We start from the raw sequence: 144,179 nt of genomic DNA on the forward strand, positions 1-144,179 counted from the left end.
GTTACTAAATAGTCGGAGGGTACTATGATCTGACTTGGAAAAGCTACAATGTAGGAAAACATCGTTTTGGACTCAATAATTCGTAATAGGTAAACACTTCGCATTACCATCAGGCCTTTCCTTTCCATGCACATTTGAAGTGCTTTTTGACCGACGGTGTTCAGGCAAGCTTGGAATAATGGAGTTGGTACTTGCTTTTGTGCCCATGCAGGGCCTCCAGAGATGGCTGCTTCACCAACAGGAAAGGGTCTGTTTCGTGTTTGGTCCTCTTTCTTCCTCCTGACTCTTTCCAGTCAATCCTCCATGCTGTGCCACTGGACACCGGGCACCTAAACTTACTAAATCTGACCCCAAGTTTTCAAATCATCAGATCACCTCGCTCTAGCTTGCAGGTGCTTCCATTCCTCTCTTATGTTGCAAAATGCATGGGTTTTATTGTTGCTCTTTTCTTCTGAGTCAGGATAATCTTTGCTTAGCTCCCGAGGGTTGATACTATATTCTGAATGATTGAAATTGCTTGCTATTTTAACTGTCAGGATGCGTAGGATGAACTTAATTTTTTTGAAGGAGGATGAAACAAGCAGGTATCAAATGTACTGTTAATGCAGATTTGCCTTAATCTGACTTGATTTTGTATCCCTGCCTACTTATTCAATTGACGTGTTTATTTTTACATCGATTTTAGAAGACATGGTGTATTGTTAAAAGCAAAATCACTGCTTGGAAAGTTTCTTCATTTCTGACACCCTTCAATTCTGTTTCGAGATCAGAGAGACCTTCCCGCTGTGCAGAAAATATTATTTATTGATGTGGGATAAATTTTTTTTAAGAACAAGTCAAGGCTACTTAATATGAGCATATGAGCTGAATGGCCGGCATAACAAAACATATCAAAATGTGAATCACCACTGTCAGATGCAAGCTTTTAACAACTTTAATTGATATAATTATAATTAGTATGCAATATGTCTTACAACAAATGTAGATACAATTACATCAAATATCAAAGAAGTTGCACATCCAGCTTTAAATGATGTTGGCTAACTCACCCCAAGAAAGCAATCTGGCATTGGTCTCTTGGTTAGCACTATTACCAGTACCAACCAGCACTTTAAAAATCAAAGTTGAAATGGTACATTCATTTGCCAAAAAGAGGTTAAAGGCAAAGAAGGTGAACCAACGTGCAAATCAACATGGCCCAGTTGCAAAATTCATTTCCCACACACGAGGGATCGAACCATGCATCCTTGCAAGCAAGATGAAGGGCAAACGGAGGACATCAAACCAAACCCAACTCCACCAAGAACTCAGAAGACTTCAGGATGGTGAAGGCCAGAGGCCAACTGCTCTCAGCACTCAGGTGTCCATCTTCTGTTCCCCTAACCTCCTGGATCCTAACTGAAGAGTCTGTGAGACCCAGTTCTGGGGCTGTCTTTCCATTTGGAGACAGGAACCATTCTCCTGGTCCTGGGCACAGTTTACCCTGCAGTCAGCCGCACTGGGGGGTCGCTCAGAGCTGGGCCAGCTGCCTGCTGTGGCCAAGATACAGCTGTCATTTGATAGATTTAAGTCGAAACAATACACCAGTGTAACAACAAATAAGAAACTGAAACTGAGATCACTTATATATCTAGGTAATACTTAAGATGCCTATAAATATTTTTCTCCAGAAACTGAAAACACTGTAGACATCATTTCGTGAATCCTCACAACACATCTGTGAGGTAGCATGGGGTGAGGTCAATAGGAAAGCATCACCCTCATTTAAGAAATGAAGACAGACATCCAGGGAGGGCAAGAGACTTCACGGGGGTCAAAAGCAAAGAAAACAAAGTTGAATCCCACTCTTCATCTTTTGCAGTCTACGGTCTAGAAGAATCTGCTTGCCTCCTTCCTGCTCTGACAATCTATCACTTTATGACTAGTCCTATTCCTGGATGAAATATGGTGGTTTTAGATCTCCTGGCGCAATTTCCCTTGGACAGATCTGGACAGAATCTCTCCCTGATGTAGAGGACATTAATTATCAGCGTGTATTTCTGGGGTGTGTGTGTGTTTCAAGCAACATGTGTTGAATACAGTTCAAATTCTTTGGCCAACTCAGAAAAAAAGTACTTGGCAAAAAAAGGTTCAACCTATAGGTATTTTATACTGACATAACAAGGAAAGTTAGAGTTTTTTACGGGAAGCTGACACCTTGCTGAATATATTTGCTTTAGGTCCAGATCCCTCTCTTTGCCATAAGGATTTGGAAGTTAAAACCCATCAAATGCTGTTGCACAATAGAAGACTCTGGTAAGGGAAGATGCTTACTGAGTCTGTGGTCTTAACCGGTCAGTGTACCCCGTGAAGATGCCGGTCCCTCTGACCCAGTACTTAGGACTGGAACAGCATCTAGGAGAGAACCACTCTGAAGGTGTTCCATGGACATTTTGTCAAAATGTTTGTGGCTGAGGGAGGAATAAAAGGGATGTCCTGTTTTTATTGAATTGTCCTTTGCTAAACTGAAGGCCTACAGGCTTTATAAAGGGAGTGAGGGTAGAGATGAGAGACAATTATTCAGGCCCAGCATGGCCAAGGGGGCACAATGGGTAATCCCTGGGCATTTTTCTGAGAATGTCCCTTTTTTTTTTAAAAAAAAAAACAAAACCATAATCAGAGCTATCAGAATTCCTGGCGGCCTGCTTCTTATTATGTAGTCCTATTGTAAAATACCTCTGGGGCTTGCTCATTCTCCACTGATATGTAAGGAATTTAGGGATAAATTCTGAGTGTGGGAAGGCAGGCTGTGGAGAGTGGCACAGCTCCGAGCATCTCGGAATAGTGTGGCCACAGCGATTTTCCTGTTGGCACTTTGCTGGACCACAGTAAGTGACAGGTTGGGCTGAGGGTCAAATTTCTGGAAACAGCAAGGCAGCAGGTTCAAGTTTAGAAATAAAAATTGATCAGTTTCAAGTTCTTTATGGCACTAGGACACTGTAGGACAATAGGACGCATTCTGAATCAGGACCTAATCCATGAAGTTTCCTCCTGCAATCAGGACACCAGATAGCCGGTCACTAACATCAGGTGCTTCAGGAGGACAGAGTCCTCACCATGAAATAAAGCTATCTAGAGAACACACAGAAATAAAAAGGCAACCACACATGCCAAAACAATCCATCCGCCCACAAACTGAATACTTTTTAGGGAACAATTTAACAAATCATTTCATTTAGTTAAAAGTAAAAAATGTTACTAATCTGGGAGTGTCTTGTTTTGTCCACCATGGGCATTTCAGTAAACCAGGGTTTCTCGAATTCAGCACTCCCAACATTTTGGGCCAGGTGACTGTTGGTTGCGGTGGGCTCTCTTGTGCCTTGCAGGATGTTAAGAGCATCTGTGACATCTACCTCCTAGTGGCACCCCCAAGTCGTGACACTCAAAAATGTCATGAGACATTTTTAAAAGGTTCACGTGGGGGAGCAAAATTGTCTGCTTTTTGGTAACCACATCGTATCTGGACATCTGCAAACCATACCAGTTCTTCAAAATTTGAGATTGAGGAGCGTAAGGCCATGTACCCAGGAGTGTTCATTAATTTGAGGGCAGAATTAGGAAGGTAATCGTATGGGAAGAATAAGCGGATTAATCGTGGTGTCTATTTCCTGTGGAAACGCCTCACTGAGCTACTGCAGATAGACTAATCCTTTACAGTTTTTTACAAAACGGTCTGCAGCCGTTTTCCAACAGACAGAAGGCAGTGAGCCAGCTGTTTTGTGCCTATAAAGCAAGGGTTCTTTCTAGAGGTTCCTTCCAGCAGTGGATGTCTCTGTTAGTTATTGGGGGCTGATTCGTTCCCCCCAGGCGGTCGTCTGTGAGGGTCACCCCTTCCCTCCCAACCCAGTCTCCTCCACTGCCCACCGCACGCTCCCCCCCCACACCTCCCCTTTTATCTCCTCTAACTGAGCTCCTCTCCCAGCCTTCTCCTGGGGACAGCCTGCTGCGGCCGACCACAGTGGGCATCTCGGGCAGAGCTGGGCGGCCTGGAGGGCGGAAAAGGTAGAGGGCACGCTGCGATCTGACAGCAACATGCCACGCTGTCCCTCGGCCTGCTGGCCTCCTCCAGGGCACCTTCTAGTTTCCTCCTCCACTAATTAGGCCGTTAAGAAGCCGGGACCCAGCTCACAGAGCCAAGCAGGCAACGTGTCAGATACACCAGGTAGAAACAGAGATTAAAAAGGAATCGGAGCAGCCCCTGCTTCCTCACCTGCAGGGTAAAATACTCCCAGGGCGCATTTCCTTTCCCTGCACCGAGATCTCATGCAATTTCCTAACTCGAAAGTTTGAGAAGTACCACCAGCAAAAAGTTCCCCTAAAAGTAACCGCCGATGCAAGGACTCACTCCCTGGCCCTCGGCCCCTCTTACAGTGGATCCCGCGGCGGGCACGGAGGCTTCCACCACGGCGGTCTGGCTCCGGGTCTGCCTCCTTCAGCTGCAGGGAAGCCTCCACTCACCTTTAAACAATGATTCTTTTTGTACCAGAAAGGGGAAGCGATAGCAGCCAGAGGAGAGGGAGGAAAAGAAAACAACCAAACCAACGAAACAGGGCTTAAGAGATTGTCGCTCGATGCGTGTCAGGAACTTGTATTAATTCTACTGGGAAAGCGCTTATAAATAAACAGTTCCTCCTCGTCCCAGCCTCGCTCCTTTGTTAGGAGTCGTCGTACAGAGGGTTGTTGTAGTTTCCCCAGGATCCGTAGTCATGATCGTCCAGAAGCCTCCCGTAGGAGGAATGCCTGTGGGGGGAGGAGAGAGCTGCAGTTATTTGGAGCCGTTGCCTGTCCTAGGGGAGCCGAATGCCCGGCAGCCTGCATGGGGGAGGTTTTCAGGGCCCACAGGAGGGGACACGTGATTCTTCCACCCACCAATCCTGGAGGCCTCAGTCTACAAACTCATGGAAGTTAGGACGGCTTGCTCACGGGGGAGCCCGGCGGGCACCTCCCATTGAGGTCACCCGGGTCCTGGTCTCTGTAGTGATCTTTAGAGCTGGAGAAGCAGGAGGGCCCATTCCTCTGGCTACTGAGTAAGAAGTAGTAGCGAAGGGAAGGTTGCGTTCCTGGCATTTGACTTCGGTCCTAGACCGAATTTTCCTAGGAGTCATGAGGACGCCACCACAACCACTACTGCTCTCACAGTATCGTGTTTTACAATCTACACCATGTTTCTGTGTTCCATTTTCACTTGATCCTCAAAATAAAGCCACGGGGCCGGTATTGCTTGTTTCTCTGACAGGGAAAGATTTCTCTCTCCGAGCTCTTGAAAGATGGGCACGAAGTTACCCAACTGAGCTCTGAGTCAGATTCTCACCTCCTGGGTCTAGATCCCGTGCTCTGAGCTTCCTAGAGTGTGATTCACATCGTTAGTTCAATGGCACCTTGGGTTTAATCAGCTTTGATTGGTCATTTTGGGAACCTGTCTCACAATATTATTTCTGTAAGAAACTGAAATCAGATAGTTCTCACTCCTCTGTTTAAAACCTTAGAGTGGCTCCTTATCTCACAGAGTGAAAGCCAAAGTCGTTCGCATGGTTTGCAACACCCTCTGGGATCCGGCCCCTGTTATTTTTCTGAGCACATCAGCTGCCATTCCAGTCCTTCTTGTTCCCTCTGCTCTAACCATGCCTCCTTGCTCCTCCCTATCACGTCTGGCACACTCTTGCCTCAGGGTCTTTGCATGCACCATTCCCTCAGCTTGGAGCAGCTGGCCTCCAGATCTCCTTCCTTCACCTCTGTCAAGTCTTTGCACAAATATCACCTTCTCAGTGAGGCCTTTCTTAAGAACCCTAACTTGGAACTCCCACCCCCCTCTCCCAGCTTTCCTGGCTTAATTTTCTCAAAGTACTCATCACCTCCTAACATACTATATAATTTACTCATTTATTTTGTTATTGCCACCTTCCCTGACTAAACTGTACATACGGATGATCTGCCCACTTTGTTTGTGCTTGGCACTATCTCCAATGCCCAGAAAAATATCCAGCACATATAAGTCCTTAATAAATGTTTACAGAAGAAACAGTGATTGGAAAAAGAAAAAAAATCTCTGAAAGCCAATCTGTTCACAAGAGGGGAGCTTCCCAGAGAGGATTACAGTCATTGTATGACTAAAAGTGCGGTCAGGATTAAGAGAACATCACAAATTGAGCATAGACTGGCTCTCAGGTTCATGTTCGTGCGTGGATGATTACACCCGGTCACTGGAAATCACAGAGGCTGTATAGCATACCAACACACAGGCTGCTCCCCCTAATTTTTTTCTCAGCTCGACAGGAAAACTGAACAAAATGAAAATACAATCTGAAAGGCACAAGCAGCATTTGTTATACTTCTATCTGTTGCTAAAATCACTATTGTCTCTCTTCTGAAGTTATTTACTTATGCCAGACATCTGAAAAGAGAGGATCTGTTGCAAAGCACCAGGCCCCTGCAGACTTGGTTTCAGATTCTTAGTCCTCTGAATTCTGCAGACTGGCTCAGCTGACCCCGCCCGGGCACCTGCAAATTTGAGGATGTTCCACAAGACCCTTTCTTCACCCTAAAGGCCCACTCATTTCTGTGGGTGTGAGGAGGACAGAGACCGCAGATAACACACCAGTGATCTTCTGATCCCCGGGAAGAGGGGAGGCCAGTTTTGGTAAACAAGGTCACTGGCCACACATCACCAACCCCTCCCCCACAGCTAACACCTCCTGCCTCGATCGAATCCTTCAACAGGATGGGATGGTTGAGCAATGGGAGCTCAATGAACAAGTAAAAACCTGGGGATTGCTCGACTGGAGCCACGCCTAAATTTTAGTATGACTTACTGTTGCAAGCCTGGCCAACATCTACCTAATAAACCTGCTCCTTTATTGATGGGATACTCCTGCCTCACCTTTGTATGGTAATATAACTTCTCGCAGCATTTTATATCTATCATATAATTTTATTCCCACGAAGTATCAGTTAGGTCAACAGATGTATGTCCTCGGCTATTTTTTTAATCCCGTGTTTCTTCACCTATAAATTGGAGAAACTTAAAATGTGTTATTACTGGTGGGAGGATGAAATGAGGTAATGCATATAAAGCCCTGGCACATAGTAAATGCACAGTAAGTGTTGGCCAGTATCCCTTTTTGATGTTTATTATAATGAAACTTACAAAAGCACATGGCAAACCTGCAAACAGTGGAAAAGGGCACAGAGGGAAAAGCAAGCCTCCCTCCTGCCAGGAACTCCTAAAAGCACACTCTGGGCACAGTTATAAAACCGGTTTCTTATTTGATTGTTTGCATTTTTTTAAAAAAGCATTATGCTGGAGGGTCAGAGGATTAACAATCTCTTGGTCATCAGGTTTTCCTGCTTATAGTTAGTCCAGGCAAGACTATTTGATCAGAGTTCTGCCTGAATCTGCTGTATTATAAGAAACATTCCCTACGCGAATACCAGAAAAATAAAAGCAAAGGATGGATCTTTACTTTCATTTTTCTTTGCCCTCTTGTTGGAATGAACAGGGAGTTAAGCAAAATACCGACAGCCAAGGACCGTGAAGCCAAGGACCGTGAAGAGATATAGATAAGCCGTATTTGGGAATGTACTGAAGCCGGAGACCTTGTTTTAATGTATTAGTGTGTCTGAGCAAGAAGCACTGGGTGTGCTGGGACGCAAGCCAGGTTTGGATCAGTCCTCTAAGACTGTAGAGAGAGGAAGACGAACACGTGTGTGCGTGTGTACATGTGTGTGAGGTAAGACAAGAATAACTAATGATCCTTTTAAACTCTCTCTCTAGGTCAGAACTTCTTCAGTCATGCACATCTTAGATGGCGAAGGGGAGGTTTCCATATGGGTCCTCGGGGAGTCCATGAGGGGGAACAACCTCGCCTTCGAGTTAGGGAAGGTGGGGCTCGAGGAATCCATGTGACTTAGTGGCAGAGCTGGTGCTGAAATCCGGGTCTTCTGGCTCTCTTGTGCAGCACTCCTTCAGCTCGTTTCACCCAGAAGAGCAGTGGGTACCAACGGCATCATCGCCAGGGCACAGCAGCTTGGTTTCCTCAATTTCTTCGTCAAGCCCGGTGCCGTCCCATACAGCCAGCGCAGCCTCGCCGTGCCTCGGCTCCCTCAGACGGTACACCTCTTGGGGGCAGACCGCCTCTTTTCTGCGCATCTCACACGCGGTTCTTCCACGAATGCCTGATGCCGAGGGCTCCCACCAGGTACACATGAACAGTATAGACGGAGTTTGCTCCGTCAGCACCAGCAGGGACTCGTACAGTCCAGGGCAATTCCTTGTGTAATATAACCGGAGCAGAGGGGAGATATTATTAACCAAGCCAACGGGTCAGAGCCACCATTTTGACCTTAATTATGAGAAGAGGAAAGAGAATTTTAGCTAAATTTCTCTGAGGCAAGGATGTAGCTTTAAAGCACTCAGCACAGAGCTCGCAGTCCCTGTGGATCAATGGCCCTGCTCTGTGAGCCGCATGTTGCTGCTACTGTGCAGCTTAGTGAGCTAAAAGCAGAACCCACGGGGTGGGTGGTGATTTATGTCAAGTGCGTGATTTATGTCAAGTCCTGGTCTCACGGCTTCCTTCTCAAATGGCTTGCTTTAATGAAGCAGCCCTTCCTCCTCCCCTCGTCCCTAATTGCTGATGCCCTGGGACAACTGGTACATGCAGCGATGACATCTGCGGTTGGAGGCCTTCTCCGCAACTGCACTGTGGTACCTATTTTTTTTTAAACTTTATTTATTTATTTATTTATTGGAGAGAGAGACAGAGAAAAAGAGAGAGAGAGACAGCATGAGCATGGGGGAGGGGCAGAGGGAGAAGCAAGCTCCCCGCCGAGCAGGGAGCCTGAGGCAGGGCTCTATCCCAGGACCCTGGGATCATGACCTGAGCTGAAGGCAGATGCTTCACCAACTGAGCCACCCAGGTGTCCCTGTGGTACCTCTTTTAAGATAACTGCAGCGGCAATACTTAATGGAACCTAATTGTCTTTGAAAATGAATGAAGTGTTTTCCTTCCCTTGTGTGGACACATAGTTGTTGGCGAAAACACCTTCTTCTTTCTAAGGGTCAAGCTCAGGGCTTCCTCCGGGTTCCAGCTTTGCTTACTATCACACCGCCCCAAGTTCTTTCCTCTCGAGTCAAGTGAGTTTTGTCATTCAAACGTAAGTGCTCATCATGTGCTAAGAAGGAAGGATATAAAGATGGAAAAAATATGGCTTAGTGCTGGGAAAGCACAGCCTAACTTACAGCTCGTTAGTTGTTGGTAATTAAGCCTCAGACTCTTACATCCAGTTGCAAAGCCAGTTTGGTTTAGCTGCCACTGTCTCCTTTGCTTCTGTTGGGGGCTTCTTGCTTTCTCTGATTGTCCTTTCCCTGCCTGGCTCCTTTCATGTAAAGATTCAATGAAACCTTATAACCCATTAGGCCCTATTTGGGGGCCGGGAGATGCCTCAGTGAGCTAAACAGACCAAAACCCCTGTTCTAAGGAAACTTCCATTCTGGTGGGGGGGGGCAGGCACAACAAATAAGACATGAAAAATAATATGGCGGATGGTAGTCTGGGCCGTGGAGGACAGCAGAGCAACCGAAGGGAATGAGGAGTTCCAGTGCGAGGTGGGGACGGTCATTAGGAATATGGCGATCAAAACAGTCTCACTAAAATGACGGGTGAACAGCCGGTGAATGAGGTGTGGGGTGAGGCACGTGGATGCCTGAGGTAAACCATGCGGAAAGGACAGAAAGTGCAGAGGCTCTGAGGAAGGGGCAAACAACATCTCTGTGTGGCAGCTACCAAACTATAATTGTTTCAAAATAAATTATTCAATTATCGGAATGATTTTAGATTTATAGAAACATCGCAAAGATGGTACAAAGAATTGGCGTATGCCCTTCCCCTGCTTCCCTCGTTAGTGACATGTTGTATAGCCATGTCACAACTGTCCAAAGTAGGAAAGGAACATGGCCAGTGACGGTGTTGAGGCTAAGAAAGCTGTGACCATTAGGGTGAATTTACAGCTACTGTAGCAAGATAGTGGCAGGATGAGTATCATAATTTTAGGAAACATATCAGTGCTGTCTTTCTGCCCAAATCCCAATGTTGGAAAGCTTCCAATCACTCATTTTCTAGGTGTTCTGCCCACAGTCTGCATTTCTTTTAAAGAGCAGTTACTTTTGAATTTATCTTTAAATAATCACCTTTCCTTTGATGGAGTAGATGAAATTTGTTTGTTTTCTCTCTTAAAACTATCTGCTGGTATCATCCTGGCAGACGCTCACCACAGAAAAGGCCCATATATTGAAACACTTATTTGTAAAGAAGTTCAGAGTCACGAGTAAGTAATGATGAGTATATGGTTTTAACAGATTCCCACAAGCTTCCCCTTCTCTAAACCCTGTTTCGCCATATTTGGAATAAACGAAGACTGCTGCTGTACCCCAAATTTTGCTACCCAGAATCATTCACTCCTCCAGGAAGTGTAAGTGTGAAACAATTACTGTTATGTCGGGTACAGCCAAGGGCTCGCTATCCTTCTGGTGGAGCAGACTGACAAAAGTGGCAGTGATTCCAGGATAAGGAACTGAGTCCTACGAAGGAGACACATGCAGTAAGGGGCGTCCCATAGAGATGGTGGGGAGGAGGCTCCTCAGAGAGCATCTCTTTCAAGCTAGACAATTTGGAATTAGCCAGATAGAAAAAGAGATGACTCAAACACCTCCCACTGGGGGATCAGCATGTGCAAAGTAACTAAGACACGAAACAGTGGGAGTACTGCATCTAGAACGTGTGTGTGGAGTGTCGGGAAGCGGGTAGATCAGGGTTACCTAAAGGGTGGTTCTCGCAGACAGCAGCACTGGCCTCATCTGTGAGCTGCCACACTGCTTCAGCACCTATGGGGACTGGACCCAGGAAACTGTGATGGTATTTTTTTGTTTTTGATTTTGGGGGGACTTTGGGGGGACATGTCTTGAAATGTATTTCTTCTAAAGACCCACGATGATAGATATGGGAACAGGACAACGGTCATGAGGAACGTACTAGACCCTTGAAGGAGACAGAGTGATGAAAGGGTTGTATAAGTGAGTTCAGATATAAATACAGATTTTTCAATCATAAACATTTTTATTGACCGGTATTTGCTAATCCCACGTTTTCACAGATTGGTATCGGCCTCTAAGTGGACAGAATTGTTTGCTAAGCATAGATATATTTAGTTGGAACATGACAATGAGCTGTCTAATACCCGTTGAAGCTGTTTTTCCAATGTTAAGCAGAGAGGAGCCCCTAACTTTGCTTGGAAAAGCCACGTGCACATCCTGCAGATACAACACAGGATACTAAATTAAATTTCATTTTCATTTAATTTCTTTGAAGACCTACTTCCTGAAGACTTTGAATAGTATCACCTCTAAGCATCTTCCTCTGTTTTTGGATTTTTGTCAAAATACGTTAAGACTTGACTCAACTGGGTTTAGGAGAACATTCAGGAAGAGCTGCTAACATTGCCCAGTCATCACCTGGAAGGAAACTGTGTTTTTAATGAGCTCCCCCATCAATTCTCATGCACATTAACGTTTCAGAACTACTGAGCTGGAGAATCAAGTCAGCCGGGCCCAGAGAATGCCGAAAGCAGATCTTAAAAAGCCAACCTGTCAGTAACAAATTCTAGACAATCTCAGACCTTATGGCTGGCTGGGCCAAATCTTTAAAGCCACCAACCACCAAAAGGCATCCAGCTGTATAACATACAATCGCTGGAAGACTGAAAGCAGAACAGGTGACTTCTGACAAAATGCCTTACAAGCCAGGCCCTGTTGTGTCTATAAATCATGATCACATTTATTTTTGTGAAGGGAACAGCCCGTGTTGTCCGCCTGGGTTACTCACCCCTAATTATAGCAGCGTCCTCATTGCTGGCGACAGCAGATACGGTCTCCTGAGCAGGGGATTATCTTATGGCAGAAGAGTTTTGAGCCAATTTCCACAAAAACAAAACCGACTTCCCTCGGTCTTCCATCAGCACTAACTAAAGGCACATTTCTGCAAGAGGCACACAGGGCTCTTGCTTTCTTTTTGGCAGACAAGCCTTGGAATCAAGACTGCTTACAAGTAGTTTCTGCTGATGAACCCATAACAGGCGTGCGGCCTCCCCGGTGCAAGGAAAACAACAGACCTGAAACCATCAAATGGAACCTGGACGTCTGCCCCTCAGTGCATAACTAGAAAACTGAGCTGCTGTGTCGTCTGCTCCCCCACCCTCCTCTCCCTTCTCTGAATCCCTGGTGCCTACTGACTGGGACTGAGCACCGAGGTGGTAAGCACCCTTGTAACAGCAATCACGATGACAGGACTTACCCCGTCCACTGGACTGAATGTTTCTCTATATTATAATTTAATCCTTGTAACAATCCCGAGTTAGGTATTAGGCCTTATATTAGTCATGTATAGTATTACCTGACCTGAGTTAGACACCAGTACCATAATACTAACACAACCACATATGGTCACAGAACTATAAAACTGATCATGGAGTGACTAATCAATTTGCCTAGAGTACGTATTCTTAGCCGCCAAGGGCTCCACATTTATTACTCCGTTTCATCTTCCGAACAACTTTGAGAGATGGGTGTTATCCACTCTATTTTTACAGATGAAGAAATGAAGGCTCAGGGAGATTATTGTTCACCCAAGGCCATGTCAACAGGAAGGGGAAGGGTCCGTGTTGAACCTGACCACAAAGCCCACGCTCCTCCCTCACCCCACCCCCAACTGCCAGCGAAGATGCCGCGTCGGTGATGGAGAACAGCCTCGGGGCTCAAGGGCAGTTTGTGTTTATAAGTCACTCCCACCAGCGGCTTAGTGACAGAAGGAGTCGGCCCTGTAGGCAGGGGACACTGTGACAGAACAAGGGGTCACGTGTCCCTGAAGAAGAGGAGCATGGAAAGAGATGGCGGAGGTGGCCGACGCCTTCCGAGGGAATCAGGGTTTGGGAAAAGGTGAGACTACTGAGCCGGCAGCAGAGCTTACAAGACATGCCCTTCTCCTGGCTGTGGGGCTGCCCTTGGAAGCAGATTCTTCTTTGGCATTTTCAGGGACCCAGGCTGGGCTGGGCTCATGGCCCACTGGCTGCAGGCCACAAGTGAATGGTTCCCCCGCTGGCTGGGCTTTCAGTCTCTTCCTGCTCCAGCCAAGTGAGCTGAAGGACCACAGGAGACAGACCTCTTGTCATGTGGTTCTCCTCAGAAACTGGGATCATAGGAAGGGAATAAACTTCCAGCCAAGGGGAAATGTCACCTCAGGTACACACGCCCGCATGCGTGTGTCTCTGCGTGCGCACGCGCACACACGCACTTGTCAACTGACCCACATGTACTTCTGATGAATGATACAAGTGGGGCTTTCCAAGAATCTGGCAAAATAACACTTGAAAGGGTTGTGGCACAGCCTTAAAATTCGTGAGGGCTCTCCATCTCCTTATGTTATCATTTTGCCAAAAGAATTAACAGAGCAGCAGAAGGGGCTTTCCTTAGGGGCTTTCTAAACAGGGGTCTAATCGCTTGATCCGTCCTTAAATTTATAATCCCAAAAATAAATAACCATCTTAAACTCATCCCACTGGGGCCTTCCTGCATTCAAAAAGGAGGACCTACATGGGAGAGAGAAACAGTGACTACTTCGTTTTAATCATCCACTGAATTAATATAGTGTTGAGAATGTCTGGAGAAAACACTCTTTAAATTTTTAAAATAAAATGTTATGCAATTTTAATCAGCACTCATTAGAACCGATTTTAATGACCTGCTAACAAAACATTCCAAGTGCAGTGCATTCTGTGATGGCAGGATCGTGTCTCATCACTGGTGGGCCCCCAGTGCTTAGAGGGGGGCCTGGCACACAGCTATTGCTCATGAACTGTCAATCAACTGTTTTACTGGGGGCCCTTCCTTCACATTTGACCACTCTGGTGATGAAGATGGCAGTGCTGCGTACTTGGGAAGCAGTGTCCATTAATTTGCCCAACAGTACTAGCAAGTAATATCATGGCCCTCATCTTACAGGGGAAGGAGAAGTGAGGGTTAGTAAGGCTCTGAGATAGGCTCAGGTCCCACTAGAACCCACTAAAAACTGGTAGAGCTTGGATTCCAACTGGAGTCTTCTTGCTTCTGGAGTCTGTGTTCTTACTCACTGTTGTAGACTGCCTGTCTATAGTCAGTGCTTTGAGATGGTGAACCTGAATTCTTGCCTGGAGTCAGGACGAAAATCGTTTTTGGCAAGCGTGTGGCAAGAGGAAAGCATTTCTATTCCACTCCACACTCCAGGGGAGGTCATATTTTTTGTGACCTAGCCCTTCAGAAACTCACCACTGTGACTGCAAAGTGATTTTGAAGTTTATCAGTAAGTTCCGTTTTTGCCTCCTTGCACCCTGACACAAAGAGACACCGCTGCAGGTGGGAATGAGGGTCTCAGACTAGCTCATAAAAGCCAATTTAACTCCTAATGAAAACAGCATATCTGCAGTGATAAACTAGTAACGAAATGGATAGAAAAGTGTATCATTTAGTAAGATAAAATTCATAAAATTAAGTTTACTGGTCAAGGAAATACAGACTTAGTGAAGAAAAGAGATTATTTTAAGCTATGAAGGAGCAAGGATGTTTCTAAAAAGGCTTTTAGACACAGGTAAGGCTGGCCCTTTAATTCCAACTTCTCTTAGAAATCTGGCTTTCCTGTTCTTTGTACCTTAGAAAGAGGTGATAATACGAGGCACTCTCATAATTGACACCATCATTAGATTGATCTGGGGCATGATTTAGAACAAAAGACAGAGGGAGAAAAAAGGAAAGAGGATTGGAGAGGTTCCTGGTGGGTCTTGGTTTGGGCTGGGGTGAGCAGAGGAAATGAGAGAGGGCAGCAAATGGAATGTGTGAAGGAGTTGATAAATTAAATATGTTGTTTACTTATCCAGTTTATTGAGTATCTTCTTTGCGCCCAGTGCTGTGCTCACCAAGTCTGGGTCCTCATGGAGCTTAACGTTTTTTTGTGTATGGGGGGGAAAGGGACAATAAACAAGTAAACAAATATATAAAACAATGAATAAAATAATAAACGGTGGTCATAGCCAGGACAAAAGTAATGAGACACCAAACTGGAAGAGAAGTCTTCTGGAGGACGTGATGTGAAAACCTTGCATGAGCAAGAGGTACAAAAAAAGCCTTCAGAGAGGGTCAGGCAAGAGACAAGAATGTGGAGAGAAAAAGAGCCTGGTGCGTTCTAAGAATCGGACGGAAAGCCAGTGTGACTGCGTCTTGTGGTTGAGGGAGAGGGAGAAGTGATGAGTGAGAAGAGGTAGGGCAGGCTCCTTGAGTGATCTTGAGGGCCAAGCTGCAGGGTTAGTATTTAATTCTAAGTACAGAGGGAAGCCACCAGGGCTTTTAAGGGACGGAGTGACAGGGTCTGCCCAAAGTCACCACAAAGATGCCCCCAGCAGTTGACAAGAGAACGGGTTGGCGGTCAGAGGGTGGCTGCGCTCATCATGGTGGCACATGGGCTTTTGTCCCTTGTTAGAGGCGCTCCACAGACTGGCAAATAGGACTGCCACTTGCCATTAGGCATGTTCAGGGTAAGTAATGTGGTTTTGGAGACTTTGGGATTTCACAAAGCGGTAGACGACCAAATTGGGGGCTCACAGACTATTGCAACTTTCTATTTGGCTAAAGCAAATAAAAACCCAGCTGCCATCCGTGATCACCTTCATTTCAAAAAGATGAGATATTTTGAAGCCAAAAATATAAGGACATAATCTCAGGGCAGAAAAAATCTAATTTAGAAAACACTACTCCTTCCTTCCTTTCTTTCTTCCTTCCTTTCAAGATTTTTTAATTTGAGAAACAGAGAAAGAGAGCACAAGCAGAGGGGAGAAGCAGAGGGAGAGGGAGAAGCAGGTTACTTGCTTCATGCCAGTACCTGAGCTGAAGGCAGTCGCTTAACCAACTGAGCCACCCAGGTGCCCTGAAGACACTACACTTTCCTTTTGTATTTTCAACATTTTGCTTTAGCATCAGTGAAAACCTCCTTATAGACTAGACACACATCCACAGTGGTATTTCAAACATCGGTATTTGTAACCCACTGAGCTCCCGCCTCTACCCCATTTCCCAGATGAAGAACCTGAGGTTCGGGAGGCATGTGGCTTTCTCAGGGTGAGGAGGGGCCTCACGGGCAGGGGGCCAAGGCCTCCATCTCCTGACTGTATGTTTCTTCACCATCGTGCTGTATACTTCTTCGGCGCAGCCAAGGTTCAAATACCGCACTGTGGGTTCCCGTCCAGTGCACACTACCATGGCCCTCGTTCCATCCCTACCAGCGTTTCCAAGAGCTAACATACTTATCAGGACACCGGCACTTGGCAAACCAGCTCTCGGCCTGGAGCCTGAAAAATGGAATCTTTTCCCCATAAGGAAGAGTAAGGTGCATCTCACCTGATCTTCAGATACGCTGCCACTCCGAACACCAACAACACCACGGCAATGACTGTCACCGTAATGGCGGCGATGCTGCCTGCAGAGGAGGAAAGGCACAGGGAGAAGATGAGGGAAGGGCATTCACTGCCGATCAGTCTACCCACAAGTCAGAGCTAGAACAAACCAGGCTCTTCATTCTGTTACCAATACTCTTCTCAGCCTCTAAGAGTTTGGGTAAATGGCCAAAATTATTAAGACCTTTGGTCTGCCTGGAGTTCAGGAAACAGCCTCCAGCAATATTTATTGTTCTAAGAGAGACAGCAATCTGTTGCTGCTGCCGCTGCTGGTGGCAGGAGTAGGGGATTTCAAATCTCCCGACATCTTATTTTCTTCTGTTATAGGCTCTGGCTCCTCTTTCTACCACTCGTGAGATCTTGAGAGGCTTAGGATGTTTTATTCAAGGGTCACTGCAAAGCACTACAGCTGGTTTTTAAATAAACCAGAACCGCACAGCTGTATCAGTATTGTCCACTTCAAAAGGATCATCCTGGTAGGAGATGCACTCATTTTAATGATGCCATCAAATCAAAACATTTTTTTTTAACTCCTTTTTGGGGAGTGTGTTGAGTTTCAACCCTTGAGAGGTGAGTTTGCTTTAGTAGAGAGTAAAGTCAAGCTTGCTGTACAACCAAGGGCTGCTCTAAGAGGTAACACTATTTTCTGTGTATGGAAATAACCAGGTGTAATTATAAAGTAACATGAATGTTTTATTGTGCAATCTGAAATCTGGCTCCAAAGGCAACTAACTATTAACGGGCAGTTGAAAACCCTTCGAGCACGTAGCCTTGTAAGAATAACCATACGGCTTCCAAAGATTACCACTTAGAAGCACAACACTCTTTTTTGTGTGAGTTTTGGGCTAATAATGTATATACTTCAGCTATATTTCACCTGAGAAACGCAAAGAATCAATTGGGCTCTTGTCCCCTAATGGTGGGAATGACCTTCTTGGCACTAAGGCTGGTGTCAGGGACTCCATGTGCTCTCCCAGGCTACTGGGAAACTGTGTTACTACTTCAGCGAGTGGATGGGACTCAGCCACACTGGAAAGAGCATCAGGGGTCTGGAGTCCGGATATGTGGACCCATGTGTAGCTCCCATCATTAGCTGTGTGTGTGGTGTGGGTTACTTACGTAACGCTGACTCTCACACCAATCACCTGCGGCAACCGAGGAGGAAGAGCTGCCCCCCCCGCCCCCATGACTTTAGGAAGGATTAACTGAGGTGCCATGCACACCAAGTGAAAGTCTTATCCAAAATATACCGTCCTGGACCAGTGCCCACCTGTCGTGTACTGGATCTCAAGGGTGATGGATCTCCCCCACATTTTTGGAGATTTATAGGTTATCTGGAGATTTGTAGGTTATTTGTCATTTCTCCTTTTCTTTCTTTCCCTCTCTTAGGAACCGCTTTTGTATATTGTTCCCATTAGTGCTTCCCCCAAGGGAATTAGAGCAGTGCTAAGAAGCAAATCAGTCTAGTTATTAACTCTGTGAAAGAAGGCTCTCTCTGCTGGTGAGAATGTCTAGAAGAGAGCCAAAGAGGTCACTGCTAACTAACACTGAGGCGAAGACCAGAGCCTGATGTGTCCGCATGGACTGACCACGTTCCACCATTTCAGAACTGCCACACATGTGGATGCTCACATGCCCACCTCCTTGTACGCGGAACCCTTCAGAGCCAGATTCAGATAATTATCAGGTTAATTTTCTTCCCCTTTATACCATGGTAAAGACAGAATTATGGTATGGAATGCTCAGATGTGCAGATCTGATCAAGTAGGGAAAGTTCAAGGTCAGATCCCCTCGTGGAAAACATCCACTCCTGCTTGGAAAGGCGGCACTTGGCTTCACGGCCTCCAGCTGTACTGAAATGAGAACAATTCAGTTCACTGAAGCCTCTTAAAAGCTCTTTTAAGAGCTTGTAACGTGAGGATTATGACTGCAAGATAAGGTGACGGGGGTCTGTCGAGAGTCAGAGATACAGTGGTTATAATTAGGAGCCATTTAAAAACTGACCTTTACATTTAATTTGCCCCTTCAAAAAAATACAAAAAACAAACAAAAAACCCCCACAAAAACCGGGAGAAGAGACAGACTACAGTTGATCTCTCTGTAACACTCTTCTTTCTTGCTCCGGCAGAGTTTAATACAGGAAACGGTAGGTTTGACCTTTTCAAAGTTTCTTTCCTAACCCTAGGCAGTTGGATCGCCTCCAATTATGCTATTTACTGGATATATTTATACGTCGCCTCTTCTTAAAGATAAATCCGGCAGTTCCCCAACTAAAGTGCTCCTCTTTTTCAAAACATGGTAAGTGATGGAGTGACCCGCTGCCCCTCTCAGTGGCTGGTGGCTGTCTGTCTAGCTCTGGATGTAACCCGAGCCCTCCAATGGGGCTCTCCAGGCCATCCTTCCTGGTTCACAGAGGGCAGCCTCCATCACCAGAGCTGGGATTAGCAGGTGATTTCCCCCTGATGGGCTCCTGAGGGCAGCTGAACAAAGGGGCACTTCTGAGGGTTGGTACTGCTTGATATGAGGCTAAAAGGTGTGGGGTAAAATAGGCTCTGCTTAAATATTCAGGACATCTTAATTATTCTGCCAGCCACTGGCTCTTCTCATCGGGTGCCAGCCAAGGGAGCCAGGGTCCCCTGGAGGTCGATCTCTATCAGGCCCTGAGCCTAGGAGGTCTTGTGGGCTGAGCCTGCTCTGACCCCCAGAGCAGCTGCTACCTACAGAGGCAGCCAGGAACCTCATCCTGGGAAGTTCCACACCTCAGGGCATTATGGTTCGAGCATATGAGGGGGTTGCTGAGCCAAATTAACACAATTTTTATGGTAATTGAAAAAGCTTGATTTCCTCCTTGTGAAAACAAATGTCATTTCCCCCCCTGAGTTCTGTTTAAACTAAACTGGAATTCCCCTTCTCCTCCTACTTACTCTTTTTTCAAAGAGGGTCAGGGAGACAGAAAATGAGGAAGGTGTGGCTGGGGCAGGGAAGGCTCTGCCCTGTGAGGAAGGTATGGACCCTTGGTGGGCAGGAGGCTGAGAGAGGGGAAGGGGAAGATGGCTGGCATTTCAGTTCCTCCTCAGTGGGATTTGCCCGTTACACACTGGGTATGACTCACACTGAAAAGCCCTGGAGCCAGAAGGAATTAGAGAGAATCGGAGGAAACCTATCTGTATATCTTATAAGCTGAGAGGCAAGAAAATTCTACTGTGCTAGCACATTCCACCGTGCCAACATGTTCTGCCTGACCAGAGGGCTGCCAAAGATCCATGCAAAGCCTCCTGGAACACTGGGCCTCTCCGGAAGCTGGGGTTTCTCAGGGGGCCACTTTTCCAGCTTCACAACAATGCAGGACAAAAAGAAGCAGACTAAAGAACAACCATAGTTACCTCTACCTGTGGGTGCTTTGGGCTAGTACCACGCCGAGAGCCTTACAGCGATCATGTCACTTGACTCTCTTGACAAGATGAGTGGATTGATTCCCATTTTATGGATGAGAAAGTTAAGGCTCAGAGAAAAGAACTTGATTCAGGCTTTACAGTCTGATAAATGGCTGAGCTGATGTTCAAACCCTAGACCACTTCATTCCAGGCTTGGCATTTGTAATCACACACCAGCAGGTTACTTCCACTGGCCCTTTTCTCAGCATGGCCAACTCCTACTCTTTCTTCTGGACCTAACTAAATACCAGCCCTTCTGATTAGCTTTCCTGACACCCCCATGCAAATGACCGTGTTACTGTGATTCTCAGCTCTTTGTGCTTGCTTCTTTCTGACGCTCCCTGTTGTGTTATGATCCTCCCCTGGCAGGCTGTAACCATGTTCGTCCGGCTTCTCTTCCCCTGCTTCCTGCGCTCTAAACCCCAGGCACAGTCTCTAGCTCATCGTGGGCACTTGACTCATTTATTTAATGTCAGAAGAGTAAATGCGATACTGGCAAAAAGAAAGAAAGAAAGAAAAGTAAAGAGAGAAAGAAAGAGAGCAAGAGAGAAAAGAAGAAAGGAAAGAAAGAACGAAAGATAAGTGAGCACTGGCAATTTTTGAGCCAGTCGCTTTGCTGAGAAGTTTCCCGAGCAGCAGCTTTCCCATCTTTCCATCTTGGAATCCCCTGCTCCAGTCTTACCTGAGCAGCTACTCCTATGACTCTATAGCGATGGTCCAACCCCTGCCCCACGTGCCTGCGAGTTCCCACAGATGATGGAACTGGAGGAGAGTTATTTTGGGAATAACTGTCCGAACAGAGTCAGCTGACAAGCCTTGAGGTGCCACAGCCAATGCCTACAAGCCTGCTTCCCGGTCAGACCTGGCACCCCCAGGAGGCAGGTGGCTGCCCTAGAAGTCATCCCTTACCCTGCTTTGAGTCTGTTCTCTGCCCTGGGCTGGCCTGGAATAAAGGATGGCATGCAGCTAAGGAGTCTCTTTCCCCACACCTGCCTCTCACACAACAGACCTGTCTTGTTCTTTTCTTTCCTCTTCCTGCTCCAGAAAGTAGGTAAGAAATGGAGAAGAGGAGCAGGGGACCACTTTAGAGTGTGTGGCTGCTCCTTCAGTCAAGGTTGCAGAGAGAAAAGGAACCTCTCTTTCAAAGGAATTCTTCCTAACAGTATGGTCTGTGCATGTGCTGGAGGAGAGGCGAGAGCAGTGGGGTGGGAGGAGGGGGTCTGGGAGGTTAGACCTCCACGGGGGCCTGAATCTCTGCCTATACACTAGGAAAAGCCCCTCCCATCCTTACAGTCATAGTCTCAGATGACATCTCTGTGTTCCAAACAAAAATGTTAATAATAGTATTAACAACGATGACAAAAATAATCGCAACCGACACTTTCTCGTTACTTACTCTGGACCTGGGTCTGTTTTGTGAGTTTCACTTCTTCGAATTCATGTCCTGCTCATGAGAACTTTGTAAGGTAGGGACTCTCATTATCTCCATTTTACAGATGAAGACACCAAGGCACAGAGAAACTAAGGGTTGGGAGGCACAGAGTTGATCGCCGGAACTGCTGGGACCCCAGCACAGGTTCCTGGTCCATGTGGGGCCTCGATAGGCTCTCCCGCCACCCTGGGCTGTAGGGGTCCATGCGAGTCTGCCAGGGATGAACCCCATGACCCAGTCCCTCCCCTATCTGCTTTCTCTTTGTTGTCTGGGAGGCACTGCCTAACTTGGGGCTGTGTGGTGGTTTGGGTCTTCTTGTAGGTCCTGGTGAAAGTTGGTGAAGACTCTATTAATTCAGAGTAACTGTAGGCAGGACTTGTTAGAGGTGGACAACAGTCACAGAACAGTGCGCGAATCGGGCCCATGTCATTGGTTTCCATCATGAGTTGTGGTCCAAAAGGACCACTGAGAACTCTGCCCAGTGTTATTCATTGCAGTGTATGAAGTGAGCTGGAGTAGACGCTAGCTGCAACTCGCTTTGGGGCATGTGTGTGTCCCTCCATGTACATAGGACGTGGTATGGGGGAGACAAAGTGAAAAAGGACATCTCAGCTTTTGTATGCTCTCACCTAGGTTGATCCTAATTTTACCATTATTTCAGTTTACTTGGACTTCTTGCCTTGAATTCTGTTTGGATTTCACTCCTGGTTCTCCTCCCACTCTCCCCCACAACAAGGGAAGAAGCTGAGCTTATCTCCCTCTGATCCTAAATTAATCCCATGAGCTTCTCCTGAATAAACTGCATGGGTTCCTCGAGCTAGGACAGTGCAGGGCATGGAGAAGCAACTAGCGGGGCTCCCAGGTTTCACCACCCAGTTGCAGAGACAGTTGTCAGGTTCCGGAACCATCCAGCAATGCAGGACTAGGCGGACAGATAAGTAGATAGTTAATGTGGGAGGTAGATGGTATCAAACTCTGTAGTTTTGCCTCTAACTTGGGGGGTGTCCATAAAAGTTAGAATCTCGGGGATGCAGCTGTTCTTCGAAGGATAGGCAGGCCTTGGACAGCAATGAAACTGTGAGGCTGGAGTGAGCGAGATGGAGAATAGACACCTCACATTTGCAGGACTGAATGGTCAGTACTGGGTCTAGAGATATAAGCATCCTCAACTGGTGTCTTTGTCCTTCTCTAAAAAATAGGATAATCCTTATCTTCTCCATTTCACAGGAATATTGGGAGGACCAAATAAGACCAAGTGCTTTGCAAATTAGCACAGATTGAGGGGACTGTTGAGATCCCTGCATAACCCACTTTAGGAGTCAAGAGACCTTAATACTGAGGGATTCGCTGAGTAACTTACGCAAGGTCACCCAATTCACAGAGCTGACAAAACCAAGGCCATAGTCTAAATAAAAGAATGTGATGGAAATGAGTAGGGACCATGGGAGTAGTCTCAAAGCCAGACATGTGTTTGGGGACACTATGACAGTGTGAGGAATGGGAACCATGGAAGGGTTTTGGGCAGAGGGCTGATTTGCAAGAACCTTCTCAAACCCAGTCTCCTCTTAGAACTCATCCACAATGATACCTATTCATCTTGAGCCTTCTTTTTCTAGAGGTTTGCCCTTTTCCTTAGCATGGCACAATTTAGTAAACTTATTCTAGTATATAGCTAATACTGACACATGTAGCTATAGGTAGTTATACACATACATACAAGATAAAGACAATATATGCTGTTACACTAATGGTTTTATGTGAGCCCTCTCATGATTTTATGTCAGCTCTCTCTCGATTGAAAGTCCCTTAAATCGAGGGACACAAACATACTTCTTCATCTGTCTAGGCCCAAAGTAAGAAATTCATAGGATATACGATTTCTTCTGAAAGTGTAGCTATTTTTAAAATTGGACTTTATTAGTAGTTATGATGCAAATATGGAGCTCCTTTATAAGGCATACAGCTTGCATGCAAATATGCCACAGAAATGTTTTTAATTAGCAAAACCTAAATTTGTCTCAGTAAGTTAGTCTTTTTCCTCACTGCCCCACATCCCCAAATCTTTAAATCATTAAATGATTGCTTACTCATTCCTTTCCAGAGTGGCAGAGGTCAACTTTATCAAATTTGGCCAAATATTATCACAACTGGGACCTTTTATTTCATGTTTATTTGCTTATTTAGATGCTCGTTCACAGCAAGAATTGGTTAGTGGGCAGATCGGGGATCCAATCTTTGGGGCGGGATAGCCAAAACCTACCCTTTTCCTCTTATAATCAGAAGACCTAGTTTGGGGACTGGCTTCACTTTTATCTAAGCATTTGACCTATTTAGGTAGCATATAGTTAAGAATGTATATTGAAAATATTAATCTCTTTAAAGATGTGTCCTGGAAACATGAATATTAACTAATTTTAATATTAATCCAGCAAATGCTCCTTTTCTCTTCCTCATGGCCCTCTCATGTGGGCAAAGGAGCTATATTTTAGGGAGCCAGGGTTTACCGTGAACATAACCCAGGCCACACAAATGGGCACTGTCCCTGTTAGTCATGGTTTTAAAGTTTCTTCATTTTACTCACAATTACAGTCTCTCCCAACACAAATGAAGCCTCCTTCCCATCTGGAATTGTTCGAGTTACGTGTTCAGGTCCCCCGATCCCAGCTCTCCTTTGACACTTGCAATGTGAACTACTGGGCTTCTAGGAACAGCAAACGGTGCTCCCCATCTTCCTTTCCCACAGCATTTCAAAGGTCACAGGGCAGGCTCCAGCCAATGTCTTGGAGCATTCCTCTCGCTCAGCACTCCCCAGACCAAAGGAGCCTGTGGGGAATGAGAATTTCTCCTGAAACGTGGCTGAGCCTCCATCTGAATGCTATTCACAGAGTCTCCTTAGAGACCGCCCTGAGTTCATTCTTGGCTCAACTGTTCTCAGGGGACATGTGTAGTATTGTGCCAAGCACAGTAAAGAAATCATAAAGGAAAGCAGCCCTGGTCATCCAGGTCAGAGCTGCCATTGTTTCCTCGAGCTTCCCTGGGCCGGGTCCTAGCCTGGCACGGATGTGTCAATCTCCGTTTGGGCATTTAGGAAATAGAGACTCCAAGAGGTTCCCAAAAACTCAAGCAGTTACTCAAGTAATGTAGTAACTCAAGAAGTTACCAGCTCAATTGGTTAGTGGGCAGAAACGGGATTCACCCTTTAAGGCTGGATCCCGCAAACACTTGCACAGAGACTGGCCTCATAAGACACAAGCTGAATAGTCTTTTTTTTTTTTTTTTTTTTAAGATTTTACTGAATTTTCCGAGATAGCAGGCAGAGGGGAAGGCAAAGGGGTAAGCAGACTCTGCCCTGAGCGAGGAGCCTGACGGGGTCTTGATCTCACCACCCTGACAGCAAAACCTGGGCTGAAACCAAGAGTTGGAGGCTCAAACTGACTGAACCACCCAGGTGCTCCCTTGAGTTGAATAGTCTTGGGCAAGTCACTTCACTCCTACCCCCTTCCTGGCCTCAGTTGTGTCTCTATCTCTCCCTGTAAAATGAAGATTCATTCAATCACTCCCACAGCTGATGTTAATTGTTTACGAGGTGTCAAACTTTGAGGAAACACACTCTTCCTCTCAGAGCATCTTTCCAAATTAGATAGTGTATTTAAAATGCTTTTTTCATCAGGAAGTGCAATACAAGGGTCTCACAGTCTCTGGGCACCTCTTATCCATAAAATCCCAAAACCAATAAGAAAGCTTGATGTGAGGAGATGTGAGCCAAGCTGGGTATCTCAGAAATGACTGCGGATCTCAAATTCAGGTGTTGTTTTACTTTGACATTATTTACTTTGACATTATTTTACCTTGACATTTGTTTTACTTTCACATATCCAATGGGATAATGTCATTTTACTGCTGAAAGGAAATTCTAAGAAGGCTCATTGAATCTAACGTCTTCATTTTACAGATGATAAAATGGAAGGTTATAGAAATTAAGGGATTTGGTTGAGATCAGACTCTATCAACTGCAGAGCTGGGACTAGTTAGCTTTTGATTTCTGGTTTGCATTCTTTTAAATTCTCTAGTGATTGGACTCATCCCCAGTGAAGCTGGTAGCTGAGACAATAACGAGGATAATAAGATCCTGGCCTCTACCTCACAGCCTATTTTTTCCAAAGTTCAAACATGTCCATACCACTTTCATGGCTTTTTGTCTGCCATCTCCACACCACCCACACTCTAATTTTCTTAATATATGTCTTTAAATCAAGTCATTTTTTTTCTTTAGATACTTACTACATATTGTTTAATGATAAGAGCTATGGAGTCATGAATTCAGTGTGCTATTTTATTCTTTTTTAAAAATTCACATGAAAACAAAGCAGGTTATATTAGGAAAAAAAAAATATTCAGCACCTTGCATGTTACCCTTGTAGGGACCATATTTTGGGAACACGGCTCCCATGACCACCCGTTTCTCACAGGGGCTCGGGGAGGAGATGTTGGGCTGGGGGGAAAGCAATTGCCCTCAGGCCCCTGGAAGAGGCCACAGAGAATGGACGGTTGAAAGTTGGGACCAGCAGCACCTGTGTCAACTCCTGCCACCGCTCTAGGGAATTCGGCAGCTTCATGAATACTGCTGCTCGGTGGAGGCCAAAGTTGGTGGAAATGTGACATAGGGGGGACAGCAGTCCTGCCTCAGCCTCTCCCAGGAGCAGTGCAGACACGGAGGAAGACTGGACTTCTGGGTCCATGATGCTAACTAAACCCCGGCATCTGTCCCCTCACATGCCCCATGTCCGTTCTGCTCTTCTCCGTCTCTCCTGTAGCACAGATCTACAGTGCCTGGCATCATAGCCCATCGTCACTACTTTTTAAATTACTTTATACAATGAACATAATTGAGCTTGGGCTGGGAGTTAGAACGTCTAAGGAGCTGAGAGCAGCACAACTTGCGATGGGTGGGAATCTCAGCTCAGATTCCTGGGGGCATAAAGAAGGGGGGGGTTGGAGTGATTTCTGGAGGGAAAAAAAAAAGAGAACAGAGAATCCCTTCTATTGTTTGCCCTGAATGAGAAGAATTCTCTTCTGAAAATTCTGATCTGTAAGTGTGAGTGGGTCGTCTATGTCACGTTAGCTCACCAAATTCCTCGACTGGGGACATAGGTATTTCTGTTTAGGAGTCAACCAGAAAGAGGAAAAGAAATCCCTAAACCACTCTGCCACCAGAGCATCCTTAATGCAATTAGCATTGAAATGATCCAAAAGAATTTCCTGGGGGTTCTTTTCTTCTGGGGACAACCAGCTGCATGGCAGGGGGCAGGAGGAGGAAAGTGTAGGCTGGCAAGTCCGCCTTTTGTAGCCTCTGACTTTAGACATGAAGGACCAGATTGGGAATTATCCCTTTGTGAATGACTCAGAGGGGAAAAATAATGGATGGCAGGAAGCAAGCCACCGTCTTGCTTAAGAGCTCTCATTTATCTCCATGGACACCGAAGGAGAGGTTTTTCGTTGTTGTTTCTTTAGTATTTCAATGATGACAGTGAGGCATGACCTGGGTAAAACAATCCTGAGGGTAAAATAAACCAGAGAAGTTGGCATATGCCTTTTTGAGACTAAGCCAGGCAGGTGAGGCTCAGGTTCCTTCAGGGTTCACCAGCCTTGGCAAGTAAGACCTTTCACAGGGCTGTTTCTTTGGTTCTGAGGCTGTGAGTGAGAAGGAAGGAACCTCAGAGCTGGAAACAGAGTCCTAACCTTTGTGTGCCATGCAGTGTGCAAATTTATTATTTTTATCACGGAATACGGGTGAATGGAGTTATTTTTCCCTTTCACACACCGTTTTCTGTTTTGGGTTATAGACAGGTACTTAAATGGATCCTTATTCCCTAAGATTTACAATAATAATCCTTTTGGGAGTCTGCAAATGTTTTACAAACATTCTGATTTTCCAGGTTAAGAAGATTAAAGTCTAGAAGAGTCAAGCCCATGTGGATATCTGTGCGAAGAGCTGGCTAGCACTGTAATAATAATAGCCAATATGTACTTTAGTGAGGATTCTGCAAGACACAGTTAATCCTAACGAGCAGCCTCTGAGGCAAGGACAGCAATTCTCTGGCCTTCGTTTTAGAGATGAGGAAGATGTGACGCCCAGTGAAGAACACACTTGCTCATGTCTCCCATCCAGGAAGTGGTGTGGGTGAGATGTGAACCCGGCAGTCCGAGGCCAGAGTTTGTATTATTAAGTAATATAAGAATATTACTTCTAGTCCTTCTAGAGCCTGGCTTTAAAATGACCCCACAATCTCTCCAAACAGAAATATGGCAAAGTGTTTTTGATGGCCTACTTCCATGGACTGACTGAGATTTTATGATCTTAACCTAAATTCACATTCATTTTTAAATTTATTTTTCTCAAAGATTTTATTTGCTTGAGAGCGCACAAGCGGGGGGAGAGAACCTCCAGAAGACCTCGCTGCGTGTGGAGCCGGACAGGGGGCTCGATCTCATCAGGCTAAGATCACAACCGGCGCCGAAATCAAAAGTCCCACACTTAACCAGCTGAGCCACCCAGGCACGCTGCACCTTCATTTTTGAGACTGTGGTTCCCACCTGCAGACCGTGAGTCTGATGATAAAAGCAAGGTACTGTTAAATGAAATGTTGTCTCTTATCGGCCAATATTTTTCTTTCATAAGACCTGAGGCACAAGGCATGCCGAGGGCAGTATTAATTAAGCATCCATTATGTGTTCTCCTAGTACAATGCTCCGCAGTCAGTACTCTGGGGTGGGATATTTAGGTTCTTATCTGATAAAGATGGCTGGTGCTGATCCATTTTCACTTCCCTGTTATCATTTGATAATGAAAAGACACGATCTTTAGAGTGAGAAGATTACGGTAAAGGGTCTGGATATAGAATTGAGTCTCCTCCAGTCAGTCTCCCCAGTGAGACAGCAAGCCATAGATTCATTAATGATATCAGCTGTGCTTATAAGCGAAATCCCACTCTCTCAGCGAAGCATTTCCAGAATCACTTTAGTCACATATGACTGGTGAAAGTATTTGAGACAGAAAATAAGAAAAGTGTTCCGCCGAGACAGAAACTGTTCAAATGTAATGAAAGGTGATACCGAGACAATTAAAATATGGGATGGAGTTGAACCGTTACCAGGTAACAACAGAAATGGTAACTAGCTTGCTTACTAGCTCCTAGGTAACAACATAAATGGTAACTACCTGGTTTTATTACCTTGACATATATTTTTCCAAGGATAATTTGGAAATATTTCATCGTTAGATTTCAGATTAAAATTTAGGTAGTAAAAGTAAACCAAAGGAGAGATAAAAGTAGTAGAGAGATAAGAATTCAGAATAATTTTGACCTAAAATAAAATCTGATCATTGGAGCTTCTTAATGGGAATTTACTTGGGATTCACAAGCTTTGAGGTTTAGGCTAAGTGTCAAAAAGTGGGCCCAAAATTTAAAAATTGTGAGTGAGGGTTTATAGCAATCCATAACTTCATCATCTCTGAAGTCCTTGGAAACCAAAAGCAGGAGGGGGTCCACAGGGTAGGAGGAGAGTTGTGGTGGGAAGGGGGATGCCCTGAAACTCACAGTGGTAGCAGAGAGAGCTTTATACAGTCTATAACAAAGGCTGTGTATTAGGGGGTATCTTTGTGCGCAGGTATTATGAACTGAATGTCTGCACCCAATCCCCAACTCATACGTTGGATCTTACTCCCAATATGGTAATATTAGGAGGCAGGAGGCGGGGCGGTTGGGAGATGATTAGGCTGTGAAGGTGGAGTCTTCATGAGTGGGATTAGTGCCCTTATAAAAGAGACCCCAGAGAGCTCCTGTGCGTCTTCTGCCATGGGAGAACACAGTAAGAAGACCGCTGTGTGTGAACCAAGAAGCAGGGGGCCTCGCCAGGCACTAAATCAGCAGGCGCCTTCATCTTATGCTTTCTAGCCTCCAGAACTCTCAGAACCACCCTGTAGTTTAGGCCACCCACCCCCAATGGGATTTTTGTCCTCATCGCCCAGTCTGATTAAGACAATAAGGGAAAGTGTTTTCTTCATTCTCGATCAAAAGTCATCGTTTTTGAGGCTAAGAAAATGTGTGGGTTTATTATCTAAAGTTTGATATTTAGTCATTAAACCAGACCTTCGGGTGCTAGGAATATATCTGTGAGCCCACACAGACAAGGCCCCACTCTCATGTACTTGGAAACACAGCATCTACAGTGAATAAAAAGCCACAGGAGTATATGTGAGGAAGAGATACAACCAAACTGTGACAGTTTGTACCCGAAGACCAGAGCGGGGCTGGGGGCCAGGACATGTGTCCTGAGCAGGTGATCTCTGAGCTGGAATGAGTTAGAATTAAAGGATGAAGGGATGTGTTTTGGGTTCCCAGGAGAAGCATTCTTTTTTTTTTTTTTTTTTTTCCGGAGAAGCATTCTAATGAGGAAAGGCCCTGTGTCAAGAAAGAGAGGTCAGCATATTCATGGGACAGAGGGAGTACAGTGTGGAAGGTACGAAGACCTCTAAGAGTAGAGGGTGGGATGAAGCAGGGATGGCAGGCACAGCCCGGCCCTGCAGGGCTCTTTGGGCTGTGGATTTCATCCTCAGGGCAGTGGGAGGCCCCAGAGGGGCTGGGATGCAGGTCGTAGTGAGGTGATGTGTGCCCTGAGCAGATCTGTGTATAATCGTCCCTCTGCTGCCCTGTGGAGAATGGGCAGGATGAGGCTGGGGCAGGTGAGCATGTGGCAGATGATCACAGTGGGATTATGGAGCCTGGACATGAGAGGGAGATTGAAGAGAAGTGGACGTGTTTGGCAGCTACTAAGACTTTGGTGATGGCGAGGACATAGGGAGTAAAGAAGGAGCGACGTGGAAAGATGAAGGCACCATTTAGGGTAAGAGGTCAGGCCTGGGCATGCAAGACGATGGGATGTCTGTACCACTGAGCCTAAAATGGATAGAACGCATTTTAGGATTACCGCTTCCTGACACATTCTGGGCATTCTGAAAGAATCTAATTGGTAAATGTTTAACATTTTTTTTTAAGATTTTCTTTATTTATTTGAGAGAAAGAGAGTGAGAGAGAGCATGAAAGGGGAGAGGGTGAGAAGGAGAAGCAGACTCCCCACTGAGCCTGGAGCCGGATGCAGGACTCGATCTCTGGACTGTGGGATCATGCCCTGAGCTGCTTAAGCAACGGATCCACCCAGGCGCCCATGTTTAACATTATTTTATTTTATTTTATTTATTTATTTATTTATTTATTTATTTTTAAAATATTTTATTTATTTATTTGACAGAGAGACAGATCACAAGCAGGCAGAGAGGCAGGCAGAGAGAGAGAGGGAAGCAGGCTCCCTACTGAGCAGAGAGTGCGATGTGGGACTCGATCCCAGGACCCTGGGATCATGGCCTGAGCCGAAGGCAGATGCTTTAACCCACTGAGCCACTCAGGTACCCTAACATTCTTTTAGATGATCTTCCCACCTCTGTGTTTTCAATAGGTCATATATATATATATATATATATATATATATATATATATTTTAAAGATTTTATTTATTTTATTTGACAGACAGAGATTACAAGTAGGCAGAGAGGCAGGCAGAGAGAAAGAGGAGGAAGCAGGCTCCCTGCTGAGCAGAGAGTCTGATGCGGGGCTCGATCCCAGGACCCTGGGATCATGACCTGAGCTGAAGGCAGAGGCTTTAACCCACTGAACCACCCAGGTGCCCCGGTCATATATATTTTTAACAATACATCATTTAAATATTGTGGTTATTAACAGTGTATTAACAATATACACATTTCTTTCCCTAAAAGTCTTCCATGTGTACTTTAAAAAGTAGTCTTCCAATTTTTTAGGACTTCATTCTTTTTCAGATCTATGGCTCCTCCCAAGAGTTCATCATGGAATAAGGAAATGTCGTGTGGAGCTAAAAGTCCCTTGCAGGTATGGTGGCAGGGCTGTCTAGATGTCTCTGTCTGCCAAATGCCCTTTATGGAAGGGGATTTATTAGCGTAGTTCCTACGAAATAAAGACTGGGGTTCAGACTAGTAATTTAAAGTTCAAAGACCTTCATCAATTTTCACAATTACATGGCCTTCCCCTTGTCCTGAGAAGTGTGAGTGGCACAGTAAGGCAGTGGACACTTGGATTTTATAGACAAAGGAGAATATTCACTCTGCAACAAGCAAAGTCACTATAATTTTAAAAGTTTGCATTTGCAAGAATTGAAGATATCTCCAATATAACTTGGTGTGCAACATCAGTCAATAAAACCTAACCGTAACCCTAACTCTTTGGCAGAACAGATACCATCAAGATCACTTAACTGGAATGTTCTGGGGATCACCCAGGGTCTTCCCTGTGTCCATTGCTAGCTGGACTCTCAGAACACGTATATTCTGAGACTCATATGAATATGAATCTCGTTTCTTCAGCATAGGATAATTGTATTACACAATTTCCTGGCATGAGAAGCCAGGAAGACTACCCTTCTTGTATTTGGTTTATAGTTAAGAGCCCTTAAAGCCAGAGTAATGAAGTGACATGGTCTATCAGTGACAATGGGAAACTGGAAACCGGGTAGAAACTGGTCTTTGTTTCTGGTACCGAACACCTTGCAACTTACCATACCTATTCCTGCCCAGGAATATCTTTAAAATACAGTTCTCAGCATTTTCTTCTCTCTGTGGAAACTTGTGATGACTCTCTATGGTCTGGCAAGTAAAGTAAACCACCTCCTCCTGTTACTCAGGTCCTCTAACACTTGTCCTAAAACCTTGTTTCTTGCCTCTACAAGTTCCCCTTCGGTGCAGTTCTGGGATTAGCTAACCTAGGCTACTTGCCATGCTGGGCACATGCTACCTTGTAGGCTCTGCGAGGACAGTGATGCCTTATTCATGGCCGAACCCCTCGTACCCAGCCTCACAGCCAAAGCTCAGTAGAAGTTTGTTGAAGACGGTGGGCATTCTTCGTTATGATAAATACAACAACAAAAATAACAGTAAAAATAGTAAAATGCAAATCATGATGATGATGAGGAGGATAAATCACAGTGCAATAACAATCGTAGATACTGACTGAGCCATTAGTCAATAGCTGTTAAGCTGTAAATTTCTTAATTAAAACTTACAGTAATCCCGTCATGGGGATACTGTCCTTATCTGACCTTACCAATGAGATGACCAATGCTCAGAGAGGTTACAACCTCTGCTACTGGTTGACTGACTCTTTGGTTCACATATTCAGCAAACGTTACTAAGGGTCTCCTATGTATCAGGCTCTGTTCTAGGGATCCGGGATGTAACCTGCATCCTCCTCTTTGTGAACAAATTCCTTGCTTTCATGGCGCTGACAGTCCAGTGGCAGAAAACAGACACCCACTTGCTAAATAAATGAGATAAAGTCAGAAGGGGTAAGTACTCATAAGGAAAATAAGTCAGGGTGACGGAAGCAGCAGTGACGGGAAGACGATTTCACAAAGACGTAAGGGGAAAGGCTCACTGTGGGGATGGACATCAACAAAGTCTCGGCGGGTGAAAAGGAGTGAGCCACTGAAGACCTTGAGGGAAAATATTTCAGGCAGAGGGAACAGCAAATACAAAAGACCCGACGCAAGATTGTCTTTAGTGTGTCCCAGAAACAGTAAGGTTTCCCCCGTGCTTGCAGGTGAAAGTGGAAAAGGAGAGGAGAGCAGACACTGCATGGGTTAGACCGTGGGAGCACTGCAGGTGTGACACAAACTTGGCTTTGGCCGTACTTCTGGAGGGGAAGCGATGGAGCAACAGGGTCTGTCCTCAGTGTTGAAAGGATCTCTCTGGCAAGGGAGAGCTAGTGGGGATCCGTGATAGGACTACTAAAGTCATACTGGTGAGAAGAGGGAGAGGGCTGAGAGGAGCCTGGGCTCTGATGATCTGCACGAGGAATCTGTGAGGAAAGAAGGAGCCCAGGACTAGCCCAGGGTTTCTGGAAGGCGAGGGAGGAGCAGTTCCAGATGTGGAAATCAGGAACTCACCATTCACATATTCAGTGCGAGATGACTACAGATGACTACGAACCACAGCAGATGACAACGAGCCATGTTGGTTGACAGCTGGATACACACATCTTTAGTTACATTGAAACAAACGGCAGCTGTGGAGGGCACTGGGCCCCTCTGCAAGACCAGTTCTGGTGCCTGCAGTGCTGGGTGGGTTCTCAGCTACTTTGCCATCAGTTCCCTGAATCTCCCTGGCCCTGTCTCTCTTTAGGTCCAAATTCCCTTCCCTTCCTTGGACTCAGCTCATGGGCTCCCTCCATCATGGAACCTTCCCTCGGCCCCTAGTCATGTCGCCCTGCCATGACATTCACCTGGTTTTAGCATTATTCACTGGTGACCATGTCTGGGTATCTGTTGAGTGGACGAGTCCTTGGATGAATAAGAATATGCCATGTGAACTCCATCAAGAATAAGACAAAAACGCTAAACGAAGTGTGGTATAATTATCGACACTACGGAAGGCAGCTCAAGGATCTCTAAATGAGAACACCCCCCAATGGTAATCTGTCAGCACCGGCTCTGGGTGCTGCTGGCCGGAGGGGCTGGGGAAGGAGCAGCTCAGCGATCCCCGCCGGGTGAAAGAAGGCTTGTTTGTGGTTTCCGGGATCTGGGCTCTATGCCCAGTTCTGCCACTGGGCGGTGTGACCTTGGGCGAGGTACTCCAAACTTGTGTGGCATAATTTCCTCACCTTTGAAATGAGCAGATTGTATCCCATCTGCTCAAAGATCCTTGTGCCCACTCCAGTTCCTTCTCAGATTAGAAACTAATGTGGTCATGCTAGTGGTATGAGGAGTTACTTGTGCCCTTTCTCTCTACTGAAGCGATGAAATCTCAAAGGCTGGTCTTCTCCTTCTTTGCCTCGAGCACAGGGTACCGGTAGATGCAGAGTAAATATCTTTTGATTTACTAGGTCAGTGGATGAATCCTTTTTGATCTATGAAATGTACCCTGGACCGATCTCTCTGCAGCCTACCCGCAGATCTCTTCTCGAGTCAGTCCCTCAATCCTTCCTTAATTCACCCTGAGGTTCCCTGGATGCGGTACCCCCTAGAACTATATCACGGCTCATGACCCAGGTCCGTCACTGATTTTGTGCTTCTTGACCCTGCTGGCTCATATTTAAGGAAATCAAGACACAGGTTCTACAACACAGGCCAGAATGCTGGGACTGGACTGCCTTCGCTAACCCGGCCCGTGGAAGGAGGGTGCTTGCAGGAAGTAGCAGGTAGTGTCAGATTATGGAGAATCTTGCTTCCAAGCTCAGAGTCTGTGCTCAGGAATGTGAATCTACCATGTATGGACTATCCCGGAGGGGAAGCAAGTGGAGAAAGGGAAATCAGCTGGAAAATTGAAGAAACTATGTCACGGTGGGGTGGCAGGGAGGGCTGCCCTGGGACACGGAAGAGATCTGGACAGAGATCTGGAAGAGATCTCTGGGACAGAGAGAAGAGATCGGAACCTCTTCGAGCCTGTATCTTGCTGGACCCTTTGCTAGGGACAGTCCTTAAGATGCCTTAAGATACCAGGTCCAGTCCATACCCACCCTGTTCCAGGAACCGTGTCCATGCTAAGATGGTCCCTGCACATTGGGACCATGGTGAGTAGCAGGCAGCAGCTGGGGGTGTGGGCTTGGTGTGGAAAGTGCACATCTAAATGCTGTGGGATGAGTGTTGGCTGGACGTGTAAACAGGGTGCTAGTGGGTTTGGGGTCTGCACAGAGGAAATCAACATTCGAACTGGCTGTGCCCCTCTCCAACCTTCTGATGAGGCCTCCGCGGGGCTGAGCTGGACGGACAACACTGTGGCTTTCCCTGTTCTTGGCTCCTGGCTGCATAGCAGAGGGAAGGGAGACAGGGAGAGTGGAAGATTTACTTCTTTCACTCCCAGGAGATGAACCTTGGGTTAGCGGTGTCTCAGCCAAAAGTCACTGCTTCTGTCAAGGTAGTCTGTTCCACAAGACTCTCCTTCTGGGTCCTGGTGATTGTTCCCTCCTCCTAGGCCTGACTCATAACGGTTCTATTATTATGCTCCCCTCTTGTTCCCCCAGACCCCAGCCAAGACCTTTGTGATTAATTCCTTTATCTCAGTGTGACTGGATCTCTCTCTCTCTCTCGTTGGGACTGTCAGTGATATACTGGGCCTTTGAAATAAGAATACCCACTTCTTTGGGACTTTATCTCCCAGTAAACTGTGAGCTCTTCCCCGAGGAATCAGGTCTTGCTCATCTCAGCCCTCTCTCTCCACTTCTACTGTCTACGGGAGCTTCTGTTCATGCAGGTTCCTTACTGATTGTTAAAAGATGTTCATTTCTCCTCAGTCACAGCCATGCCGTGCCTCCGACCCCAGCTAGTCGTGTGGCTGTGTTCTGAGCATTCCCCAGGGAAGGGGCCGTAGCTCCGTTTCCCCCTTTACCTTCTGGCTGTTCCCGCATCACTGTTTCTCACTGGAGAGGCCAAACACTCCCACTAAGGCCTTTTCCTGCTCAATACCCTGAAGTTGACCATCTTTACGTCAATGCCAGAGGCATGTGACCTCAGAAGAGACCCTAAATCTCTCTCCACCATGATGTCCAAGATTGCAAAACCAAGATAAGAATCATACTGACTTCAGAGGACCGCTGGGAGAATTAAAACAAATGCAATGGCCTGTAAAATTTATTGTCTTTCTCATGAAATTTATCAGTGACTGTAAAGAATAAGCCAGTTCTCTACCCCCAGCCCCCATCCTACTTGGCTTGACTGGTTTCCCTGAGGTAAGCACTCCGTTAATACACCAAGCAAAATTCTAGTAACTGACCTTTCCTGAGTGCTCCCTCCCCCCTGGGAACTGTTCTAAGTATTTCACAGGTCCTCTCACTCAAGCCCCGCAAGAATCACGTCCGACAGAACCTATTTCGTTCCCATTTTACAGACGAAGAACAGTAACGGCACAGAAAGATGAAGTCACTTGCCCAAGGGCAGGCGCCAGTTTTAAACCCAGGAAGCTGGGCCAAAAGCCACACAGATCGCCCCTCTGTTGATGCCGTCTCTCCTGCTGACGTTGTCGGTGACATATGTGAAGTGGAATCGTAAGGACCCGAGGCAATCAATGAGACAGCATGTGGGAATTAACCAAGGGACTGAAAGCCACGTTGGCCCCTCTCTGGAAGTTCTTGCGGATGGACCTCCGGCTTGGCCCCCCATGATTCAAACCGAGGTCAAGGGCGCGGGGTTAATGGGGCTGCTTTCTTCGCACCTCGGGGTTCCGGGACCGGACTCACCTGAACTGAGCGCGTGCTCCACTTCCTGCATGATCACGCCCGGGGAGGCGGTGGTCTCCATGTCCACCATCAGACAGGTCACTTTGGCCGGCGCCGTGGCTTGGGGCGTCGTGTCCGCGGGCCCTGGCCGGGCTGTGGCATGGGAAGTGGGTGTGTGCGCAGAGCTCTGCTCTTCCGTCGGGGACCCTGGTGGGGTTGGGGATCCCGGTGGGGTCGGGGATCCCGGTGGGGTCGGGGCTCCCGTGGGCTCGGGGCTGGTTTCCGCAGAGCTGTGATTGGCGCTGGTGGGGGAGGCGGACGAAACCTCCGTGGCTGGAGAGGTCGACAGGGGTGGGGGCGAGGAGGCCGGAGCCTGAGGGGAGGCGAGCGTGGGAGACCCAGCGGGGGCCTCGGAGGGGGCCCGGGACCCCGTCGGGGGAGCGCTTGGCTCCTCGGGAGTGCTCGGGCTGCGCTCCGAAGGAGTGGGTGTTAAGGGCGCCCCGCCGCTGGCGGGGGAGGCTGCAGAGCTCGGGCCTCCCCAGGGAGAGGCTGGGCTGCTCGGGCCCGCTTCTCCCGGCTCTGCGGAAACGTTCCTGGGGCGTGTGGGCGCCGGCGTCGAGGCCGGAGCCGAGAGGACCGCGTGGCCGGGGGCGCCGCTGGTCGGGGAGGCAGGAGGGCTGCGGGGCGCGCTGGTCCAGCCGGCCGTGGACGGGAGAGCGTTGGCCGGAAGAGACGCGGGGAAGGGGGCCGACGACGGCAGGCTCTGCACCCGCAGTCCTGTGGAAGAGCCAGCACAGACGCGGTTAGCGCGCGCACGCCTGGGGGCCGGCTGCGCCCGGGCACTTTCACAGGCCTCTCTCGCTTTGCGCTATGCCCTCCCAGCTGGGAAGGTGACCTGTGCCTCTTTTCTTCCCACTCCCTGCTCCCTCCTCCCGCTGTGTCTCTCAGTGGGAACCAGCCTGAAGGCCCAGGGAGACCTTGGGCCCTTCAACACACGTGTAGCCAATACATGGAAGGAGCTCATCTTGTCCCCTGCTTGCTTGAAACTGTGCCCTTAACTGGGGAACTGACCTTCACCGGGAATTTTCTGGATTGCTTGTGGGGGGGGTGTACCCCCGTACCTGCGCTGACGGTGGGGGATCTGGGGTTGGTGAGTGCAGAGCCAGAGGAGCTCCTGGGTTGGCTGTTCCCTGGCCCAGAGGTTGTGAGCTCTGCTCTGTGTGTGTGTGTGTGTGTGTGTGTGTGTGTGTGTGTACGGGCTTTTTGTGTGTTTATGCACAGGGATACTAGGGCTGTGGGCTTGCTGATGGGTTGAGTCAAGATGTGAACACATTCTCTGTGAAGGGGGAAAGGCAGGAAGTCCTGGAAGAAAACCTGACGGTAGGAAATATGTTTTGGAACTATTATCTGGGACTGGAACGTAGTTCTCTCAAATTCTAGCCTGGGGTCTTTACAATCATATCATTTTGCAAAATGTTTCCCCTTCACGTTTTGTAACATTTAGAATTAGTTTCTGTTCTTCCTTCCTTCCGTCCTCCCTCCTTCCATTTACATATTCTGTTTAATTAACTAATTCTTTCATTTACTCAAGTACTTAATAAATGGCTTCTATCACTGAATGCTGTCACTCACCCAGTCTTGAATTTTTATTTCACTTTTTATGTAAACCACCTTCTGATTGAGTCCCCATGCCCCTCACCATCCCCCAACGAGCTTTTCCTCTAGTCATTTCCATTGAGTGGTTGGCACCTTCTTTCAGTCAGTTGCTCAGTTAAAAATGGAGACATCACCCTTAATGCACCCCTTTACCTCCCACCCCATATCATATCCATTGGTGAATCAGGATGACTCTACACCTTGAAAATACATCCCAACCCAACCACTTTTCTCCACCTCCCCATCATCTCAAGATCACCTGAGCCACCAGACACTTGCCGAGACAACTGCCATAATCTCTTCATGGGTCTTCTGCCCTTTGGATTTTCTCCCTTTCAGTTTCTTTTCACAGAGCAGCTGGTATGATCTTTTAGTGGTATATCAGAGCATGTTCTTTAATTGGTCAAAACCCTCCAAAGCCATTCTGCTGCACTTAGAACAAAATTCCAAACTAATCCCCTATGTCACTCTGTGCTCTCCTCATCATTCAGGTTGGTCTCTGCTCAAATGTCACCTCCTTCTCAGAGGAGCCTTCCCAGATGATCCCAACTGAAATCGTTCCCACTCCAGCTCCTTGTTTCGTTTTTAAAAGATGATTTTTTTTAATTGTTAAAGTGCAAGTAACATTTATCATTTTAACCATTTTAAAACCGGTTTATTTCTTTGGAAGAGAGAGAGGAAGTGCGGGGTTGGGGAGAAGGTGTAGAGGGAGAGGGAGAGAGAGTCTCAAGCAGACTCCACGCTGAGCATGGAGCCTAATGCTGGGCTTGGTTAGGGCTCCATCTCACAACCCTGAAATCATGACCTGAGCCAAAACCAAGAGTTGGAGGCCTAACTGGCTGTGCCACCCAGATGCCCCATTTTAACCATTTTTAAGCTCAGTGGCATTCAGTGCCATCACCACTAACCCATCTCTAGAACCTTCTCATCTTCCCAAACTGAAACTCTATACCATTAAATAACAGTAACTCTCCTTTATTCGGTGGAAACCACTATTACACTTTTTGTCTCTGTGGATTTGACTACTTTAGGTAATGCATGTAAGTAGAGTCATATTATAATTGTCCTTTTGTGAATGGGTTATTTCACTTAACATAATGTCTTCAAGGTTCATCTATACTGTAACATGTGTCAGAATTTCCTTCCTTTTAAGGCTGAATAATAGACTTTTATACACATAAGCCACATTGTATTCATCCATTCATTCACTGATGGACTTCTACCATCAAGGTAGAAGGTAGCAAGGGTTGTTGCTACCTTTTGGCGACTATGAATAATGCTATGAGTCTGAGTGTACACGTATACATTTGAGACCCTGCCTTCAGTTCTTTTGGGTTTATATCCAGAAAAAGAAGTAGTGGATCATATGGTAATTCTATTTTTGATTTCTTGAGGAACCACCATATCCTTTGCTCATTTTTTTTTCATAAAAAAGAAGTTTCTTCCTGAAATCACATTACTATTTATTGACTTGTTATCTCTCTCTTCTATCAGAATGTAAGCTCCATGATGGCACAGGGACCTGGTCTTAATCATTAATGTTTCCCCCCAAGCCTAGGACAGTGCCTAGATCATGGTAAGTGCTCAGTAAATCCTTGTGGAGGGAAAGAATGAAGGAAATAAGGAAGGAAAGGAGGGAAGGAGGGAGGATGGATTAACTTAAGAAGTTTATCCAAAAATACTCCAGAATCTCTCTATTCTCTTCTACATCTCACTTAGTATGGCCATATCCACCAGAGCCACCTTGGGAATGGATGCCTGCCTGGTGTTACATGAGCACAGGAACCTTGCTTTCAAAGCCAACTTCACTCTCTGTCATTCTACCACAACACATACCTATGCCTGATGTCATGTTAGGTCTTCAACTCTTTAACTCTCCATATTCTGAGGATATTTCCTTGGAGATAGCATCCAAGAAATGGCCAACCATTACAAAATTCATAAGGAATGAAACATGGGTTAGATTCCAGCCCAGAGGATGGGGAAAGAGACGTATTTGGAGGCATTCAGGCATTCGGGGGAAAATTGCTTACTTCTTCATTCTGGCACACAGTAGACACCATAGCTGATGACAAGTTGTGGTACAGAATCTATCCTGAAGACAGTTTTCTCATATTTAACTGAATTTAACATTTGAATTGTTATAGAAGTCCTTAGTTTTATCTTATTGAAAAGGAATCGGTCAAAGCCATAAACTATGAGAGAGTTACTCTCCTAGTAAATAGGAAGGCACACCTTCTAAATTAGGTCACATAATAGTCCATGTTTCTGTAGTGGACTTCTGGCAGCTCTGAAGTGCCAATGATTTCAGAACAAATACAGAGCAAGAGATCTTTAAAATATGGACAGAACAATTGTTGGGACAATATTATTAAAATGCTGGATCTTCACATGCAACCTTTGGAGCTTTTTGGCTCTGCATCCTAGTAACTCCCATGTCTCATTATTCTGTGGCCAAAACCCCAAAATGGCAATGTTGAACTACTATTGATAGTATCGGAGACAGAGGGGGGCAGAGACTATCACAGTCTGATAGCCAAGTCAGACCCTCTAGGAACCTGGGATACCTGAGGAATGAGCTGTGCACAAAGGAGCATTCATTCATTCATTCATTCTTTTATTGAGTAGCTTCTACACCTGTGGCTTTGCCCTCAGAGAGTTCAATGTCCAGCAGGACAGAAAGGACCCCCAACTTCCTGTCATATGATGTGGTAAGTGCCTCACTGAAGTAAAAGTGGTTTATAGTGGGAGCCCTGAAATACGAGGGATACATTCTGTATGGGGGCCATGAAATGCAAAAGTATACAAATGTCATTTTCAAATGACATTTAGAAAAGCTACAGAAGAGATGACATTTGAGTTGGTTCTGAAAGAATGAGAATACATACGATGCCACTTATGGTGTATGATGTTCAGGGTGACAGCTGCATTGTCATTTCCAGTGGAGCTAAAAGCTGGACCATGAAAATCATTACAGTGCTGAAAGGAACATGCCTGGTAATTGGTTTTGTTGCTAGAAATATCTATTTCCTTGTTTAACTCTGACTGATATACTTTTATAGCTCTTATCCTTCCTGCTTCCAAAGAAGACCGGAGGTGGTCATTCATCCCCCATGGCTACCTTCTGTGTATTTATTTACAATACTTTAAAGTCTAGGGACACCTGGGTGGCTCAGTTGGTTAAGTGACTGCTTTTGGCTCAGGTTATGATCCTAGGATCCTGGGATCGAGCCCTGCATCAGGCTCCCTGCTCAGTGGGAAGCCTGCTTCTCTCTCTCTGGGTCTTCTCTCAGCATGAAGACTTCCAAGGCCCATTAAGACTCTTCTAGGGAATGCCTGCTGTCTTCATCTGCTCAGGCTGCCAGGTCAAAATACCATGCAGACTGGGTGGCTTTAACAACACACGTCTACTTCTCACAGTTTGGAGGCTAGGAAGTCCAAGCAAGGTGTGGGCCCATTCAGTTTTGGTGGCCACCTTCTCTCTCTGTGTCCTCACATGACCTTTCCTCACGTGTGCTCGTGGAGCAAGAGAGAGAGATGGCAAGCTCTCTGCTATCTCTTCTCAGAAAGGCACTAATCCCATCCTGAGGGCTCCACTCTCATGATCTCATCCAATACTAATCACTTCCCCAAAGCCCCATCTCTAAATACCATCACACTAGGACCTCAATGTTCAGAATCACAGAGATGGTCTGAGGAAATATATTTCTACTTTCTCATGATGGATTTGTGTTTCCAGAGGAATACCAAACTAAATAAATCAAACATATAAGGATGTATACTTTCTCAGGATTAAAAAAATTTGTTTTAGAGCTAGAAAGGGGGTATGCTGTGTGAGTACAGCTCCTCATTTGATACATGGAGGACAGACGTGGAAAGTGGAGTGTTATAAGTGAACTCATACTTCTAAGAGCAGGAGCTGGGCTATGTGGCCCAGAGAGAATCCTGCAGTGTCAGAATCAGACCTAGAGCTTCCACCTCTGAGCCTGCACGCCCCCCCCAATACACATACAGTGTGTCCTTGACTTGAAAAGAGTGGTAGAATGTACTGTAGCAACTGCCATTATGGGATAAGCGGGGGTGTGGGGGGGGCGTTCCACAGGAGGCCAGGCAGCTGAATAAGCTGAAATAATTGAAATAATGCCCCGTATATCTTCCCGTTCCAAATAGAGCCACTTTCCCCGGAAGAAAAGAATTAACTTTCATATTTCCTTGAGGAAATGGCAGAAAAACTAGAATGAAGAAATCAAACCCATTACTGAATGTGCTTTGTTCTAAAACAGTGACATTGCCAGGTGTGGCATGCCCGGCCTGGGCAGTGACAAGCCTCCGTGCCTGAAAGGGGCTGACTCAAGGAAGGAAATCTCTTAGACTTGGCCCAGAGGAGAGTTCTAGAGGAATGATGGCCAACTTCACCTAATTTGAAATTCCTCTGTGTAGGCTTACAGATGGCAGCCTTTCCTGAACTTTGGTCAGAAGTTTGGAGCTTTTCTGTTGCAAGAGGAGCTGACTGCTGCTCAGAAGAAGAGCGGATTCTTAGTTGGAAAGAAAGTCGTTCGTTTCCATGTACATTGTCCATTATTATGGGAAAGACCAGTATTGGAATTTCTATCTCTTTGGTGTATGAAAGAAAGGTGTCTGGCTTAAGCCCCAGTTTCTTGCCTTGCCTTCCGGGGGGTTGCCCCGTTTGGGTAGGTGAGTTCTCCCCAGGCGGAGGTACTCCCGGGTAGAAAGCCTGCATTCTGCCCTCGTGCTCCACCTCTCGGCCCTCGGGGCGTCAGCGGCATCCAGCCAGGCTGGCAGCCAGTGGGCAATGAACGCCCAGAACTGTCACCTTTTCCTGGGTTTCGTGAACAGCAACATGGGCCGGTGCCAGAGCCCCAGGTTGCCTGGGTGTTGCTTACCCATCCCCCACCCCCACCCCCCACCCCCCACATGTCCTTTCCTGCCCTTCGCTTGTCAAGTACCTGAGGAAACACGTGACAAAGCTTTGGCAAATTCAGTGAAACTCGATCAAAACGCAGTCGGGCCCTTTCCCGTTGCTGCCAAGTCAGGCTGAGTGTTGCCTTTGCCTGTGGTATCGCGGCTCACGCCAGGCCTGCTGACCGGGGCCCCTGGGGCTGCTGAGAGGCTGCACACTAAATGACCGCTGAGGTTAGCCAGAAGGCCACCACCGTGAGCTTCCTGAAAGGCCAGCGGGGCCACATCACACCCCCTGAGGCTTGAGAGGAGGATGGGCGGCCGCGCTGGTTTTCCCCTGACCGAAGGCAAAAACTGCCAATCCCCTGCAACAATGTTGTTTTGGAATATAGGTGAGGTCCGGAGCCAATGGCCAAGGAAGAATTCTTGAGACATCTTCGGTGCAAAAAGGTGGTTTATTAAAGCCCAGGGACGGGACCCTTGGACAGAAAGAGCTGCTGCCCTGGGGTCTTGAGGAACGGTGATTATATGCTCCTGACTTGGGAGAAGTAAGGAAAAGGGAAGTTTCATATGCTTTTTTTTTTTTTTTAAATAAAGATTTTTTTTTTTATTTATTTGACACAGAAAGCAAGAGAGAGCAAGCAGATGCGAGCACAAGCAGGGGGAGTGGCAGGCAGAGGAAGAAGCAGTCTCCCCACTGAGCAGGGAGCCCAATGACAGACCCGATCCCATGACCCTGGTATCCTGACCTGAGCCAAAGGCACACGGTTAACCGACTGAGCCACCCAGGCATCCGCCAGATACCTACAAGATACCAGAGGCCCTGCCACTGGGGAGTTAAGCTTGTTTTCCTCTCCAGCAAGGTATTAACACTAATGTAGCTGGGAGACTCCTGGAAGAATGTCACACATGTCCTACCCAGGAGTGTTGTGGGGTGTCAGCTTATTTACGCTTTGTCTTCAGCTAGCCTTTGGCTCCCTCATTAGCAGGGCCTGGAAGGCTCTCCACAATCCAGCCCCAGCCTGTCGTTCCAGCCTTGCTCCCCACCAGGTCCTCAAACACACCAGGCATTTCTGCCTAAACAGCGCTCTCTCTTTTCTCTGCCTGGGTTACCTATTCACCATACCAGTGTTAGCTGAAGGGCCTTTGCTGATTCTCTCCTTAAATCCGCCCCCCCCCCCCCACCAAGCCCTCCTGGGCTCAGAGTATCCTGTACCTTAACAGCATAGCACTGATGTCTGACATCCGAGTGTTACTATGTGATTGCTTCCAAGAAGCTTTGTTTAAGGCACGCCTCCCTCTCCATCCTCCAAAATGCACATGCAACATGGGCTGTATTGGATCTGCTCACCACGCGTCCTCCTTGCCTGGCTCATAATAGGAATTCAAGCAATTCCTAAAATAAACATATTTGAGCAAACTGAACTATGCCCGACTCTCTGCCTCCTTGCCTTTGCCTGTGCTGTCCTTCCCACCCCAAATCCCCCTCCCCGGCCCGATTCTGAGAGCCTTATCCCCTCTGTAAAGTATTCTCCAAACTGATGGGGGTCATAGCACTTTGCACAGATTTTAATTGTAGCACACATTATAACGAGCCATGCTTTCTTTCCGTGCTTGTCTCCCATCAGTCTGGGAGCCTTAATCATAGGGAGTGCAGTTTGGTTTTTGTGTCTTAGTGCCTGGCACAGATAAAGGACTCAATAAATATTCATTGAGTGAAAACATGGATTCTCTACCCTTTGAAAGACAGAAATGTTCTCTGGCTTATAGGCTGAGCCCTGAGAGCACAAACGCATCTTCCCTTTGATCTGTCTGTAAGTTCCATAAAAACCATCAGCTAATACAAAACTGGAGATGGGTCTCCAAGCAGACGTTTGCTATTTTTGCGTGCTCGTTTCCACTCTGGAGACTGCAGGAATTTCCTCTCTCTGGGTGTGATACAGACCAGAGTCACCAGCCCTGGAGAGGTTGGCCATCCATCAGTTGGTCCAAACACAGGCCGGCCTTACCTTTTCTTTACTCAATGGGCTACCCTTCTGTTCAAGGGACAGAAAAAGAGAGAGTAAAAATAATCTTACGGTGATAAATATTTTTTAATATCAAAGCTAGGCTTTTGCAATCTTTAGTTGAGTGAAGCCACTGATAGGGACTCACAAAAATGCCCAACGGAGGGCACCCACCGCTCCAGAAGATTCCTCTAACATCTGCAAAACCACCACTAATCAGAGGCTGGTCCGACCATATGGTATTCGACAGCTATCATATGCCTAGACAGAATGTGTATGTCCCAAAGCCATCAAACTGTGTTTAAGACACTTGTTTGAAGTAGAAAAGCCATATTCTCCAGAGTGTTTTGTTTATGGAAATGAGATGCAATCCTAGTCCAAAAAGAGGAAAAACGCTTCTGTTTTTGAGCCACAAATGCGAACCTACAGACGTGGTGTGTGACTCAATTTCTTTCTCCATAAAGTCAGGGCTCACGGTATCACCGGGCTCTCCTGAGACTGCTGGGAAGGCTAATGACAGAATAACATCTGGGATGAAGGTTGGGTTTCCTGGAGGAAAAAAAATATGAGTTTTCTTTCCTCCCTCCAGAAGCAACAACTGTTTTTGTGAGCAGGATGTCCTCCCACAACTCATTATCTTTGGTTGTGTGGGGACTGTGGTGCTTGGCTCAGGCAGTGGCTGTGCTGAGCAAGGATGCCCACTGGTACCTGAAATTCCAAAGGTACCATATAGGGGTTCTGCAGGGGGGAACACTGGAGAGAAAGAGACAGTGTAGGGAGGGCGAGACCCTTCTCGATGGCTGCTCTGTGGTCACGGGGACATGGGTGTGTGCCGTGAGTAGTAGGCTGGAAGAAGGAGGCAATACATCACCTCCGTGAGGTGTGTGTGGGGGAATTTCTGAACAAGCGTCAGGTTCTTCTGTTCTTCTCTTCTTCAGGTCCAGTCCCAACATTTGTGGGATCTGGGATGAGAGCACACGCAAAGGGCCACACAGAGAATGTCTCAGTACGTACCTGCTATACGTCACTTCGTGTCTATGGCCCAGTCTGCGTTCCATCCAGGGCCCTGAAGCCCATAACAAGGGGATCCCTCGGTGCCCTGGGAACACGTGTCCCACCCCCCGGGGATCTGCTGGGGCACTGCAGGCCAATGCCGGGCCTGGGCCCACCCGAAGCCAGGATGGAGACAGCCCCAGACATATTCCACGGGCAGCCTTGATGGGCAGGCTCCCCCTCCCTGGGCCTCACTCTCACGGCAGGATTTCCAGGCATTCTCAAGCACAGGGGACGGATGGAGCGCACGCAGCACTTTGGGTGACTTGTAGTGACCAAATTTAAGCAGAGGCTGCCACTCCTCCACTTACCCGGACCCAAGGCTTTGAATCTCTCTTCCCCTCACCCCTTGGAGGGGTTGCTGGCCATACTTTCCAGCCTGGGGGCACAATTCAGCAACCCTGTCCCTCTCCTGTTTGCTCTCTCAATTACTGAAATTCCAAAAGAAAAAGAAAATCTTTATGGGATTGAAGAGAAAAAAAGATCTTTGTGTTTGGGTGTTTGTAAGATGCAGCGTCTCTTGCCTGATTGGGGGGTGGCATATCCTTCCTTCCACGCTACCCCTGATAAGCCCAAATCACAAACGAGCTCTTTCTCATCCCCTGTAGCCCTTGCAAACCATAAATGTAAGAAAGCCCCTAATACTGTCCTGGTCTGACTCTGAACCTCCTCCTTCAGAGGATCTCCTTTCAGGCTTCAAACTGCTCAAATGGCCGAGGCAGCCCAGGGCCATGGGCACCACTGCCCGCTCAGCCTGCATGGCCTTGCCTTCTTCCCCCACATTGCCGCCAGGTCAGCTGAGGGCACCATCCATGACCCCTTGTTCCACACAAAGAGCTGGAGCTCTTCAGGGGGTCAGCTCCGTGGCAGCCTGCCTTTGGAAAGACAGCCCTCGGGGTCATCCTGGGCTGATGCGTCCGGGCATTTGTGTCAGTCAGTTAGTAGGTAATCCGACTCATCACAGGATAATGCCAAGAAATGCAATCAGATGCTGTACTTTTGTTTGCCTTGCCACTGGAAGGTCACCCCTGACCATCCAGGGGTCAGTCAAGAGGGCAAGGAGGGCTCCAGTGCAAACATAGCTCCATGACTGGGCAAATGACTCAGAGGAAGCTTCCGCTGAAGGGAGGGGGGTGGGCAGAAGAGGCTTTCTGAGAGAAGACCCATAACCCTCCTTTCTCTTCCTGCCGCCATTTTCTTTCTAAGACTGTCCTCCAGAAGTGCCAGTCAGCGTAAACAGCGATGCTTCGTCATCTCTGTTTTCTTCTTTTTAACATTTTTTAATGTACTCTTACAATAGAAATATAACATACACGTAGGATAAGGTACACATCTTAAGTGTACAAATCAATGAATTTTCACCTGTGTGTATACCGGCATAATCACTACCCAGATCAAGATACAGAATCTCTCCGGCAGCCCAGAAAGTTCCCTCATCCCCTCTCGCAGGCAGAACTCTCCAAAGGTAACTCTTCTTCTGACTTTCATCACAACAGATCAGTTTTGCCTGTTTTTAAACTTCATGTACGTTGGATCCTTTAGTGAGTACTCTTTCATGTCCACATTCTTTCACTCCCTGTAAGACTGTCTTGTGTTGTCATGTGTGTCAATAACCCACTCTTCTTCATTGCTGCATGGTATTCAACTGTGCGATTATACCACGACTTATTGGTCCCTTCTGCCAATGGTGGGCATTTGGTTCTTTCCAGTTTAGGGTTGTTATAAATGAGTCCGCCTCATAACTTCTTGTAAACATATTGCTAGTGCATTTTTCCAAGCCAGATTTTCTGGGTAACTTATAAGTATTAAGTCACTTAATCTTCACCATAAGTGGGAGGTTACCCCTATTGTGCTGACCTCTGTTTAATTGGAAAGTGGGCCCACATGACTTCACCTCCTTTAATCTGCTAATAATCTGCAAAAGACACTTTGTAGGCACAATCTGAGGGAGACAATCACTCTTCATGGCATCAGCTGTGAGCCTTGGGGATGGAGAGCTCCCCACATCCTTCCAGGAAGCAACAGGCAGCGGGACCTGTCAGTGTTCCTGGAGGCATTTGCTAGGCTGATGCGTGTGAGACTCAGCTGCCTCCCACACCTAAAGAATGCTGCAGAAAGGGAAAAATAACCAAACCAAAACCCAGCTAAAGGTGATTTGTGTTTTTCCACTTTATTGAAAAAAAAAATTCAGAAACTTCCAGGGCAGCTGCACTATGAATCTTGATCTGACATGAATGAGGCTGACGGGCTTCAGTTGCTGAGAAAGCAGCACCAAATGGCCACCAGGGACCTCCTCTCCTTATTCCCAGACCGGCTGGCCTGCCCTCCTCGGCGCCGGCAGGGATAAGCAAGAACACCCTCGCCAGAATGGCACTCTCCTGTTATTTTCAAATTGTAGACTTCGCTCAGCAGTTTACTTTTTTAAAATGAAATTAGACTTTTGTTTGTTTAGGTCCAACATGACAAGGCCCTGTCGAGTGCCTGCTCAGGAAGAAGACGTACTACAAGCGATGTAAGTGGGTTTTGTGTCTCATACAGGCTTTCCACTGACCGCGGCAGTGTGGCTCTATTTTCCCTCGGGTATGTTGATGCTTAACGCCTTCTGCACCTGACCCTTCTGAACAAAGACCTCTGATACTGGTGCAGTCGCGATGGCCCCTTGACCGCTTTTTCTCCCCACAGATCATCTGTTTTGCCGAGTAAGCCGAAAGCTTGACACTATGGTCTGAATGTCTGAATGTCTGTTTTCCCCCAGATTCATACGTGGAGTCCTAACCTTCAACCTGAAAGCTCTGGGAGGTGCGGCCTCTGGGAGGTGCTTGCGTCATGAGGGTGGGCCCTCGTGAATGGGATCGGTGCTTTTATAAAACAGATCCCCAAAGAGCTTCTAGTCCCTTCCACCATGTGAGGACGCAGAGAAGACACCAGCTGTGAACCAGGAAGAGGACTTTCAACAGAACGTGACAATGCCTGTGCCATAACCTTCGGCTTCCCAGCATCCAGAATTGGGAGAAAGAAATTTCTGCTGTTTCTAAGAACCCAGTCTGTGGGATTTTGTTGCAGCAGTCTGGACAGACTAAGACAGAAGCAGATAAACAACGAGGTGAAAGGGATTGGTAGACGATTAAATGACACACCAGATTAATTAATTGTAATTTCTATGCTTTAGCTTTCTCCTAAACAACAGGTTTAAAAAATTACAGTGTCACCATGAAAAGATGCTCAACATCACTCATCATTAGGGAAATGCCAATGAAGACCACGTTGAGATATATCCCCCCACACCTGTTGGAATGGCTAAATTCAACAACACGAGAAACAACAGATGTTCATGTGGATGCAGAGAGAGGGGAAGCTTTTGCACTGTTGGTGGGCACGCAAACTGGTGGAGCCGCTCTGGAAAACAATATGGAGATTCCTCCAAGACTGAGAAATAGAACTACTTCGTGACGCAGCAACTGCACTACCAGATATTTACCCAAAGAATATAAAACGACTCATTCAAAGGCATACATGCTCCCTGATGTTCATAGCAGCGTTATCTACAATAGACAAACTGTCAACAGTTGCTGGACTTACTGAATTTGAATGCAGAGCCCAAAAGGAATTAGAGCCCAAGTGTCTGTCGACAGATGAATGGATAAAGAAGATATATAGACATATATATGCATATATATGTATACACACACACACACACAAACATAAACACAATGGAATATTACTCAGCCATAGAAAAGAATGAAATCTTGCCATTTCAATGACGTGGATGAAGCTAGAGTGTGTTGTGCTAAGTGAAATAAATCAGAGAAAGACAAATACCATATGATTTCACTCCTGTGGAATTTAAGAAACGAAACAAATGAGCAACGGGGACAAAGAGAGGTACACCATCCCAGGGGAAGGGAGAACCAAGCGCCTGCTCTTTCCCGGAGGAAAGAGAAGGGTCCGCGGTCAGGAGGAGTTGCAGTCACATGTGCGAGCTCATGGCTCACGTGAAGGTACGAAGAACGGAAGCTAAGTGAGAACAGATCTTACTTCCAGTTCACGTGCTGTTCGGGTACCCTGTTCCATTTTGCGGGAGTGACTCTTCTCTGTGGAAACGTTCCTTGCAAGGAACTAAATGAGTTGAAATCAATATGAAGAACCATGCTCAATAGAAGAAGGTGATGAATGTTAATCAAATTCTTTAACTGATGCGGGGAAACTGGTGGTTTGAAGGAATTCCACGGTGAATCCTCATTTAATGTGATTAATTACCTCCTAATTTGTCGCTTGTGTAAAGAAAGCTTTCTGATTTTTAATTTGCCTAAAAATCCAGACTCTCTTAGGCTCCTGCTCCTAAACACATTCACTACTCCAGAAAGAATTAGCTGACTCCCCTTAATCACAGGGTTTACGTCTCGGCTTAAAATACCATAAATCACTAGTTGGGAACACACAGCCACATAAACATGGGCTTCAGGCTTTCATTTGTGAACCGACTTGCAACGGCTGCTCCTCAGTATCTCAGCAGCCAGGCCACCTCGGCTGGGAAGAGCATCAGCAACGCCAACGCGACAGGCGCCTTGGCCCTGTGAGCGGCGTCCGGCGTATTCCAAGGAAAGTCTTCGGGACCCGTTAAAATGCTGCCCTGCAGCCACTGGCTGGCAGGTGCTACTGAACGCATCGATCTGGAAGGACAGCAGCTGGCGACATGAGCTAACGTGGGTGAATTGTGGAAGACGATTCAAAATCGGTAGCTCAACCTGAAGGGTCGTTCTGCTTTTGGTATACTTACTTAGAATGCATCTGTAAGTGCGGCGGCTCAGAAAAAGAGTTATTCAAAAAGTGACTCTGCCATCTGATACCTTCTGAACCTTCTGACACCTTCTGAATATATTCCTTAATATATTCCTAAATCCCCTCCAGCAATGTTGGAACAGTGTGGTGATGCCCGGAACACGCACGTGCTTCCTCTACCTCGTGGCTTTACTTTAAAAGCAATTCCCAGGTCTGCCTATCCAGGCTGCTGTGCTCTCCTGGGTTCCAGGTCTCGCTCTATTCCTTTTGGGCTCTGCATTCAAATTCAGTAAGTCCAGCAACTGGTTTATCTTTCCCCATCAAACCAGTTCCTCCAGGCTTTCCTTATTCCTGTCATCACCCTTCCCTTTATGCAAGTTCCTTTTATTTTATTCTTAAAAAATATGGTATATATTTAAGGAGCATGTTCATTTTATATATATATGTATATATATATACATATATATATATATGGTGATATGATTACTATAGTCAAGCTAACTTGCATATTATCTCTTCATGTAAGTTACCATTTTTTGGGTGTAGGATGACAGCACCCGAAATCTACTCTTTTAGCAAATTTCCAATATTCAGTAAGTATTCTTTTCAAAGATTTATTTATTTGTCAGAGAGAGAGAGAGAGAGAGCACAAGAAGGGGGAAAGCAGGCACAGGGAGAAGCAGGCTCCCCACTGAGCAGGGAGCCCCATGCAGGACTCCATCCCAGGACCCTGGGATACTGACCTGAGCCAAAGGCAGATGTCTAACCAAATGGGCTAGTCACAGTGCCATCCATCAGATCTCTAGACTTATTTATCCTATGTATCTGCAACTTTGTATCATTTTACCCACATCTCCCCACCTCCAGCCCCTTGGTAACCACATTTCTACTATTCTCTGCTTCTATATATTTGACTTTTTTAGAATCCACATATAAGAGAGGTCACTAAGTTGTTTTTTTTTTTTTCTTTCTTTGTTGGCTTATTTCATTTAGTATAATGTCCTCCAGGTTCATCCATGTCATTGTGAATGGCAGGAGCTCTTTTAATGATTAAAAATATAAATATATATGCTATAATTTCTTTATCCATTCATGCAAAGCCACACAGCCCACAAGAGGCAAAGCAGGGGTTTGGGTCCTCATGTGTCTAATTCTTTCAAGTAATCCTTCAGGTCTTTTTGTAAGGAAAATTGTATTCCTGTGGATGTGGAGGCTACAAGGGAAGCATTTTGTTTGCACTCTGGTGAAATATTAAGCTACACCTGACTGCACACACATGCACACACACCTGCACACACACACACACGCACACACACAGAGTCCAGACAAACATAGAAATTCCTTGTCTATTTAACTAGAAGGAAATGCGTGGGTCATTCTTAGACTAGAGGACAGATGCGCACATACACATTGGCAGGGGTTGTCTGCCAGCCAGACTATCGACACGCCTTCTCTCCAGCTCAGAGGCTACTTTGAACATGACAGATTCACATCTCATCCTAAAAGCACTTATCAACTCTTAGCTGGCTTTCTGCAGGCAGAAGCAGAACCACTTCGGCTTGGTATGGCTACGGGCCTGGAATCGCAGTCGCAAGTCTTCATCCAGAAAATCTACCTTTTACTAAGTCCTTCTCGAGTGATGATCTATAGAAAAGCCAAATTATTCTTTGCCAGATCAGGAATAGCCTTTCTATTTGCTGTGTAATTGAATGAAGAGCATTTCGGCTTTGGCGTCTCTCTCCGAAATCCGCCCTTTATTTAAGACCTAAGCAAAGAACAGCAGAAAGCAAACTTTGTGAACCGTGCAGAGAAAATTAATTCTCCTTCCTGTGTATGGTTGTACACACAACCAAGAGAGGAATATGCTTGATATTGATACTTCAATGTCTGTTTCACTGTACTAAAGCCACAATCAGTCTAAGTGAACAGTACCACGCCAAGACAGGGAAGGCAAGATTCTCTTTCTTAAAAAGGCGGGGAAATGTTCAGACGGTAACAGTAGCAAGCTTGGCTCTCCAGACTCACAAATGAGTCCCGGTTCCATCCTTCCAGCTGCACACAGACCAGTTCTTCTGGGGATGACATTTTATTACCAGATTCAGCAGGCCCCAGTCTAACCTGAGCAATTCCCAAACGATTTTCCTAAATACCCCCTTGGTGCTGCCAGTGGCACTGGTTAGGTCCGGCGTATTAGAAGAAAGTTTGATTTCTCTCTCAGTTTTGTTTTCTATATCCTGTGAAACTCAATCCTTGTTAATCCTCCGATTTAAAACGTTATTTGGAGCCCACTATGTCCTAGGTCCCGTGCTAAGTGCTGGGGATATAATAACAACCAAGATCACTGCCCTCATAGAGCTTTTACTCAGGGGAGTGAGCCAATTATGAAGTGTGCGGTTAGACTGCTGTGTAATTAGTGAAGGCACAGGGGGCTGATCAGGCACATCAGAGGAAGGGCCTCAGGCACACGAGGCTCAGGGTGTCGGTATAAAATTTCCGAGGGAAATTCTGGCTCAGATTGGATGTAAGGGATGGGTGGAAATTCGTCCATGAAAAATGGTGAGGGTGGGAAGAAGGGGGAGCAGTATTTTGGATGGAAACAGCATCATGTACCAAATCCCAGGAATGAGAGAACTTGAAGTCTCATGTCATGTCTGGAACCCAGAACATCAAAGGATCTGGGACCAGATGGTGTAGGGCCTTAGAAGGCATGGATGAACTTTGGACTTCATCCCCGTGATTTGAACTGGGGGTGTGGGGTGGGGGTGGGATGTGATCAGCGTATGGCTTCTGGAAGATCGCTCTGAGGTGGGCAGAGAACTGAATGGAGGCTGACAAGTCTGAAGCTGGGGAAGACAGCTGGAGGCTATTTCAGGGAAAAAAAAAAAAACACTGTCCTGGGCAAAGGCAGGGGCCATGGGCATGGAGAGCAGTGAGTGCACTCAGGGTCTTGTGGACTGGGCTCCTTTCATGTCATTCTTGGTACCATCATGGGGCCCATACACCCTGAACATCTGAGGGTCTGCAGAGCCAACATGGCACGGCAGGGCCAGACCACCCTCTTCAAACCTCAGCTCTGCTCCTCATTAGCTCTCTGACCATGAGGGGAGTTACTTCTTCTCGCGGTGCCTTGGTTTTCTCAAATGTAAACTAGAGATAATAACAGTATACACCCTGTAGTAAGCACACAGTCAATGTAGAGCTCATATATATCAGCACTTAGAAGAGGGCCGGGCGCATAAGAAGTGATTGATATTAATTATTAGTATGACATGTCTTTGGTATTACGCTGCCACCTGCTTTATTCATGCTCATCTACCCTGTGGTGATATCTCAGTCCTCCTGTCTCACTCCTTCCTTGCCTAATTCTACTCTGTTCATGCCTTCTATGTGACCATCAGCACACCTGGCAGCTTGTCCCTCCTCTTTTCCAGACAGCAGAGGCCTCCCAAGTAAGTCCCAAATTCTTAGTCTAACAATAAAACCCTTCCTTAACCTGGTCTTATTTGCTCTCCCTTAAGCTTATTTCCCATTATAGTTATATCCCAGAGTATGCCCTTCTGGCTTACAAGAATTTAAATTTGCAGGGAGTTTCATGTAATATTGGCTTTTGGTTATGATGATGCTTTTATTCTTATTTGTGAGAACTGCTTTGGATGGTGGGTACTTCCCAAGTTGCCGAGCACCAGGAAACAAGATCCCCTATGAGGTCATCTTCTCAGTGGCAAGAGTCCCAGTGATTTTGGTTTGCAAGTCTACAGTAGGACAATCTGATCCACTATTTACATTGCTTTTATTGATTGATTTTGTCTTTTCTTGGCTAAAATAGAATAGTAAACCTTTAAATGTAGGGGACAACAATAGCCATAAATGACCTGAACTAAAGCATTCAGCCTTATCACAGAGGAACTGATGAGAAGAAATTGCCTTGGAAGGCCACACCATGATAACTAATGTCATTTACTTAAGTGACAGTGTCCGTTTCAAGGGGATTTGATATTGTTTTAGTATAAGCAGATTAATTTCTGGGTTCAGGAAGTATCAGCATTTCTTAAAATTAATAGGATCTATCTATATCTTAGACTTATAGGAATTTGCCCCATGGAGATATTCAGGAAGAAATTACCCTTGAAAGATTGAGGAAGGTGGTTTTCTGGCTAAATCTCCTGTCTGCACACTAATACCACTTCCTGCTTCTTGGTCTTGAGTACTCTACCCTCTGCCTTCCTGCTTCCTCTCTTTCCTTCTACCACTCTACCAAAGCCTGACTCTGTTGCTAGGCCTTCTGTCCTCTGTGACTTTTTTTTGGTAATAATTAGAACCTACATGGACTTTTTCCTTCTCCAAACTTCTATTATTTGTTTTTTATTCTTTTATTCACATCTTTTTTGAATATATAAATAACGCACAATGAACAGCACATACCTAAATTATACAAAATCAATGAGATTTAGCATATATGTACTCTTATGAAACCCTCACCACAATCGACAGAATGAATATATCCGTCGCCTCCAAGCTTCCCTGTGGCCCTTTGAAATCCCATCCCTCTTTGTATCTCGTCTTGTTTCTAAACAACCGCTGATCTATTTTCTGTCACAAAAATAAAAAAAAATTGCCAAACATTTCATTTCTTCATTTGTTATAAAATTATTTTGCCTTAAATACTCAATTATCTTATAAAGATATGTAAAAAAATAGGGCAAAATATTTTACATTTATCCCTGTATATATCCCATTTCCCTTCTCCTGGCATATCACCCCAAAACTTAGTATCTTAAAACAACATGTATTATTTTACAGTTTCTGTGGGTCGGGAATTAGCATGGGACTTGGTTGGGTCCCCTGTCTCCAGGTCTCTCACAAAGCTGTAAACAAAGTATCTAGAGCTTCAGTCAGCTCAAGATTCAACTGGGGAAGGAGCTGCTTCTAAATCCATTCATCTGGTGGTTGGCAGGATTCAGGTCCTGAAGAGTGTTTAGACTGAACACTTTAATTCTGTCATGGGCTTTGGTGAGAAGTCACCCTCAGTTCCCTGACACATGGGTTTCTCTATAGTGCAGCACAACATGGTGGGTTGCTTCATCCAAGTGGGCAAGCAAGAAGAAACAGAGAGTGTCAGCAAAATGGAAATGAGATCCCAGCACTCCTGCTCTATTCCATTCACCAGAAGCAAGTTTCCAGATCCATCTCACACACAGGGCAAGGGATTATACCAGGCACTGGGGATAACTGAGAGCCATTTTAGAATTGGACTACTAATTTTTGTTTTTGTTGTTGTTGTTTTTTTTTTCAGTACCTATGTTGTAGAGAGCACAACATGCTCTTACCATGTTTGTTTTAGGAAGAGTTCCTAGAGTGGCTCATTCCTTTGGTTAGATCCAGATTTCCACATGGCATCATTTTCCTTCTGGAGTTCCTTTGACATTTCTCACATTGCTTGTTTGCGCTGCACACACAATCTTTTAGCTTTTACATGTCTGAAGGAATCTTTATTTCACCTTTGTTTATTAAAGTTAGTTTATTTGTTTGTTTTTGCTAGGTACAGAATTCTAGATTGGCAGTATTTTTTTTCGAGTATTTTAATGTTGTTACTTCACTTTCTTCTGATTCACACTGCTTCTGATGAGGAACCTGCTATGATTTTTATCTTTGTTTTTCATTGTATTTTTTTTTTTCTGGCTGCTTTAAAAACTTTCTCTTTTTCACTGGTTTTAAACAATTCGATTAAGATGTCACCTGATGTAGTTTCCTTCATGTTTCTTTTGCTTGGAGTTTGTTGGAATTTCTTGGATTTCTAAGTTTATAGTTTTTAATCAAGTTTGGACAAATTTCAGCCATAAGATCCTCAAATATTTTTTCTTGAACTCCCCATTTCCCTCAAGGACATGTAGGGGAGGCCACACAGAGAGGCCTCACCACTTACTGTTGCCTTTTTCAATTATTATTTTTTAGCTCTTTTTTCTCACTATCTTATTTTGGAAAATTTCTATCATTTTGTCCTTAAATTTACTAATTAATCTTATGCCAGGTCTAAGTTCTGTTAGTTCCCTTCAGTGCTATTTTGCTTTGCTTTTATTTTTTTGGTTTGGTTTGGGTTTTCAGCATTGTAATTTTCTTCTCTATATATTTGATTTGGCTCTTTTAAAAATCTCCCACATGTCTCCTTAAAATGCTATTCATTAATTTTCTCTTCCTTATAAGTTGTATTTTATTGCCTCTTTATGTGCCTGGTGATTTCTGATAAGGCGGCAGGCAGTGTATCTTATCATGTTGGGTATTTATTTATACATCTATTTATTTTTGCATTATTGAAACCGTTTATGAACTTTGTTCTGTAACATGGTTATTTGGAATCATTTTGATCTTTTCACAGGTTACTTTTAAGCTTTGCTGGGTGGGACTACAGCTGGCTTTAGGCTAAGGTTAATTTGGCCCCTCTATTTAGGCAATATCCTTTTGAGTACTAAGTCTAATGCCCCATGTATTGTGGAGTTTCTCTCCTCTGGCTCCTGGGAACGTGAATTAGTTCCAGTCTTGAATGAATGTCAGAAATTTTTCTGTCAAATCATGTTCGTGTGTGGTGATTCTTACCTCAACTTTAAGCAGTTTCCATGCAAGCATGTGGTACTTAGTACTCAGCTCAGGACTTGAAAGGAAACTTCTTCAGGTTCTGGAGCTCTCTTTGTGCATATTTCTGGTACACTGCCTTGGGAATTTTAGCTGCTTTGTCCTCTTCTAAGATTCTCAATTCTATCTCTTCAACTCAGGTAGATTGCTTGGTTCTCCCTAAGTTCTTTTTCTCTGTACCCCAGCCTCACACTCTGCCTAGGTATCAAACTGAGGCAATTGTGGAGCTCATCCTGTCTGCTTCCCTTCTCTTAGAGATTCCTGCCTATTGTCCAATATTGGGAAACCATTGATTTATATAATTTGTCTGTTTGTTTTTGTTTTTTAGTTGTTTAAGGCAGAAAGTTAAGTCTGGTCTCTGTTACTCCATTATGTTCAGAAGTAGAAATCTGTTCCATACACTTTATTTAGTAACCTATAACCCAGTTTACCCTCCTTCCTTCATTTTTCATATATCCCTTATGCTCATGAAAAAGTGCTCCCAGAGGACAGAACATGTATCATTTTACTTCTTTTGCACCTAATACCGTGCTATGCAAATGTTGGAAAAGAGGTTTCTTTTTACGGTTTCCTAGAAGGGCTGACTGTGAAGTATCTTCTGTTTGCTCTGTAATAGTGCATCCTCGTGGTCCTTCTCTTATCTCTGTTTTCTCCACATTTAGTTTTTCTTACCCCTGCAAAGAGACAGGAGCTCCTCTGTATAACGCCACTGAATCTGATGGATTCAACTATTATCTCTGTTAAATCCTAAGTGGCAGCTTTACAACACCAGAGGTCCCCAAATTTGAATTTATGTGCCAAACATCTTAAAGAGGAACACAGCCAAAAAAACCTGTCACCTGGAAAAAATTAGTCTGATTATCTTAATTACTACACTTGGTTGACTCCCACTATTTTGGCCATCTCCCTGCCTTCTGATCCCGAGCTCCAGCTCTCTGCTGTGATTTTCAATGTCTTCCCAACTAAGATGGTTGCAAACTGTGACTTTCCAAGACTTTCCCTGGATGATCCTAAGTCTCTGTCCCTTGGAGCACAGACAGAGCCTAAGGTCCATTTGCTGTTTCTGGTACTGTTTTAAATTTCACCTTTGGCTAGATCTGTTTTGTGCTGAGTTCAACAATAATCTGAAGGAGCTCAATAATCCCTATTTATACTGCAGTTGCAAAATTCTTCCAGGCAGAAAAACTGGATTTGTAGATGAAGATATCAATGAAATTACTATCTCATAGGTGAAAGTCATTCCTTAAGGACCTACTGCAGTGACTCCCAGGCCTTGCTTACTTGATTTAGAAACTCTGTCAACCACGTGGAAACTCTGCCATCACCTTGAGCCCAGTCTGTCCACAATTCACTTTCTCATCTCTCTTGCCTTTCTGATCCCCACCCTGCGGTTCCCATTTTCATTAATGTTACCTTCAGTCTCCTAATTAGGTAAGCTTGAAGCTCAGGGCTCTGTTTTCATCTGATCTGTTTGCTAGTTCCAGCAGTTTCATATTTATGATGTCTTCTGTATGCCATAGATTCTCACCCTCCAGTGTTTCTCTTGTTCATTTTTTCTCTACACTCCCATCATCACTCCTTTCCTTCAAGGCCTCATCCCTGACACCTGGCCTCTCCATCACCAGTCCATTCCACATCCTCCAGCACCAGAGGCTCTTTCCTCAGTGACTCTGGCTTATACCACTGTTATGATCTTAGCTATTGTGACTCACTCCATAGCTGCCATGTCCAAACTGCACTTGTCTCTTCTTTTGGAATTCTCTTGGCCCAGGTACACCTCTTTAAACATATGAGTCTGAACTTCAAGGTCCAGCACATATGCCAACTCTTTCATGTCGTTTTCTCAAAGTTTCTAGCCAGAAGTAATAGCCATGAGCTTATGCTTAGAACAGTGCCTGGCACACAGAAGGCTCAAATGAAGTCTTTTTCTGATGAATGAATGACTCTTTCTCTTCTATGCTTTTGTAACATTTTGTACTTGTCCAATAGCACTTTTATCATCCTGCCTTGATGCACTAATTAGTTTATCCTTTCAACAAGAAATGACTGAGCACCCATGATGTGCAAGGTTCCATGTTAGAGAGTTCACTGAACAATGGTCCATTTTTCTCAAAGCAGTGTGAATGTGTCTACTGTGTACACAGCCATCTCTCTCAGAGCAGTGTGAATATATCCATTGTATACACAGTTATCTCTCCCACAGTGTGAATGTGTCTACTGTATACATGGCTATCTCTCCCATAGCAGTGTGAATGTGTCCACTGTATACATACATGGTTATCTCTCCCACAGCAGTGTGAATGTGTCCACTGTACACACATCCATTTCTCCCATAGCAGTGTGAATGTCTGCTGTATACGAGGTTGTCTCTTCCACAATAGTGTGAATGTGTCCAGTGCATACCTGGCCATCTTTCCCAACACAGTACCGTCCTGTCAAAGTATATATGTCTGTCTCTCTCATAGCAATGTGAACCGGCCACTGCCTAAGTGGTCATCTCTTTTCCATGGCTCTGTGAATGTGTCCATTGCATACACGGCCATTTTTCCCCCCAACAAGGTTCCCAAAGGAAAAGACCACATCTTCTTCCTCCTGGCTTCCTTCATGGAACCTTTGAATGACTTCTGAATTAATGAAATAAATGTAGCTCAAACAAGAGTCAGGATACTGACAATCTGTTTATGTCTTAAATAATTGAAAGGAAGACAAAGGTCATTTAATACCCTGGAAGGAGGTAGATGCTGACTTACACCTTCTTTTTAAGATTTATTTACTTCAGAGAGAAAGAGAGAGAGAGAGAGCACAAGCAGGAGGGGGGAGAGGGAGAGAGAATCTCAAGCAAACTCCCCACTGAGCACGGAGCCTGACCCAGGGATCCCAGGACCCCAAGGTTGTGACCTGAGCTGAAACCAAGAGCCAGCCACTCAACTGACTGAGCCACCCAGTAGCCCCTTAGTTACTTCTTTATATTTGACGTTAATCCCTTTCAGAACAGAAAGGATCCTGTCCTTAGTGATCAACCATAAAGGAATACCACAAGCAACACAAAATCTGTCAAGTTTAGTTTCTTCAAAAGGAAATTAAGCTAATTGAATGGCAGACATTAAAACTTCAATTTCATCTGTTGACCTTGACAATATCTGGCTTAAATAACCCTCAGATATTTTAATTTTTAATATACAGAATAGATATTCAGTGAAGCTATTATCTCAAATTTAAAAGAAGTCTTTACATAAAAGTAATCTTACTTCATGGTCCTCTTGCATACATTTTAAATAGGGTTTGCTTTACACACACCTTTTCTTAATCTAATTATGGTTTATAGATAGGGCTCCGAGAATATTCCCTACCTCTAACTTTTAACTGTGAATATTTATAAGGAATACAAAGGTGTTATGAAAATGTTATGTGTCTTCTCTTCTAAGAACAAACAAGGGAATGGGCCCTGTAGTCACACCAAAACACTGGTCCTGTCCTCCAGCACAGCTGACCAGACCAGGGGTAAACATGTGACTCAAGTTGGACCAATCAACCCCTTCCTCCTGAAAATTAATTGTATTTGGGACTGAAACATTAGGTAGTTTGTCAGAATTAGTGTTTACATTGGGATTACATCATCCCATATGCATAAAGAAGAAGGAAAGGGAGACAGATTTTCAGATGGAACAGAAGGAAGCAAACATCAAAAAGAAACACAAATAATACTGAGCATTTAGTAGGTGACCAAGTACTATCTCATTTAATTCTCAGAGAACTCAATTAAACTCAAGCATTTGTAGTCAAGGAAACTGAGGCAAAGAGAGGTTAATGGGAATGGCAGAGTTGTGATGTGAATCCAGCAGTCAGACTCCAGAACCGGGCTTGTTAGCGTGACCTTAGACTGCTCCCTGGCACCAGAGATGGGGCGGGGGCCCCAAGACCGCAGGGAGCAGAGCCGCTGGCTCCTTCATCAGATTTCCTCATCTTAACCTGAGACTTGTCTGAACTTTCTGCCTTTGGATATTATAAGGAAGACCAATTTCTTTTTTCTCCTCTTTCTTTCTTTTTTTTTTTTTTTTTTTTTGAGGATTTTATTTATTTACTTGACAGAGAGAAAGCACATGCGGGAGAGCGGCAAAGGGAAAGGGAATAGCGGAGAAGCAGTCTCTCCACTGAGCAGGGAGCCCATCATGGGGCTCCGTCTCAGGACCCTGGGCTCATGACCTGAGCTGAAGCCACCCAGGCCCCCAAGACCAAATTCTTTTATTAAATTCTCCCCCTTTTGATTAAACAATTGCAGAGGTTTCTGTTACCTGCTATGTGAAAGTCATATACAACAGCCCGGCCCCCTTCACTGACACCCCATGTCAGACCTAGTTCTGTCATTGAATTTCACGTGCACGCATTCCCATTCCCACTTCCAGCAGCCTCTTCTGCTGCTCTGTTATTTTCTGCGCATACTCGACACACGCGCGCCATCTTTGCACCTGCTTCTACGCTATACATACAAATCGGTTACTTGTTTGTGGAAATGTAATGAGAATAATGCAAAGGGTTTTGGAAGAAGATGCCTGGGACTTTGCTTAATTGATGGGCCTGGATAAATTAGGAGAAAACATTTTATTGTGAGTTGCTGTCTGTAATATATCTGCAATTAATGTTTTTAGTGTAATTAGGCAGTTCCAACATTAGCTAGAGAAGGGTAATTAAATCCTTGTTTTGCTTTTCATAGTGCAAAGGAAACCTTTCAAAACAACCGAGAAAAGTAAAACCTAGCCAAATTCATTTTTTTTTTTAACCAGGAAAGTTTGTGGCAAACTTTTGCTGGCATCTAAACACGTGTAAATCTTTAAGCGGTTATGCATGGCAGGCCCTGTGCATTTAAAATGCCATCTCTCAGCATTACTGTTGTTCAAGCAAGAAGGCAAAACAATGAATTACTTTATCGGGTATAGAAAGCACGCTTAGCCCTTGTGGTTTTAGCTTCCTGCTGAATTAAATGAGGCAAGTTTGCTCAGGGCTCTGCATTCAGACAGATCATAGTTAAATCACCTCTGAGCTATGTAATCTGCAGCAAGTTACTTTTGACCTTGGGCAGGTTACTTTGTTGCTTTCCTTCCTCTGAGCCTGTGTCTTCATCTGTAAAATGGGAGATCGGCAGTATTTGTTTACTTTACAGGATTGTGGTGAGGACGAAACAGACGATCCACCTATCCACCGATCCACCGCTGGAAAAGACAGTGTGTCCCAGACCCAAGCATCTGGAAACTTCCCTACTGAGTGTGCCCAACTGCAAGGCCCAACCGTCCTCTGACGCTAAGCCATTTCTGTAGCTAGTCATGCAGCCAATTAAGTAAGCAAAGGTGACACAGAGTTGACTGCCTTCAGACTATGAGTTCCCAGGGGGAATCTGGCTTGTTCGCTACTTGCTCTAAGATGTGCTGAGTCCTTGGCCCTGGATTCTTCGGCTGGAGCACACCTGCCTGCAGAGGCACAATCTGGTTCCATCTTGTCGTGTGGGTCTTTGTGGCACCTGTGCTGGCACCATCACGTGACGCCCCTACTGTTCATCACACTGTAAGGAAAAATTTGTCTTGCTGGAATCCGTTGAGACTCCTTGTCTACTTTTGGCAACTATGGAGTTTCGGCAAGCCAGTCTTCCTGTTTGCTTACTCATGTCCTTTGGAATTTTGGGGCAGGGGAGGCTTTTTACCCCTTGCCATCCTTTGTGACAGGAGTCGACAAACATTATCGGTAGGGGCAGTCAGTACTTTAGGCTCTGGGGCCACATATGATTTACACTGCATATTCTTCTTTGTGAATTTCTTTTAACGACCTTTCAAAATGTGAGAACCATTTTCAACTCACCCGTTGAACAAAAATAGTGAGAGCTGGATAGGACCCCTGCTTTTATGAAGCTGGCGTTCTTCCCTAATACCCACCTAAAGCACTTAAAACAATCTGTACTGGATTAGTGAAAATGCAGAAAACATTAATTCTTCCTACATTTCATGCTCTTCGCTTGTTCATCTCTAAACCCAAGGCAACCCTTTTAGTACTCAAAGTAATGTTCCCAAATAATGGAGAACTTTCTGGTATACATGTAATGCACAGGGACCAGTTTTTTTCCACTCCCGCAAGTGAGTTCTGCTTCTTTGGTTACAGGACAATTCTTTATTATCAGGCTTCCCGATGCAGAGCCAGGAATAGATTACAGGTTAAAAAAAAGGAGAGTAGATTACAAGTGTGGGTGTAGACATTGAACCCCTCAGCTTTCAGGGCAGCTGGGCAACCAGGCTTAGACACTCTCTTCTGTTTACCCCATGTGCTGGGCAAACGTTATCATTTTTAACATGATCAAGGTTGTTAAGTTCTGTATCAAGCCAGTAAGTTATTGTTTGATTAAATACAGCTCTGGTCTATGGGGGTGGGGGGCTTACATTTTCAAATCACTATTTGCGACTAGAGTAGGGAGCCTGGGACTCAGAGGGGCTCACAGTTCTCTTTACTGACCCCAGGTGACTAGGGGACGGTTTTTCCCACAGGACAGGAGCTGAGGTAAGTCTCACTACCTGGTTAACTCTTAATGCTGCAGACAGCCTCTGAGGAGAAGGATGACCTCAAACAGCCAGGAAGACATCAGGGACATAAAGACTGAAGACAAGGTAAATCTTGGAAGATGGCTAGACAGGAAGGTGAAGGCTCGGTGGAGTAAGGGTAGTCAGAAGGAAGCAATAACTCAGTTTCCATGAATTTCCAGGCACTGGTTCTAGTTCTAAAGGCAAACTCCCTGGAGCCTAAGGTATGAAAAGAAGAGAGGAAAAGTAGTGGGAGAGAAGAGTAAATGGGAAGGAGAGGGAAAAAGGGGGGAACAGAAGCAGATGCGTGACAAGGGACCCTAGCCCTCAGCTGTGGCATGGTCCCCGGCACACAGAAGGACACACTCCCACTGGGGTCTCGTGGCTGGCCACGCCCACATCCCACGGCATTGCTGCATCTCGGCACTCCTGTAACAATGACCTCGTGTCACCCGGAGATGTGAGAATGATGTGCATACAGTCTGCTTTGTTTGTGGAGTCAGGAAATCATCCATTTCAGAACGATTTCTCCCATAAAAGAGTTAGGGGTTAAGATTTCAAACACATCCCTCCAGAAAAGGGTAGAGATACTCATTTTCTGAACTACCTTATTCCAGACCATCACCAGTAACAAAAGCCACACTCTGCTATGACTCTCCCAGCATGTGAGGGGCCGTGCAGATACCGCTCCACGAACTGGTCCTGGTGCCCACCTGCCGTTGGCTTCTCTGGTTTTCCTCCCATTGAGTATAAGATTCTGAGCTGTCATCGTAGGAACATGACAGTATCTGGTCCCTGAACAATTTTTTTAATGAGGGTGAGGTAGGGCAAGGGAGACCTGAATTTTTTTTTTTCCTGTTAAAGTGTTAGTGGAAAAGTAGGAAAATATGCATGAGACTAGGAAGCACCCTTTATGGGGTCAGGGCCCAGACTCCTCTGAATAGTGAGCTGATTGACTCCAGAGGTAATAATGATTTTCTGTATAAAAAGAATTAGAACTAAACTCTACTCCTTGGAATAATGGCAACTTAATTCAGGCATATCATTGGGGAAATTGCTTTAGAATTTTTTTCTTTTAAAGCTCGACTGAAATTCTCCAAAAATATTCCTGAAAGAAGTATTTCTGAAAGTCCCTGGAAATGGAGGGCCATTGCCTCTGGACTAAAGTTCACATTCACCAGTGGTGGCCAGGTTTGGAACCTTAATTCCAGGTCACAGTGACTTTATTTGAAAAATATACTCATGCACTAAGATTGAACAGGGGTGATCTATGGGTGGTTGGAAGAGGAAGTTAACTTTTTTTTTAATGTTTGCTGGTTTGAATTTTCCAATTTTCTTTTTTTTTTAAATTTTATTTATTTGAGAAAGATTGAGGGAGAAAGAGAGCATGCATGAGCTGTGGGGAAGGGCAGAGGGAGAGGGAGAAGCAGGCTCCTCACTGAACAGGGTGCCCAATGTGAGGCTTGATTTCAGGACCCCAAGATCATGACTTGAGCTAAAGGCAGATGCTTAATTGACTGAGCCACCCAGGTGCCCCTGAATTTTCTAATTTTCTATAAAACATAGATACTGCAACTATAATAATGCAAAGCTCATTTAAAAAAAAAAAAAGAAAAGAAAAAAACTATGTCCAAGCCATTGCGGAAAGGTTGATTTTACAGGGTTTGGTAAACTACCAATTCATTTGCCTCTCCTAACTATACTAATCTAATCAATACAATGAATGGAGTCAAAAGTGACTTGATACCAGTGTTTCCCAAACTTTGGCACCTGGATGCCTATAAAATGTCTGGTAAGGGTCAAAACCTAGTAAGGCACATCCTTCCTTTGTATTCCCAGGCAGGCTTATGTCTTTCAACGTCCTCAAAACTCACAGACTAGGTCAAGGAAATTGAGATCAGTGAACTACTACTCTTGGAGCTTTGTATCCCATATTTTTGTTTTATTTTGTTTTGTTTTCCAGAAACAAAAACAAGATCATAATCTAGCTTGATTGGGACGTGCCAAGCTCTCATTAACTACATTGTCTGGTCATGTCTAATTAGAGAGCTCACTGAACTCTAACGCTAGGCTAAAGATGCTTTTAAGAAAAATGATCCATCCAAATTTAATGCTTCTGATAGAGGCTGTAATCTTTCAAAAACTGGATGCTATGGTTCACCTGTTCTGGCTTTTTAGAAGCTGTGCTGACAATCAAAGGTGGGGTGGGGACGGGAGAAATGTGCAAATTGTTTCCTGAGGAACATGAGCTGGGACAGCAGCTTTCAGGGTAGTGCTGGACAGAGCCTTACTGACAAGCGCAGTGGGGTGGGAGTCGTTGCTGTGTCCGGTGCTGTCCCAAAATGCATCCCCTTCAGGTGACCAAACCGGGAAACTCTGCTGTGGATGCAGGCACCTCCATGGTGTCTATTGATAAACCCAAACAGGGAGTGAAAAGCTTCTGACAGGCTGGTATGGCCAATGAACGTCTTCTATGTCTTCACGTCTCCTGCAATGGAACAAACAGAGCCCTGCTGGCATAGATGCGGAAGTCTAGAAAGCTGGACATGACCTCTCTTGAATGCTATTCCACACTTCCCAGGGGTCTTTCTCCCAGCACTTCTTTGCCAGGTCAGGAGGGAGCTGGGGGTCTCAGGGTCCTGAAACCTGAGGGAGGTGGCCTGGGCTCCCTTGCACCAGGAGAGAGGACAGAGCCAGAATCCACAGTGTGTGGACACTATGGGTTTTCTACACCTGAAAAATGTATGTTCAACTCCATGTCCCACCCACTTGGGGCTTATGCTACTGCAAGAAAGTCTGTGGGAGGATCTGAGGTGACCCAGACGCCACAGCAGGACTTTGTCTTCAACTCATCCTCCCTTCCAGGACTCAGATACAGATGAGGAGACCTGACTCCTCCAGTGTCCTCCAGAAGAGACAGTGTCTCCAGCTCTACCCCTGCACTGTGGTTTAATGCTGGGAAATAACTTGACTTTCAAGATGCTGAGAATTTTATGCGGGAAACAGAAGTATTTTATATGCTGAGATCATTTACTCTTTTATACTCTTTAAAAGTCTGTTCACATTTATTGGAAAAATTTGTTATTTTCTTCCACATATATTCCCCAGCATGGCCTAAATGGCAGGTTTTGCTACGTAGTCTCTTTCAAGGTTATGTTGCATACACGTGTACTGCTGTGAGAATACCCAGATTTTACACTCTGCCGACTGAAATATAAAGGCAAAACCAAAATTCAAACCAACAAAAATACTGAATAAAGCTTCTAAAAGCATGGTGAAAATGGGAAAGAAGGAGTAAATTTAAGTACCTACTGTGGGATGGGATTGTGGTAGGTACATTTGTATACTCTTTGCTTAACCTTAAGAATAACACTCTTGGGGCGCCTGGGTGGCTCAGTGGGTTAAAACCTCTGCCTTCAGCTCAGGTTATGATCTCAGGGTCCTGGGATCGAGCCCCACATCGGGCTCTCTGCACTGCAGGGAGCCTGCTTTCTCCTTTCTCTCTGCCTGCCTCTCTGCCTACTTGTGATCTCTTGTCTGTCAAACAAATAAATTAAAAAATCTTTAAAAAAGAAAAAAGAATAACACTCTGGGGGGCATGTGGGTGGCTCAGTCAGTTAAGCATCTGCCTTCAGTTCAGGTCATGATCCTGGAGTCCTGGAATGGAGACCTACAGGGGGCTCCCTGCTCAGCAGGGAGGTTGCTTCTCCCTCTGCCTCTCCCTGTTTGTGTTCTCTCTCTGTCAACTAACTAAATAAATAAATAAAATCTTAAAAAAAAAAAGGCTAACATTCTGAGAGGTTCACCTCGGTGTCTTAGTCGGTTAAGTCTCTGCCTTCAGCTCAGGTCATGATCTGGGGTGGGGGGGGTGCGGTTCTGCGGGGAGCCTGCTTCTCCCTCTCCCTCTGCCTGCCGCTCCCTAGGCTTATGCACTTTCTGTCAAATAAATAAATAAAATCTTAAAAAAAGAGAGAGAGAGAATAACACTCTGAAGCATTATTGTCTCATTTACAAATGAGGAAAATGAGGCTCAGAGCAACAAAGACCATTTAGCCGATAAGGGGCAGAGCCCGCGTTTTCAACCATCACCTGCCTGAAAGCAAAGCCCATGTCTTCTCTGTGACTCTGGACCAGCTCCCAGACGCCCCTCAATTCTCCTAAGCCCAAACTGTACACTTTCATTTCATCTCTCTGCCTGGAAACACAGTGCATCATCAAAATTACATCATCAAGGACTTTATATTTAAAATGCAGTCATCCAGAGGTCACAGAGGACTGGTCATGTGACAAGGCTCAGACTGAGTGCATCACTTTCTTAGAGTTTCTGCCGATCTGAAGACGGAATTGTGGAGAACGACTCTGAATGCTTCTTAGGAGAGTTTCCACAAGGGTGTAAAAGGGGAAGATAAGTCCCTCAAACGTAACACTTGTTCCTGAGAAGCTACTTACAGCAGAACGTCAGAGCCCCAGTAACGCCAGTACGGAAGAGCCGCACTAGGAATTCTGAGACCATTCAGATTCCACTGCGCTGTTTAAACAAGCAAAGATTTCAAAAAGGTTTTAACTTGGATTTGTGCTTCTTTCTGAAGGTATCTTTTTTTTTTTTTTAAAGATTTTATGTATTTATTTGACAGAGAGAGAGAGATCACAAGCAGGCAGAGAGGCAGAGAGAGAGAGAGAGAGGGATGCAGGCCCTCTGCTGAGCAGAAAGCCTGATGCGGGACTCGATCCCAGGACCCCGGGATCATGACCTGAGCCAAAGGCAGAGGCTTAACTCACTGAGACACCCAGGCGCCCCAAAGGTATCTTATTATGGTCAGACAGATAAACATACAACTCGATACGCAGACCAGCTCTGAAGGAAACCATGTGGTTTGAAAACCAAGAGGATGAACACGGTGTTCCTCACACATGTTTTTGTTAACACTGTAAAAAAACAGAGCACACAAATCCAATATTTAGGACAAAGGGCAGGAATCCCTCACAGGAGCACAAGATGTGGATGGTCGGGAGAGTCCAGAGCTGAGGGAACAGCCTTAGCTTATCCTTCCTCGGCTCTATGGTTCCTCAGGAAGGGGAGGCAGGCCGCAAGGCAGGACTTGGGAATTTCAAAGTTTCCGCCCCCGACCTGCTCATAGACAGGGACGTGATATCATCAAGACCCTGTTCATGCTTGCTCACGCTTGCACACCCCAGCCCAGCCCCTTTGACCTCTGACGTCAAGGAGCTGTAGGTCAATAACGAAGGATCTGTGACAAGAAACCATTCTGCTGGTGGCTGTCCCCGGGTCCTAGCGGGGAGGAGTGCCGACCTGCCAACCTGTGCTGCCGGAAGAATGTGTTCTGATACCTCTGACTTCTGGGACACCCTGAAGACTTTCTCCTGGAATGAAGAGGGCAGTCCCAGATGGGAGAAAGTTAGGATCACGTATAAGGTTATTAAAAGGTGAAGCCAGCCCCTCCTTCGCCCCATCTGTGGAGGAAGGCAGGGGGCGGGGGGTGATGTATGATTCAGCAAAGCGGCACTCAGAACCTCAGAGCTGGCCTCCCCAAGTTCTTCATTTTCAGGTAAGAGGGCCAAGGCCACATGGGGGATGGCCCCCTCTTCAGTGCCTCCTCTGGGCAGGCTGGCATCAAGGCATAAATTAGGCTTGGAAGAGAATGATCTGGAATGTCTCATCTGGCTGGTACCCAAGAACCTATGTGTACCTCTTATCTACATACTGTCACTTCTAAGTTTAGCTCGGAGAAGCATGGCCTCTAATTCCTCATGGGGGCGGGGGGGTGGAGGGGAACAAGCCTCCTTTAACTCGGAGCATTCCAAGACCTGGATTGCAGGAGACTGTGCGTAATGTCCCTCTCGTCCCCTCCCCACGCCCCACTCCTGTGCCCAGGGCTGGTCATGTGGCTGGGAACCACCGTGCTTTCCTGAGTATGCCAATGCCTTAGACAAGAAAGGAAAAAAAAAGTCGCACCCAGATTCACTTGGTCCCTGGTTAGGAGCCCTGGGAGCTCAGCCCACAGATCTCCAGATGGGAGTGTGGCGCACTGTGGTCTCAAAAGCACAGGAAATAAAACCCTGCTGGGCCCTGGCCACTCTCTGGTTGCCTGGCCTGACAGAAAGGTGTCCGAGAGCACCGAAAAGAGAAGGAGCGGCTAGGTGGCCCTTGCCAGGACAGGAGCCGAGGCACTGCCTCCCCACGTGGGATTGGGTCCCATCAAGCCGATCCCAGGCATTTTGGCCTTTGTCTTCTTGGCGCTCCCTGCCTAGGGAAGAAAGGAAACACTCTCAGAGCCTTGCCTTCTACCCATTGCTGGAGAAAATGTATCATTCCCCTGGAGATGCTGTTTTCACAAGCAAGCCAGCCCCTTCAGCTCCCGGGATGACATGGGAGGCCATCTGCCCCCCTGTCTTCTCTATAGGACTGCTGCGGGACTCAGGGAGGCAGGCCAGGTGGGCCAGCCTGGAGAAGGTGGGGGTGGCAATGGCATTCAGATTTGGTATGTGCACGGCAGCAAGTTGGATAACACAGCATTCTGGAGGGCCTGGTTTAAATGCCTTCTCGTATCTTCCGTAGGTGGTCAGGTTTGTTCTTTCCTTCCTAATGCCGCCGACAGACCCTCTTTAAGCTACTTAATAGCCAGGAAGACGCCCTGGACCCCCCAACATGACCACAAGGGGCCTGTGAGCTGGGCTCTCTCTGGGTAGTCCCGAAGGTGAGCCGGAGCAGTGGGAGGCTATGGGCCACTCCTCCCCACCCTCCGCCTCGTCACCAGCCGAAGCCCTATGTGTGTCCACTGAGGCCACCTTGGCCACAGCCTCCTGTCCTGAGAGCCCGCAGCCACACGCCGTTGACTTCCAGCCAGAATTTCATCTAGTCCGGTTCTCTGTCTGGAAGGTTATTTCTATTTTTGAACATGAACAGCTCAGGCATACTAGCTCATAATCTACTCTTGTCTTTTGCAGCATTTCCTTCCTCTTCTTTTGCAAAGAAATATTTTTACAATTGTGGTTTATCACTTGAGGTATGCATCAGAGGCACGTGGTGATGCTGTGAAAGTACCAGGATCCAAGCTCTCTGTTCCCAGAGTTTCAGGCTGAAGTGTTCTGGCATGGGGCAGGGAGGGCGGGAAGGCGTGAGCATCACACCTCCAGACATTAATCGTGTCCTTGGAGACATTCTTGCTTCCTACGGGAACGCACTGCTACTCTCAGAAGGAGCAGAAACCCAAATCCTGCAGATCTGCCTGTATTTCTAGGATACGATTTTGACACCCTCCCAAACTTCGGCTTTGGTTTAATTCAGCCTGCTGAAATAACATCATGTATTTCGCTAACTTTCAGTAATGGGGAGGCAGAAGTAAATGATCAAAAGGAAAAATTACTTTAAAAAAAAAGAAGAAAGAAACTGGATGCAAAATTGGTCAAAGAAAGCACAATGGATGACTGATCCTAAACTGCCTTTTCTCTCTGGAGTCGGCAGGACCATGTCAGGGGGAGGGAGGCTGATTTCACAATTAATTACTATTTCAGTTCATTTAAGTGCCAGCATTATTTTTCCCTCCTTTTCCTTCTTCTCTGCACACTGACAAATAATTAGAGTATGACATATGAAAATTTCAAATCTCTTTTGAGGTTGAGATGGTATAGAATTCAGGAAGCACAGAAGTCTTATTACAGAATACAATACCCACATAAAGGGTGAGGCATAAAACCAGAATAAATCGACTTTCTCATTTCCTGACCTGTACAAACTTAATTATCTAGACCTGATGTTTCAGTAATCTGATTTCCAAATGATGCAATGTTCTTTTCCTTAATTTTTCTTGAGACAAATGCTCTAATTTTATTTGTAGTATTTGGGGGAAAGGAAAGTTCAATGTCTAATTTTTCTGATATATTTAGAGCTATTTTCCTCTGCTTTCTAGGAGACAAAATGGAGAAACAGAAATGGGATCACATTCTATAAATAAATTATGGTTGGCTTGTCTTTAAATATCATAAACTGCTGAAAAGAAATGAAGTCATAGACATAGATGAGTTTTATTTTGAAAGCCGGCTAAGAGATGACGTTAAAAGTAAAGAGTTCTGCAAGAAGGAAAATAAAAAGCAGGAAGAAATCCTGGGAAGACTTCAGAAATAAGGAAACAGCTAGACATCCTCCCTGGCCTCTTCCAGGATATCAGCATCCTGTGTTTGCTGCCTTGACCACTGTGCTGGTTCGGATACTTAAGTAATCCACCCAAGTGCTGGGGTTACTAGCTGACAATCCATCACTGTGTTGCTTAATAATGGCTACATTTTGCCCAATATTCTAGCCACTGGTTCACCCTCTTGGTATCTTAAAATATTCCCCAAGGAAAAACCACAAGTTAAATAATAGAACAAGAGGACTTTACAGGTAGACATGGATTTGGCTGGATTTTATGACCTTTCATGTCCTTTCAGAATTTATTTAAGGAGTTGGGAGAGTCAGAATGTGTTAGCTTATGAAATTATTTTTGGAACTGAAACAAACAAACAAACAAAAAAAGAAAACAACTTTGAACTTGAGTTTTCACCAGCTTGGCCCACGTGCCAAGGTCAACCTCTACTGGCCCCCACGACAGGTTGTCCCGCCTCGAGCTCCCCATGACACAGTCTGTCTCTCCGTAGGCTGGGCTCTCCAGTGTTCCCATAGCCAAAGCCAGCTGGAGAAATGGGACTATTGTGAAGATAATTTTAGGTCAGAGTACAGGCCAAAACCAAAAACTGGTTCTGCTCGAAATGGCCTGGCAGTCCTCGTTTCATCGCTTGGCTTTGCAGGGAGAGACACCACTCCAGGACTTACCAAATGACAAACAACCATGACATTCTCCACCAAAAGCAATGCAAAGTGGAGATTGAGCTTATCAATTTTTGCAAAGCCTTGCACACGTGGGTATGTTAATGCAAATGAATGTGTTGGACTGGCACAGAGGGAAATAAAAGCCTCCTATAGTTCATCTTCTTGACCTAAACTAGAAGATTTGTGGAATCTGTGTTTGCACTATATCCAAAGTTCTTACAACTGCATAAGGATTTTTGCTTGGAAAAAGGACTTCTGCCCTGGGAAAGAACTGCTGAGTGGAATTTGGGTACCAAAGCATTTGCAAAATTGCATTCCAAATCCTCAAAGCTTGCTGTTACCAAACCCCAAAGCCAATCAATCTGGGAGGAAATTGGCTCACAGAATATCAACCCGGTCATGCCAGTAGCCACTATCCAGCTGCTGGATGTGAAATCCCAGGGGGAATCTGCTGCCAGTCTGTAACATGCCAAGAGGATGGGTGAAACGAAATCATCTGGGTAGGAGTCAAGCTGATGGTATAGGCGCCACTCAAATTGGAATCAGGTGAAGAGCGCTGTGCGAACTGTAGGCACACGCTAACGCACCTGGCCTCCCTCCCTTACTGGCCACCCTGCTCCTTCTACACCCACACCCGCATCTCAGGAAGGACAGCAAGGCAGCAAACCCGAAGGTCAGCTCCCTGACACCTTTCCCAACCAGCATCTGATACACTTAAAGGGAGAAGTCTCCCTCTCCGAAGAAGGAAAGAGCTACATCTGTACCTGGTGCCATACTGGTCCCCTGAGCATGCCTGCCTCTGAATTCAAGGATATCAAACTGCAGTGGTTCTTGTAAAAGACTCATGTCTACCCCCTATCGTCCCTCCTCAAGCCGTGACTCCGATGAACGGTCCACAGCCTCGGTTTTCCAACGATAGTCCAGGCTTGTGTTTTGTCAATAGTATAATAAGGTCCATGTTTTTGTCCACGGTTTGATTAACAACCAGGCAAAGCCACAAAAAAATCATAATGGTATCACAACCACAACAACACATCACTAGTTATAAAGATAGTGGTGGTCAGCATTTTGTACCAAATGAGCTGCTGCTGATACCTAATGCCCCATTATCGCTTGTCAAAACCAGGGACTAAATTTCATATGTCAATGAGTTGGGGATTACTGGGGATCTACTGGGCGCAGCATGTGTCTGAGAAACAAAAGGAGCAGAAATGTTTATGGTGAGGGAAGGAGAGGTGGCCCAAGGCTCTGATCGCACAAGGCTTATGCACCAGGAGCTTTCTGGTGTGGAAAAGATAATCCAACCAAACTTTAGGATAATAAGAGCCTCGCCCAGGGAGCACGAAGACCTGCTGGGTTTTAACACTAAGTTTGTCATTAACGATCTGCATGACCCTGGGCAAGTCAATGTCCCTCTCTGAGGCTCCATCTCCACATTAGGATAATGATGTGTGGAGGGGGAAGTCTGAAGAACAATTACATCAATCTCTAGGGTCCCTAAAAACTTGAGTTATCTATGATTCCATGATGCTGGACCTCCACTGTGTCATATAGTAGCTGCTACGCACACGTGGCCATTTGAATGAAATACAATTAAATGAAAATGCTGGTTTCCCAGTTGTACTAGTCACATTTCAAATGCTCAGCAGCCCATGCAGGTGATAGCTAGGGCAGAAAGACAACGTTTCCATCACTATAGAAAGCTTTTTTGGACACACTGTTCTTGACCGTTTTCTTTGAAGGAGACTCTTGAGGAGTCTAATGTAAACACTATTCATGTTCCTAGTGATTGATTTTATTGTAAAATTAACAATGGCTACCACAAACTATTGCTACCAATGAAGAGCTGATGTTTTTTGAGCACTCCTATTGCTAGAATTGTGTGATGAGCTATTTTGCTTTGATCCTCACAACAGCCCTTAGGGGTAGGGGCTGTTATTTTCCCTATTTATAAATGAGGAAAACAAGATTCAGAGTGACTGTGTCAGTTATTCAGAATCATACCCTGGAAGTGGCAGGGGGAGGTCTTGAGCCCACTGACAGTCTAGAGCCCCCGATGATTTCACCCTGGCCCTAAGCTTGATCTCTCGTCTCACGTCTTACGACCAAGCCTCTTGGACTCCTCATCGTCTCTCCTGGGGTGGACATGGGGCCTTTGCACATGCTGTATGTAGGATGCCCTTCCTCTCCTTTTCTCCTTTGCTTGGCAACTTCTTGTTTATCCTTTTTAGATATCACTTGTCCATCAGGCAAAACAGTCACCCTGTCGGCTTTGGGTTTCCGATACACTCCATTCATGCCTCATGCACAGAGCCCACGAGGTTCTGTTAGGACATCTGTTTGCCAGTCTGGTTTCCTACCAGACTGTCAGTGCATTCAAGATTAAGAGTCTGTGCCTCAATCATTTTTATGTCCTCAGTTCAGGAAAGGTGCTGAGTCAATGTTTTCTGAACAAAATTACCAAATATCTTTCTAAGATGACAAGAGTCACCACCTTTTCCAACTACTCCAGCTTATCGAGATGCTCTCCATTTTCCTGGAACTTGCAGGTTAGATGCATTTGGTTACAGGCAAGCAGGGGGTTCTGGGGCTTTTGGACAGGGTGCAAAGTTCAATACATATACACATACATACATGATCATTATTTTGGAGACAAATCTCCCTGCAAACAAGCTGTCATTTATAGACAAGGAGATGTTCCCACTTCCTACCAATGCTGGTGAGGTTCTATCCACATTTTCCACCAGGCCCCAGGCCCGGGCACTGTTCTGGACTAAGTGCCTACAGTGACACAGGACATGCAGAAACCCTGTGGGCCTCTCAGGGTGCAGCGTGGGCTGCTGTCTTGCTCCACACCCTCCCCAAAGCAACGGGCGGCAGAGCTCTCTGAAGGATGTTAAAGTTATTCACAGTGCACAGTTACAAAGTTACCCGGTAACCCCACACAATCTCTGCAGGAATAGAACAGCGTGACCCCACTCCCTGCCGTGGGTCTCCCTGCCCTGCAGCTCTTCCCCCCTAAAGAAAGCAGGAGAACCAAAATTTAGCCCCGCTTGCCCTCCTTTCCTCTAAGGTCACCCACGCCCCTGCATTTGGAGTTACCATTTGCTTCTGTATTTTAAAAAGAACTGAGCTAGGTCCAGATCTTCAAAACAAAGCAAAACCCCTAACCGATTAACCTAACAAACAAAAACAAAACAGAGCTATGGACACCAACAAGGTGTAGGAAGAGAAATATTATCTATTGAAGACCTCCTGCCTAGCAGCATTGTTTTGGGTGAATCGATCTCTTGTAACCCAGCAATGCTGAAAGGTCATGTCCAATGATAACATTTTACAGATGGAGATACTGAAGCCCAGGATATAGGCGCTGGGCTGTATAATTAAATAGTTAAATAATTAAAATAATTACAATTATTCATTACAAGAATGCTTAATTAAAGGAGGCAGGACTTCATGGCAGAGAGAGATGGGCTCAAATTTGGGTGTCACTAGCTCTTTGGTTTTCAACAAATTGTTGGATCTCCTTACGTCTCTGTTTTCTCATTTGGAAATAGAGACCAGTAGTACTAACCTTCCACGGCAGCTGTAGAGCTGGGCAAGAAAATCTCTGTAAAAGGCCTAATGTGGTATCTGGCACCTTATAGATTTAAGGTTAGTTCCCCCTTCCCTTGTCTGCTACATGGCTGAGTTGGAGTTCAAACGCAGGGTCATGGGCTCCAAACCCCAAGTTCTTTGCAGACCTGGAATAAGAACTTGACCGAGGTGCTTCTCTACCACTAGCTGAACTTGAGTGGTCTGGCAAACACTCTCCCCATTATTTGATATATCTATGCCCAGTTGTAAGTCTTCCAGAAATCAAAATCAAAATACTTAAGTCATGCGTCTCCCACTACATTTTAAGGTATCTTCAGCACAGCCTGCTCATAAAAATGTCTTTGCCAGCCACTTAATGTCATAAAACTACTTAGGAAAAAGGTTTAATGTCGGCAAAAGATAATAGAGTAATCATTGGGTTTCCGTTCCTACGGAATTTGCAAAAAGCCAGTAAGACATGGCGGGAGGACAATAGCCTTTCTGCCCTAAATCTCTCTTGTAGTCCCCCTGCTTTGAAGTAGGCTATGTATTCTTCTGGGAAAAAAAAAAAATTATTTATTAATTTTTTTTTTTTTTTGTAAAAAGTTGTAGGCTGCGTTGAGGACTGGAGAGGGTTTCAGTTTCAGTAGTTTTTTTGCTTGCTGGAGATAAAATTGTTATTTGCTTGGTGTGGTGGAAGCTTCTAGACTTTTAGAAAAATTCTTCAAATCTAGACTCCGGGGAATGCACTGCTGATGCCACCATGGAATTTCTTCCGCAGAAAGCTTCCTCTCCGATGAATGAGTCTCCGCAAATGTGGTCTCACATTTTCACAGATGTTGTCATGTGACAACGTATTACCCAGCCTGTCCACCCCTTCCCTATGCTCAGTGCTCTCAGACACTGTAAAGACAGCTGTGGTATAATGAGAAGGTGCAAAATTGGAGTCGTGAGATTGGCAATGAATCTGGCTCAGTGACCTTCACTGGGACTTTGGACATGTCGCCTCATTTCTTTGAGTCTTGATTTATCTCATCCATATAATGGGGGTATGAGCCAACTGCTGAGAGCTTGTGAGGATGCACTGTCGTTTTGCACCAGAAAGCTCTGTGGAAACCACAGGGGCTATTTGAACGTGTTTATCAGAAGTTAAGGATCAAAAGCCTGAAAGACCTATATGCTTAGGGTAGTATTTTCCATTCTTAAATTGAAATTCATACTTGCCACTACTCTGATGTATTTTGGATCAGGTATCTGGGAAGCTTAGAGTTTAAAGACTTCAACTAATGTAAGTGGTTTTCAAAATACTACACCGTGCATTAAAATGTGGCTTTTATGTCATTCTATAGAACAGACCGCCGTGGAAAGAGCCCAGAGCTGAGAAGTCAGAATACCCATGGCTTACCCCCAGGGCTCTGACCGACCCACCACTTCAGGGACACATCTCTGAACTGTTCTGCCCCGACCCATCATGACTTCCTTCTCTGTAATCAGAAAGGACTATCTCTGCCTTTGTGGGTGATCCGAGGGTGACATGGATACACGCAACAGCAGTCTGCACACTGGAAGCCATGTCAACATGAGGCAGCACTATTGTTAGGCCAGGGCCATCCTCTAGCACCAGACCATCCTAAGGAGGCCTAAGGATCTTCAAAGAAAGAGTAAATCACCAAAGTGTAAAATGAATCACAGAATGAACGGCAGATGTTCCTTCTCGTTAGCAACCCAGAGTTCAAGTAGTGGATGCAATCCATGGAGCTTCTCCCAAGAGAAAAAGACACATAAATGCCAAGCATGCAATGTTGGGTACAATTTTAGGCGTTTCATGGACTTCCTGGTACTCATTCATGGATCATCTAGGCTTTGGTGGACCTCAGGTTAAGTCTGTTGCAGATCATAAAGAGCAGATGCCAAATGTCATTGCATTAAAGACTTTTATTTAACAGATGACACATGGACGCATTGAGCTTATCAGGGACCTGGCCACAGATGTTAAATATAGTTTGAAAAACACTGTTCTTCCATTTTAAAAACCGACAACCCATATTGCAAAGAGAAAGCTCAGTTATTTGGAGTATTTTATTTACCCAAATATTGAATTCGTCATCCCTGTTAAGCAAGACAAGCTTATGCATCTCATCCATTTTCCATACCATAAATTGAATTTATACCTTGAAAGGATGTTGTGTCTCAAGGAAGGATAGATTGAATTAATCTAATTAAAGCCAAACTGGTAATGCTTTTAGAAGGATACTTTATCTACCAGGGCTTAAACCTAAATTCTTAGATGAATTTTGAGCTAAGTATTAATCAGGCTTCCTGAATTTGCATAGCACCTAGCTAATTGCTTATGTTTTGCCTGACTCCTCATCAAAAAGAAAAATCGAGTGTTGCTTAAGTCTGATGCTAAAAAGCATATTCTTATAAAATTAAATGAAGAAAATTTGTGAACAATGTAATTTCCACATTAAGGAGTCCAGGTGATGAAGGCTAACATTTCACTCTCAGATGGGGATCTGGTGCTTGTTACTTGTTCACTGTCATCACAACCAACAGAAACTTCTCTCTTGGGGTACAGTGGGTTGGCTCATGTTTCCTGAACATGATGCCAGAATATACCATCAGTGTCACAAGTGAAAAGCAAATGAGCTGGTTTAGAACACTGAGTTTACAGCAAAATCTGATCTACATATTGCTCACTGGGCCATTTCAAAATAGCAGCATTTTTAAAATTTTGTCAGTCATTATGAATCAAACACAGGCCAAATTTGGGTTATTAAAAACCTTGTAGTGTGTAAAAGACAACCTACTTGGGGAGTATAAGGAATAACATGGAGGACATGGGGAGATGGAGAGGAGAAGTGAGTTGGGGGAAACTGGAGGGGGAGACAAACCATGAGAGACTATGGACTCTGAGAAATAAACTGAAAGTTTTGGAGGGCAGGCAGTGGGAGGTTGGGTGAGCCTGGTGGTGGGTATTAAGGAAGGCACATATTGCATGGAGCACTGGGTGTGATGCATAAACAATGAATGCTGGAACACTGAAAAGAAATAAAATAAAATAAAATGAAAAAAAAAAAAGAACGAAAGAAAGAAAGAAAAGACAACCTACTGAACAGGAGAAGGTTATTTGCAAATGACATATCTGATAAAGGGTCAGTATCCAAAATACAGAAAGAACATATACAACTTAACACCAAAAAATCCAAATAGTTTTTAATTAAAAATGGGCAGAAGACACAAACAGACATTTCTCACCAGAAGATATACAGAAGATATACAGATGGCCGAAAGGTACATGAAAAGGTGCTCAATAGCACTCACCCTCAGGGAAATGCAAATCAAAACCACAATGAGGTATCACATCTGTCAGAATGGCTAAAATCAAAAACATTAAGAAACAAGTGTTGGCAAGGAGTGGAGGAAAAGCAACCCTTGTGCACTGCTGGTGGGAATGCAAACTGGCGCAGCCACTATGGAAACCACTCCCCGCCCACAAAGAAAATGAAAACATGGATTCAAAAAGTTACATGCACCCTTATTAGGTTTATTGCAGCAGTATTTACCACAGCCGAATTATGGAAGCAGCCCAAGGGTCCATCAACAGATGAACGGACAAAGAAGGTGTGGTGTATGTACACAGTGGAATATTACTCAGCCATAAAAAGCATGGTATCCTGACATTTGCAAACCACATGGATGGATCTAGAGGGTGTAATGCTAAGTGAAATAAGGCAGCCAGAGAAAGACAACTACCATATGGTTTCACTCAAATGGGCAACTTAAGAAACAAAACAAACAGAAGGTGACAAACCAAGAAATAGACTCTACAGAGAATAGATGGTCACCAGAGAGGAGGTGAGTGGGGAGATGGGTGAGATAGGTGAAGGGGAGTAAGGGTACACGTATTGTGATGAGCACTGAGTAATGTGTAGAATTGCTGAATCACTATATTGTATGCCTGAAACCAATACAGCACTGTATGTTAACCATACCAGGATTTTTAAAAATTGGAAGGAAAAACAAAACAAAACAAAAACAAACCTTTGCAGTAAGCAAAAAACATAGGTGCCCTTTTGAATCCAAGTTGCCACTGTTAATAGTCTGACCAGACTAGGCACAGCTGAAGAAAGAAGAGAAATGAGGTCACTCTAGCTAGCACCGACCTGGTCAAGTCCTACCTGGCACATGTCAGTGGAGCCTATGTCTCTAGTTCAAGTTTTCTGTGCCTTCCTAGAAACCCAACAACAATGTAGCCAAGGAGAAACTGGGTCTTTTCCCAACACCTCCTGTCTCTTCATGCACCATCTCTGAAGGCTTTTTAATTTTTCTGGGGTAGTTCCTGTAAAAATAGTGAACGATCTCGTCTCTCCCGAGAAGAATTTGTTGTGGGGACTGAGCCTTAGATCTTCAGAGTTTCCATTCCAGATCTGCTCTCGGTTTCTGCCTCAAGTGCCTCCCAGTCCCATGCAGCTGCCACGTCCAGTTTGGAGAGGAGGTCATAGGGTGGCCAGGCCAGTCACGATGGGATTGGTAGCCTCCAAAGTGGCCAGCTTGACTTGCCAAGGGAGACAAGCTGTTTCACCAGACCTGACCCACTTTCCTTCCTCTTCCTGTCAGGCCCTTGGGGGTTTGAGCCCCAGCTGGCTCATCTGCTTTCCTCAGTCAGATGTCTCTGGAGAGGCCGGGATGTTCTCAGATGTCAGCGGTGGGGATCGTTTTTCAGACTTTAATGTTTCTTGTCACTCCTTTCATTCTGGAAGAATTATCATAAAGAACAATCTTCCATGGAAAAGTTTGGTCATCCCAAGCATGTGCCCCAAACCAGATATATGAGCTGCTTGACTTGCTCAACCCTTATATAACCTCAGATTTCCTGATTAACTCCTTTAATCTTAATTGTTTTAGAAAAAAATTCAAAGCTTCTAAAGCTCTTTACTCCTAGTCTCCTGGGCACCAATGTTGGGTCCCAGGCTGCTTTACCACATTGCTTTGGCAAAACAATGGCTTTCCCTGGGATTTTAAAAATATAATGAGGCCGTTCTCTTGCTCTGTAACTTTTTATCTCAGCATGAACTCAGTTCTCATCAAGGAGCTTTGTTTATAGCTTTAAATTTTTTATTCCTTTGAGAATAACCCAAATCAGTAATGACTTTAGACAGCACACCTCCCACTCTTTTTAGAATATTTCTCTTGCCTATATAAGCAAAACTATCTGAGTAACTAAATCTCTTATAAGAGAAATTGTATTTTTTCCAGGGAAAAGAATTTCGAATGTTGATTTTTCACCCTGACTTGTAAGGAAATCTATAATTCCGAAACAAATGACTAGGTAGCTATAGAACCAAATAAATGCCCGTGTTCTATCTAATATTCTAGTTACTAATCAGAAGATGTGGATGCATATGATTATGGATAATTAAATATATATAGAATATTCAGCTTCTTATGGAGAGGAAGAGTTGAATTTCAGATACTATAGAAAATGTATGAATTCCTTGAATATTAATTTTCCCTGAAAAAAAAAATTCTTCCCCATGTTACCTGCCTCTTAAAATTCTTCTAATTACTTTGGTAAGGAAGGATGTAGGTGAGAAAGGAGGGAAACACACATGCTACCCACGCATATGCATATACGTATGTTACATACACAAGCACACACACTTCACACTGACAGACAATAATCCACTGTTCTGGAATGTCACAATTTCTCAAGTTTCCCATGACAGATTCTTGTGACCTATGCCCCACATCCAATAACACATTACATAGAAAGGGGAAAAGAGGCTTTTTTTTTTTTTTCTTTTTTAGCTTTCCCTCCACATAGAGGAAAGGCATCATATCTACAGGCAACGAGCAACACTAAAAAAGAGCAGAGGCTATTTTTATCCCTTACAACTTTTTGCTCGTTACTATTCTCTTTCTGACTCTACCTCAGGCAAAAAGCTCGAAAACAATACTGTATTAACCACGGCTGAGAAGAAGTGAAACAACGCCCTCAAATTTGCCCCATGCCTCCCCAAAGCACACATGTAACAAATCATGCCAGTATCAGAATGTTCTGGAAGCATCCAGAGGATTCTTGAAGTTATTTTGGCCACATAAGCAGAACTGCTATTGTTTAGTGCAACCCGCTCTGTGTCCTAAGGAGAGCCAATAAAAATCTCATTAATTTACACTACTGGTTTTCCTTGAGGCTGATAACTTTAGAAATATGCCAAAGCATTTCCTTTTATTCCCCGCCCCCCTCCATTTTTCTTCTATGTTGCTTGTCACAATGTCTGTAGGATACTACTGTTGCTTAGTGGTCAGGGACCAGGGACGCAGTCTCTGCGTGCTTCATCCCCTCCAAATGCCCATAGCACTCTAGTTGAGAAATGCCGGATTTAAAGGGTCTCAACCATTCTTCTATCATCGAGAGCAATAAAAAAGTAAAAAAGCAAACAAGTTAACCAAAAAAATACTTGAAATGATTACAGTGGCTATCTAGAATAAGAGTAACTTATAATTGATCAAGTTATTAATTGCTTTTATCAGGTGGGTCTTTCACAAATACGGCTTAGATGTGAGAACAATATATCTGACTTGGGTTGAACTGTGTCCTCACAAAAATATATAATGAAGCCCCAACCTCTAGGTACCTGTGAATGTGACCTTAGTTGGAGATCTGGTCTTGGCAGATAGAATCAAGTTATGATGAGGTCACACTGACTAGGGCGGGCCCTAATCCAGTATGACTGGATGGCTGGTGTCCTTACAGGAAGGGGATCTGGACAGAGACAGACTCGAAGGGAAGAAGGTCCTATGACATCGGAGGCAGAGACTGAGGTTAATACTTCCACAAGCCGAGGAAGGCCTGGGGCTACCAGGAACCAGAAGAAGCAAGGAAGGTCCTCCCCTCGAGGCTTCGGAGGGAGCATGGCCTTGCTGAAACCTCGACTTCAGACTTTCGGCTTCCAGAACAGTAAGAGAATAAATTTCTGTTTTTTTTTAAGCCATCCAAGTTTGTGGTAATTTGTTATGACAGCCCTAGGAAACTAAGACAATAGCTAATCTATATTTATCCCCAGCTTGGCAGTGTGGCAGAGTCCAAGGGAGCAAGCAGTCTGTGGCAGAAGGGGGGAGTGGTGTTTGGGGGCAGGACACTTGCTGGCGTCCTCTGCTGCTGGATAACAGAGAGGGCAGGGGCCTGTTCCCCCTTCTACCCAGGAGGGCACACTTTCTTTTGAATTCCTCTACCTAGGCCTTCTAATATTTTTTTTTAAAGATTTTATTTATTTATTTGACAGACAGAGATCACAAGTAGGCAGAGAGACAGGCAGAGAGAGAGGGGGAAGCAGGCTCCCTGCTGAGCAGAGAGCCCATTGTGGGGCTCGATCCCAGGACCCAAGATCATGACCTGAGCTGAAGGCAGAGGCTTTAACCCACTGAGCCACCCAGGCGCCCCTAGGCCTTCTAAGATTTAAAGGACAATCTTTTCTGGATTTCCTGGTCTAGAGTGAAATTCTATTTCATAAATATGTGCAGCTAAGTATGGTTACCCAAAGACAGCAGGCTTGTTTGGAAAGTGGTTACAATTCCTTTCCAAATTTCATGAGCTGCTGTGCCATCAGGTGAAGCAGGCTACCCAGATCTCCTCCCCTTTCTGTGCTTCCCCGGGGACCTTCGGTGTCTAGCGCATACACTGTGTCTCTCCCTGTGCAACTCCTTCCCCCCGTGGTGTTCCAGCTCCCAGACCACTCTGCACTCTCCGCTCGTTTTTGTCCAACAGGCCAGCCCCTCAAGGCTCTCCGCCCTTCTACCTGCCAATCCATAAATCACTTTCAGCTGCTCTAAGTTAACGCATATCTTCTCTCAGAGATCACGGAGCCTTCCCGAGTCGCGCTCAAGTGTTGGCGTGCCAGCAAGCAATGTGGAAGGGGGTTTGGAGTCTTTGAACTCAGGGGACTCCTGTTCTTTTATACATGAGATGTGTAATCTAAGTTCAGCCACGAATGCGCTGGGAGACCTTGCGGTCTCCGTGTTTGAGCTTCTGCTTCCTTAGGCCAGTTCAGTAAGTGCTGAGCCTCTGCTGTATACACACTCACACACGGGCCCGAGGGATACGAACCGAAGACTAAGATCCCTGCTCTCCAAGGGCCAGAAGTCTAAAGGGGTAACATATGCAAACAAGTGGAGGGGAACGTTGAACGTGCAGGACAAAGAGAATTTTGGCCGGCAGACAACGGAGTATGGCATTCTAGAACGAGGAACTGGCAGGGGCAAAGGCCTGAAGTTACGTGGCCTGTGCTTCTGTCCTGGCAAAGACCTTCCAAACAAGGATGATCTATTTGCTTCTCTAGCCTCTCCCACGGTGACTACCTGCACCACCTTTCTTTCATTCTGCCTCTAACTGAGATCTTAAGCCCCTTGGGAAGGGGTTGAGACTTGTTTCTGGAGAAATGGGGGCTTCTGGAAGATTCTTTTTAAAACTTTGAATAATGGAAAAATTTAATCATCTACAAATTTGGAGAGGAGAGCATAATGGATCTTTAGGTACCTTTGTTCAGTTTCAAGAATTATAAACTCATGACAATTTCTTTTCTGTAATACCCTCACCTATATATCACCCCCATATTATTTTGAAGCAAATCCCAGGCACAGTGGCACTTCTTATATAAATATAACATATATAAATATAACAATATAGTGTGTAACTCTAAAAGATAAGGGCTATCATTGAAAACATACAGGTTACGTCATTAGCATACTGAAAATGATAATACATTAATATCATCAAATGTCTAGTTAATGATTAAATTCACAATCGTCTCATGAAGATCACAATTTATTTCCACAGTTTTGGTTTGATCCAAACAAGGTCCCCAGTTGTGATTGGTTGCTATGGTTCTTGAAGTTTCTTTTTCATCGATAAATCCTTCCTTCTCATCTTTCTCTTTAATCTCTCTTTTCTCCTTGCAATCTATTTGTTGAAGAAGCCAGTCTGTTTGTCATGTAGAGTTTTCTGTGGTCTGGCGTTTGCTGATTTCACTCCTGTGGTTTAATTCAACACCTTCTTTGGTCCTCTGTATTTCCTGTGACTTGATAGTTGGATGTGGAGGCTTGGTCAAATCTGGGTTCCTTTTAATGTGGCAAGGCTGTTTCACAGGGGGTATTGTACCCTTCCATTTGGAGATACGGTATCTGTCCGTCACACTTCATGATGTTGGCAGCCATGGTAGGTTAATGCCAAGACCACTAACTCACTGGGTGATGCCGTATGGTGCTGTCCTGCTTCCACTGGGCCATCTTCACTTACTATCTGGAAAACATGTATAAAGATGGTCCTCCCATCATCTAATATTTGGTTGCCCAGGGATACACCTTGTAAAATAAAGGCAAAAATAAGATCAATCGATCGATCAATCAAGAATTTAAGTTCTTCCCATTTATCTACTATTTTTCAAAATAATGTGTCAGTTTGTTAGTATCATCAAATGGAGACAAATGAAGTTTCGTGTTATTATTGCTTTGTTTTGGTATCATAATCAGCTCGTGAGTTGGAACAATGTGATTCAGCCCATTGCCGTTATCCTCAGTTTGCTCCATCTTTGGCCCCTGGGGGCCTCATTAAGGCGTTCTGAGTCCTTTCCACCGGAGCCACGGTTGTCTTTGACAGCATCCTTGCTATCTGGTATGACAAGGTAGTCCAGACTCATCTTACATGGTTTCTAGACCATCCCTGGAAGTAACCACTTCTCCCAGGAGTCTTCATTCTTTTTTTGGTGGAAATGGGATTTAGTAGCCACAGGCTAAGCACCTGGAAAACTCTGAAGCAGATTTAGGTTGGCTTCTGCTCCTTCGGGGTTGGGGTGGGGTGCGGAGCAGGCAGCCTGGCTTGGCCTGAATGACTTCCAAAAGAGTGGCGAGAGACTGTGAGAAGGGAAAGGGTGGCCAGTGACAATTTAGGAGTTACCGTGGCAGGCTAGGAAGAGATGACAAGATTCTCGATCAAGTCTGTAGGTGTGGGGATGGGAGAGAGGATCAGAGTTGAGAGAAATTTTGGAGACTAAGTTTGCATAGTCTGATTTGGTCATTCAAGACAGTAGGGATTACGGAGGGTAAAAGATGGCAGGCTTGGTTAAGCCTAGCTTAGTCACTTACCAACTGTGTGATCTACATCTCATTACTTCTGAGACTTGGTGACACTGTGGGATTGGTATGGTCCATCATGGGGTTGTTAGGCGCATTAAATGAAGTTGGAAATGGAACAAACATCATATAATGTGTGATACCTACAAAACGTTACAAATGTGGAATCTCCTTCCCACACCAGCATGTTTAGCTTTATCTAGAATATGAAGGGGTTGGCCTATCTGCTCATGGACTATTAGTAACGGATGCTCCAGCATTTGCCTAAACCACATTTTATTGATTATTTTATTGAAAAGATAACATAACAAATTTAATGTTGTCAAAGGAAAACAAATCATATATTCTTTTGAGGGCTATTTCTTCTTATTTATTATCTAAGATGACAGATTTCATTATAGAAAAGCTTGTTTTAATTTAAAAATTGCTCCCATATGACAACCAAGGTATTGAAACAAAGTATCTCAAATACTGATCAGTTAAGTCAGAGTTTCTTAAAATACGATCCAAAATGGTTGTTCTGATCAATGATTTATGTAGCACTCTGGTTTTATAAAATATAATATTAAAGTCAATTTCTTCCCAGAACCTCCCCCCACCCAGCCCATTACATTAGTGATATCCTGTAAACCTTTCTGAAGTTATTTGCTTTTCTAAGATGTATTTTTTGAGGGATCCATCAGAAGGATTTCTGAATCAAGATTTTGAGGTTAGAAGTAACTATCTAGCAGTTACGATAGCAACATTAAGTGTGGATAAAGAGGGATTAAAATCTTGATATTATCTTTCTTTCTTTTTTAATTGTGAAGGCAATACAAACTAGTTCAACAATTTCAGACAAAAGAGAAGGTCATAAAAAGTGAAACTAACCCAAAGCTCATGTGCCAGAAATAACCACTGTATTCTTCTAAATGATTTTCTCTACAGGCACACACATAACAATGTTTTGAATATTTCATCACAATGTACATTTCTTCTGTAGCTTACTTTTCTGATATAATTGTGAAATATAAAGTCACACTTGTTAGTTCAATATATTGTAACCACTTAATGTGTTAGTACATAAATGAACCAACTGCACCACACTTCTAAGCAGCTGCTTGATGTCACCCATTTGAATGAACATGAATGTATGCTAGTCTTTCTGACTAGCACTTTTTAGTTAGACATTTACATGATTTCCAATATATTAATATTTTTAAAGTTCTTTATCAAAACAGAGTCTGAAATCAGGTCTGGGTGGGTGATAGATACCTTCTTGTCAATTTCTGTGCCTACTTAAAATTTCCATAATGATTAAAAAAAAGTGCTTGAGGGCAGCTTTGAAAAACTGTTATAAGACATGACTTTCACTTAATGACATTTTATTTTTTTAACCAAAATTTGGTTGTAAATTTCCTCATTTCAAAAACCTTATCTTCCACTTTCTGATACCCCTCCTAACTCAAAGGTTCTCAGTGATGTAATAATTTCCCCTCCTTCAGCAGCCACACTTATCATTGAGATCTGGGAAGGCTTCTCTTGTCAGCGCATGTGGCTTTTCCTTTCTTCTCTTAAAAAATGTACTTGAATCACTTTATTGAGATAGGATACACAAATACAAAGCGGTGCGGTGACTTTGGAAAACCATCTGACAGTTCCTCAAAAATGAAACCTAGAATTGCCATAGGCTGTGCTTTCTATTTCCTTTAGGAACACAGTCCTTTCCACAGAGGAGAGGTGGCAGAACAGTTCCCAGTCCTCTGGTGTCATGCTCATATCACCCCACGCGGCCCCCCCAGCACCAGGAGAGGCTGACTGCCCTTGGCCACTCCCCGGTGTACAGCCCAAGCTGTCCTCCTTCAAGCTGCCCAGCACCTGTCCCCCTCAAAAATGGGCAAGCAGACCTCACTGAACAAGCAAGGCAGATGTTTTTAATATAAATTGTCATATTTTCTTTTTTAAAAAAATTATTTATTTATTTGAGAGCGTGAGAGAGAGAGCACAAGAGAGGGTAGAGTTACAGGGAGAAGCAGAGTCCCCACTGAGCAGCAAGCCCAATGCAGGACTCGATCCCAGGACCCCAGGATCATGACCTGAGCCTAAGGCAGTCGCTTCACCAACTGAGTCCCCCAGGCACCCAAATGTCATCTTTTCTGTTCTTTGGTTTGTTTATAGGTTGCCCTGCAAGCGTAATCTTCAATTATACCATTGTCTTGGAGGCTTCAATGCAAGTATGTTGTTATTTCCTAAAGCCATGTTCTTTTAGGCAGCTGCTAAATACTTACATGTTTCTATTTGAGCCCGAAAGTACCATGAGTATTTGTTGGATGATGAAGCTGACAGCCATGCCAGCCTCGGTGACTGTAACACCAGCCACGTTAGGGGGCTGCCCTGCAGTGTTGATAACAGGCATTCACAGGAATGCGGGTCTCATACCAGTCAGCACTTCCACCACTTGGAGCTACTGCTTGGACGACAACACCACTCAGAATCACTAGAGCAGGTGCAAGGCAGAGTCTTTAAGGCCAAGAGAATGCCTCGTTCTTCTTACGATCTCAACGTTCAGCACTGGAATTTACTTAACTTTCTCAAACATCACTGGGAAACAGCCCGTCATGCTTCATTTAGACTCAATTCACTTTTTATCATCAGGTTATTTTTATTCAGAAAATTCTCAAAAATGTTCAAATAGTGGAGATTTATCTTTATCTTTTCTAGCTGAGCTCAAAGGTGACATTTTCTTAATTGGCCAGAGAACTTAAAATGTTTCAGCTATTTCTTCTTCTTCTTCTTCTTTTCCCCACATTTCAGCTATTTCAAAGTGATATCCATGGGGTGGGGGAGGGGGGTGAAATGAACATTTTTAAAATAAATGTTTTGTAAAGGCATGCTCAAAAAAAAAAGAGCTGATTTTAAAGTTAACTTTTGTAATCCTCAAAGAAAACTAAAGGCTAACTCATATTTTTTTTTAAAAAAGCTATTTGGAAACACTAGGCATAAGCACCTGAGTATAGGCAAGTTTGCCAAAAGTCTCATTTTGGGGTGATCTAAGGCAAAATTTGAATTGAGCCTTCACTTTGCCAACCCTCAAAAATGTATTTTTAAAAAGATTTTATTTATTTATTTGAGAGAGCATGAGCAGGGAGAAGGGCAGAGGGGGAGGGAGAAGCGGATTCCCACTGAGCAGAGAGCAGGTGGGGCTCGAGCCCAGGACCCTGGGATCATGACATGATCCGAAGGCAGACGCTTAACCAACTGAGACACATATGCCTCTCAAAAATATGTTTTAGTCATTCGGTTCAACAAATATATTCTGAGTATACCCAAAGTGCCATGTAGTATTTAGCACTGGGGAAACCACAGAAAATAAGAGACAAAATCCCAGGGGGCAGGGATGGGTAAGGGATGGAGGAAAATTGACATTAAAGAAAAAGTGGAGGCAAAAGGCAGTGAAGGGGCACTGGTAATGTGGTGTTGTCAGGTGCAACAGACTGCAATTTTAAAATGCTAGTCAGGAGGAATCTCACAGTAGGTGACAAATGAGCAAAGACTTTAGGGAGGTGAGGGAATTAGCTGTCTGAAAAATTATGTCTTAGACAGAGGAACCAGCTGCTGTATGCTCTAAGGAAGCCAGTGTGGCTGGTGTAGGGTGAGCAAAGAAGAGGTAGAAGCCCGGGTCCAAGAATGAATGGGGCAGGGTCTCATGTAGGGCTTGATGGTCACATGAAGGACTCGGGATTTTGCTTTGCATGCAACAGGAAGCCATTGCAAAGCCGTGAACTGAGCAATGACATCATCTGCTGTATTCCCATTGGATCAATTGTTACCATGTGGAGAACAGACATTAGGAGGGTCAGGGTTGGTAGACCGGAGAGGGGGCCACTGAAGTATTCCAGGGGAAAGAGACATGGTTCACCTGGAGCAAGACAGTGGAAACGGCAAATAATGTTTGAATATATATCTATTTTAAAGGTAGGGCAAAGAGATCTGAAAGGATTGGATGAGGGGTGTTGGGAGAAAGGGACTCAGAGAGGACTCATGATTTTCAGCCCAAGCACTGAGAAAGTTGACTTGCCATTAATTGAGATGGGGAAGGTTTCATGCATAGCCTCCTGGGGGAGGGAAGTCCAGGAGTTCAGACTCGGACATGCTGAGTTTAAGATGACTATTAGACAGACAGTCAACCATTCATTTCCTTCTGAACAAGTCAAAATTCATCATCCTCAAAGAATGAAAATACTCTGAGGGTAGAGTTCCGTTTTCTTCATTGTTGTTTCTCCAGAATCTTGGATAAAGTTTTGTACCTGTAGGTTCTCAATTAAAAATTAATTTAACAAATATTTGCTAAGCACTTGTTATGTATCTTGCTCTGTTCTACATGTTGGGGACACAGTGGGGACAAAGTAGCTAAAATTTCTGCTCTCCCTGCACCTTACAATCTAGCAGTGGTATGCAGGCAAGCAAATGAAGTAAAATAAATCTTCTATTTGTTGGCGTACCTGCTTAATAAACATTTGTTGAAGGCTTACTCACAGGGTAATCAATGTGTATATCATAACCCAACAAGGCAGAAGATTAAGATCTTGGAGTTGGCATTCCATGCCAGCCAGAATTAGCCAAATCCTGGTTCAGCCTTGTTGCTTCTCACAAATCTCATCCTCAGGCACCTGGGTGGTTCAGTCTGTTAAGCATCTGCCTTTGGCTCAGGTCATGATCCCAGAGTCCCAGGATGGAGTCCCACATCGGGCTCTCTGCTCAGTGGGGAGTCTGCTTCTCCCTCTGACCCTCCCGTTTCTCATGCTCTCTCTCATTCTCTCTCAAATAAAGAAATAAAATCTTTAAAAAAAATCTCATTCTCACCTGATAAATATCAGGGCTGTGCGCCTCATCCTATAAGCACATGAGCGGGGGCCTGCTCAAAATAGAACTCTTTGAAGTGGAGGTCTAGGATGGCTGCCTTGAAGTAAGCACCCCCAGGCCACTCAGCCCTCCTTAATGGATCTAAACTAAGCAGCATATTCCTTTTGACATCTCGAAGCATTTTCTCATTCTTTGTCCCCTTTTACAAGGCTGAGGATATCTTGCTTACCTGCCATTAAGGGCCACCACAGTTTCATCTGAAAGGCTCAATTTGCAACTTTTCACAAACCTAAAAAGGTGTACTAAAGTAGGCTCTATATTCACATAAATCTGAGGAGGAATCTCTTATCCCACTCCCCCAACCCCTCCACCTAAAACGAAACTTGATGCATTTTCCATTCCCAGCAGGAGTAGCAGGAAGGGGGTGGTTTGGTCTTTAGTAGCCCCCAATAATTTTACTTATTACCCCCCAATTATCCTTCCACAACCACCACATTCAGCCATCTCACATACTCTCAGTCTCATGTAACAGACCACCCCCCAGCCTCTCCGATGGTCCTATGCAGAATTTCTGGAACAGCCATGACTCCTTCCTACTAACCATTTCTTACCAGTTTCCACACGGAATCTGATATCACACTTACTTCCCCACCAACATTTCCTAGGAGGTAAATGATGAGTGATCTTATGTCCTTGAAAACTCATCACGCCCTTGCTCAGACCTTTCTGAATAGCCTTTCAAAGGGAGAATTCCAGGGCTCTTTCATCTTGAATGCTGTCCCTATCAAAGTCGTAATTTTTAAGACAAAACATCCAGGGTTCCTCATCAGTTGGGTGATGGCCATATTGATCTTGGTGTTGCCTCTCATGCAGCAGATCCACGGAGAGCAAGAATTTCCCATTGGCAGAGTGTGTGATTCACCAATGATTTGCCCCCTTTCCCAGGCCAACAAAGAGGTGTTCAGTCCCCCACATTTCTTTACGTCCCTCTGATGAACAAACGGGCATCAAGACTCCCCTATATTGGGACGCCTGGGTGGCTCAGTTGGTTGGACGACTGCTTTCAGCTCAGGTCATGATCTCGGAGTCCCGGGATCGAGTCCCGCATCAGGCTCCCAGCTCCGCGGGGAGTCTGCTTCTCCCTCTGACCTTCTCCTCGCTCATGCTCTTTCTCACTGCCTCTCTTTCAAATAAATAAATAAAATCTTAAAAAAAAAAAAAGACTCCCCTGTATTGTAATTCTGGGACGTACTGAAGTCTTCCTGTAATTTGACATAATTTGACACCCTTTGGGAGCTCAACAGAATGATGGCATCTTTAACATTTCCCTAAACACCTACAGCAAAGGCATTGTAACTTTTGTACAGTGAAGAAAGAGCACATCTTTTTATCCTTAGATAATTGTTATTGTTCTTCCTAAAGAATCTAAATGACAGTACAAAACAAGAATCACATGGCGTGGAGTGTGTAACAATCAAAGAAATGTTCAACTCCAGTAGAATGGTATCTGTCTGCTGTCCATCTGTAGGATCACAAAAGCTTTTCTAACAGAAACTGAAAAGATTTCCTAAGAAGCAGAAGCATCATCACGGGCCATGATATTAAGTGAACAAACTGTCCATAATGAAGTTATGCTTCTGGACAACACAAAACTGGCAAGAATATAATCATTTAAAAGGTTACATGTTTTGATCACCCCCATTCAATCACGGCCAAAACACACACACAAAACCAAACAGAATTTTCTCTGCTCCAGTTCTTTTCATGTTCAGCTCCTGTGCTCAAGTTCGTATGTCCTTATCTCCTCCCTGATAGAAAACAAAAGCAGGTAGCAGAATGTGGACTAGAAGTGGAAGATATTATCATCAAAGTTGTAGTCTACTATGCATCTTATTTTGTATTGAATAGATGTGTTTTCCTAAATATCACGCTGGTAATTTGCCACAATTTTTTTTCCCACTTAACAGTTACCTATTCATAGACTTCACAGATTTTGTCATAGATACCACAAAAAGTGCAAATTTCCACCTCAGTCCAATTGCTTAAGGGTTTTTTTTTGTTGTTGTTGTTTTCCAATTTGCCTTGAAATTCTAATATGATGCTTCAGGCTTCATACCTACAGATTTCAAGTGTACCAATAGACCTGTCCTGCAGGAATTATGTAAACCTTATAATAATTAATATTTGTGAGATGTATTAAGATCCTGGCACAGAAAAAAGCATTGAAATCCAAAGCTATTCTGTAACTTTCTTTTTTAATCAGTTGCCAGCTGGATTGTAGAGGGCTTCTAGTTCCAGCTCCCAGGCAAGAACATTGCTACCATTTAAAATACGTATGCTTTTTTTTTTTTTTTTTTTTAAGAGAAAAGTCACAAGAGGCAAGGTAAGGTAGCTTCAGGAAGCCTATAGAAATCCTAGGTGTTCCGAAACACGTAACAACGCACAGTTAATGGAAATGCAATTAGAGGGTTGCCTGGGTGGCTCAGTCGGTTAAGTGTCTGACTCTTGATTTGGGGTCAGGTCGTGATCTCAGTGTCCTGGGATTGAGCTTTAACTCCGGCTCAGCTCTGGCTCCAGCGCTCAACAAGGAGTTGGCTTCCAGATTCTCTCCCTCTCCCTCGGTCCCTCCCCACCCCAACTCCAGCATGCACACATGCTGTCTTTAAAATAAACAAATAAATCTTGGAAAAAAAAAAAGAAATACAATCAGATTAAAAATATTTCATTGGAGAGCTGCCTCTGAACCCCATTCTTGGCGATTGCTATAGGCTAGAGAGAGAGAGCTTCTCTGAAATTTCCCAGTTTCCCCATGAACAGACAGAAATGGAGCAGGCAACTTAACCTAGATTGGGGGCGGGGTTCAAAGTAAAGTGAATCCTATATCAAACCCATCGTATAGATGAACTGCAGATAAAAGGGCAAACATAGGGTTTCTAGATAAAATACGGGATGCCCAGTTAAATTTGGATTCAAGATGAACCATGAAGAATTACTTAGTTTAAGTTTGTCCCAACTATTGTGTAGGACATGCTTAGAATTCACTCTTTATTTGAAATTCAAATTGGACTGGGCAATCTGTATTTTTATTTGCTAAATCTGGCAACACTAGCCAAAGGAAAATTAAAACAGCTTATTTTCAATTGACATTATACTGCCCTGTACCATTGGAAAACACAGATAAAAAGAATTACGTAATTGTCTATTTTGTTGTAAAGATTTCTGTTACTTAAAAGTGGCAAAGGTCTCAAGGTTTATAAATGACATTAAAACAGGTAAAAGAAATGGGCTATGCTGGTATAAGGATGATGATGAACCTTTAAAGATCCACACATCAGAAAATCTGCTGTTACACAAATTCTGTCATTTGAATAATTTAAGCTATGACTAAAAGCAAAGTAATGCCGCACACAAATCAGTCTTATTTTATAGTCACTTCAACTGGACGATAACCCATTAGCCTTGCATTTCCAAGTAAAAAGCCAGTATTGCCTAAGGCACACACTTACCACTTGCCCACCTCTTCTCAGAATTGCCAATGTCTTCTAATGAAACATTAATTTTTCCAAACAACTGTTTCAGTCAGTGTCTTATTAGCAAAGCAAATATCTGATTCCTAAACTAACATATCCAGTTTAAGGGACAGTTACTTCCGAAAGGAAGCAAATTAATAGAAATACTATGGCAGGATTCGGTTCATTTGGATGTTAAGACAGCCAATCCCTTTTGAAAATATTTCTAAAATGTACCTTTCCACTGTTTCCAGTGGATGTGGTAGCCGCGTCCCCACCTTCCCACTCCCACATGGAAAATTATTGCTTAAGAAAATCTGAACAAACAGGGTAAATAGTTGGCCAATATTTTCCTTATAAAAACACACGCACAATTAGACCTGGCCCAAATGCCAAGGTAAATTAAAGATCTGTCCATTACTGATGCTTCTGGGTTTTCGAGAGAACCTTCTGGATCATTCAGGTACTAGGAGCTGCCTTTTCCTAAGTTCTTTGATTGGAATCATCTAAAATTTGTGGCTCTAGAAACCTGACTTAAAGGTTTAGCTGAGTTGGGCTTCTGAAACACACCAGTTTGCAAAAGACTTTGTGGAAGAAATAAAGTCTTTCGTGAGACTTGCCATCTATTTGTTACAGAGCATTCTTTTGGACTGTTGTGCTAAATCTAATCTGGCACATTATTAACCTTTGCAAATTAGGCATTTAGTAGGCTAGGCTGAATATTTTCTTAATTTGCACATTAAGGTTTGCCAAAACAGCTGGCACTATGATGGTAAATTAGTTGAGATCTTTGATTTATATAGTTTAAGTGCAAACGTAGAAGCCCTACTTCTGAGAGGATGACCTAACAGGTACCAAACACTAGTAAACATTATTAATAAGATTAATAGAAACAATGGCAGCTAATGCTTATTGAATGCTTCCTACGTTCCAGGCACTGTAAGTACATTTAGTCATTTAAAACTTTCAATAATTTTATGAGGTTTTATTTCCCCAATGTTGTGGATGAGAAAACTGAGAATGGTTAAGTTACTTGCCTTAAATTACTCTCTTAGTAACTAGTCAAACTCAGCTTTGTACCTAGGCGATCTAGTGGCAGAATGATCTAGAAGCAGAATCTACACGCTTACCACTTTGCAACACTGCCTCAGCTCATGTATCAGATAACAATGAAGACCTTCCACCTTCTCAGGTCAGGTTTCATGGGAAGGAGGTGTCACTTCTTGGACTGAGATACAGATTTCAGAGGAATGGGAGTAACCCTTCATCCCCACTCCCAAACAACCACAGGCAACCTTGCTATTCTCTTAAAGTGTGTGCATTTTTGGTTTATTTTTAATATGTTTATAATAGGATTCATGAAAAAGCTTTAATATGCTTATGATAAGGTGTTGACATGTATCAGGATCTGCAGTGACAACAGAGCTGTAAATGTGTAAGGTGGGGTTTCCCGTCAATGATAAGGACATTCTAGATGTTAGTCACCCAGAGAAGAGCAATCTGACAAGCCCAGAACACAGATGGGATCTCTAGCTGGGTGGCAGGCTGGAGTCTAGCTCTCCTGAGTTTGATCACCAATGGCTAAGGTCATGGGGTGGGATGTGATGGTTTCTCTGTGGGTAGAGTAGGGACAGACATGGTAGAATCCAGGGTACCAGTAGAGTAGGATCACGGGGTTTGTGCCTCTTTTTACCTACGCTTCTTTCCCTGTTGTCCTCCTTGAGTGCTGGAAAAGGCCTTTTGAAAGTTCCAGTACATCTCCAATGTTTCAGTGAGGGAGTTTTTAAACAAATGGGGCCATAGAACCCCAGAGGGGGGCAATGATGATGGTGGGAAAAAAGAAGAGAATCCAGAGGGGACAGGGATGAAAACAGAAGCTTCCTGAAGCCTGCCATCCTCCCTCCCTCATCAGTTCTGTAGCCAAAACTTGGGGGTGCTGCCTTATAATTTAATTTGGAGGCAGTATTCCTATGTGCCTTATACACAGAGATGTTTGAGAATGGTCTATAAAACAGCCATGATAGTTTTACACCACAATCAACTTTGAAAGAACTGAAGACAGCCTGATGTTTCTCCCTTCCTTCTTTTTAAAATACAAGTGAATAAATGTAGAGATGATTGTTGCTGATAGTGCCGACATATTTGAAAGTGTCTGTTATTCAGGAAGGAGCAAATGCTATGTACTTAATGAGTGGATTTATTAAGCTAAAAAAAGTCCCCTGCCAAACCCCATTCCTGGCTCAAAGTATCACCATAAGAGTTTTACTTCTTTTTAAAAAGAAGAAGGAAAAGAAGGTGGAAAAGGAGGAGGGGTGGGTCGGAAAGTTGGAGGAGGAGAAGGAGGAGGAAGAGGACCAGGAGGACAGAAAAGAAGCACTTGCTGGGTGAAACTAACCAGGGCTTTACAAGGGAGCTGGGGAATGTCACTTTCATTTCAGGAACCCCCACCACCTCTCCTTTACCAACACAGCAATTATTTTTCCCTAGAAAAAATGTTATTTCGATTTCTGAAAACACCCATCTTTAGGATGCAGAGAGTCTCATGAGGTATTGATGCCAATTTTTATATTATTTTCTCACAGCTTATTGCAAGTAGCTCTAACAACACAAGGATCCTTAAAGAGGGAAGGCTGAAGCTTCATCACTCTGCTTGTAAGATGCACACAGAAACACAACCATGTCTTCCAGGGTCAGGAGAGCCCCAGAACTGGGAGGCTGTGAGCCTCTTGGTTCTGACCCACTCCCCAACATGCGTGCACGGATGAGGCTGTTCCGTGGGCCCACCCGCCCCCTCACTCCAGCGATGCACAAGGGCAATATTCTCACCCCAGAACAGCTGGACTAAACTCTAAAATTGACCAAGAAAAAAAAATTGAGCTCCTTAGAAAAAATGCTACTACACTGCTGGTAGGGTTAATCCGGGTATTGTCAGCTGCCAGAGCTGTCGATTTAAAAAGAAAAAAGAAAAAAAAAAAAAAGACAAGCCGCAGGATAAAATTAGGAAAGAAACCTACCCACTGGCTCTACTGGCTCGCTCAAGTTCTGCGCCTCGGGCTTCATGAAAAGATGTCTAGTGAGGGGGAAAGTAAAGGCACCTTTCCTGTCGTTTCGCAAACATCTCTTGCTCGGAGCGTTGCTGGAACTGCCTCACAGGACAGTCCCGCGGTTTGGGACGCGGCCGTTAACACCTGCTGGGATCCGGGCGCGGAGGCTGCGAGGCTGCGAGCCAAAGCCGCCAGAGTGTTCGGGAACCGTCCGCGGACGCGACTGCAAACGGTGCGGACACCAACACGAAAACGGTTTCTTTTTCTCAGACTTTTCAGCAAGTAAAGGAAGAAAACAAAAACGAAACAGAACACGCTCTAGGCTTAAGTTGGGAAACTTTTCCTCAAAATTGCATTATCCTTTGTGAGCGGCCCGGAAACCCCTAGCTTCGTTTTAAGGGACTGAGACGACCCGTGTCCACAAGAACACAAACCCAGGCAGTTCAGGAGGAAAAAAAAATCACGGACAGTCAAACGGGGTTGTGCTGTGTGGCTTTGGAACATTCTTATGGAAACACCAGTGTCCGCGCGCTCGCAGCTGCTCGTTCCGCGGGCGCCTTATCCATAGTCGGCTGTCCCGGTGCGGCTGCATTTTCTGGAAAAACTGGGTCCCCGGCACCAGGCTGAGCGCACTGTCTCCCGGCCCCCACTCAGCCAAGCTCCGTCCTCCTGCTCCTCTCTCCGCAGCCCCTGCCCGAGGCCGCCGCCGTCGGTCCTGAGACCAGCGAGGCGCGCGCGGGGAAGCCGCCCAGAATCAGGGTCGGGGCTGGGGGCACTTTGAGCCAACTTGGCAGTTTCCGCCACCGCACACAGTTCCGGGAGGCTGCGGGCCGCAGGGTGGAACTGCAGACCCAGGAGGCAAGCTTGAGCCGGGTGAAGGCAGCGGCCGGCGGGGCTGTTAGTGCCGCATCGCCCCCAGCGCGCAACCACGGAGGGACGCCGGGACCCGAGACCAAGAGACCGCCGAGCCCCGGCCGCGCGCGCAGCCACTGCTTGGATAGAGCCTTCCAGACGCGGTTCCCCCCTCTTCTCCCGTCCCTCCCCGGGTCCAGCCGCCTCTAGAAGTGTGCTGCCCGCTCTGGCACGGTGGGCTCGGAGACCCGAGAAGCCTCGAGTCGCACGCAGTGTCGCCCACCCGGGGTTCGAACGCGTCGCGCAGCCACCTGTTCCACAACGCCCGGAGTTTGTGTGGGCGCGGGCTGCGGCAGGAAGGACCCTGCCATCCCCTGGGTCCCACACGGCCCAGGATCCCGACAGGCTGGCACCACCCCAAATCCAAGTGCGCACATCACGCAACTCCGGAGGCTCGCCCCACTCCGGCCACCCGCGCGCGGTGACTTACTTCCCGGTGTCGCCGCTGCAGCCCCAGCCCCAGCCCCGGCGCCGGCCACCGGGGCCCCGAGCGCGCCCGGCTCCTCCGGGGGGACGGCGCCCCGAAATACCTGCAGTGAAGATGCAGAGAGCGAAGAGAGTCTTGCAGACCATGGTACCCTGGTGTGCGGTGCCGAGCTCCGCGACTGACCGAGCGCTCGGAGCGCGTCCGGCTCCTCCTCTGCCGCGCTGGCGGCCTTGGGAGCCGGGAGGCGAGGGCGGCTCTGCGCGCTCGGGCTCGGGCTGCTCCCGCGAAGGGCGGAGAAGCGAGACGAGCGCGGCGCGGCTCCGTCAGCCGCGTGTCCTCCGGCGCCCGGCGCGCTTCTGCTCCATCCCAGCCGCCCGAGCCTCGGCCGCCTCTGCCGCCGCGCGGGCTCCAGCCAAACCCCTCCCACCCGGGCCCCGCGGCGCTGACAAGGCCACCCCCTGGCCTCCACTCTCCCGGCGCTCAGGTCCTGGGAGCCCCGGCCCAGGGCGGCCTCTGCTGGACAGTGAGGGCGCGAGACTCGCGTTTGGACCGGGTTCCGCGAAGGTCCTGGCGTCTAGCACCCTGCTGGGAACCGAGGGGACTCAAAGAAGTGTGAGCGGATCTCTGCCCCCGGGAATTTATCTCAGCTTTTCTTATGCGAGCTACCACAGGTGACCATCTTACCACAGGTGACCATCTTAGGCGTCCCTTCGAAGAGCCAAGACCCCACTACTGCAGAAGAGCATACACTTTACTTTCCAAGGAATTGTCTTCCTTTCTTCAAAATGTTCCTGCGTGTACGTCAAAACCTCCCACACATTCAACCCCACTGCACTTCCTGGTCCCTGAGCCAGCATGCCTTTTATCCTTTTCAGCTTCTTGCCAGAAGAAATGATACTAATGTCCGGTAATAGTGATCATGGGACAACTGAGCCAGACAACCTCCTAGGTGTGGTATCATGACTCCTAACAATCTGGTGACGTAAGAATTACTATTATTCCATTGTATAGACGAGAAGACCGAGGCACACAGAAGATAACGTAATGCACTCTAGGTCACATGGCTGGTAAGGACTGGACCCCGCAATCGAACAGTTTGTGCATCAGGGCCACAAAAACAAAGGCCGACATTTCCTGACTGAGTGTTGTGTGCTGAGCGACTGTGCTGTGCGGGTATTAACCAAATGAAGTTCTCACAGTAACCCTTTGAGCTGGGCACTATTCTATCTTCATTTTCGGTGGAAGCAGTGGAAGCACAGGAAGGTTTAACTACTTGTCCGAGGCCAGGCAACTAGCAAGTGGTACAGACAGCATGCCTGCCCGGGCACCCTGCGTCATCCCTACAGGGTACTCGCTCTCCAAGCCCAGGGTTTCTGTATGTTCACGCAGATCAAAGCTGACCTTGCGCTTAGGCCTCCCCACCAACTTACACTTGCTTATTTCTCACACCTCTATCCGGCCAGACGCCAGATCCACGTGCCCTCTCTCTGCTGGTAGGAGTCTGCTGGTCCCCTCGTCACCAGAGCTGGAAAGTGGCTGGAATTAACGAGACTTCTTAAGGAATTAATAAGCTCAGGACTGTTCGTAGACCTTGGGAACAGCTTTCTTTTTCCTGTGGCTTCTTTTTCCTGTACCAGAGCCTCGGGTTTCATTTTGTCACTTGTTTGGGTCTTATCACTGTACCCGTGACCACATCCATTCCTCTGCCTGACCCCACCATTACCACTTGTGTAGTTTGTCTCTCTTCCACAACCAGATTAAACTGGACTCATAGTTTCTTTTCTTTTTCCTTTTTAAAAATTAACATATAATGTATTATCTGCTTCAGGAGTACAGGTCTGTGAATCATCAGTCTTACACAATTCATAGCACTAACCGTAGCACATACCCTCCCCAGCGTCCATAACACTTCCTATCCCTTCCCCCCACCCCGCTCCCCTCCAACAACCCTCAGTTTGTTTCATGAGATAAAGAGTCTCTTATGATTTGTCTCCCTCCCCAGTCCCATCTTGTTTCTTTTTCCCTCCCTGCCCCTCACGAACCCCCTCCCTGCCTCTCAAATTTCTTATATCAGAGAGATCGTATGATAATTGTCTTCCTCTGGTTGACTTACTTCGCTTAGCATAATACCCCTTAGGTTCCATCCACATGGTTGCAAATGGCAAGATTTTGGTTTTTTGTTGGCTCCATAGTATTCCATTGTGCACGCGCGTGCGTGCGTGTGTGTGAGTGTGTGTGTGTATATATATATACATATATATGTATATATGTATATATGTATATATATATATACACCACATCTTCTTTATGCATTCATCTGTTGATGGACATCTAGGTTCTTTCCATAGTTTGGCTATTGTGGACATTGCTGCTATAAACATTCGGGTGCACATGCCCCTTTGGATCACTACGTTTGTATCTTTAGGGTAAATACCCAGTAGTGCAATTGCTGGGCCATAGCGTAGCTCTATTTTCAACTTTTTGAGGAAACTCCATGCTGTTTTCCAGAGTGGCTGCTCCAGCTTGCATTCCTACCAACTGTGTAGGAGGGTTCCCCTTTCTCCACATCCTCGCCAGCATCTGTCATTTCCTGACTTGTTAACTTTAGCCATTCTGACTGGTGTGAGGTGATATCTCATTGTGGTTTTGATTTGTATTTCCCTGATGCTGAGTGATGTGGAGCACTTTTTCATGTGTCTTTTGGCCATCTTGATGTCTTCTTTGCAGAAATGTCTGTTCATGTCCTCTGCCCATTTCTTGATTGGATTATTTGTTCTTTGGGTGTTGAGTTTGATAAGTTCTTTATAGATTTTGGGTACTAGCCCTTTATCTGATATGTCATTTGCAAATATCTTCTACCATTTTGTCAGTTGTCTTTTAGTTTTGTTGACTGTTTCTTTTTGATCTTGAATGAGCTTTTGATCTTGATGAAGTCCCAATAGTTCATTTGTGCCCATGCTTCCTTTACCTTTGTTTCTAGGAAGAAGTTGCTGCAGCTGAGGTTGAAGAGGTTGCTGCTTGTGTTCTCCTCAAGGATTTTGATAGACTTCTGTCTAACATTGAGGTCTTCCATCCATTTTGTGTCTATTTTTGTGTGTGATGTAAGAAAATGGTCCAGTTTCATTCTTCTGCATGTGGCTGTCCAATTTCCCAACACCATTTGTTGAAAAGACTGTCTTTTTTGCATTGGACATTCTTTCCTGCTTTGTCGAAAATTGGTTGACCATAGAGTTGAGGGTCCGTTTCTGGGCTCTCTATTCTGTTCCATTGGTCTATGTGTCTATTTTTGTGCCAGCACCATACTGTCTTGATGATTATAGCTTTGTAATAAAGCTTGAAACCTGGAATTGTGATGTCACCAACTTTGGTTTTCTTTTTCAACATTGCTGTAGCTAATTAGGGTCTTTTCTGGTTCCATATAAATTTTAGGATTATTTGTTCCATTTCTTTGAGAAAAGTTGATGATATTTTGACAGGGATTGCATTAAATGTGTAGATTGCTCTAGGTAGCATAGACATTTTCACAATATTTGTTCTTTCAATCCATAAGCATGGAATGTTTTTCCATTTCTTTGTGTCTTCCTCAGTTTCTTTTATGAATACTTTATAGTTTTCTGAGTACAGATTCTTTGCCTCTTTGGTTAGGTTTATTCCTAGGTATCTCATGGTTTTGGGTACAATTGTAAATGGGATTGACTCCTCAATTTTCTCTTTCTTCTGTCTTGCTGTTGGTGTATAGAAATGAAACTGATTTCTGTGCATTGATTTTATATCCTGACACTTTACTGAACTCCTATATGAGTTCCAGCAGTTTTGGAGTGGAGTCCTTGGGTTTTCCACATAAAGTATCATATCGTCTGCAAAGAGTAAGAGTTTGACTTCTTTGCCAATTCGGATGTCTTTTTTTTTTTTTTTCTGTCTGATTGCTGAGGATAGGACTTCTGGTACTATATTGAATAGCAGTGGTGATAGTGGACAGCCTTGCCATGTTCCTGACTTTAGGGGAAATCTCTCAGTTTTTCCCCATTGAGAATGATAGTTTTTGTGGGTTTTTCATAGGTGGCTTTCATGGTATTGAGGTATGTACCCTCATCCCTACACAGTGAAGAATTTTGATCAAGAAAGGATGTTGTACTTTGTCAAATGCTTTTTTCTGCATCTATTGAGAGTATCATATGGTTCTTGTTCTTCCTTTTATTAATGTGTTGTATCATATTGATTGATTTGCGGATGTTGCAACCAATCTTGCAATCCAGGAATAATTCCCACTTGGTCATGGTGAATAATCCTTTTAATGTACTGTTGGATCCTATTGGCTAGTATTTTGGTGAGAATTTTTGCATCTGTGTTCACCAAGGATATTAGTCTGTAATTCTCCTTTTTGGTGGGGTCTTTGGTTTTCAAATCAAGGTAATGCTGGCCTCATAAAATGAGTTTGGAAGTTTTCCTTTCATTTCTATTTTTTGGAACAGTTTCAGGAGAATAGGTATTAATTCTTCTTTAAACGTTTGGTAGAATTCCCTTGGGAAGCCGTCTGGCCCTGGGCTCTTGTTTGTTGGGAGATTTTCGATTACCGGGTCAGTCTCCTTACGGCTATAGGTCTGTTCAGGTTTTCTATTTCTTCATGGTTCAGTTTTGGTAGTTTATATGTCTCTTGGAATGCATCAATTTCTTCCAGATTGTCAAATCTGCTGGTATATAGTTGCTCATAATATGTTCTTATAATTGTATTTCTTTGGTGTTGGTTGTGATCACTCCTCTTTTATTCATGATTTTATTAATCTGAGTCCTTTCTCTTTTCTTTTGATAAGTCTGGCCAGGGGTTTATCAATCTTATTAATTCTTTCTAAGAATCAGCTCCTAGTTTTGTTGATTTGTTCTACTGTTCTTTTGGTTTCTATTTCATTGATTTCTGCTCTGATCTTTATTGTTTCTCTTCCTCTGCCAGTTTAGGCTTTCTGTGCTGTTCCTTCTCCAGCTCCTTTAGGTGTAGGGTTAGGTTGTATACTTGAGGCCTTTCTTGTTTCTTGAGAAAGGCTTGTATTGTTATACACTTTCCTCTCAGGACTGTCTTTGCCGTGTCCCAAAGATTTTGAATAGTTGTGTTTTCATTTTCACTTATTTCCATGAATTTTTAAAATTCTTATTTAATTTCCTGGCTGACCCATTCATTCTTTAGTATGATGCTCTTCAACCTCCATATATTTGAGTTCTTTCCAACTTTCTTCTTGTGGCTGGTTTCTAGTTTCAAAGCACTGTGGTCTGAAAATATGCAGGGAATGATCCCAATCTTTTGGTACTAGTTGAGACCTGATTTGTGACCCATGGGCTCATAGTTTTGATGGTTTGTTTGTTGTTGTTATTGTTTGGTTTTGGTTCATTTGTTGATCACTGTTGGAATGAAAAGTAAAAGATGTCACAACCAAATACCTATCCCTTTTTCCTCCTCCTTGGTCAGAGAAACTGCAAATTTAATTTGCTAAACATGTTTTCTGAGTGATTTTGACCTTGAGGTTTTTCCAGTTTCTAGTATAATCTATATGATTATGAAGAATTTCTGTGTCTAGGTTTTGGTTGTCATGGGGGCAAGGGCCACACACAGATGAATTTTATATATAAACTGAAATTTGTATATTTCTATGTGAAATTTATATAAGGTAATGGTGCCTTTAAAGAAGGACCATTTAAGTAAGTAAGTCTATGACAGAAATAAAGATTTTTCAAAACCCCTGCAAAGAAAAATATTCAGTTGAAATTTAGCAAAACTTTAATGGAACCTCCCTCGAGTGCAGAGCATATGTGACTCTGACTTTGATACCTAAGATGATGGTTTGGTACCCAAAGGGTGGTGATCTCCACTTCTGAATCAGTTAAAATTTCCGAAGATTTTCACTGTACACAGAATAGAATTGAAAATGATTGATTTCTTTAACTGAAATAATTCATTCTTATTAATGATTAAAACTTTCAATTTATTTATTTATTTTTAAAAAGATTTTATTTATTTATTTGACAGAGAGAGATACAAGTAGGCAGAGAGGCAAGCAGAGAGAGAGAGAGAGAAGGAAGCAGGCTCCCTGTTGAGCAGAAAGCCCGATGCAAAACTCGATCCCAGGACCCTGAGATCATGACCTGAGCTGAAGGCAGAGACTTTCCCACTGAGCCACCCAGGTGCCCCTAAAACTTTCAATTTATTAATTTAATGAAAACATAGTTGATCAGCTATTAAATGCCAGACCTTATGCTAGGCTGGGGGAATGTCACAGGTTGTAATAATCAGGGTAGGCTAGGATATGCTGCTGTCATAAAACACCCCAAAGTCTCAGAGACTTAAGCAATAATGATTTATTCCTTTCTCACCAACATCTGCTGTGGGTCCAGGTCATTTCCTAGAGTAGCTATCCTCTGTGTCGAGGTACTCAATGTTGTACCTCCATATCCAAACCCACTTCCACACTCACTGAGACAGGGAAAGAGAAGTGGAGAGTTCCATGCAGGCTTTATGTCTCTTCCTCGGAAGTGGCACTTACGTTTCATTGGTTATAGCAAGTCAGTGGCCATGTGCAACTCCAAGAAAGCAAGGAAGCACTATCTTTTTCTTTGCCCAGATAGAGAGGAGAGCTAGAGAGCAAGGAATATTTGTGATGTACACCACAATGGTTCATTGTTTCTGCCATCAGGAAGCTTATATTCGAGTAGTGGAGAGTCAAACATTGAATGAACAATCAGAAAAAATATGCAATAATTTATGAGGTTAAACATGGAGGATGGGAGTAATAGGTGAACTCTTTTTGCATTTCAAATAAATTGAATTTGTAAAGAGTTTTTAAATATATGCAATAAATTATTACGTTAAATACTTGAAATAATAATACCCACTAACATTTATTGGGCTTCTGCTATGTATCAGGCATCGTTCCAAACAATTTATGTAATCTGTTTAAACTTTATACCTCATAAGGTCATACTAATTTTACAAATAAAGAGCTGAGATACACTTAAAGAGACTGTAAGTGTGAAGGAAACCAAAAGATACTCTAGATATTACACCAGGGGGATTCACACTCCTGAGTGGGGCCAGGGATGGAATTTGCATGCTACTGTTTAGTTACGCCTTATAGCAAAAACCAGTTTCTTCATAGAATTCTCTTAGTTCCTTTATGATACTCCACTGGGATAAAATCTGAGATAAATCTGCCTTTTGCTGACTTCCATTCTTTTTTGATCACTGTTAAAATGAATTTCTAAGGTTGTAGACTTTCAACAGCTTCTTAAAAATTGCCCTTGGTTGACTTCGTTTTCAACATCCTGAATTTATTATAATTTACAGATAATGTCAAATAATGTATGTTAGAGAATAGAGAAGCATTACCTTTGGGCTCTGGACTCTTCCTAGCCTAGGAGAGACAGAATAACTTAGTGGAGAGAGCTGGGCGAAGCAGTATTGTGAAGTGGTTAGAGGCTGGGTTCTGATGTCTCGCCCATGGCCCCTGAAGGCTGGCTTTGAATCTGCTTTCTACCATCTACTCACTGAATGACTCTAATTACTTGGCACACTGCTGTATCTCCCTTTCCTCCTGGCATTATTGGGAAGATTAAATGGATTAGATATGTATGTTCCCTGTGCCAATCAATGCTATCTGTTATTAGAGGGGAAACTTTGGGGGTATATTAAAAAAAAAAAAAAAGCATTTTTGTTTCTAAAGTACAGGAGCAAAACATTCCTGCCTGCTGCAGCTGTTTCTTCACACGTTTGGTTATGTGACTCAGGCTCTGCCCTTCTGTAATTCCACCCCTGCTATACCTGAGGTGCAGGGGAAGGCTTGAAACTCTCTCTGACAGCTTCTTCCCCACCTTGCTCTCCCCCCAAAGGCAGGAATGCAGCAGCCTGAAGACGCTGATCTATTTTGTCTTCGTTTTATTTCTTTTCTCACATTGCATTGGGAAAGTGTCTCCGTGGGTTCTGCTACATTTCCTCCCATCATTTTGCATTTCTCTTCTTAACTCTGATTCCTTCTTTTTAACTATTAATGGCGAAAAGAAGATTAAAAGCAGTTATGCGATATGTGTAAAAGCGTAAATTTGGAACTTAGCCAAGGTGTATTTGCTTGAACAAGAGCAATTTTAAAAGGGCGTGATGAAATGTGATTACTTCCCTGATTTAAATAAAATTGTTTGAAGCTACATGGGCTCTTTGAGGGCACAGAACCACATGTCACTAATTTTTATTTTAATTAAGGAGGAAGCCCTTAAAATATATCAGGAAGGAAGAAACTGGCCTCTTGGAGGTGATGCACATAATGAAAACTCTTATTTAAACAAGTCTGAAACGTGGTTGCATGGATGCTGCAGACCTGTGTTGTTCAAAAGAAGTAAAATACAAGTCGCATATGTAATTTAAAAACTTCTGGAAGTCACATTGTAAAAAAGGAGAAAGAGGTGAAATCAATTAAAGTGTATTTAATATGTTTTTTTAGCCCAATATCTCTAAAATACTTACCATTTCACGTTTAATGAATATAAACCTGTTGATGAGATATTTTACATTCTTTTTCTCATTCTAAGCCTTCAAAACCCAGTGTATATTTTGTACTTACATAACATCTCAATTCAGACTGGGTGCATTTTGAAAACTCAATAACCAAACGTGGCTAGCAGCTATCTTAATGGGCAGTGTGGCTGAAGCACATCTTTTGCATTGTCTCATGATACGTCCTATGAAAGTACAGAGCTGGGCTTGTGGGACTTTCTTAACCAACAGTGGAGGAGTTAGAAGTCTAGGATTTGCTGACTGCATGGCCTCTGACCCTCACTAACCTCTCTAACCCTCAGTTTCCCCTCCTATGAAAAGGAGGTGATGATAAATAATGATACCTTGCTTCAAAGGATTACTGTAAGGATTAAATGCACAGAAAGCATTTAGAACAGACGCTAGACAGAGTAGAGCCTGTCTATTTGGTAGGAATGGTTATGATGATGATGAAAAATGATTATTAATAGTAAAATCTTTCCAACTGCAATTATAGCATTAGAAGTTCCTTACTATTCAGAGGCATTGACAAGATCGCTTGTCTCTAGATGTCTATGTATGCAAGTGGAGTTTAGAGAAGTATTTCTCAAACATTTTGGTTTCAGGACCCCCCTTGCATTTTTTAAATGGGCCGAGAACTCCAAAAACCATTTGTTTTTGTGGGAGGGGCATTTTAAGGACACTTTCAGATAATTATGGCTTTTCTGTACCAAAACCCAACAAACAGTATTTTCTTATAAATGAGCAGCAATGTAGAATCTGAAAACATCTCAATGAAATTTTCATATTCAATTACATTAAAATCCATTGGTCTGTCTTGCACTTTTTATCTTTTACTCATATATGATTTTTATAACATCATGCATTGTTCATATAGAAAATACTGGTTCAGGGTTATGAAGACCTTCCAAATTTTAACACATTTTATTATTTACAACATCAAAAAGTTACATTTGTTAGTATCTCCACCTCTGTCATCAGAAAAGACTTTAAATATTAGGAAGCTATTAAGTTAATGGTGGAGGATACAAGTTTAGCCAAATTCTAATTTCCTTTCCTTTCCCTTTCTCTCTTTCCTTCTTTCTTTCTCTCTTTCCTTCTTTCCTTCTCTCTCTCTTTCTGTCTTTCTTTCAAGAGAAAAAGAGAGATCAGGGGAAGGGCAGAGAGAGAAGGAGAGAGAGGATCTTAAGCAGGCTCCACACCCAGTGGGGAGCTCCACAAGGGGCTCCATTTTATGACCCTGAGATCATCACCTGAGCCAAAATCAAGAGTCAGATACTGAACTGACTGGACCACCCAAGTACCCCCAAATTCTAATTTTCACTTGACAGCTGGAATCTTACCATTGGCACCAAATATTGTCAACTGTTTTCCTTGAAGTCACAGGCTAACATCATGGAGAAAATGTCATGTAAATATCCAAGTCTGAATAACCATTGCCTGTCTTAGTAATTTTTTCAAATAAAATTTGTGTCCCTCCAAAAAGTGGTTTGTTCATCTTGCAACTTGAGTCATCACATAAGTGCTTTTCCTTGGGATAGTCATTTCATTTTGGGATGCAACAAGCATGCTTTATGCATACATCCCATTTAATTACATGGGATATGAAAAAGATGTGGGCTTAAAATGGAAATTTGATTAAGTTAATGATTTTTACTACTTCTTTAAGGACATTCTTAAGTGAAACTTGTTTTTTTTTTTCCACCTTTAAGCTGAACAGGCACTGTGTGAGGAATACAATGGTTAGCAGTATAATGCAGTGCTGCTGCCTTCAGTTATGTTAAGACACCAAAGTTTGCTTTTTTTTTTTTTTTTGAAGATTTTATTTATTTATGTCAGAGAGAGAGCACACAAGCCAGGGGAGTGGCAGGCAGAGGGAGAAGCAGGGAGCCCAATGCGGGACTCAATCCCAGGACCCTGGGATCATGACTTGAACCGAAGGCAGATACTTTTTTTTTAAAAATTAACATATAATGTATTATTTGTTTCAGGAGTACAGGTCTGTGATTCATCAGTCTTACTAATTCACAGCTCTCACCATCACACATACTCTCCTCAATGTCCATAACCCAGCCACTCCATCCCTCCCACCCCCCTCTGCGCCAGCAATCCTCAATTTGTTTCATGAGATTAAGAGTCTTTTATGGTTTGTCTCCCTCTCTGGTCTTGGGTTTTTTTTTTTTTTTCTTCCATTTTTCCTTCCCTTTCCTATTATCCTCTGTCTTGTTTCTCAAATTCTTCATGTCAGTGAGATCATATGATAATTGTCTTTCTCTGATTGACTTACATCACTTAGCATAGTATCCTCTAGTTCCATCCACATCATCGCAAATGGCAAGACTACATTTTTTGATGGCTGCATAGTATTCCATTATATATATATATATGACATCTTCTTTATCCATTCATCTGTTGATGAGCATCTAGGCTCTTTCCATAATTTGGCTATTGTGGACATTGCTGCTATAAACATTTGGGTGCACATGCCCCTTCAAATTACTACATTTTTTGTAGTACAAATTACTACTCTATTTTCAACTGTTTGAGGAATCTCCATACTGTTTTCCAGAGTGGCTGTACCAGCTTGCATTCCCACCAAGAGTGTAGGAGGGTTCCCCTTTTTCTGTATCCTCGCCAACACCTGTCATTTCCTAACTTATTAATTTTAGCCATTCTAACTGGTGTGAGGCAGTATCTCACTGTGGTTTTGATTTGTATTGAAGGCAGACAACTGACTGAGCCAGCTAGGCATCCCAAAACACCAAAGTTTGACCTACAACTGCTTTTGTATCACCAGTGCATAAGTCAACATCCACCAATAAATAAATAAATAAATAAATAAATTAATTAATTAATTAAAAAGGTAACTATCATCTTAGGGTTACTATGAGAATAGTTTTGACTTTGCAGATCTGACAGGATCTTGGGACTCCTAGGAGTTAGTGGACCACATATTGAGAACTGCTGGTGTAGTCAGACATCTTTGAAGTTTGCTAAGAATGTGAAGTGTTTTACCTGTCCCAAGAAGACCTTTTTTTTCTTTCTTCTTAAGGGAGATGTTTATTCCCCTTGACTACATCTTCCTATGTAGACTGATTGTTTTGCCACAGTAACTGGTATATGGTGGATCAAACTCTGTTTGCTTTACTGAGTGTACTTCCCAGAATTTTAAAACCTGGTGCCAGGGGATGCCATTAAGAGCTGCTCTCTGAAGATGAAATGATGGGGTTCTTATATTCTGGTGGACCACTCTAGCATGTGAAAAGAAGCTAGTCTGAGGTTAGATCCAGAAAACTAACTTTCAGAGAAAAGGAGAAATGGGAGAAACGAGGTCTGTCTGGGGCTTTCCGGTTCCTAGCCACACTTGTCTCTCTGATGCCACCACACCTTTGCCCTTCTCGTCATTCTGTGAGCATTTCGGTCAATTTCCCCTTTGGGTCATGCTAGTTTAAATTGGGTTTCTGTCACTTGAAACCAAAAGAAATTAGCTCATGAAGAGGGCAGCAAAAGTGAACTTCCAAAGTCATTCAGTGTTCAATAATAGAGATTGAACCATGAGAGACTATGGACTCTGAAAAACAATCTGAGGGTTTTGAAGGGGTGGGGGGTGGGAGGTTGGGGGAACCAGGTGGTGGGTATTAGAGAGGTCACGGATTGCATGGAGCACTGAGTGTGGTGCAAAAACAATGAATACTGTTACAGTGAAAAGAAAGAAAAAAAATGGGAAATCGTTGTTTAAAGTCCACTCACAATGTCTGGTATATCTCTAGAATAATTAATGGTTTTAAATTAATTAAAACTACTATTACCATAGTAAATTTACAATATTTTTATAAAAATTCAGGAGACTCATTTTGCATTTTTATTGTGTTATTTGCAAGTTCACTTGTGTTAGTGAAATGTCATCCAAAAAATAATAAAAATGGGATAATTGCAACTTAAAAAATAATAATAGAGATTGAAGGGAGTCTTCTCATTCAGGAAAATTCCATTCTCAGCTCTAAGCTAAAAAATAAAATCACAGCAAAACCACACTAAGCTATTTAACCAATGTATGATGGAGCAAGTTAGGATATTCAACTTCTATTAAAAAAAATTCATGCGGGGCGCCTGGGTGGCTCAGTGGGTTAAAGCCTCTGCCTTCGGCTCAGGTCATGGTCCCAGTGTCCTGGGATCGAGCCCCACATTGGGCTCTCTACTCAGCAGGGAACCTGCTTCCTCCTCTCTCTCTCTGCTTGCCTCTCTGCCTACTTGTGATCTCTGTCTGTCAAATAAATAAATAAAATCTTAAAAAAAAAATTCATGCAACTGAAAGTGGTGAAGTTCACAAAAGAAAATGAGGTTCATCAATGACACGATGGGCTTAAAATACATGATAAATCCCAGGGATTTCCACAATTTGTTGTAATGAAAACTATAATGAATAACCTTGGCTGTAAACACCTCGCATTTTCATAATATTGGTAAATTTATGCAACTAAGCTTTTTTTTTTTCTACTCTAGGTATGTTTTTGCCACTATCCATTGTATTACATCTTAGTAGATTCTACCTCAGGTTGCGCTGAGTTTGGATTTTTTTTTATCTTCTTCGAAAATATTCTCAACTTTAGTTTTATTCAGACCATTCACAGAGGCTAATTTATCAGTCATTTCAAACCTAGTCAAATAACTACAACTGAACAGCATTGGTAGCATCTGCTGACCCATCAAGAGCCAAGGAAAAACCATTAGAAATCATTTTCCTGGTTTTTAAATTGACCATTGCTGTCACTCCCAATGTCCTCAACAGTTGGAGCAACAGAAAGGCTAATAGGCCAAACTAGTTTACTTTTTCCAGACACTTATTTTTGGCTGTTGCAAGCCAAGATGCCTTAATTAACTCAAAATTGGCAAACAGTTTTCCTCGCTTGGCTAACAAATGAGCTACTGAGAATGTTCCTGTGGTTGCAGCTTCATTTTGATTTTTAATTTTCATGGAAAATTCTATTTTAATGAGATATTTATTTTAAATTTTATATTTTTTCTTTTTAAAATTTTATTTATTTGTGAGAGAGGGAGAAGCAGACTCCCTGTTGAGCGGGGTGCCCGATGTGGGGTTTGATCCTGTGTATTGGTAAGAGTGTAGCAATTTTTTAGTTTGGTACCACTGAACTTAACTCAGCCATAGCCTGATGTTTTGCCGTTCCATTAGCTAAGGTCATCCACATTTCATTGCTCTTTAACAGTATGATGCTTAGAGTCTACTTTTCATTGTTTTAATTTGTTTTGACACGATGGGCATTCAATAATAATAAAAAGTCAACCAAAACGTGGTGGTATGGTGGTGTGTGTGATATGCCAAACTCGGCCTGGCTGTGACTTCATCTTTGTGGTTTGAGCGGCAGTGTGAAGCCATGAGAGTGTCCCAGAGTGTGTCAGAGATTCAGAGAGTGTCCCATGATAGTGTCCCAGACAGGAGTCTCTCACGATTCCTCAACTAACACACTGCTCTAGTGTGAAAGTGACTGCAGGCAGCACGTAAACAAGAGAGTCCAGCCATGTCCCAATACAACATCAGTGGTAGACGCTGGAAGTTGATCTTCATATGATTTTCATGTCTTACGAAACATCTTTTGACTTTTTTTCAGCCATTCTGAGGTCACAGGCTATCCAAAAACAGATCTGGCCTCCTGACCAGAGTTCACCAACCTCTGCTTTAGCAGACATTTGCATCTGATTCTGCTGGGTACCTGGAATTGGTTCTAACCTATAACAACTTCAAATCATTAACCTGCAGTTTCCTGAACTTAGTAAGGTGGAGTCACACCTCAAACCCTTGTGAGGTTAGGGCTCTGGTTCTGGTCATGAGGGACTATTTTCTCCTTACTACTATTTCTTTCTTTCTTTCTTTCTTTCTTTCTTTCTTTCTTTTCTTTTCTTTTCTTTTCTTTTTTTTTTTTTTAAACCTGGAGCTGAGCAGAGGCCCTGACAGTTTACCTTTTTTCTTCCTTTTACCAACAGACATATTATTTTTTCTAGCCTACCTTTTTGTTAAAATTATAGTCACCCTTCAAGGGGATTACGTCTTTGAAAACAAAATATGTGGTCACATATCACCCCTGCAAGAGGTCAGAAATCTAATCCTATTACTTCAGCGTATGCAAGTCAAGCTCTTATCTCTTGTTCCCCAGCTGGCCATTAAAGCTAGGGCATCTGCAGTTTCAGGAACTGCTGACCACTCCACACACAGCTCTATTGTCATTGGGGGAAGGGAGCCTTTGCTTTCTTATGAGTCCAGTGATAGATTTATGAAAAGTTTGCAATCGTTTATACAGCAACTTACAAATTGTTTGCTGCGGGGGTGTTTTTTTCAGAATAACTAGACTTCCCTTGTATTTTCTGTTTCCCCTCCCATTTTCTCTTTTTAATTCTCTTTAGTTTGTCTAACTCGATTTCTGTTATAAGCTTCACATCACATTAAACTGGTGGAAAACTTGAACCCTAGTCATTGTGATTTACCCCCAGCTTTCTGGATTGTTCCAATTTTCTGCAATACTAATGTTTGGAGTGAAGATGATAGCCTCTGGCTATTGGGTCATTTATTTTGAAATCCATGTTATTACTGAGAATCAGTCATTCCCTTCAGCACAGCTGTTCAAATCCAGGGGCTCGCTGCCAGGGTGTGGACGCAGGAGTTTTTGCAAGGCTGTCCAGACTCTTGAAAGGGTAGTCTCTTCATGACTGAAGTCTTCCCCATTCCTCCCCGGACTTTGCCTAGGGTCTTTCCTCTGAATTTAGACCCTCAGACTTCTCTGTTCTCTTTATGTAGCATATGCCCTAAAATCCTGGGAATTTCTTTCCTGTTTTAGGGAAATCATTTTTCTCATCTTTTCTTTTCTCTTTTTAAAAAAGATTTTATTTATTTATTTTGACACACAGAGAGAGAAATCACAAACGGGGAGGCAGACTCTAGAAGCAGGCCCCCTGCTGAGCAAGGATCAGGGACTCAATCCCAGTACCCCAGGATCATGAACTGAGCCAAAGGCAGATGCTTAACAGACTGAGCCTGGAGCGCCCCCGGAAATCATTTTTCTTTGATGATTCCTGCCTAGATACTTTATTTGTTCTCTCTTTAATTTTCTCCCACTTGTAGGAATTACGTCTTTGGAAACAAAGGCCTGCAAGGTTACCAAGCTACTTCTGATTTTCGCTCTGCTACCGTTCTTTTCTCTCTGCCTCCTCCCTACCCGGCAAGCAATAAGAACTGGATTGACTATCTGGATTGGGGCAAAGGAAGAAAAAAGTACAGCAACAATTTAAGGAGTAGATGGATAGTTCAAAATATTCTCCTGCCACGTATTTTAAAGGTGATGGTAGATGAAAGCTGATGGCACTTGGCAGTGAGGATGGAGGGATAAAAACAGACTTGATGTATATTTTGGAGGCAAAGGCAATAGGACTATTAACTGATAACATGGTGGCGTTGAGGGGGGAGGCTGGAATCAAGCCTGACTTCTGATTTCTACTGGGACCTCACTCTGTGGAGAGTGATGAATTTGGCCAATTTTGCATCCATATGTAAATCCACTTCAGCATCCCTCATCTGCCTCGAAATGTGTGATATTTTGAGTTCTTCGAGTCCATTGTAACATATTGCTGGTGCTCTCATTTCCTAGGGAGCTGAGTAAAATGTTTTATAGGCATTCATTTTAGGAGTCATGACTTTTCCTTTTAAAACTATTTTTTTTTACGGGTTAATCACAATTTATGATATTATTTAATGTCTTTGGTCTAAATTCTTGTTAGAATAGTAGAATAATTACAATTACTGTAATGGATTAAAACAATTAATGATATCTCGAAGGTGGAAAAATTTTGGTGGTTTTATTGTCTTTTTTCATTTTGCAGATGAGGAAACTACAGAACAGAGATATTCAGTGATGTGACCAACACAGTAGTTGGTTTCAGAGAGAAACCCAGCTCCAACAACCTCTGGGTCAGTGCTTTGTTCATCCTCCCCTTTAACTGAGTGTCATGTTTCATCTTTTTGTCTTTGTGAAGGTAGGCAATCCATGAAGCTTGATAGTGGTTGCTTCAGGAGAATAAATTTAAGCTCTAATCACCTTACGTGTGTCTTCAGAGAAAAAACATGTATTCAGAAAGCACTGGAGAAATTTAACTCCGAGGCTGAGTTAAAAAAAAACAACAACAATTAAATAATACATTTATGTTGTATGTCACACTTTGAACATGGCTAACCCAACTGGTTTCGAAACTTATGTTCCTTCCCCTACTATTTTTGGTTGTTTTGAACATAAAAATATTCTGTTTATTGAAGTTACAAATACTGATGATTTTATGTCAATTTATGATTTTATTCTATTTGTTAATTAGTCAAATTCTATGTATCATTTTTAAAGTTTTGGAGTAACAGGTTCTTATACAAAGCAAGTTAAGTATCTTATGGCATTTTAAACTTCAATTATGAATTTAATATTTGTATTTCTCTTTTAGGGATTTCTGGTGTCAGGCTCAGTGAACAAGACTTCTCTGAATTCTTGAATAATTCTTTTAAGTCTAATAATTCTTTTAAGTATTTAAGTCTAACAAATTAGATTTGTAAACAGTGACTCTTTACTTCTTTTAAATATTAAAATACTATATAAAATAAGAAATTTTCTACTTAAAATCACCAATTTAAATTACATATTTGTGTATTTTAAAAGAAAATTATGTCATTAGGCTCACCTGTCCCCCTGCCTTCTAAAACCACTCTTGGTTTTGGCTCAGGTTGTGATTTTGGGGTTGTGGGATTGGGCCCACTGCCAGGGCTCCTTGCTCAGCGGAGAGTCTGCCTCCCCTCTCCTGCTGCCCTTCCCCCCCCACCCTCCCTAACCCTGCTCACACAATCTCTTTCTGAATAATAAATCTTTTATAAAAATGGGAAAAATAATAAATCTTTTATAAAAATGGGAAAAAAGGTAAAAGATAATTACAAAATAACTTTATTAATAGGATAAATTTTCTAGAATGGTAGTATATAAAGCCAAAATATGAGGAGATTCCTAAACCACAAATATTATTATTAATATTCATTTATTTTAAATATAATTCTCTGAAATGTTTTTATTCTTAATTTTAAATCTTCCTGGGTTAAAATATTTACCCACTATAGAAACATTTACCAAATTCTATTTAGGAATATCTTCTCACATGTGTAATGACTAAAGATATTAGCCAAGGTGATGACAGGACTCTTGTTTCAACACCAATTATTAGGAGGACTTCATAAGGCAAAGTGTTTAGTCTTCCAGTCCATGTAACCCACCTCTCTGCTCTGCTCATGGAAGTCTTTATTGCCATCTAGGTGGCTTGACTGAAGTTGGCATATAAAAATATTCTATTGCATTCTTTGGCTCTTAACCCAGCTGTAAAGTCTTTAAACTTGACAGAATTTCTTTCATATGCTTCTGTTTGTGGAACTGTTCAACTCTTAAAGCTGTAAAAATGACATCCAGTCAAATCTCAGAAATCTGGTGCCTTGCGGTTACTATTTGATTACGAATTTTAAAGTCTTAAGCAATAAATCAGTTTATTTGAAGGATATTGGCAACTCGAAATTGGAGGAATATTTATAGATCAGGCCTCAGCAACCAGGGGTCCTCTTGAACAGCAGGAACTCAGAAACTTTCTTTGGCAAGCACCCTCACAAGGTTCCAGTAGACTTTACTTCATCCATTTTTAGTTAAGACTGTCCCCACAGGATTATAAATCTTAGGGGAATGAGTTCATTGGTTTAATTTGTGTAAAGTGCCACCTGTTGGTCAAGGAGATCTCCAAAGAAAAACAGACACTACGACCTCAGAAGTGAAAATTAAAACTTAGAAGACTAACAAAGATGGCCCTACTGTCTTCTGGGGTAACAACTCTTTGGATAACTCTGTTTTCTTTCAAGACAATGAAATAGACTTTTTTGCGTAAGCACTGGAATCCCAGCACTATTATAAACCTAACCTCAGTATTTAGCCAAGTTTGATGTTATTACATTCTAGATGAAACTCATGCGAGAGAGCAAACTTGGAGCAGTATAACTTTTCCACCAAAACTGATTCCCATTTCATTTAATCTTTAAGGTCATAATAAGTCGTCTGTCTGAAAGGAAAACAAAGCCACATAAATAATGTCAACTCAGCTTCCTCTGGCTGAAGAGCGTAATATGTCTACTCCTTGAAATAGAGAGGATATGGCAAGTCACCAGTGGTGACCTGAGTAACTACTTCTTTAGGGCATCAACAACCATTGGATGGGAGCATCCTGAGAACTCAAGAGAGTAGAAATGGTCATCTTGGTAGCCACTGTCATAGAATCAGCATCATCTATCTTTGATGGTAAACACCACACATTTAACTTTTTTAAATCAATGTGACTTCACAAGAATATTCTCCTTTGAAAATGTGATTTTATTGATATTTGCATTAAAATAGGAATCCATTTCCCTATAGTAAATCCAAGGAAAGTCTGTGATCCTCAACACATTTGTTTTGACTATTACTTGCAGTTATTTTCTGTTTATTCCACTTGACATTGGGTATACACTTGCTAGTATTTAACTGACATTGTGTGCCTATAAAGCATCCAAAGACATTAACTAGTAATTCTTGTCTTCAGATGTGGCAAGAGTTCACTAAAATCAATTACAGATTCTTGTATTAGTTCTCCTTGATACTCATAAAAAATATACCGAGCTACAGTTTAAAACCCAGTGTCATCCTATTTTAAATTATTTACACTTTTATATATTATTGCAAAGCTGTTTCTGGGTATACAGTCATACCCAGGTTATACCACTGACAATTTAATAAGGGCAGGTTTGGCAATTAGAAGAGAACATTGGCAGCCAAGGCAATGTTGAAAACACTTAAGGTCATTTTTGCTGCATGTAGAATTTTGACACACTATTAAATAAAGCTATAACAATAATGCAATAAAGCTGCAACAGCTTCTAAAGAGAACTTTGGGGACTTTACTTTTAATAATGTGAAATATCAGTATGGGAAAGGTCTTAATAGGGTCATGATTTCATGTGCAAAATGGAGCAGAAGTTTACGTCATTAACCAGCAATGTGTGGACCCAAGAATTTGGGCTTCTGTGTTTTTGGTAGGGAGGGTTGTTTTAGTTTGAATTGTCTAGATTGGCCTAATTGTATATTCATGCTAGTTAGATGTTAGCTGTCCACTGAGAATTTGGACTCTCTTTTTCATATGTGGTATTGTCACTGGGAGGAGAAAGCCAGACAAGGACTCCATTTCTCAGCACCTGTGCCTCCAGAAATGGCAGATGATTAGTCCCTTTGAATGGAGTGTGACCAGAAGTGATCTGTGTCCCTTCCAGGCTGAGACTTTTAAGATACAGATGAGGCTTCTCTAATGCTCCCTCTCCTCCCTTCCCAGGACAGAGGTACCTTCTGACTCACCACGAAGAAGATAGCCTCTCCCCAACTAGGAACACCTGCATTAAAATACTATGTGAGCAAGCAAAGAACTTCTATTGTATTAAACCATTATAATTTTGATGTTTTTGTTATCAAAACTAGTATTATTTTGACTAATATAGTATCTCTATCAGGATACTTGTGTGATTCTCTCCTTTAATGCCCTATTGATCCATTCATTCAACAAATATTTATTGAGTATTATGGGCCAGGTGGTATGCTGGGCATATGGTAATGAAAACATAGGCAGGATCTTCTGATGTTTAGAGTGTGAGGGGTGGATTTGTTGGAATGGAGTGGGGGAAAAAAAAACAGGAGAAGACAGGTACTTAAAAGAAGCCAGGGGGTGCCTGGGTGGCTCAGTTGGCTGAACGTCTGCTTTCCATTCAAGTCAAGATCCCTGAGTCCTGGAATTGAGCCCCAGTTGGGCTCCTTGCTCAGCGGGGGACCTGCTTCTCCCTCTGCCTCTGCCTGATGTTCCCCCCTCCTTGTGCTCTCTCTCTCTCTGTCAAATTATTGAATTTAAAAAATCTTTAAAAAATGAAAAGAAGTCAGTTGTATGATGAGTGAAAATAAGGACACTGGCTGTTGCGAGAACAGGTATGCAGGGGAACCTCATCCAGTCTAGGGAGTCAGGACGGCCTTTCTGTGAAGTGATTCTGAAACTAAAGTTGGAAATGTTGTTAGGAATGAATCAGACAAAGGCTGAGAAGTAAGGGATGGAGGTTGAGGTGGGAAGCCCAGAGAGTGTTCTAAGCAAACACAACATCATATGTGAGAATCTTTAGACTAAGGAAAAATGCGTGTAATTTAAGAACAAAAAGAAGATGATGGCTCATATATTTTTGTATGTATATTATTTTTTAATAGGCAGACAAATTAAAGCACTAACATTTTCAAAGGGATTTGATGTGATCACTCATTCTCATAAAAAATTGGTTTCAGTGTTATTTGAAATGGAAACTAATGAGAGTAGTTAGTATGGCCTGATTAGCTATATCTTTCCTTTGCTTTTGTAACCTGTCCTGTTGCTGTGTCAGACTAGGAACAAACCAGTTAATTATAAGCAGACTTTTAGCAGTTGTCCTTTATTGATATGGCAATGATGCGTCTCTGATTCTCCGGGAGTATCTGATTTAAATATTTTGTCTTATTATTTTTCAAATGCACGTTTAAGTCAGAACCAAAGTTGATGAGGCCATGTTGATTCTACTTAATTATTTTCCTCTTCCCCTTTTCCTCCTCTTCCTGCTTCTCGTTACTATAGGCAAGTGACATATTAAATCACTGTAGTATTAGAAGTCCTAGCAACAGCAATCAGACAACAAAGAGAAATAAAAGGTATCCAAATTGGCAATGAAGAAGTCAAATTCTCTCGCTTCACAGATGACATGATTCTTTATATGGAAAACCCAAAAGACTCCACCCCCAAACTACTAGAACTCATACAACAATTCAGTAACGTGGCAGTATACAAAGTCAATGTACAGAAATCAGTGGCTTTCTTATACACTAACAATGAAAATGCAGAAAGGGAAATTAGAGGATCGATTCCATTTACTATAGCACCAAGAACCATAAGATACCGGGAATAAACCTAACCAAACAGGTAAAGGATCTGTACTCGAGGAACTACAGAACATTCATGAAAGAAATTGAAGAAGACACAAAAAGATAGAAGACCATTCCATGCTCTTGGATCGGAAGAATAAACATTGTTAAAATGTCTATACTGCCTAGATCAATCTATACTTTTAATGCCATTCCGATCAAAATTCCACCGGTATTTTTCAAAGAGCTGGAGCAAATAATCCAAAAATTTGTATGGAACCAGAAGAGACCCCGAATCGCTAAGGAAATGTTGAAAAGCAAAAATAAAACTGGGGGCATCACGTTACCTGATTTCAAGCTTTACTACAAAGCTGTGATCACCAAGACAGCATGGTACTGGCATAAAAACAGACACATAGACCAGTGGAACAGAGTAGAGAGCCCACATATGGACCCTCAACTCTATGGTCAGTTAATCTTTGATGAAACAGGAAAAAATATACAGTGGAAAAAAGACAGTCTCTTCAATAAATGGTGCTGGGAAAACTGGGCAGCTATATGTAGAAGAATGAAACTCGACCATTCTCTTACACCGTACACAAAGATAAACTCAAAATGGATAAAAGACCTCAATGTGAGACAGGAATCCATCAGAATCCTAGAGGAGAACATAGGCAGTAATCTCTTCGATATCAGCCACAGCAACTTCTTTCAAGATATGTCTCTAAAGGCAAAGGAAACAAAAGTGAAAATAAACTTTTGGGACTTCATCAAAATCAAAAGCTTCTGCACAGCAAAGGAAACAGTCAAGAAAACAAAGTGGCAACCCACGGAATGGGAGAAGATATTTGCAAATGACAGTACAGACAAAAGATTGATATCCAGGATCTATAAAGAACTCCTGAAACTCAACACACACAAAACAGATAATCATATCAAAAAATGGGCAGAAGATATGAACAGACACTTCTCCAATGAAGACATACAAATGGCTATCAGACATATGAAAAAATGTTCATCATCACTAGCCATCAGGGAGATTCAAATTAAAACCAGTTAGAATGGCCAAAATTAGCAAGACAGGAAACAACATGTGTTGGAGGGGATGTGGAGAAAGGGGAACCCTTTTACACTGTTGGTGGGAATGCAAGTTGGTGCAGCCTCTTTGGAGAATGGTGTGGAGATTCCTCAAGAAATTAAAAATAGAACTTCCCTATGACCCTGCAATTGCACTACTGGGTATTTCCCCCAAAGATACAGATGTAGTGAAAAGAAGAGCCATCTGTACCCCAATGTTTATAGCAGCAATGGCCACGGTTGCCAAACTGTGGAAAGAACCAAGATGCCCTTCAACGGACTAATGGATAAGGAAGATGTGTTCCATATACACTATGGAGTATGATGCCTCCATCAGAAAGGATGAATACCCAACTTTTGTAGCAAAATGGATGGGACTGGAAGAGATTATGCTGAGTGAAATAAGTCAAGCAGAGAGAGTCAATTATTATATGGTTTCACTTATTTGTGGAGCATAACAAATAGCATAGAGGACACGTGGAGTTAGGGGAAGGGAGCTGGGGGAAATTGGAAGGGGAGGTGAACAATGAGAGACTATGGACTTGTAAAACAATCTGAAGGGTTTGAAGAGGTGGGTGGGTGGGAGGTTGGGGGAACCAGGTGGTGGGTATTAGACAGGGCACGGATTGCATGGAACACTGGGTGTGGTACAAAAACAATGAATACTGTTATGCTGAAAATAAATAAAAAATGATTAAAAAAATAAATATCAATTCTACTTCAAAAAAAATTTAAAAAAATCACTGTGCTGTACATCTTTAAGAATTCATGAACAAAAGGCAGTTAACAATGAACCATGGAAGCTCCTGTATCACCTAGTGGTTCATGTCTAGGAGCCTTGGATAACTGTGTACTACAAATATTTATCGTATCAAAAGTGCTTCTTGAGCTCTCTCCTGCTACCTCCTCCCCAGGCATTGATTTCCTCATGTACAAAGCAGGCACAGAACCCAAGGGGGAAGAAATCAATTTGGCAAACATCTGTCCTGAATCATACTGTATAGTTTTAAAACCTCTAAAAGCACAAAGCAGCTGAAAGATTTATCTCTTAAAAGACAGTCAAGATGAATTTTATTAGAGCAGGATTAGGTTTTAGTTAATTGAGAGAAACCAGTTGAATATCTATCAGTCCAAGAGAATTACTCCCTAGAGAGAGGTCTCTCCTATTTCCCCTAGTCCTTTGTGTATAAGAAACCCAACACTTATTACAGGTACTGGTGATTACATTCCTATTATGTTCCAGGTTCTGTTAAGTTTGTTTTCTCCAACAGCACAGATCATTTAGATAGCACTGTGTTGATGCAGCCCTGCTCAGGAATGGGCTGGGGGTCAGTGACAGGATGAGGATGTCTGTTGCTCTAATTACTATTTTCAGCCAGTGTGATTATTGTAGGTTGGATAACAATTGGCTTGTATGGTTGTTATTATTTCAGGGTTATACAAGAAGAAATTAAGGCTCAGAGAGTTTAAATGGCTTTCCCCAAAGTCATACACCCAATGAGTGGCAGAGTCCAACAAGTTCCTAAGCGCTCTTTCTTCATTTGCTGCTGCTTCCTACAGCTGCTCTTTACCAATGGCCCCAAGTCCCTTTCACCCTGTGGAGTGCTTTCTTTTTCTGCAATCTGATTGAATTCCTCCTCACCTGGTACTTCAAAAACTGATGGGAACTGATAGGAACTGCAAGAACTGATAGCAGCTGGTCACTTGCCAGCTATGGAGTTATCTCCCTCCCTTTCCAGGAGGACCCTTTGCTGCACATCATGACCACAACAATTCTGGCTTTTTAAGTGAATCACTTGTTTACAATTTGGCTATTTTAGGTTTCTCTTGCTGAGTTTTGGCAACACAGCTCTTGATTGACCTTCTTGGTTCTAGAGCCCATGGTGTGATTGATCTCGTTTTGGTTTTCGATTACCCATTTATGGGTTGGGCCACCCGACCTCACCCAATAACTTGGAGGCAAGACCCCTGGTTCTGAGTCTCCAGCCCCAGGATATTGCTTCATCTGGCCTCCTGCTCACCATCCCCAACCCTGCAGTTCCACTGACTCCCTTCCCTGCAAGGGAGCAAGAGTAGGCTGGCAAAATAGAGGGAGAATAGCTTGGAGTCAAGGTACTTAATCTTTCCAGGATTCCACTTGTTATTTGTAAAAAGAGAACAATAATAATAACTGCATTACCAAACCACTTAGAAGGTTAAAATGTTAATACTTTTAAATGGGTCTGGTACACAGCAAGCACTCCATAAATATTATAATCACATTTTAAAAAGTTTACTTTTTCAAAGTGCTTGGAGCATGCTAAGTTTTACACAAAGTTGAGCTATTAATCAAATTTTGGGGACTAAAAGATCTTTGAAGTTACCAAGTTCAATTCTGTTTCATTATATTGGGAAATATTATTTAAAGCTAACTTCACCTTGTGTTTCCCTGTTTTATTTAGTAATATATTAAGAAAATGCCTATATTGTTGAATAGTGTGCATTTTATAGGAAAAAATTCCTACCAACTTGTGAAACTTGCATTTATAATAAGTGCACGAGAAATCAGCCACCTTATTGGAAACTACGCCTTTGCTCACATCTTTAATTTTACACTGTCATGTTGTTTTACTTTAAGCACAACATATCATATTTTAGTAAGTCCTCTTTTCTTTAGGCTAGTGAGGTTAGGGGGAACTGATCAATATTAGTAAAAATTCTGACTAATGGCTCAGAAAAGCAGGTTTTTTGGCAATGATGCTATCAAGATGGCAGCATATGTTGTTCCTGACTTCTGTCCCTCTCAAAGAAAGACCAGCTAGCACCTATCCAACAACAAGACACCATTGTGAAAATCTCAGAACATGGGGTAAGGCTGGAGCACCCCCTTGGACCACAGAGACCAGAGACAGCATTAGGAAGGTAAGAGGAATGGTGGGCTCTGACCACATTTTCCCTCCCCCAGATTGGCACATCTCCATACTGAGAGGGCCTCCTGGGGCCTATGGTTTCTCTGGTGGGAAAAAGAGAGCCAAAGGTGGGCATCCAGCTCCCCTAGCATTGTAGCTTGCTTCCCTAGATGCCCACTCAGGTCTTGCTTCATGGGGATCATAGGGAATTAGGCTTGACCACCAGAGATTATGTTGGTTACAATGGAGGGAGTTATTTATACAGCAATAAAGTCCGTGTATGACAAGCCAGAGGTAACATCATATTCAATGATGAAAGGTTGAAAGCTTTTCATCTAAGATCAGGAACAAGGCAAGCATACTCTCGCCATTCCTATTCAATATAGCACTAGAAGTCCTAGTCAGGGCAGTAAGATAAGAAAAAGAATGAAAAGACATCAGAGTCAGAAAAGAAGTAAAATTTTCTCTATTTAAAGATAACATGGGTTAGGGGGAGAGGTAAAATGGTGGAGGAGTAGGGCAATCCTAAGCCTGCCTCTTCCCTCTAACACAGCTAGATAAGTATCAAATTTGTTCTGAATACCTAAGTCTCAGAGAATGAAGCTGCCATGTCTACAAACCAGAAAAATGACCTGTGAAAGGTAGGAACTATGGAGAGTTGATTCATGGAAGAAAAGAGCGGTAGGTTCTCCCCAGGGCAGGGAGCCCCAAACAAAGAGGGACTGGTGAGGGAGAAAGAGGAGAGAGAGAGAGAGAGAGAAAAAAAAAGCATGGAAAAAAAGAAAAAAAAAAAGAGTGAAAACCCACACAGGGGTCTGAATGAGAAAACTGTTGCTCAAAACCACTGACAGGAGAAAAGGAGAGTTACAATTTCACCAGTTTTCTATACACAGTGGAGGACAGAGTCAGAGGTATGGGAGGTTTGTGATATAGCCAGGTTTGCATCTGGGGAACTGAGCAGTGACCTGGTCAGGGAGAAGAGCCAAGCCCTGGCAGGGGGCAGCATGAAGATTCCCAGGGGCACATGGGAAGATGAGGTTCTCCTGCTTGGAGTGCATTTAGGAGAGGTGATATGGCCTGTCCACAGGCAAAAACCCTGTGGGCACCGTCGAGCTGCCCATCACCAGGAACAAAGGCTGAGGGCGGTGAACCTTGGTGCCAGCTGTGTGATGTGATTCACTGTAAACTCTGAACTGCTGTGGGGTCACGCCAGTGTCTTTGCCTACAAGCCAGTACAGCCACAATGCAAGGAAATCTTCCCCCAGAAGATCAATATGAGTCTGCAACTCAGTGGTCTCTGAAGTGTGGGGTTTTGAAACATAGCCATGCCTGAGATGAAACACAGGAGTGCTGCACCATTTGGTGGGCAGAGAGCTGGGACACAGACAGGGTGAGGCAGGGCTCTGATGGCAACCAGGGACACAGGAGGGGTCACTGTTTGCACATCTGTGAGGGCTCACTAAAGAGGGGTAGCGTGCATTTCCTGCTTCAGAGATGAGAGAACGGGGAAGCCATTTTCTCTGCATATCCGTGAGTTTGGTCCACCTCAGTGAGCTAAACAGTGCCAAGTGGAGAATGTGATGGCTGCACCAAACTCAGCCCCTGGCCCCGTGTCCTGCAGGCACATGTCTACTGGGGCAATTCCACTTGGGAATCAAACCAGCAGGTTCCTCCCCCAAAAGACCAGCACAAACCCCTCACCCACACCAAGTCTGCTGATCACAGAGTGCTGCAGAGCTTCAGCTCTAAGGGAAACAAGATCTAATGTCCTTTGGGGTTTGGTTTGTTGTTTGTGTCTTGTTGTTGTTGTTGTTTTGTTTTGTTTTTAAGATAGAGAAAGAGCATTTTAAAAAGTATTTTACTTTATTTTATAAGGTTTTAATTTTTACTATTTTTTCTTTTTCCTTTTTCTTTTCTTTCTTTCAACCTTTTTTCTTAACAAGCTTCTCATAATGAGCAGACCAAAACACACCTTGGATCTAGCTTCCTATATATATTTTATTTTATCTTATATTTTTAATATAATTTTTTCTTTCATTTGTTTCATTTTTCATTTTTTAAAATTTATTTTCTTTCTTTTTTTTCCCTTTCCACACAGGGGAATTGATTCTAAAAGAAAGAACAGGAAGAAATGACAACCAGAGGTTTAATCAATGCATATATAGGTAAAATGTCTGAGCTAGAATTTAGAGCAACAATTATAAGGATAGTAACTGGGCTCAAAAAGAGCATAGAAGAAACTAGAGAATCCCTTACAGCAGAGATAAAAGAACTAAATCTAGTGAGGCTGAAATTAAAAATGCTATACCAAAATGCAAACACAAATTGAGTCCATAAAAACAAGGATAGACAAAGTAGAGGAATGAATCAGTGATATAGAAGACAAAATTATGGAAAATAATGAAGCTGAAAAGAAGAGGGAAACAAAGGTAATGGGTCACAAAGGTAGGCTTAGGGAGCTGAGCAACTTATTAAAATGGAATAACATTTATATAATAGGAGTCCTGGAAGATGAAGAGAGAGAAAAAGGAGCAGAGGGTTTATTTGAGCAAATTATAGCTGAAATGTTCCTTAATCTGCGGAAGGATACAGGCATCAAAATTCAAGAAGCACAAAGAACTCCCATTAAATTCAACAAAAGTCAACCATTGCCAAGGCATATTATAGTCAAATTCAAAAATACTAGAGAAGGAAAGAATCCTGAAAGCAGCAAGGGGGACAAAAAAAAGTCCTTAACCCACCAGAGAAGACAGATCAGGTGCGCAACACATCTGTCCACAAACTTGGCAGGACAGAAGAAAGTGGCAGGATATATTCAATGTGCTGAATGAGGAAATATGCAACCAAGAATTCTTTATATAGCAAGTCTGTCATTCAGAATAGAAGGAGAGATGAAGAGTTTCCCAGATGAAGAAAACCTACAGGAGTTTGTGACCACTAAGCCAGCCCTGCAAGAAATACTCAGGGGAACTCTGTGAATGGGGAAAAAAGACCCAAAGCAACAAATACTAGAAAAAACCAGTGAACATCACCAGAAACACCAACTCTGCAGATAATAAAATGACACCAAATTCATATCTTTCAATAATCACTCTGAATGTTAGTGGACTAAATGTTCCAATCAAAAGACATAGGGTCTCAGAATGGTTAAAAAAATTCCATCTATAAGCTGTTTACAAGAGACTCGTTTTAGACATAAAGACACCCGTAGATTAAAAATGAGGGGATGGAGAACCATCTATCATGTAAATGGATAGCAAAAGAAAGCTGGAGTAGCCATACTTAGATAAACTAGATAAAAAAAAAAGACTAAAACAAGAGTTGAAGAAGGTCATTATATCATAATTAAAGGGTCTATGCATCTAGAAGTTCTAACAATTATAAATAATATAAATCAATTAATAAAAAACATAAGGAAACATATTAATAATAATATTAGTAGGGGATTTTTAACACCCCACTTATGGCAATGGACAGACCATCTAAGCAGAAGATCAACGAAGAAACAAGGGCTTTGAATGACACACTGGACCAGATGGACTTACCAGATATATTCAGAACATTTCATCCTAAAGCAGCAGGGTACACAGTCTTTCAAGTGCACATGGAACATTCTCCTGAATAGATCATATATTGGGTCACAAATCAGAGCTCAACAAGTACAAAAAGATTGAGAAAATACCATGCATATTTTCAGACCACAATGTTATGAAACCATAAGTCGACTGCAAGATAAAATTTGGAAAGACCTCAAATACATGGAGGTTAAAGAATAACCTACTAATGAATGAATGGGCTAACTAGGAAATTAAAGAAGAAATTTAAAAAATACATGGAAGCAAAATGAAAATGAAAACACAATAGTCCAAAACCTTCAGAATGCAGGAAAAGCAGTCCTAAGAGGGACATATACTGCAATACAGGCCTACCTCCAGAAGGAAGAAAACTCTCAAATACACACCTAACTTTACACCTAGAGGAGCTGGATAAGGAACAGAAAGTAAAGCCTAAATCCAGCAGAAGGGAAATAATAAAGATCAGAGCAGAAATCAATGATATAGAAATAAAAAAAAAACAGTAAAACAGATCAACAAAACAAGGATCTGGTTCTTTGAGAAAATTAACAAAATTGATAAACCCCTAGCAAGATTATCAATAGGAAAAGAGAAAGGACCCAAATAGGTAAGATTATGAATAGAAGAGGAGAGATCACAACCAACACCAAAGAAATACAAACAATTATAAGAGATGATTATGAGCAATTGTATGCCAACAAATTAGGCAATCTCAAAGTAATGGATAAATTCCTGGAAATATATAAACTATAAAACTGAAACAGGAAGAAATAGAAAATCTGAACAGACCCATAACTAGCAAAGAAATTGAATTAGTGATCAAAAATTTCCCCACAAACTAGAGCTCAGGGATGCCCAGGGCAATTCTACCAAACATTTAAAGAAGAATTAATACCTATTCTTCTGAAACTGTTCTAAAAAATAGAAATGGAAAGAAAACTTCCAAACTCATTCTATAAGGACAGCATTACTTTGATCCTAAAACCAGACAAAGACCTCACTAAAAAATTATAGACCAATGGCCTGATGAACATGGATACAGAAATTCTCAACAAGATACTAGCTAATCAGATCCAACAGTACGGTAAGGATTATTCACCATGATGAAGTAGGATTTACTCCTTGGCTGCAGGGGTGGTTCAACATCCACAAATGAATCAACATGATACACCATATTAATAAAAGAAAGCCTAAGAACCATATGATCCTCTCAATAAATGCAGAAAAGGCATTTGACAAAATACAACATCTTTTCTTGATTAAAACTCTCAACAAAGTAGGGATAGATGGAACAGACCTCAACATCATAAAGGCCATATATGAAGGACACACAACTAATATCACCCCTTATGGTCAGGAACAAGAAAAGGATGTCCACTCTCACCATTACTATTTAATATAGTGGAAGACTTAGACCTCTGCAATCAGACAACCAAAAGAAATGAAAGGCATCCAAACTGGCAAGGAAGAAGTCAAACTTTACTATTTGCAGATGATGGGATAGTTGGGCGAAGGGTATTAAGGAGGCTACATTTTGTGAGCAGCACTAGGTGTAGTATGTAAGTGATGAATCACTGAATTCTACTCCAGAAACCAATATTGCACGGTATATTAACTGAATAAAAAATCAAAAAACAAATGAAAATAAATAAATAAATAAATAAATAAACAAACAAACAAAAATAAGACATGATTTTATATTTGGAAAATTCTAAAGATGCCACCAAAAACAACTATGAGATCTAATTAATTAATTTGGCAGCTGCATTATACAAAAATCAGCATACAAAAATTAGTAGCCTTTCTACATGCTTACAACAAACTATCTGATGAACAAATAAAGAAAATCCCATTTACAATAGCTTCATAAACAATAAAATATTTGGTAATAAATTTAACTTAGGAGGTGAAAGTTTTCTATACTGAGACCTAGAAGACATTGAAAAAGAATTTGAGAAAGACAAAGTAAATGGAACAATATTCTGCATTCATAGGCTAGAAGAATTAATATTGTTAAAATGTCCATACTATTCAAAGTTATCTATAGATTTGATGCAATCTCTATTATGATTCCAATGGATTTTTTTACAGAAATAGGAAAATATACCCTAAAATGTGTTTGTCACCACAAAAGACCCCCCAAATCTAAAGCAATATTGACAAAGGAGAACAAAGTTGGAAGCATAACACTTCTTGATTTCAAACTATATTACAAATCCATAGCAATCAAAACAGTATGGTATTGACATAAAAACAGACACATAGGCCAATGGAGCAGAACTTAGATTCTAGTAATAAACTGATGTATATGTGGCCAGCTAATGTTGGACAAGGGAGACAAGAGTACTCAAAGAAAAAAGACAAGTCTTTTCCTTAAATGATGCTAGGAAAGTTGGATATTCAAAAACAAAACAAAACAACATAAAAACAAAAAACAAAAGAAAAGAAAAAAAGAAACTAGACCCCTATCCTACTCCACTCACAGGAATTAACTCTAAATGAATTAAAGACTTAAATGTAGAACATGAAACCATAAAACTTCTAGAAGAAAATTTGGGGGAAAAATCTCCTTGATAATATTCTTGGCAATTTGTTTTAGATATGGCACCTAAAGCCCAAGCAACAAAATTAAAAAACAAAAACAAAAACAAAAAAATACACATGTGACTATATCAAACTGAGAAGCTCTGCACAACCTCAGAAATGATCAACAAAATCAAAAGACAATCCACGAAATGGGAGAAAATATTTGCAAATCATGTATCTGATCAAGGGTTAATATCCAAAATACATAAAGCACTTGCACAACTCAATAGCCATAAACCAAATAATCCATTTAATAAATGAGAAAATGATCCAAAGAAACACTTTTCCTAAGTAGATATTCAAGTGGCCAACATGTCCATGAAAGGTGCTGAACATTGTAATGATCAGAGAAATGCAAATCAAAACCACAATGGGATATTTTCTCCCACCTGTCAGGATGCTATCAGCAAAAAGACAAGAGATAACACAAGCTAAAGAGCATGTGGAGAAAACGGGTCTTTTGTCCACTGTTGGTGGGAATGTAAATTGCTGGAATTACTATGGAAAACAGTATGAAGTTTCTTCAAAAAATTAAAAATGGAACTACCATATGATCCAGCAATTTCACTTCTGGGTATATACAAAGGGAATGAAAGTACTAGGTCAAAGACAGCTGTCCCCTTATATGCATTGCAGCATTTACAATAGCCAAGATATGGAGACAACCGGTGTGTCCATTGATGATTAATCAATGAAAAAAAGTGGGGTGTATACACACACACACACACACATCCATGTAATGGATATACTGAATATTACTGGATATATTAAATATATAAGTGCGTATTATTCAGCCATAAAAAAGAAGGAAATCCTGTTATTTGTAACAACATGGATGGACTTTAAGGGCAGTATGCTATGTGGAATAAGTGAGACAGAGAAAGACAAATACTGTATGATCTCACTTATATGTGATATCTAAAAAACTTGAACTCATAGAAATAGAGAGCAGTTGGTGGTTTCTAGAAATGGGGTAAAGGGTGGGAGCTCTGAATGAGTGGGATCAGAAAGTGTAAATTTCTAGTGATAAGGTAAATAATTTCCTGAAGGTGATACACAGTATGGTGACCATAGTTAATAATACTTACAGCATATTTTAAGTTGCTTAGAGAGGAAATCTTAAAAATTCTCAACATAAGAAAAGTAATTACAGCTATGAAAGGTGATGGATGTTAACTAGTTGTGATCATAACATCAAATTGTTATGTTTAATACCTTTAACTAATACAATATTACATGTCAGTTATATTTTGATAAAACTTGAAAAGTATAAACAAGAAAAGCTGATTTTTAAACTTTTAGGTGTATATAATTTACTTAGCTAGCAAAATACTTCTTTGTGGGTAAATAGCTTCAGTATTTTCCTTATCTGAATTATCAAGTATTCTGAATTTAAGAAGCCAGTTAATAAAGTTTTATTATATATTTCCAAATTACTTTTTGCTGTGACTACCCCAAGGCAAGCATAACAAGAGATTTAAGAATCAAGAATTTGACTTAATGAATGTCATGTTGGTTGAAGGTAATTACTTATAGCCTTCAGGGTCAACCAGTCTGGTTTTTAATGCAGTAACTGGAAAATAACATCTCAAAGATGAAGATCTTCCTTTAAAAAAAAAATTCATCTCATTTCGGGTTTATCAAATGTTGTGTTTTTTTTTTTTAATAAAATGTCTTCTCTGCTCAAATGTTATGTCTGTGTGCTATTAACAGAATGTTTGCATCACTCCAAAATTCCTATGTTAAATCCTAATGCTTGATGTGATGGTATTAGAAGGTAGGGCCTTTGAGAAGTGATTAGGTTATTGGGATGGAGACCTCAAGATGGGGATTAATGGCCATATAAAAGAGACCCCAAGAGCTCTCTCCTTCCTTCTGCCATTTAAGGACACAGAGAGAAGACAGCCATCTATGAACCAGAAAGTGGTCCTCACCAGAAGTCAAATCTACTGTCATTTTGATCTAGGACTTCCCAGCCTCCAGAACTGTGAGAAAGAAATTTCTGTTGTTTATAAGCCATCAGTCTATGGCATTCTGTTATAGCAGCTTGAACAAAGACTCTCTGCCACAATAAAATACTTTTATGAAGGGAAAATAGATTTGTCGGCTTTGAGGGACTATACAAATGAACAATGACCAGACCACCAAACTTTGACCCACAACCTTTTAATCAACCAGTCCAGAATGGTCAGGATTTGGTCAATTACTGACAACTTCTCTATTTTTTTGCAACTGCTTCTGTCTCAGGACCAACTGAGAAAATACAATATGTTCCCAAACCAATCACAGAAGATGCCTGCCCTCTAGTTAGCTTCTCTCCAGTTTCCCCAAATGGACACCTTTCAAACATGTCATACTTGAAGCCATGCCTTTTTATTTTCACTATAAAATCTTCATATCCCCCTGCCCATCTTTAAGTCTTTCCAAAACACAGTGGATGACTCCTTTGCTATATAGAAAACTTTGAATAAATAACCCATGTTTGCTCCCATTGGGTGAGCTTTGTTTATTTGTGTTTTCTTTGAGTTTCCATTAAGATACAGTGTACATTGCTCAAAGCTGTGGATCCCTGCCTTCTACCTGGTGCAGTAATGACAAAGTCCCCTTACACCTCCCTGCTCATGGCTTGTCAAGTCTGTGACAGCATGTTAAGTTGGTACAAGGTCTGAAACTGCTTTCTTTGCCTTGGTTATTTATTTACAGATTGGTACATGGGTTTTGTTATTGGTTTCCATTTGTTGGGCATCCTTGGTAGAATTAAGGCATTTCTTTTCATCCTTTTTTGCTCTCTCTGTGCTTCTGTTTTGTGTTGTGCTATCTACTAGTGTTATTTGTCACAAAAAGAAGAATAAAAGGGTGGGACAAAGGCACAGAACCACAAATCTATAGTTCCAGCTAAACTCACAGCTGGGTGAAATATGAAGTTCTCACTGGTCTAGTGTCTGTTTGGACAGGTTTTGGTGTTGGTCACCAATGAAACTTGATACATTTGTCCTTTAGCATTGGCTTTTGTCCAGAAAACTTGGTTTTGATTCAGAGAGAGCATTCTCTCTAGTTTTCCACCTGCTAGTAGCAGGTGGGGGAAACAAAAATTTTGGGGTCTATATTCAAAGGAAGATAGACACAGTAGGTTAGAGACCCAAGACACAAAGAGTGTAAGTGTTGTTTCTGGTCTACTGTTGTCAGTTCTCATTGGATCCTCTAAGTCTAAATCCTCTGCTCTTCCAGGGAAAAGTCCTATTTCTTATATGTACTGTCCTTATCTTCATAATTCAGGCCACTATATCTCTAAATGGCATTACTTCACCAAGAATGATTTGAGCCTTTGATGACCCCTCTGGGGAGCATTTGACTTAAACAATATTGTTCATTGAGAGGCACCTCATAAAAGAATGGAAGTAAGATTTCTCAGGGCTGCTGGACAGTGTTTTTCATTCTTCTGCAGAAGCTTCCAAATCAAATTATCTCTTAAACAAAATAAAGTATTTAATAAATTGTCCCAGAGGTAAATCATGGAAGTATAGCCTTAAAATCCACAAACTAGACAGAACATTGGATTCTCTGAGGACCCCATTTATATTCCCTCTCACATGCTCACTTACAAGACACAAAGGCAATCTCTAAAATCCTTGCCGAGGACTGACAAAGCCTCCACATGCTTCATGCTCACTGTGAACATTCTTCCTTTCCCTGAATGTAAACTTTAGCGTAAAAAAACTAGATTCTGATGTTGCAGAAAAAAATACTGTAGTGATGTAGAGCAACATTGTTAACCAAAACCTGTTGAGAAGAAAAGGCAAGTTATAGGGATTCATATTTAAACAAAATACATTGGGGTGCCTGGGTGGCTTAGCCAGTTAAGTGTCTGTCTTTGAATCATGTCATGATCCCAGGGTCCTAGGATCAAGTCCTGCATTGGGCTCCCTGCTCAGCAGGAGGCCTGCTTCTCCCTCTCCCTCTGCCACTCACTCTCCCTGCTTGTGCTCTCTCTCTCTCAAATAAATAAATAAAAATCTTTAAAAAATAAAAATAAACAAAATACATTACATTTACTATCAAAATTAGTATTTATTTGATGCTGAATATTTCTTGAATAAATTCCAAACTCCATTATCAGAAATGGTCATTGTTCGGACAGTGTATTTAAATATAATCACAATTTGATTTTATTCTATTATAGTAAGAAAACTTAACTTGAGATGTACCCTCTTAAGCTTTTTTTTGAAGATTTATTTGTTTAAGAGAGAAAGTGTACCTGCTGTTAATCCATAACAGCATTCCTAACTACAGAGAGTCCTTTTGTTTATTTGAGCATGGGCAATATGGAGAAGCCCTTGTAGTTTGAACTCAGCTTCCTGGAAACTATCAAAATCATTCCTTATCATAACCACAATATTGGCCTGGTTGCTGGAGTCCTTTTGTCTTAAGGTACTAGCTGCTACTGTAAAATCTGTTGATCCTTCTGTGGAACTAGTCTTCAGTTCCCTGCTTGGCTCCTCACACATTACAGACATTACTATTGACTGAAAATACACAATAATACCTTTCAGCCCGCCAATTAATATCTTACGAGATTTTGTGACTTTCACCCCCTCACATTACTATTCATTGCTGCTACATCCTGAATCCTGTCTCAACCAGAAGAAGGGGAATCTCACAATTGCTTGATCTCCTTTCTCCATCTCATTTGGATTTATTAGAGACTCCCACTGAGAATCCTAACCTAATATTTTATATGTCAATGGATCCTATCTTAAAACTGAAACTGGAGGTTATCAGGCAGGATATGCTATTATTAATTTAAACTCTCTTATAGAATATAGTCCTCTATATGAGGTAAAATTAGATCAGATGGCAGAACTTACTGTCATTCCCAGAGCTTGTCAACTATCCAGATTAAAGAGTAAACGTGTATACAAATGAGAGACAACTTTTTGGACCAGGACATGCCTTTGGGATTTTTTGGAAACAAAGGGAAATTCTCACTTCTGCTGGAACCCTAATCAAAAACAAAGAGCAATGAAAGTACTTTGAATGTACCCCTACCTCCTAGAGAGGAGGCTGTTATGAAGGTTGAGGCCCAGGTAAAAGAGAAAATAAAGGCAGAAGGAAATGCTTTTACAGATTATTATGCCAAACAAGTAGTCTTAACTGAGATTATGATCTTAACTAAACCCTTTAAGGATGAATATTTGGAAGAATTTAAAAAGACCATTATAAAATATCAACATTTAACTGCTGATTTGGCAAAGAAAGAATAGAAAATATATGGTTGAACCCCTCACTAAAATCATCTCTGGCACTCTCAAGTTAGCTACTTGGTAACATCAGATGATTTCAAATGGATATTAGTTAAATTTCTTCATGAAACTCCTACCATGATACAGACACATTGGCCATGTGTTACCAATTAATAACAAAATCTTGGGAAAACTTTAAAGATGGGACATGGCCAGGAATTAAGACTTAAAAACACATTATGAACACCTTCAGATGGATTTTAGCCAACTTTCTTCCTCTTTAGGATTTGAATATGTTATAGTTTTTATATGTTTATTTTTAGGATGGATTGAAGCATTTCTTTGCCAAAAAATTATAGCCTCTATAGTTGCTAAAAAGCTGCTAGATTTTGTTTTTAACCTGGGGTATACCGACTTTTATATCAAGTGATCAATATATAACTTTATGGGAATTATTATAAATAACTCAGTAAGGCATTACCTCTTACTCAAGAACTATAGTGCCTTCACCACCCACAATCTTCTGGAAATATTCAAAGAACCAGTGTCATTTGCAAATTAAAATTAACAGAGCTTTCAGAAATCCTTGAGCTCTCATGGCTAACAGTACTCCCAATAGCCCTTATGGCCATTTGGTCTACTCCCTTGGGGACAAGTTGGTAATCCTTCTATGAATTGGTAACTGGAAAGCCCATACATTTAGGAATTTGACCTCTGATACTAGACTTCATCCTGTGGTAAACACACATGGCAAAATAGTACAAGGGACCCAAATACTATCCTAAGTCCTATCACCAATTGGTTGAGGCTACCTTCCTACAGCCTCTTTCCAAGAAGGAAGAGCCCCTTCACGATTTTCAATGAGTATTTGTCTGCTGGAAGAGACATCAGAGAAAAAGTGCTCTTGAACCTCATTAGACAGAACCTTAGCAGGTATTATTAACAGCAAATGTAGCAGTGACATAGAAACAAGTGAATCCTTGTGTCCCACATTTCAAAACTAAAGAAGCAATCGGTTGATGACTGAAAAAAGATAAGAAAACAAAGGAAAAAATCCAAATTCTACATAATTAAAAGGCTTCTCCAATAAGAAACTTCAACCTGAGGATTTTCAGAGATCCTCTAAAAATAGCTGATCTTCAGAAATAGACCACTGACCCAAGGCCCTTGAAATAAGCTGAGGAGCTCAGACAGTTGACAGATTCACCCAAGTCGTCAGACTGGAGCCCCTGAATAATTTCTGTTTTGCTTCCCATTCCTTTCTTATGATCATTCTTATTTTCTATCGATCTCTGGTTGTCATCTGCCCATAACGATCCCTTTTCTCTTTTTCCCTTATGGTAATAGTTACATCAAAATACAGCCATTCTGGGGCTGCCTGGGTGGCTCAGTGGGTTAAGCCTCTGCCTTCGGCTCAGGTCATGATCTCAGGGTCCTGGGATCGAGTCCCACATCGGGCTCTCGGCTAGGCAGGGAGCCTGCTTCCTCCTCCTCCTCTCTCTCTCTCTCTCTCTCTACTTGTGATCTTTCTCTGTCAAATAAATAAAATCTTAAAAAAAATACAGCCATTCGAATGTCATTATTAGATTATCTCAAAATGTAGTCACTGCTTCCCATTTTACTGACTGCTGGACATTCCCTCTGTCACTCTATCCCCATAACTACTGGTCAATTCTGGTTTCATGAAATGGGGTAATAGGGAATTATAACAAATGACGCTTCCACTTGCACCTTAATCATGGGCAAGTGACCTTCATAACCTTACCTGTGATCTTGCTATATTTCTCTCTTCCAGAAAAAAAAAATTGCAATCTAACGATCAAAACCAAGGTTATGTTAAATTTGAAATCAACAACATTCATATGGTGGTATACCAAATACTTACCATTGCGAAAGACTAATTGAGATCCAAACACATAACACAACTAATGTAAGATCTTGGTTCTGACTTTCTGTCATGAACCATTCCTTCTCCCCACCCCCTTCCCTAGCTCCCTATGTGCCCCTACTGGATACTACTTTCTTTGTGTCCAGGATTCCTGGTCCTGTTTGCCTCAGCTAGCACCTCATACAGTTTAGGACTAGTACTCTGAGACTTGTCTGTACATAGAGACCCTAATTCTATAAATCATCAAGGCTGGAAATTCTGATTCAGATACAAACTCCAAAACAATGCCACCCTTAATTATTTAGGTATTCTACCTGGGAGAATCACTGACTCATAGTTTATGCAAACAATCAAATCAGTGTTCCCATCTGTGGGAATCATAAAAATGGAAAAGACTGTGAGAACTTACCATTAATTTTGGCAGAAGTTCTTAATGATACCATCTCTGCTTTAGGTGGAATACAGATCAGTCTCAACTCGTTGGCTCAAATCCTGATGGATAACAACCTTGCTCTAGATTTCTTGTGGGCTAGTCATGGTGGCATCTGTATCATGTTCTACTTGTATCAATCTACTTGTATCAAAGATCACCTAATCTTCTAGCCCTAATAAAATAGAACTGTTTTTTATCCATGTATTTTTATCTATTTATACATCACCATAATGAAAAAGCCATTTGTCTTTCTAAGATGGTTCCTCATCGTCTATGAAATTTGTTCTTGACCTAAGTTGGACGATTCAAATTCCTGTTTCTATGCTTTTTGTAGGAACCATTAATTGTTCTTGTTCTTATCACCATCATCATTATGTCACTCCATTACATCCTGCCCAAAACAGCCAATCTCTCCTCAGATGATTGCCCAGATGATTAAAAAAAAAAAAAAAAAAAAGATCTTTTTCAAAGAAATGGAACAAATAATCCTAAAATTTATATGGAACCAGAAAAGACCGCGAATAGCTAAAGGAATATTGAAAAAGAAAGCCAGAGTTGGTGGCATCACAATTCCGGACTTCAAGCTCTATTACAAAGCTGTCATCATCAAGACAGCATGGTACTGGCACAAAAACAGACACATAGATCAATGGAACAGAATAGAGAGCCCAGAAATAGACCCTCAACTCTATGGTCAACTAATCTTCGACAAAGCAGGAAAGAATGTCCAATGGAAAAAAGACAGCCTCTTCAATAAATGGTGTTGGGAAAATTGGACAGCCACATGCAGAAAAATGAAATTGGATCATTTCCTTACACCACACACGAAAATAGACTCAAAATGGATGAAGGACCTCAATGTGAGAAACCTCAACATCCTTGAGGAGAACACAGGCAGCAACCTCTTTGACCTCAGCCGCAGCAACATCTTCCTAGGAACATCGCCAAAGGCAAGGGAAGCAAGGGCAAAAATGAACTATTGGGATTTTATCAAGATCAAAAGCTTTTGCACAGCAAAGGAAACAGTTAACAAAACCAAAAGACAACTGACAGAATGGGAGAAGATATTTGCAAACGACATATCAGATAAAGGGCTAGTGTCCAGAATCTATAAAGAACTTAGCAAACTCAACACCCAAAGAACAAATAATCCCATCAAGAAATGGGCAGAAGACATGAACAGACATTTCTGCAAAGAAGACATCCAGATGGCCAACAGACACATGAAAAAGTGCTCCATATCACTCGGCATCAGGGAAATACAAATCAAAACCACAATGAGATACCACCTCACACCAGTCAGAATGGCTAAAATTAACAAGTCCGGAAATGACAGATGCTGGCGAGGATGCGGAGAAAGGGGAACCCTCCTACACTGTTGGTGGGAATGCAAGCTGGTGCAACCACTCTGGAAAACAGCATGGAGGTTCCTCAAAATGTTGAAAATAGAACTACCCTATGACCCAGCAATTGCACTGCTGGGTATTTACCCTAAAGATACAAACGTAGTGATCCGAAGGGGCACGTGCACCCGAATGTTTATAGCAGCAATGTCTACAATAGCCAAACTATGGAAAGAACCTAGATGTCCATCAACAGACGAATGGATAAAGAAGATGTGGTATATATATACAATGGAATACTATGCAGCCATCAAAAGAAATGAAATCTTGCCATTTGCGACAACGTGGATGGAACTAGAGGGTATCATGCTTAGCGATATAAGTCAATCAGAGAAAGACAACTATCATATGATCTCCCTGATATGAGGGAGAGGAGATGCAACATGGGGGGTTAATGTGGTAGGAGAAGAGTAAATGAAACAAGTTGGGATTGGGAGGGAGACAAACCATAAGTGACTCTTAATCTCACAAAACAAACTGAGGGTTGCTGGGCAGAGGGGGGTTGGGGGGGGTTATGGACATTGGGTAGGGTATGTGCTATGGTGAGTGCTGTGAAGTTTGTAAACGTGGAGATTCACAGACCTGTACCCCTGGGGGAAAAAAAATATATATATATATATATATATATATATATATATATATGTTTATAAAAAATAAAATTATAAAAAAAAATCAAGAAAATTTTGCTATACAGTTGACTATGAAGGTGACTTTACAATCCATGAGCAATGAAGATTGGACCTCTAGCCATTCACGAATTGGTTAACCTCTCACAGGTAAGATACCAACCAAAAACGGAGAAGAGACTGACTGTACAGACAGTGGCAAGACCATCCTATATATGACAATAGAACACTTGCCCACAATCTGCAACAAACAGCCTAGGAAGCCAAACAACAACTTCTGTCACAAACATTTTGGGAAGTCAACTTACAACTGCTCCAGTGGGCAGGGCATTCTCAATGACTACTTGCTTCCTTATTTTTTGCTTTTGGTTCCAACTCAGAGACAGCCAGATATGCTCCCCTTCAAAATTGCGTTTATGCCCAGATTTTAGTTTTCCCTCTCTAGCTTTCCAATGCCAACAACCTCCAATCAGATCATAACTGAAGCCTTCTCTTTTGTTTTTTACTATCAAGCTTAGTCACTACCCTGTTCATTTTTGAGTTTCTGCTAAATCCAAGTGATGGCTGACTACCATTAACATTGTAAACTCTCCATAGATAGCCTCATTTGTTCTGATCTCAGCAGTTTTCACTTATTTTATACAGTTTGCAGTCAATGACAGCTTTGTTTTAGGATAGCTACATAACAATGGGCATAGAAGTAGTAAGATTATAAAGTCAGTCTCAGATGTGCAAGGCAACTGTGAGGATAGGAGGGAAGGTTCTTTTGTTAAAAATGAAGGAAAAGTGGTTTCTGAAAAATTGCCTAGAAACCTGGAAAATATGAAGGAGAAGAAAATAAGTGATTTATTTGGCTTTGTAAAATGATTGGCTGGATGGAATCCTTATTTTTTACAACGAGAAAAGAAAGCGAAAAATTGTCCAGTGCTTTGTATTTGAGAGCAATCTCTTTACTCAGGTCCTAAAAGCATTTTGCAAAAATCCTCTGGTACTAAGTATTATAAATCCTTTTTCAAAAATGAGAAGTGCAAGCACCGTTGATTTTTCTAAGAGAGTAGAACAAAGATTTTGTACTTTTCTATTAAATATTCTAATAATTATCCCAGCAGCATATTATTCCATAAACTGTTCTGCATAGAAAGCTTTTATATATTACATATGCTGTGTAAACTCCTAACAAATACAAAAAATAATCAGTTTCTTACTTTCAAATTTAGTCTATCTCTCCCTACTATGTTCAGCTAGCTGGCACTGAAATTACATATTTAAGTAGAGTGATTTCATGGCTTGAAGTAATCCTCACACTCCCCATCTACTCTGTCGACAGCGCTTTCTGTCATCTTAAATTTGCTCTCCTTGCCTTGATTCTATAAATAAAGAAAAAAACCACATTGCTTTAATCTCCATTTTTCTGCTTTAGTCTGGAAGAGTGCTTTAATATTATAAATGTCACCTGTAAATCTAAGTCTTTGAAGCAAGGTTTATTGCTTTCAATTCCATCAGAATGGTATGGGGAAAATGATTTAGGTATATAAAATGCAAGTTTTTGTCTATTATTTTTAAATTACAATTTACTACTAATACAGTGATTCTTAATTTTCTAGAGGGCCTCCAGTGTTACCTGAAATTTTCCAAAAGGTTAATCTTAAAAGCAACAGCCAATCTACGACAGGGATGGTTTCTTTTAGCAGGGAGATGGGTATTGAAATAAAATACCAACAAGGCTTTGTAATTCCAGTGAGGCTGGCAGAGAATCTTCTGCATTTTGAAAATGGTCTTCCTTTGCAGTCTTCGTTTCCTCACTGCCAATGTTAGAATAGGAAACTGGGCTTTGGACACTACTACTGATTTGTTGAATGTTACACATCAGTTCAATCTGATATTTTTTTGCCTCTGATTTCCTGTTTGTTATACGTGTTGCTGCTATCTCTCTTACGGAGATGATGTAAGAATTAATCACCTAAGTAACATGTACTGTCGAGGCTAAGCTTGTCAACTGGTCATTATTTCTTTCCTATAATCTCTGCACACTCCTATATTTTTTTGTAAGGATTTAATTTCTCTTTATGTTTGAACTTCTCTCAATAATTGAAGTGTTACCTTCCCAGTTTTGTTAATCATATTTTTCTTTTTTTTTAAATTTATACTTTTCAAAGGTAGAACATGACGTGTATCTATATGAGACCGTTTTCTCCCATAGGTCTTTGAACATGAAATGTAAGACATTATTTCCTGCTTTTTGATAATTTCTTACAACAGCAAGAAATATCTAATCTTCTAGCCCTAATAAAACAGAACTGTTTTTTATCCAAGTATTTTTATCTATTTATTTAACAAATAATTTTATCTTTATTTAACAAATACTTAATGACCACTTACTATATGTCATACATACGTCAGTGTGTGACATATGGTAATAGACATATATATAGTCATATATATGTCTGAGATGGCAGCTAGGATCCCCTTTCCTTAGATATTTAAGGAAAATTATCCAAATACTTATTGCATATCACAGGAGAAACACATCACCTTTGGCAAGATTTCATTGTTGTTTTAGATTCCATGGACTTCTATTCTCGTGGTCTTTTCACTCCACTTTCTGACAACTTCAATGACTTGATTTTCCTTGTGCCTCCCCTTCCATGGCTGCTCTGTTTCCTATGCCCCAAACAGAGCCAGCTGAGGAGTTCAGCACCCTTTCCTTGATTTCTTGCAAAACACAGGCATTCACGCATTAGTGTACTTTATTAAAGATTTGGGGTCATATAGTGACAAAGAACCACATGGAAAGCTATTAAATGTGAATGCTGCCCTACTCTCTTTTTAGAATCCCTTAGGCCACCTTCATTACCGGCAGCTGGCTGATGTCCCTCCCCTGGCCCCTGTGAGTGTTGGTCCTTTGCTCTCTCAATAGTCTCCTCGCATTTGCCCCATTGATTTTCTTCCAATCCCCCAACTCCTGCCCATTTTAAAAAGAAACCAAGATTTTATTCTCTCTTAGTTTCACTGGACTATTCCAAATCATACTCTAGAGGTCACAGCCACAGTGTACTATGAATCTCTTTTGTTAAACAGAAGACTCTATAGAGAAATTTTGCTACTTTCTCAGGGACAGCAGTGTCTGCAATCAGTTTTGGTTTTAAAAAGCATTGTAGTTTTCAGTTCCCTTGCACATGTGAACAATATACTTACTGTATTGTGATGGGATGGTCTAGAGAGAGTGTGGTGAGATTTTTCAGAGGGAATACTTGAGAAAAGCAGAACTGCTTCACAGAGATGAGATTTGAACTAGTTTTAAAGCCTAAGAATGAATTTATCAATCA

The 144,179-nt window shown here is 43.0% G+C and overlaps 1 protein-coding gene across 1 annotated transcript; it reads right to left on the reverse strand.

The window, feature by feature from the left end:
* Positions 1-2,651: 2,651 nt before the first annotated feature.
* Positions 2,652-99,981, reverse strand: PARM1 (prostate androgen-regulated mucin-like protein 1). Its single transcript, XM_032840048.1, has 4 exons — positions 99,689-99,981; positions 36,741-37,496; positions 16,505-16,583; positions 2,652-4,779 (listed from the first exon to the last, which is right to left on the reverse strand). Exons 1-4 carry the CDS (start codon positions 99,729-99,731, stop codon positions 4,695-4,697), a joined length of 963 nt encoding a protein of 320 aa, XP_032695939.1. The 5' UTR covers positions 99,732-99,981; the 3' UTR covers positions 2,652-4,694.
* Between the last annotated feature and the right edge of the window lie 44,198 nt (positions 99,982-144,179).

This window comes from Lontra canadensis, unplaced genomic scaffold, assembly GCF_010015895.1.
Source record: "Lontra canadensis isolate GAN:19392208 unplaced genomic scaffold, GSC_riverotter_1.0 scaffold1, whole genome shotgun sequence".
Lineage (NCBI taxonomy): Eukaryota > Metazoa > Chordata > Mammalia > Carnivora > Mustelidae > Lontra > Lontra canadensis.

Coding starts and splice junctions, on each gene's coding strand:
- PARM1 (XM_032840048.1), bottom strand. CDS start 99,731: ATGGTCTGCAAGACTCTCTTCGCTCTCTGCATCTTCACTGCAG. Junction 16,584..36,740: donor GGAGCACGCGCTCAGTTCAG/GTGAGTCCGGTC, acceptor CCTCCTCTGCAG/GCAGCATCGCCGCCATTACG. Junction 4,780..16,504: donor GCAGCGTATCTGAAGATCAG/GTGAGATGCACC, acceptor CTCCCCCCACAG/GCATTCCTCCTACGGGAGGC.